Below are 144179 nucleotides of genomic sequence, written 5' to 3'. Positions count from 1 at the left end.
GTATCCTTTAATATCCTTTGTAATATATTGGTAATCTAATGAGTAATCGGGTTTCCTGAGTTCTGTGAGCCATTCTAGCAAATTAATTCAACACAGGGAGGGGGTCGTGGGAACCTATGGCTTGTAGCCAGTCAGTCAGATGTTAGTTATCAACCTGGAATTGTGATTAGCATCCTGAGTTGGAGGGGGTCATTGTAACCTCCAATTTGTGGCCGGTATGTCAGAAGTACAGGTAACATCCTGGGTTTGCAATTGGTGTTTGAGGTGGAGGGCAGTTTTATGGGACTGAGCCCTTTACCTGTGGAATATGAGTCTATCTCTGGGTAGATAGTGCCAGAATTGAGCTGAATTCTCAGACATCCTGCTGGTGTCCAAGAATTCCTTGTTGGTGGGGACAAGCCTCCATATACATGTTGGAATTGGGTCTAGGAACCCAAAAATACTAGTAATTTAAATCAACTAAATATCTACTATTTATAATAATAGTAGTTTTGATAGACTAGTCAGTGATTAATCTGTTGTTTGACAATCAGTTGTAACAACAATAAAGAATCAACAATGATAATGATCAGTGAATGACTATAGATATGGCACTTGGGAATCTGTAATGTGTTATAACCAGATACCACATAATGAGGTTAATAAAAGTTTTTTGAAAGAATAAGTGAATGAATAAATAAATGCTAGAGATTCTCATCACTCATTTAGCAATTTTGTCTCTGTTTTCATGTGTTATATTTATGCTTTCTTGCAATAAATATTACGCATATAAATGCATATGTATTCAGGTATACAGTCTCGTGGGGGCAGATGTATTTTGGAATTCAGAAGTTTTTTTGATTTAGAAAAGTGATATGGAGCATATATTGATTTGGGGTAACAGCTCAAGTGGGTCTGAATCAATACCTCATCCAAATATTTACAGTATATGGGAAACATAAAGTTTATGAAGCACAAACCTCAGTCAGTTAAGTTCAAATTTTGTTGAACTGAATAAGTTGGGCACCAAATTTGGAAAAACTCTTTGTTTTCAGAGCATTTTGGATTTTAGAATTATAGATAGGGTATAGTGCCCTGTAGTAGTTTCTACCAAGGCTAACTGAAATGACAAGTATGATTATGTTGGCCTCCTTTCAATCTGAGGAGTTTTGTATTTGTTTTGTTAACCCCTTTTTTAGCTGAAGGAGAGGGCTTTGAGTTGACCCGAGGCTCTTTTGGAATATGGGAGGGATGGTTTGGAGTCCTTCTGATGGAGCAGGAGGCAGAATCAGAGGCAACTCTTTTCATGAGGGGATCTCAGAGAACTAGGTAAACACCAGCTTGAGAATGCCAGAGAGTTGGAGAAAGGCATTTTCTCCATTTTTGCTTGGAACACAACATGGCTCAGTTGGACACCTGAGTACTGAGGCCTGAATATGGGACAGTGATATTTTTGCACTCAAAATGTTTTGCAGCTTTAAGGAGAATAGGGAGGCAGCATTGCCAGAGATGAGACCACCCTCAAGTGGAATTGACCAGTAGCACACAGGGACAAAAGATCTTAAATTAACATGAGAAAAAGATTTGCCCTCTGGATTTGGGTGAGGGTGGGGGGCTCCCATGAATTCCCAGACGTAACTGAGGGAGGATTTGGTGGGAGCTTGAGATCTAATTGCAGGTGGATGAATGTAAAAAGCTAGTGAGATTTGAGCATTAATGTTATTATAACTTTTATGCAGTGCCAACTGAAAAATCCCCGGGGAAATTCTGGTTACACTTACATTTCTGAGGATTATGTATTTAGACTTAAAATGCAACTTTTATACCATCATAAACTAAAGTTATTTAAAATTTATAATTATTTAGCAGGTGTGGTGGCGAGGTCTTGGGTGGGTTGCAGAACGATACTGCCACCTGAATGAGATCATTCATTTGGTTAATAATCATTTTAGAAATAAAAACTCTAGGGGACCAAAGAAAATTTTACACTGCCCTCCTCCCAAACTAGCTAAACAAACAAAAAATACTGTCAGTATGAATATGTGGGTGAAGAAGGAGGGATGGACTTGTGCTTGGCCAGTGACCATCTGAATGTTAGTTGGGTCTTTAAAAATCATTTGGTTTGTTACTCTGTCAATATTCACTCTCTAAATAATATTTGTCCTTGTAAGAATCATGATTGACCCATTTTTTTGTGTGTGGCATTTTTACCTCATTATGAAGTACATTTAAGAAAAAAGAAACATTTTCAGAGGGAAAGATCAGAGTTATTTCCATGATATCCTAAATAATACAAATGAGTGATAAAAGACACTGATTAAAGTCTTTTAAGACAAAAAGAATAGAATAATTTGGAATTTAAATTTAATTTTCAAAAAGTTGTTGAAGCAATATAAAAATCACTATTTATGTTCATTTGTATATAGTTGAATGTGAATTAATCATGTATATTTATTTTATTCCTTGTAAAAGGTTTTAATATCAGCAATTATAATGCTACAGATATTAAATTCAATTAAAGAACCAAATGTGCTAATTTTTCCTTTAAGTAACAAAGTCATTTTCAAGTTTTAAGTGTATAAGAAGCATTTCCAAATTGGATGCAACTTTTTATATTAAGAGAACAATTTAAACCCAAAAAGCATGCAAAGACATTTATGTTTTTTCTTTTTTTTTTGTATTTTGCAGTCTTTTTTTTTTTTCACACACACACACTGTATTTCATTTTTACAAGAGATAAATAGACTGACACCAAGCATTGTACATGGATGACCACAACAAAATCAACAATGATTGCAATTACCAAACATGAAACACACTCATACTATGTCATAATATTGACATTCAGTCCAGTAATCCTCCACTGTAACAGCTCCTTTACTCTGCAGTGAAAATTGATTTGTATATTCTTTGCCTCTGAGTCCTTGTGGGATTTTTTTTTTTTAAATTCAGACAGAAAGTCACAAAAATTATACTCATCCTCATCAGTTCACTCAGTCCCATGTAATTAATTTTTTTTTTCATCTTGATCTTTTGTTAGCACTTTTATTATGTTTTAATTTGAAAAAAAAATGTCAGTGGAAACAACCTTATAAAGATATATCAATTTGCAGCCACAAAAGCCAATTGTAATGTCAGGAAAAAAAATTGCCACAATAAGAATTTACTAAGGAAAGAGTGGCATCACCTTTAAAAGTTCAATCACATGTTCACTGCATGCAGTCATTTGTTAAAACTCTAGTCTGTCTGTTCTAATTTGTTTTCGATAAGCCACTAATATTGTCCCTATCATTCCTCTTCAAAGCTCTTTATATCGGTTTTTCTCTTTGTTCTACAGCATTGTCAATAGTAAGGGATTTCAGTTGTGTAACAGAAAGAATGGCTAAAAATTCCATTGATTCATTGTTAACCAGAGAGCATTGAAGAGAAATTTGAAAGTTATGCAGAATGGTAACAGATTGGAGACTGAAAAGAAAGGAAGAAAATAAATGTAAATATTAGTGAACTCATTTTCCCTGTAGGAGTATTGATTTCATTCATCTTGCTTGATAGATAGGATGACTAAGCAAAAATACAAATCCAAAGGCATCAATTGAACAGGAGACAGGAGTGTAGTAGAGGAAAGGTGAAATGATGAATGTTACTTCGTTAAAAGAAGGAAAAATGCAATCCTTCTTCATGAGGGATTCATCATTTTTCTTCTTGTTTTCAAGCCATCTTAATAAGCACTTGATAAATGCCCATTTAGCTATAAGAGAAAAATTATGCTTAAAACCTTAGTTCATGGGTCATCTTTCAAATATTTCATCGTAATAAAAAAAAAAAAAAACTTTATCAGATTCCCTGTACGATTGTTTAATGTCTTGGCTTTAACTTTTCTAATAGTCATAGAGAAACACTAAGAAATTTCATCATGAGCAATAGCAAATTTATGACAAAATAGTGTATCATATATATTTCCCCAGCAACACTGAGAACAGTTTATATGAAAATTTCACTGCAGATATTGGTCTCAGTAGATAGCACATTATTCCAACTGCATACATGCAGACTTAAGATGAAGCTATTCTCACAGGGATTCCATGATATTAAAATGTGGGGGGATTGTGAAAATTATAAAAACTGTGGAATGAAAGTTGAGAATACAAATATTTACAACTGTTAGTGTGCAGGCCAGCTGTCATACATATACATATGGAAGTTTCAGAAAGAATTGGAAGGGATAAAAGAACAACCACGGTTTCTCTCATTTCATATAGAAAGCTAGTCTTTCCATTTATCTCCATTGAATAGATTGTCTATTCCAGATAGTTGTGCTAGACGGTATTTGTCTAGCAAAGTTGTGTTATATTCAGCATGAAAATAAAAGGAAAAACGAAGATTTATTTAATGTTTTATTGGCCAGATTGGGAAGATAAAATCTACTTGAAAAAAAATACATATGAAAGTATATTATGTGTACAATCTAAAAGTCTTCAATGATATCTTAACATTTGTTGCACTGTTTGCAATAGTATACATTTAATGTCTTAGCAAATAAGCGATATTTTGTGTGCCTTTACTGAGAAAAAAAAAATAGTATTTGATCTGACCACATCCCTGATAAAAATATGCGAGAGTGAGAAATGAATAATCTATTTGTTAGATAGCTAGTGGGAAGCAGCTGCATAGCACAGGGAGATCAGCTCGGTGCTTTGTGACCACCTAGAGGGGTGGGATAGGGAGGGTGGGAGGGAGGGAGACGCAAGAGGGAAGAGATATGGGGATATATGTATATGTATAGCTGATTCACTTTGTTATAAAGCAGAAACTAACACACAATGGTAAAGCAATTATACTCCAATAAAGATGTTAAAAAAAAATAATCTATTTGTAAAAGCATCTTTATTAAGTGGGAAAAGAAATGTAATTTGGCTGACATTCTAGACTTAATATTAACAACAGCTACTCTGAATTTAGTTCCTATTCTGTGGCAGGACGTTTACAACATTAGATTAGATAATTATCAAAATATGCCAGTGAGGTATTACAGGTACCCCTGCTTTTTGAAAGTTTTCTTTGTCACTTCACTTTTACTTAAAACCTACGTTAGTACCAGTTTTCGCTAACTGAAAGAAATCCAAAGAAAATTTTCACTTTTATGAAAAAAAGGTGAAAAGCAAAAATAGCGTTCAACATTTGTTTTCAAGCAGCGCATACCCTGAGCAAGGGAAGTGGCACCTCCAAGCTCCTTTCCCTGGGGAACTACACTCGGCATCTCAGCATCAAGCCACCATAGCTTTGAACTGTGTCTGCGAGCACTTGTGGTTTATCTATCTTGATTTATTTTGGGCATCTGTTAGCAAGATGTGACTAAGATAATTGCTTCTTCGCTTTACGCCATTTCGGAGTGGGGGATAGGAGAACCTGTATTACTGTTATCAATGTTATCTCCAAATTACAAATTCTGTTACAGAAGCTCAGAGAGATCACATGACTCACCCATGTTTGCATAGCTAGTAAATGACAGAGTTGGAATTCAGACCCAGATGTTATTCACCCAAGTTTGCCTGAAACAAAGTACCTTAGCTCTTAACGACGAAACATAAATCTTGAGGAATGGGTATAATGCAGGGTTTTTTCACTGATAGAGTGAAAGGGAGAGAGCATGAGGACTGCACTGTTTTGAATTTTCCCATTGTTTAAGGGAAATAGAGTAAAAGTGTCAACCTTCTTACCTGGAAATGTTTATCTGAAATGAAGTAAAACTAGCCAAAATTCCTGGACTGGTCTTTGCCATATGACCAAACACAGATGAGAAGGAAAAAATCATTCTGGGATTGCTGATCATCATAAAATATTTTGCAAAATGTTGAAAATAGCAAAAATAACACTTTTTTCCAAGATAGATTTAGGTGGTCAGAGATGATTTGCTCATTAAAGTTAGAGAGCCACCAATTATCTCCAGTGAGTTTTAGCAGCTGGAGGTATTTCGTTTGTGTCATCTAGACATGACTATTTGTCAATATACTCACAGAACAGACAAATAGAACTACCCTTTATTGCTGTGCATGATCACTAATTACAAAAGGCAGTTAATGTTCCAAGAATGTTATATGTATTCCATCTCATTTAATGGAAACGTAGTATTGTTTCCTTTATATTTCTTATTCAAAATTGCAAACACCAGCTCTGGATATGCATCTGCAGTGTTGCACACAGAATAATTTGCACCAGATAATGTGGATGTTTGACTACTTTATTTAGTCAAATTAGATCTAGTAATTAGTACTGTGGTACCACTCTATTTCATATGGAAAACAATTCATTGAGGGGGAAAAATAAAGCTAAAACACAGGGGTATTGCTCACCCCTGGATCTCGTGCTAATTTTTGGTTGAAGAGATTCTACTAATTTGGGAAAATTCCTTACACATTTACTCTAATATGATGAGCACTTTTAAAATTGGAGTGAGGAAATCTTACAAAAGCAAAATTGACCACCTGTGGCTATCTCCTTATCACCACTTTTTAGATGAATTACAGTTACTGGTAAGTTAGGATGCCCCTGCATCCCTAGTTCTCACCCAAATAAGTCCATAAGGTAAATATGACCAAATGGCAGGATCCAACTTTAATCGTGTGCTTATGCTCCAACCTACTTGTAAAATTTGTAATGTGTTCATTACAGCACTTTGGAGCTGTTACACTTTTAAGGTAACTTAATTACAGAGAAGAAAATGAGGTCCAGAGAAGCTAGTTTGTGACAGAACTAGGACTAGAACCAAAAATTTCTCTCTTCCCATCCAGAATGTATTCTATATTGCACCTCTACAATTTTATTTGCAGATATAGGAAACAGATAATTATCTCTTTTCTTTGTACTACTTATGCACTTAAGAAATGCACTCATGAAAAATATTTCCTGAAAAATGTGATTTAAGAGATAATTTCCTTACAGTTACGTATATAAGCTCATTGCTTGTGCTGAGGAAAAGAATGTGAGGACAATTTAGGTTTTATTATAAGCATCCTTTCTATTGTAATACTCTTCTGCGGGCTAGGGAACCCTTCAATATGTCTATTTCATTGAAATTTGTTTCCTACACTTAAAATTCAGGTGCTCAATCCATAATTTAGAAAGATTCATTGAAAGAGAAATGTTTAATTTTTTTTTAAAAAATCTATGGAACAAAGAAAATGATCATGAAACAAAAGCCTGAAACACGGAGCATCATGTCCCTTTTTGGAAAGGATTAAGGACAATCGAAAAAGGAGGAAAAAACTCTTTTGTTTTCTGGTATTGAATGATAATACTAAATGATAATGTTTGTTTTGCTTAACCTCGTGTCATTTCATGCATACTTCACAGTATTACTATACACTGTCATTATATGCCTTCAGGATTCCATCCCCAATTGGATGTTTCTTATATAAGTAAAACAAATCGTAACTTTATGAATATGGATGATTGATGTAGAAAATGTGCAGCTTAGAATTTGGCATTTGGGGTTTTACAGCATTCTAAATATACACATTTAAGGCTCTTCTCTTGTTAAAAGCTGTCTTGCTTAATTCCATCAACACTTTTCTTTGAAATACTCTTTTCTCATCTTCTTTTCCCTCTCTTCCATTCTCCTTTCTCGAGCCTTCTCCTGTATATGCTAGTGTTTATGTGTTTCCCTCGGTCAGTCCTATTAGACTCCCTTTACTTCCTTCCTTTGACATTTTCTTATTGAAGGTCCTAGATGTTGTGGTGATTAAGGGCTCTGAATTCACAGGATGGCTAAGATAGATAGGCTTATCACAGATTAGCAGTGAAGCCAGCTACACATTCTTAGTGCCTCTGAAGTGGAAATGGCTTCATAGTTTAGTAGCCTGTCATCCTTTGAAACAGATGCCCTTAATTTTTCTTCAACTAAATGCAGTAGGCTTTATTGATATGGCTTAAATTTCTTTGATTCAGGTTTCTGACAGGGACACCCCAGGGGTTTCTGGATTCAAAGGGGGAAGGGGAATAGAGAGATAGGACTGATTAAGATCTTTAAAGAAGAGTTGGCAGATACACAAAATAGAACCTCCCTATCAACCAAAAAGAGTCCCTGAACCAGTTAGATAATAGACCAGTAAATAGAGGTGAGAGAAATTTTAAGTAAGACAGGTAGACATGTATCTTTGATGGTCCAGGAAAAGCAGGCTTAATAATGTTACCACTCACTTCAGATCTCTTGGCCTTGTACATAAAGGAATCCAAAATTAAAGGTTGACTGACTTGATCATTAACAATAAGAATGAGCTAAAATAATACATCAGTAGACATTTTACTCTGGATCCTCAGTATCCAGAAGAGGCTGAAGCCCTTTACCAATGGACCACTGGATATTCTCGGAAAGGACTCTTCTCTCCTAAAGAAAGATAGTATGGTACCTTTGTTTCAACAATTGTAAAGATGAGATTTATTAGCATAAGAAAGAGTCCAGAAAGGTTTGTGGGTAGCTTATAAGTATTTATTTCTTTGCCCGTTGTAAGTAAGGTTCGTGTTATCAGAAGCCCTTTCTTTTTAGACTCGTGTTCTTCAGAAAAGTGTGTCCTGATCTATTAAAGTAAATCATCATCAATAACGTTTGGGGTTGAGTGGCCTTTAAAAATACTCATAAACACTGTACTGCAATTTTCTTTTAGGAGTGAACCAATAATGGGCTTGTGGAAAATAATAAAGCCATACTTGATTTATCTCACATTAAAACTCAGATGCCATGGATAAACAGCAAGGTCATAATGCATAGCACAGGGAACTATACTCAATATCCTGTGATAAACCATAATGGAAAAGGATATAAAAAAAGAATGTCTGTATGTGTATAACTGAGTCACTTTGCTGTACAGCAGAAACTAACACAACATTGTAAGTCAACTATACTTCAATAAAATAAAATAAAAAACTCAGATGCCAACATACAGGGAACATAGATGCTAAGATATTCTTGTTCCTTTGTTTATATACAGTATTGACTTACTGTTTATTGACCATACTTTGTGTATCATCTTCTAAGTGATTATATTACTGATCTTATTGTGTTTTATATAGTAGAACTGATCTATTCATAAGCACATTTTCAGGAAAATAAGACAACTTCCATGATAGATCTGTATAAGCTTAACTGAAACTATTTAGACCTAATTTGTCTTCAAATTGCCATGAATTGTATACATCTTCCCGCTCTATTGTTATTGACTGAAAATGTAACTCATAAATGGCATTCACACCTCTAAATTGTCATAATCAACTTTGCTCTTTAACTGCTCATGATAGTTTGTAATTTCTCTTTAAATACTGCTTTCCTTTATTGTAGAAGTGAAACGGAATGGAAACCATGTAAGTAAATAAATGAAGTAAAATATATCCTTCAAATATATATTCTTCAAGTATCTAGAACAGCTTGCTAATTTAATTTTCTTTGGTCCTTCAAAAAAAGGTCTCTTTTGGGTCACCTTTTCTTCTCTGTGTTCTCTCTCTAGTTAAGAGATTACATTTATCACACAGCATTATTAATTCCTGCATGCCTGCCTCTCCAAATACACTGTGTCATCTAGTTTATTCTCACATCTTGTTCCGGATATTTATTGCTGCATAAAAAATACTCCAAAACTTAATGGTATAAAGTGGCTTGAAACGACAACATTATTCTTCTTCTTTTCTTCTGCTGCCTCTTATTAATAGTAGTGGTAGTAATAACTGTAGTAGTAATAGTATTATATTTTATGAATTTGTGGGTCAGGAATTTGGCAAGAGCTTGGCTGGATTGTTCAACTCTGACTGACATGGCATAAGTCTAGGCAGCTGGTGCTGGAGGACCTACATACAAGATGGCTTCTTGACACAAATATCTGATGTCTTGGTGCTCCTTGGCTTCTCCCTCTTTCTTCAACTGGTGTCTCATTTTTTATAGGACTTCTCTGTGTGGCTTGGACTTCTCGCAGCATGATAGACTCAGAGTAATCAGGCTTCTTATATGGCAGCCGCTCTCCCAGAGCAGGTGTTCCCAGGGGCCCAGGCAGAAGGTGCAAGACTTGCTGTGACCTGGCTTCAAAACTCTTAGAACATCACTTCTCCCACACTGAATTGGTAAAGCATGTTTTTAAGCCAGGCTCCATTCAAGAGAAGGGGAGGAATAGACCCCGCCTCTCAATGAGGGGATGATATACACATATAAGAGAGGGAAGGAATTAATGATAGCCATCTTGAAGACAAGCTCCCACACATCTCCAAGCTTTAGAGTGCAAAATGTTATGTCTTTATTCATCTTTGTTTCTTCAGTGCCTTATAGAATGCTTGGGTTCAGTAAATTTATAAGTGACTGACTATAGTTCTCACTTCTAAGCAGAAGATTCAGTATCCCTCCCAAAAAGACTTACTGAATTTACAGTTGCCTGCTCAATACCCCTATCTTGCTGGTATTTCAAATTCCAGAGGCCCAAAATGGAGCTCATAAAAATAGCTTCTCTTCTAGGCTACCTTAATCTCACCATTCTCCCAGTCATGGTGGCTCAACAGCTAAGAATCCTTGAGTCCACCATCTTTATAGCCTTTCACATTCATCAACTTCTGTTGATTCTACTCTTCTCTCATCTGTCCCTTCCTTTCCAGTCCTTTGGCTACCACAGCATTTCGCACCCTCCTAACTTCTCTTTTCAACTATTATGATAGCCTTCTAATTTTCTATGTCCCCACCCTGACTTCTATAATTTATCCTATACTGCCAATTAAATTTTTGTAATACATAGCTCTAATCACGTCATTTCTCAACTCCATATTATTGTGGGTGAAATGTACAGTACTCGGTCATGTATGACCACATTTTTTTGTGAAAGTCCTATTTGCTGCCAATTTATAAGTGAATGCTGAAGCCCTTACCCTTTTTAGATTAACAAGTGACACTTCTAGAGGCTCCCATAGCAAGCTGTGTTTTGTAGTGTCATTTTGCTTCTGTCTCCCTCGGTCTCTCTCTGTCTCTTTTTTCTCTTTCTCTCTCTGTATCTCTCTGCCTTTGTCTCTCTATCTCTCTCTCTATATATATGTGTGTGTGTGTATGTATGTGTGTGTGTGTTTGTGTGTGTGTGTGTAATTTCTTCACTGAACATTGAGGGAGGGACTATATCATGTGTGTTTATGTTTCCAGAGCCCAACTCAGTACCTTACATGTAATAAGTGTCTAAAAATATGTGATAGAAAGATAAGAAAAATGAATGGTGGCCTATTATGGCCTATGCCTGGATAAACCATGTATAATGGATAGACATCAGGGAAAACTGAATTGGGAGAGAGGTGCTTTTGAAAACTTCCATTATCATCTTTCAGTGCCACAGTTCATGGGCCTTGCCCTGGCTTCTCAGAATCCTCATTAGTGGGTGCCAATTGATGGATTTCTGGGAGTAGCCATGAACACATTAAACTATATTTAAAATTGTGCGTATTGTGTGTGTGACCATGACCAAAATGGTTTATCTTTCTTTGGGTTTATCTTTCTGGGTTTATCTTTGGGTTTATCTTTCTTTTCTTATTAAAATTAACCTTAGCTATATTTTATTGCCTAAAGGATTTGTGAGGTTACTAGCTTGTGTATCTCTTACACCTAATTCCTATTTTTTAAAAAAATGCATTAAGATATAATTGACATGTTATATTAGTTTCCAGTATACAACATAATAATTTAATATATGTATATATTATGAAATCATCACCACAATTAGTCTAGTTAGTACCCATCACCACACAGAGTTTCAAATTTCTTTTCTTGTGATGAGAACTTTAAGATCTACTCTCTTAGCAACTTTCAAATACACAATAGTCACCATGCTGTACATTACATCCCCAGGACTTATTTTGTAACTGGAAGTTTGTACCTTTGGACCCCCTTCACACATTTGCCCACCCACATCCCCCACCTCTAGCAACCACCAATTTGTTCTCTATATCTATTCATTTTTTTTTTTTACATTTCACTTATAAGTAAGATCATATGGTATTTGTCTTTCTCTGTGTGACTTATTTCACTTAGCATAATGCTCTCAAGGTCCAGCCATGTTGTCACAAATGGCAGGAGTTCCTTCTTTTTATTGCTGAGTAATATTCCATGTGTGTGTGTGTGTGTGTGTGTGTGTGTGTGTGTGTGTGTGTGTATAGCACATATGTATCCATTCATTTTTCGATGGTCACTAAGTTATTTTCATGTCTTGGCTATTGTAAATAATGCTGCAGTGAACATGGGGGTACAGATATCTTTTCAAATTAGTGTATTATCATTATTATGTTAATCTAATAATATATCACCCTTGTTATGTGGGAAAGGCATGGCCTAACAGGATACATCCTTATTGATGGTAATTTGTAATGTCTGATAGTGTGTTATATACAGGTAGATTTTATTTGAATCCCCACATTATCATATACTAGTTATCACTTTTTATCTCTGAATCTCAGTTTTCTCATCTGAAAAAAATAGGGACAATAATACCAATTGTAGAATGTTTTTATGGAGAGTAAATTAGATAATATACATAAACCACTTAGCAGAGCTACAAAATAAGTACATGTCTAATAAGTGTTAGTTCTGACTCAGGCTAGTTGAAAATTTATTTGGAGGGCCTGCTCCACCAGTTATTAGCTGAGGGAAAGTTACTTAACTGTTCTGTGCCTCAGGTCTTCATCTGTACAATGTGAAGCTTGAATAAGAAAGTAGATATAAAGACCTTAGAATAGTGCCTTGCACATAGCAAACACTCAACAAATGTTAGGTGTTTGTATCATTGTTATGGAAGATTGGACTTTGCACGTATTGTCTGTTTTTTTTTTTTTATGCAATCTTTGTAGTTTAACATATATAGAGTCCTGTACAGTAGGACCTTGTTGTTTATCCATCCTATATATAATAGTTTGAGTCTGCTAATCCCAAACTTCCAATCCTTCCCTCCCCAACCCCGTCCCCGTTGGCAACCACAAATCTGTTCTCCATGTTAGTGAGTCTGTTTCTGTTTTGTAGATATGTTCATTTGTGTCTTATTTTAGATTCCACATATAAGTGATACCATATGGTATTTGTCTTTCTGTTTCTGACTTACTTAGTATACTGATCTCTAGGTCAATCCATGTTGCTGCAAATGGCATTATTTCATTCTTTTTTAAGGCTGAGTAATATTCCATTGTATATATGTATCACATCTTTATCCATTCATCTGTCGATGGACATTTAGGTTGCTTCCATGTCTTGGCTTTTGCAACTAGTGCTGCTGTGAACATATGAGTGCATGTACCTTTTCAAATTATAGTTTTGTCTGGATATATGCCTAGGAGTGGGATTGCTGGATCATATGGCATCTCTATGTTTAGTTTTTTGAGGAACCTCCATACTGCTTTCCATAGTGGCTGCACCAATTTACATTCCCACCAAAAGGGTAAGAGTGTTCCCTTTTCTCCACACCCTCTCCAGCATTTATTATTTGTAGACTTTTTAATGATGACCATTCTGACTGGTGTGAGGTGATACCTCATTGTAGTATTGATTTCCATTTCTCTAATATTTAGTGATGTTGAGCATCTTTTTATGTGCCTATTAGCCATCTGTACTGACATCTACTCTTTTAGCAAATTTCTTGGCTTTCTTTTGAGGCTTCCATGATGATAGCAAGGTTTCATTGTGGTGGTTTTTACCATCCTTATTACTATCCATTTCTACTTTTCTAGGTAATACACAGAACAATACTCATGGGGGCCAACAGAATGTACCTCCCACTAATGTGTTACAAGGGCCTGCATTATGGTAATGATACAGAGTTCTTTTTCATTTTTGTAAGAAGATTCACTGAACTAGATTTGTATTTAATTATGAAAATATCACAATAGCATTTCCCTCAAAAGTAATCCGGATTATATCTCTCATTCTGATTCCTCTTCCTAACCTACAAGGTCCTGTATGTCTGGCCTGCACCATTCTCCTCACATTTATCTCCTTACTCTTTCCTGAGAGCCTCTCTGGCCCTACTTCTGTCCCTCCAGTGCACTGAGCACCTTCCCTCCTTAGGCCGTTTGTAGATGCTGTTCCCCCTCCCTACAATGCTCTGTCCTTCTTTATCTGGCTAACATCCTTTTTTTTAACCCAAAGGAACCATCTGTTCCCAGACTTTAAAGTTGTGTAATTGTTAGTTTCTAAGTAATCTTTTTTTTAAATTGAAGTATAGTTAATTTACAATGTTGTGTTAGTTTCTTTTTTTTTTTTAACACCTTTGTTGGAGTAGAATTGCTTTACAATGGTGTGTTAGTTTCTGCTTTATAACAAAGTGAATCCGTTATACATATACATACATCCCCATATCTCTTCCCTCTTGCATCTCCCTCCCTCCCACCCTCCCTATCCCACCCCTCTAGGGGGTCACAAAGCATCGAGCTGATCTCCCTGTGCTATGCGGCTGCTTCCCACTAGCTATCTAGTTTACGTTTGGTAGTGTAAATATGTCCATGCCACTCTCTCACTTTGTCCCAGCTTACCCTTCCCCTCCCCTCAATGTTGTGTTAGTTTCAGGTGTACAGCAAAGTGATTCAGTTGTGTATAGATTCTTTTCCATTATAGGTTACTAGAAGATATTGAGTATAGTTCCCTATGCTATACAGTCGGTCCTTGTTTTTTATCTATTGTATATATAGTAGTGTGTATATGTCAATCCCAAATTCCTAATTTATCTCCTCCCACCCCCTGCTATCCCCTCTGGTAACCATAAGTTTGTTTTCTATGTCTGTGAGTCTATTTCTGTTTGGTAAATAATTTCATTTGTATCAATTTTTTAGATTCCACATCTTATCTTCCTTTTTGTTTCAACTTAAATGTCACTTTCTTCAGGAGGCCTTTCTTGATCTCTCAGAAAGGTAAAACTTCCCCAGTTATCTGCTCACTCAGGTTGTTTTACTTTCCCTCATAGACCTAATGCAAATAGTAACTCTTCTGCTGTTTGTGCACATCATTGTCTAATGTCTTTCTCCCTCATTAGACTCTGAATTTCAGGAAGACAGAAACTCTCCCTGTCTTGTTCATGGTGCTATCTGTGGCACCTCCCACGGGGCCTGGCATTGTGGAGGTTTTCAGTAAATATTTGTTGCATGAATGAATGAGGTCTTGGAAGAACTGCAGTCTACTCCACTGTCCTTGGGTTTATATTCAGAGCATGTACTGTTTTCAAAGGCATTAATATAATTTACATTAAGGGTACCACCTTAATTAGAGATTTTCTGTCATTCTCTGTGCCCATGTGGAAAAGCCCTAATTTCACATTCATATGATGAGGACAGATGTAAGTAAGTAGAAAGGATGAATAATATATTTAATTTATAACAGAACCAATTTTATGAAGGCATTAAAACATTTAAGACCTTTTGTTTCCATTTCGCTCAAGCTCAGTTCTCATCTAATTCGTTTGTTATATTAATTCAATTGGTAACAACAGAAAGTGGGAGACACCTGATTTTTTTTAAAAACGGCACTTAGCACTGGGTGTTCCTGCAACATGGCTCTGTAGTACTAATTAAGTCATTGAAAACTGCCAGGCCTAAGGTATTAGCAGATAGTAAGAGAAATAGAAGTGGTTAAGTTACAAGAAATGAAAGAATAGATTTGGGAGTCAGATCTGAGTTCAAACTACAGAACCTCCATTACTTGTTGTGTGACTTGGGGAAAGCTACTCAACTTTTCTAAACCTCAGTTTTTACATTGGTAAAATGCGCTTACTAAAATTTGCCTTGCCCATTCATTGTGAAAAGCATAAGAGATTATATGAAAGATTAGGGAGCCTAGCATTTTATATAATAGTAACTCATTACAAATGAGGAAAGTTAGAGGAAAAGGAAAAAAAATCGGAGAGACAGCTAACAAAAGGAAAAGAAAGAAAATGGTGCAGTTGGTTTGAAGCAAGGCTGGCTTGAAGAGGTGAGTAAGCAGTTACTGAAGTGGGAGGAGACACAACAGGTTAAGGTTTTACAAATCCAGCTGTAACAGGTTATGCTAGAGTAAGTTTATAGAAACCATTGTTATGGGCTGAATTGTGTTTACCTCCAAAATACATATATAGAAGCCTTAGCCTCCAGTATCTCAGAATGTGACTGTATTTGGAGATTGGGCTTTTAATGAAGTAATTAAGGCAAAACGTTGTCATATGGGTGGGCCCTAATCCAATAGGATTGGTGTCCCTATAAGAAGATGAGATTAGGATACAAACACAGACAGAGGGATGATCGTATGAGGACACAGGGGGAAGGCAGCCATCTGCAAGTCAAGGAGAGGGGCCTCAGAGTGAAACTAGTCCTGCCCACGCCTGGATCTTGGACTTTCAGCCTCCAGAAATGTAAGGAAATTAATTTCTATTCTTTAAGTCACCCAGTCTGTGGTATTTTGTTATGACAGCCATAGCAAACTAATACAACCACAAAGGTTGCTTCATTTTAAAAGGAACCCATGAGAGATAACACATGTGAAAATATCTACTACCGTCCTTAGTTCATAGGAAATGCTCCATAAATACTAATTGAATCTGTTGACAAGCAGAATGTTCTAAAGGAAAGCTCAATATGTTGGCATCAGGGGAGCTGACTCTTTATTCCCTGTTGTGTTGCTAGCTAGCCTTAGGACCTTCGTTTCCCTGGACCTCAGAACTTTCACCTGTAGAAAGAATAGTTTAGGGCAAATCAATTTTACTTTTCCGTAGAATTGAAGAATCGAATTGTTGGAAAATCCTGATCTCCTAAATGTGTTACTAGCAGAGATGAAACTTGAAATCTGATCTTCAGATTCTCAGAGCAGTGTTCTTTCTTGCTGTAAATTTTCTGCAACCCTGAAATGTACTTATGAGACTTAGAGAGGGATATTCCTGCTTTTTTTTTTTTAAACATTAAAACTTTTCAATACCAGAAAGTTGCCGTTGTGTTTGCTGTGGAAATCTTCTGATTTCAGTAAATATGGTGTTGAAATATTCATTGACTGTGCTGCATTAAAGATTGCTTTCAAGAGGGCTAATTTAAATGAAATCAACATGTAAAAGAACAAGCCACAAGCTACTCTGCTTTCTGATTAAGAAATTTATCTTCTGTAATTGCATAGCCAAAAGAAAGGGGCGGGTGGGGCGGGGGGACCACTGCTGTAGCCTACTTCTGGCTTGGTCAGAAGCAGCTGTTTATATTTTGAATTGATGTTTTCTTGGTGATGAGGCCTTAAGGTCCAACCCATGTGCTGTTGCAAGATAAGTTGGTGACAGCTGTGAGTTTATCCAAGAAAAGGTAATATTCGACTCTTCAATTTCATCATATAAAATAGTTTGGGGCTCTACAGTAATGGCAAAGTTTTTGTTTAGTACAATTTAGACAGGAATAGTTATTAACCTATGTTTTTGAAACTAACAAAAGGTAAATCCTATGTACAATACTGAAATTTACCAACTTGATCTTAAACTGGAAATGTGGAACAATCTTATGTGCTTTATAACTTTTACTCTGCATTGTGTGAGCTCAAGTTTGAACTGCTTTTATTCAGAATGGTAAAAGCCATTTGACTTCTTGCTTTGATTATATTACTTTTTAAAGGTCAAAATAATAATTGCTAATGTTTATATGGTACTAATTATCATCTAGATACTGCTTTAAATGCTTTAACTATATTAACTCATTAATTCTTCACAATAAATCATTTAATCCTCACAACTATGAAGTAAGAGGTATGTGACTAGCTCAAGATCACAAAGCTCACAGTGGCAGAATTGCGATCCAGGCAGTTTGACTCCAGAGTCCGTGATTAGAGAATCACTTTGTGAGCTGTTTCCCCAAAGGCAACACCCTTAAATTACCAATATCCCACATGCAGTAGCTCAGTCTCTTATTGACCTCTTTGATTTTACTTACTTAAGGCTTGATAATCCTCAGACAAGTTATCTTTGAAGAGTAAGGTATGAGATAGAAAAGAACATTTGCTCTTTACTAATAACTTGAAAGTAATCCTAAAAAGCTGATATTTGGGCGTGCAGATATGAATTGCCAATACTTCCAATCAGCTTCAGCTCCAGCTGGTCTGCTGTAATGCACAAATTAGGATCTGAGCCCAGATTCCATGAAAGAGAAAGCAGGAGATTTGAGATGATGTCCATTTTAACCGTCACACAGGCTCTACATCTGATTAGCAGAGTGTGGCTATCTTATTACATTTGTTTTTCCTGTTAGAAATAACCTTAACATACATCTTTGAAAATTTGAAGGTGGTAAAGTCACAAGTATCAAAATTTAGATTGTTGGCTTCATTAGATATATGTCCTTTTCTTTCCAAACTCAAAGTTTATTAAATGTTTGAATTTCATTTTACCAAAAAGATTTCTATCAGCAGAATGTTATGAAAACTTTCATTAAATATTTTAAGCATATATATGCTTTATTAATTTTATGTACTTTACTTTCTTTTTAAACCTTCTGTTTCAAAAATGCAAAAATGGAATGAATCTATAAAGTATGTGGATATTTCAACAAAGTTGGATGATTTTATATATGTGTGTATATAATATATATGTAATATAAGCATTAAATATTTTTTTCCTTTTGATATTTGGGAAGTCACCAAATTTCAGTATGGGTTATTCTAGTCAATTAGATACTTTGTGCTCACTCAGCCCCACTGGGGCAAACATCTGGATTTCTGGAGCAAATGAATGACTAGCCCATTATTTAGGATCACTCTCTAGATAGCTCTCTAACCTCTATGAGCTGTACAACTTCTTCTAACTGGTAGGTTCCTGGTTAAAAGCATCCTGTCCAGTCAGTCTTTCAATCCCCTCTAATTTCATATTCTTGTCATCCCCAGCCACTTTGAGGATACCAGGCCAGCTGTATATATTGATATGGGGCCAGAGGCCCCAGGCCCTCTCCAGACCTGAACCCAAACTTGACTAAGGCAGAAAATATAACAAAGGCCTTAGCTTGGGGCTTAAAATCTTGTTGCCCTAAATTGAGTATCTGCTGTGATCTGGGGTCCAATGTAGCCTCCAATCCTCTTTATCACCAGTACTCACTGCCACCAATGCCTAGCTTCTCACTTGGCTCAGTATATATAGTTGAGCTTCAATCTCAATTTCCCTGTCTAGCATTCAAGTTGTCTGTTAGAATTTAAGCCTATTCTAAGTCACAATCCAACTATCTAGTACTTTAATACTCTATTGAAATTTTGCCTACCACTATTGTGAATAATAGACTCAATTTCTCATATCTTGAGCTTTTGGATGGAGTCCTACCTTGACTTGACCCAACACCCAAAACTATAATGCTTAGCACCTTAATAATGCCCCACATGTCACCAATAATTACTTGAAGCATAATTAAAATTCTCTACCCATTGGCTTACTCAGCTAACCTTTTAAGGCAAGATAATTCAGCGAGACAATTTCCGCTGCCTCAGAACTTACTGGCCTTTATTCCATCACCAGGTCCAAGCATGTGTAAACCTAGAGCCTCTCACCATTTTGCTATGGAAGAAGATTTTTTTTCTGGTAAAATATACGTAACATAAAATTTACAATTTTAACCACTTTTAAGTGTGCAATTCTATGGCATTAAGTACATTTATATTGTTGTGCAACCATCACCACTATCCTTCTCCAGAATCCCAAACTGAAACCCTGCACCCCCTAAACAATAACTTTCCATTCCTCCTCTCTGGGCTTCTGGTAACCACTATTCTACCTTCTGTCTCCATGAATTTGCTTATTCCTTAGTACCTCATATAAGTGGAATCATAATATTTTTACTTTTGTGACTGGCTTATTTCACTTAACATGATGTCTTCAAAGTTCAACTATGTTGTAGTATGTATCAGAATTTCATTCCTTTTTAAGGCTGAATAATATTCTAAGTAAGTGCTATATTTTGTTTATCCATTCATCCATAAATGGATATTTGGATTGCTACCACCATTTTTATTGAAGTATAGTTGATTTACAATGTCTTATTAATTTCAGGTGTACAGCATGGTGATTCAATATTTTTATAGATTATGCTTTATTAAAAGTTATTACAAGATAATGGCTATAATTCCCTGTGCTGTATAATATAACCTTGTTGCTTATCTGTTTTATACACAGTAGTTTATATCTTTTAATCCCATACCCCTATCTTGCCCTTCCCTCCTTCCCTCTCCCCAGTGGTAACCACTAGTTTGTTTTCTATATCTGTGAGTCTGTTTCAGTTTTGCTATACATTCGTTTTTATTATTTTTTAGATTCCACATACAAGTGATATTGTACACTTTTTGTCTTTCTCTGTCCTTATTTTACTAAGCATAATATTCTGTTGGTTCATCCACGTTGCTGCAAATGGCAGAATTTCATTCTTTTTATGGCTGAGTAATATTCTATTCTTTATACATTTGTCTGTTGATGGACACTTGTGTTGCTTCCATAGCTCAATTGCTAATTATTAGAGAAATGCAAATCAAAAGAAGATGAAGTCACACCTGTCAGAATGGCTATCATCAAAAAGTCTACAAACGTTGGTGAGGACATGGAGAAAAGGGAACCCCTGTGCACTGTTGGTGGGAATGTAAATTGGTGCAGTCACTATGGAAAACATATGGAGATGCCTCAAAAAAAAAACCTAAAAATAGAACTACCATATGATCCAGCAATTCCATCCCTGATATTTATCTGAAGAAAACAAAAACACTAATTTGAAAAGATACATGCACCCCAATGTTCATAGCAGCACCATTTACCAGAGCCAATATATGGAAGCAACCCAAGTGTTACCACCTTTTGGATATTGTGAATAATGATGCTATGAACATGGGTGTACAAATACCTGTTTGAGTCCCTGACTTAAATTCTTCTGGGTATATAATCAAAACTGGAATTTTTCGATCATATGGTAATTCTGTTTAAGTTTTTGAAGAACTACCATACTGTTTTCTACTGAGGCTGCACCATTTTACATTCCCACAGGCAATACACAGGGCTTCCAATTTCTCCACATCTTCCATGCTTGTTATTTCTATTTTTTTTTAATTTTTAAACTTTTGATATGGTAATAGCCATCCTAATGGAAATGAAATGGTATCTCCTTGTAGTTTTGATTTGAATTTACCTAATGATTAGTGATGTTGAGCATCTTCTCAAGTGCTTATTGGCCATTTGTATATCTTCTTTGGAGAAATATCTATTCAGGGCCTTTGCCCATTTTTCAGTGGGGTTGTTTGGGGTTTTTTTTCCCCTTTGTTCTTGAATTATGGGAGTTCTTTATATATTCTAGATAGTAATCCCTGATCAGATGTATGATTTCAAAATATTTTCACCCATTCTGTGTGCTGCCCTTTTACTCTGTGGACAGTGTCCTTTTGATGCAAAAAAGTTTTTAATTTTGATGAAGTATAATTTGTCTGTGCTTTTAGTATCATATCAAGAAATCACTGCCAAATCTAATGTCATGAAGCTTCCCCCATGCTTTCTTCTGAAATTTTTATAGTTTTAGGTCTTATGTTTAAGTCTTTGATCTACTTTTATTTTTCTATATGGTATAAGATAAGGATCCTACTTCATTCTTTTGCATGTGGCTATATAGTTTTCCCAGTACCATTTGTTGAAAAGACTGTCCTTTCCACATTGAATTGTCTTGGTACTCTTATAAAAAAGTCATTTCACTGTATATGTGTGGGTTTATTTCTGGATTCTCTATTCTATTCCAATGGTCAATATCTCTGTCTTTATGCCAGTGCCACACCGTGTTGATTACTGTAGATTTGTAGTAAGTTTTGAAATCGGGAATTGTGAGTCTTCCAACTTTGCTCTTCTTTTTAAAGATTTTTTTTGGCTATTGGGGTCCCTTGAGACTCCATATACATTTTCGTATGGATTTTTTATTTCTGCAAAAAATGTCATTGAGATTTTGGTAGGTATTGCATTGCATCTGTAGATTGGTTTGAGTAGTATTGATATCCTAACTACCAAACCATGACCATGGAATGTCTTTCCATCTATTTATGCCTCTTAAAATTTCTGTTAGCAATGTTAAGTAGTTTTTAGTGTACAGGTCTTTCAACTCCTTGGTTATGTTTATTCCTAAGTATTTTTTCATGCTACTGTGAATGGAATTCTTTTAATTTCCTTTTCAGATAGTTTATTAGTCTATAGAAGTGCAATTGATTTTGCATCTTGCAACTTTGCTGGATTTGTTCTAACAGGTGTGTGTGTGTGTGTGTGTGTGTGATATTTAGGGTTTTCTACATAGAGGTGGTGAAAACAGGCATCCTTGTCTTATTCCTGAACTTAGAGGAAAAGCTTTTAGTCTTGTCATTATGGATTATGATGTTAGCTATAGGTTTTTTATTTATGGCCTTTATTATGTTGAGGCAGTTTCCCTTTATTCCTAGTTTGTTGAATAGTTTTATCATGAAAGGGTGTTGAATTTTGTCAGAAGTTTTTTCTGTATTATTTAGAGTACCATATGGTTTTTTCCTTCATTCTGTTAATGTAGTGTATTACATTGATTGATTTACATATGTTCAAACATCCCTAAATTCCAGAAATAACTCTCACTTGGTCATGGTGTATAATCCTTTTAATATGCTTCTGAATTCAGTTTGCTAGTATTTTGTTGGATTTTTTACATCAATATTCATCATGAATAATGGTCTGTAGTTCTCTTTTCTGTAGGATGTTTTTCTGGCTTTGGTTTCAGGCTGGCCTCATAGAATCAGTTAGGGAGTGTTTTTTAATTTATCCATGTATTTACCTTTGCCAGAGATCATTATATCTCTATGTATAGTGAGTTTCTCTGTAGTGTCATTTCATTTCAACCTGAAGGACTCCCTTAAGCAATTCTTATAGGGCAGGGCTAGTGGTAATGAACTCCCTAAGCTTTTGTTTATCTAGGGATGTCTTATTTTCAATGTCTTATTTTCAAAATCATCTTTGAAAAAAACAGTTTTGCTGGGTATAGAACTCTTAGTTGACAGATTTTTTTCTTTTGGTACTGTACTCTTAAAAATATCATCCTGCTGCTTCTGGCCTCTAAGTTTTTGGGAATCCACTGATTTGTTATTAAGGATCACGTACACATGATGATATTTTTGTTGAAAATTGGACATTTGGAAAACCAACCACCTCTCTCAGTTTATGTGGATGGGCTCTCTGCTAGAGCCGTCCTATACTTATTAGCTGGATGTGCTTTGAGTTGTAGGAAAAGCCCCAGGTGAAGGCTTAAGGTATTCTCAAATCTTTTCCCACTCTGAGATCCAAGTTATGCTGATTTACCCTGTCTGAGCTATGTGTTAGGTAAAACAGAGACTAGTTCATCAGACAACCCTCAGACAGGTTAGAAGATTGCAGATGAAGTATGTTCTGCCTCCTCTGGATTGAGGCTAATTTGGAACCAGATTCCATCTTTTCCAGGGAAGATTATGCCATACCAGGGAGGGGATGATACCAGGGCAAGTGAAAACAAACTACTCTACCAATTTGAATGTGGCTTTTTCTTGATTGGACATTTGCTTGATTGCTGTAAGACTTTTGACTATCTTTGAGAGCTCTTATAAAGCCAGTCTTTCTCGCCTCTCTCTCATATATATATATATATATATACATATAATAAATTTCCATAGAGAATGGGCACCTAGAGCTTCCTAGTCCACCATTTTGCTGACCTCACATGGAAGTCTTACCTTAAGACTGTTGTATGAATACTCAGCCCCTCTTTTGACCCCCCCCCCCAATATGGCTTATCTATTTGGAGAAGGGCCTTGAAGTGGTGTACTTCTATAGCTAAAACAGAGACTTAAGTGAAAGGGATACCTACAGCTATGAAATATAAATTAAAACCACAGTGCTACTCAGCACATACCCACCAGAATGGTTGAAATAAAAGATGGAAAAAGGAAGTCTCTGAAAGGGTATGGTACAACCAGAACTCACATACTACTGGGGTGAAAGTGTAAATTATTATAAGCTCTTTTGTCATTGTATAATAAAACTAAACATAGGCATAGATAAGACCAGAAATTTTATTCTTAGGCATGTACCCAAAACAAATTCACACCTATGTTTACCAAAAGATATATACTAGAATTTTCAAAGCAGCACTATTTGTAATAGACAAAAACTGGAAAGTAGCCCAGTGTCCCCTGAATGTAGAATGGGTCAGTTGGTTGTGGTATAGCCATACAACGCAAGGCTCTACAGCAATAAGAATAAAGGATTTACAACTGTACTAAATAATATGGATGAACCTCAGAACCATGAAAACAGCAAGACACAAAAGAGTACATACTATATGACTTTATCTGTATTGAGTTCAAGAACAAGCAAAACTAGCCTCTGTTTTAGAGTTAATACTGTGGTTATGCTAAGGAGAGGAAGTGACTTGACAGAACATGAGAAGGATGGGTTTTCAGTTTCTGATATTTAAATTTTTCGACCAGACTTGTGAAAAAGCATCGATCTGTATACTTTCTATCTTTCCATTTTCCTATAAGTGTGTTTTATTTCAATAACTAACAATAACGAATTAAAAAGAACAATTTGGAATGACCTAAATTTAAAATCCAGCCCTACCACTTGCTAGTTTTATGAGTCTGGTCACATTTCTTAATTCCTCTAAAAGCCACAATATCCTTACCTGTATGATGATGTGGATGGTGGTGATGATGGGAAGAAGAAATATAATCACTTTGTATCAATTTCATTCCCACAGTAACCCGGTTTGGTAAATAATAGGTAATAATGTTATTTTCATGTAACAAATGAGGAAAGCCAGGCACACAAATGTTAAATAACTAACCCATTTCATCCTGATCCAGAATTCAAATCTAGGCACTCTTGCTCAAAAGTCCATACTCTTAACCCACTATATCCTTCCCTAAGTAGGACTAATAATAAAAAAAAAAAAAGATGTATTTAAAAGAGTTTAGAAAACTGTAACCCAATAAACATGTTAGGCCTCCTTAATTTCCATTAATGATAAAACATTACCTCTAGCTCTCTTTCCCATGCCTACTTTTCATAGTTATACTCTGACTGTATCCCACAGGTAGCCAGTCCAGTATTCCTTTGACCACACTTCTGGAATTCCCTGTCTTTCTGGTAGTGGATTCCTCCTTAAATGCCCTTTGAGGAAGCATGGTGAAGAGGTTACAATTTCCTACTTATGCCAGTTATTTTCCACATTTACATATGGGCATTTCTTATCTACTCCACAATCATATATTTAAGGGCAAGAGACCTTTTTTTTTAAAATTTAATTAATTAATTAATTAATTAATTTATGGCTGTGTTGGGTCTTCGTTTCTGTGCGAGGGCTTTCTCTAGTTGCGGCAAGTGGGGGCCACTCTTCATCGCGGTGCACGGGCCTCTCACTATCGCGGCCTCTCTTGTTGCGGAGCACAGGCTCCAGACGCGCAGGCTCAGTAGTTGTGGCTCACGGGCCTAGTTGCTCCGTGGCATGTGGGATCTTCCCAGACCAGGGCTCGAGCCCGTGTCCCCTGCATTGGCAGGCAGATTCTCAACCACTGTGCCACCAGGGAAGCCCCCAGGAGACCTTTTAAATCTCTATTTTCAGTTCCTAGCTGATGGTTTAGAACATATTAGGTACTCAGTAAATGTTGAATTTGTTATTCAAATTAAAGACCTTCTACTCCTTGGGGACCTGTCATTATTTTATGTATATTTTCTTGATTAAAGACGTTTTCTAATGCTATTAAAACCAAGGAGTTGATGGTGGCTGGAAAGCAATGTGGTAGATTCTTCAGAGCAGAAGAACCTGTCATACTGTTTTGGTAACAACTTATTTAGTCTGTAAACATAGCACCAACTCAGCTAGTTGCCAAAACTTTTCAATTCAGTCTATTGGAATATCTTTTTTCTGGGGACTCATCTCAAATTTTATCATGGAAACCAATAGAAACATAAGATTGGTTTTACATAAATTAGTTTTACAGCCACATTTTTGGAAACACATCTGTTCCATAAAGAGAAAGAGCTTTACTTACTGCAATAACTTGCTTTATGCAATGTGAATGACATTGTATCTTTTGTGTTTAATGAACTTTCCCATTATCTACTTGTCAGTTGGATGTAGACATTAGTAATTTTGGATCATGGCTTCAAATCTGGTCTCATTCCTATACTATGAAATCCTTGGCTGAACCTCATATTACAGTGCAATCCATTGCATTCCTTGCCAGCAAAGATAACCACAGAGCCATTCTAATCTTTGCAATTGCTAAATTTCCTCTCGAAGTTTTGGTAGACTGGCTGGGAGCTATCTGTAGTGTGTTTTCCTGGCTACCATCAAGTTTTCCATCTGCCAGTATTTCACACTGCCCAGGTATGAACTCATAAGCTAAATAGCTCTCTCAAATCTATAATTATATTATAGGGGCAAAAAGCTGAAATGATACACACTTTAATTAAATTAAGAAAGAAAATAAATGGAGGAAATAGAAATTATTTGCCTGCCTCATCTGAGATTTGGTAGCACTTCAATAATAATTTGAGGTCTGAGAGGAAGCTTCTTCTTCTGGCCTTGGAGTAAAGCCACTTGAAAAATTAGTGATGACACAGAAAAAGCAAGTCAGTTACTGTATTTTAACTCATGAATATTCAGCCGAAGTGACTGGGGTTCTGTTTATGATCTCTAAATATCAGGTGTGTGTGTGTGTGCATGGTGTGTGGGGTTGGGTTTTGCTTTTTGGGGTAAGGCTGTAGTTCTTCTTGGGGAAGAGAAAAGAAACCATGGATATTACAACTGGGTGACAGTGGCCGTGGCAGCTGTGGCTTTTAGAAACTTACCAACTACTATGATTTAGAACACTTCTTTTCAAACTACAAGTTGAGAACTATTAGCAGGTTATAAAATTTAGTAGGTCACAACTAGCTTATTTAAGAAGTAGAATAGAATAGAAATATCACTATGCATCACATATAAAGTATTGATTTATAAAACCTGGTTTCATGTGTACATGCAAAGGTATGCAGACACACATGTATGTGTACTAGGTCACAATGTAAAACAATCTGTTTGTGTTAAGGTAAAAAAGTTTGAGGTCCTCTGATTTAGAGATTAAGAGTCTTTGTCCACCTTTTATAATCTTGTCGGAATAAAAGATGATGTGATTTCTCCTGAGTTGAGAGGATTGAAAGAAACACTAGTATTAGCATGTTAAAATGAATTATACATTTTCTTTTGGTGCTGAAAAGTATCAAGATAACTTAGAAAAATCTTAGATTAAATTATTTCATGAGATACATATTGATGTTTCAAATCATCTTTCTAGAAAAACTCCATTTTGAACACAAACAACAAGAATCCGGGTAAATTTAAATCTCTGGGAGTACTTCAGAACCCCAGGGATTGTCCAACTTCATGAGCCTGCCCACCCCCAACACACATACACACAGACACACAAAACCTGTTGGCTGCGGTGACCGTGAAGTGGCCTGTCTAAACCCACAGTTCCAGCAGGGTTTGGGCCCCTTCTTGTGCTCCTGTGGTGTTCCTTTGAGGCCTCTTCAACATGATGCTGGTGCAGCTACTCATAGCATACTTCAAGCTATTTTAGTTTTCCGTTATTTTCATTTCAATGAGAAAATTGAGTAGGCTATTTGATGATTCATTCGTTTTCGACATCCATGGCCTGAAACCAATCAGGTTTTTCTTGTCTGCAGAGCCTGTGCTAGTGTCCATCTATCTATGAGCTGTCTTTTCTAACCCTCCATTCAAGTATATATACTCCCTGACTTCCAGATACAGACAACTTCTAAACCCACAACTGCTTTCACCTGAATTAAGAAAAATGCTTTGATTCTATCCACGTGATGTCAGATTAGAATTGTAAGTAACATTTCCATTTTTTTTCAGCTAGGCTTGCTGTTTTATAAAAATTGTCTGAGATATTTGAGTATGGTTATACGTATGTGGCAACTGCTCTGTCTGGCATTGACAAAGTAAAATAGCATTTTGAATGGCAAAACCATTTGTTTGCTAGCCTTGTTTATCCAGAGGATCAGAGGGAGTATGACTCTGCCAGTATGCACAAAATAAATGGTGTATGGAAATAAAAATTCATTCATTTTATATTGCCTCAGTGATCAGTGAAGATCACTACTTGATTGATCCAGCTGTGGTGATCAGAATTAATCAAGAAAATGGCTGAGATTAATGGATTGACAGTGCTATGGTATTGGTTTGCCGCTACCTAGAGCTACTCCTAATCATTCAAAGAACACCACACTTATTGTATATTTTACTTTATTATTATCTTCAGCCAATTTTACTGTTAAAATGGGCATGTATTTTACAAATGACAATAAGCCCATTAGTGTGATAAATATAATAATGTAGAAGTCTTTGATTGCATTTGTAATGACCATCAATTTTCCTCTCTAATTACATTAATTATAGCATTACATACCTTTGCAATTTGTACAGGATTATACTCAATTAGGTTCATGTTGTATTTCAATAAAGCATTTTTGCCACCATCATAAATCTTTGGAACACTAAGTCACGGAGATAGTGGCAACCGAAGATTGATCTGCAGTGTTGGAATTCAGTGGGAAATCATGCCTTGTTATTGATTACTAAAAGAGTCATTAATTTATGGAAGCTGGTTGGAGAGTTTGGCAAGTTTAGAACTTATTTCAAAATCATTCCTAATTCGAGCCACAGCTTTTCTCAGAGATGGAGTGTGGATGGGAGGGAGGGGGAGGGAGAGGTAGAGGGTAAGGGAGGTAAGAAAGGAGAGAGAGAGAAAGAGAGAATATAAATTAAAATTTTAAAATTGCAAAATGATTCTATGTTGCATTTTGTTAAACAGAGTAGGGTGAAGTGTGTGGAGGTAGTTATATCAAGGTCAATAGCAACCTGATATTACCAGGCCGCAATCAGGTTGAGTAATTGGTTTCTGACAGTAATCTTTATTCTCTCAGAAATGTAACTGACAGAAAATACCTAGCTATTCAGTCTAAAAGGAGATGGCTTGCCGTAAGAATTTAAGTAGCTGGTGAAAAACAGCCCAGGGTAAGCTCTTTCTTTGTTTTCAAAATGGAAATATTCTAAAGGTACAGTCCTGTTTTCAGGCAGTAATTAAAATGGTATAAAAAAGAATCTAGAACTAGTTTGTAAAAGAAAGGCAAACTTCACGCCTAGGAATTTCATAATTTGTCATTTAGTTTAGGATACAGTATGAATACCATGTAACGGTATTTTGGTCATGAATACCATGTAATGGAGGTCTTATTCCGTTCCAGGTTTCAAGTGTATGTTTTATTTACCTTATCTTCATTTAAGGCTTTGAGTACCTGTGACTAATTACGTAAGTTGACAGATTGGATATAAATGACTCTCACTTTTTTTTCTTTCTCATTTTTAAATTCTGAAAATGTGTTTGGAATAGTATAGGTTATGTAGTGATAGGGAGCTTCTGAGCTTTCACCTGCGGGTGGAAGATTTGAACACCAGCAGTGTAGCATGGCTGATAAAGAAAGAAACCTAATATTATTGTTGCTAGATTTTTATTTCTATGGTAACCATGATGTCACTGGTGCCTGCAATGCTTAAACCTTCCATCTCTAATAACTTGAGCTGATCTGGCAGGACAGAAATGTAAAAATGAAAAAAAAAAAAACTAATTAATAGAATGTAATCACCAGATGCAATGATATAAATAATATTTGGGAATGTAAGAGCTGAATCTTGGCTGGGACCGAAAGAAAAACATAGCACAGGATTTATTTTATTAAAAGAAGAAGCATTTTTTGATATAATGACTATGACGTGAGTGTAAAAGAGGTTAAAAAATACAGTAGAGAAGGAGCTATCCATATGCTATAGGCTTTATTATTTGTAGCTAGAGAAGAAGACAGACTGGGGAAAAAAATCATGCATTGGGGATTAATGTTTAATTCCTGTTAAGAAATGCAGAAAATAAGTGACATGTATATAATCCAACAATAATATTGCTAAGAAGCATATTAATGATTTTATTATATTTCAGAATATTGTTTGCTATTTATACTCCTTTTCCTAAACTACCTTCATTCTCCTCCCAGTGCTACAGGAAGCTTCTTTTTTACTCTTGCTATCTTTGGCAAAGAATAAGAGGCCATTTGCTTGCTGAGCTCTAATCTATCCTCTCAGAGAGGAGTGGACTTCTTAACTGCATAGGTTTGGAAAGAAGAAAAGATGTGCCTTGCCCATATTTTAAGGGAGAAAAAAAAAACATTGCAGGTACTAATAACAACCAGAAACCTCCCAGAGGGTTTATGAAGGAGATAGCTGAGTGACTAGGAGTGGGGCTTGAACTCCATTCTCTTCAAAGTGATCTTTCTTATTCCTCAGCAAAGGAGCTTTTTCTAGTCAAGCCAAGGTAACGGAGAGAAAAATCAGAAGTTTGCTGTGCCTGCCTTCCTCACTCTGGTACCTGCCCCGTCTTACCCTCATGGCCAAGAAGCCTGGTTCTCAAGTCCAGAACAGGGGTGTCACACAATACTGCCTCACCTACCTCACCTATTCATGGTAATTGTGGTTGAGGTGGAGCCGAGTGGGAGTGGCATGCCAGGGGACTGCCCCTCCTGCCTTGACTCACCCTAGCTAGCCCCATAATGGTGGAGGGTAGGGAGAGGGTGGTTTCTAGGTAGGTCAAAGTTCGAGACTCTTCTGGGTTGTTTTTGTGAAGCCACTCTGCTACAGTACTGGCTGGATTTCCAAACTAATGAAACTCCTTGTCTGCAATCTAATGTTTTAAATATTTACAGTGGACAGTTCTTCCCCATTAGAGAGAAATAACTTGCTTAGCTTGATCATATGCCTGCCAGCACTATTACTTTTCTATTGTTATCTGGCTGCAGCTATCAACTATATAGACACTAGAGTGATAAAAAGGTGTCCGGTTGACATACAAGCTGAAATCCAGCTGACTATGAGCTCTGTAAATCTCTGCTTTATACGCACCTCTATCCTGGATAACATATTGAGAAAAAAGACGAAATAAGAATAACTCTTTGTACTGCATTGACAGCACAAAGTCATTCAGCTTTCAGTGGGCAAGACACAACATTTCCCTAAAGAAAATATGGTCTTGTATTTCGGGGTTGATTGTACCATGACTTAAAATTACCTCTCGATTATCATTTATAAATCTATGTATCCTAACAGTGGAGATAAAAAGAAACTATTTTACACGTAAAGAGATTGCTAATTGTACAGTGAAAACTACCATAGATTAATAATACTGATCATAGCTGACATCTATTATAAAATTGTACTTTTCAAACACCAGGTGTCTGAGACTCTATGTTAGACAGAGGAGAGAAAATGACATGGACTTAATCTGTGCCCACACTGAGAAAGGATCTAAAGAATTTCTGGCATGATTTGCTTGCAATGTCATCTAGAAAGGAAAATTAAAGACTATCTCTCTTTCATAATGCCCTCTAATGATACTAACACTAGGCCATGTACTTTAAACGAAGCCATGCGGTACAGGGTAGAGATTAAGAGGATGCCCTTTAGAGACAGATTGCTGGGTTCCAGTCCCACCTCCACCAAGTACCAAGGACAGTTAGATATTGGGCAACATTTTCAACTTCTTCATGCCCCAGTTCCCTCAGCTGTAAAAGGAAGACAGTAGTACCTACATCAGAATATTGTTATGTGGGTTAAACAATGCATGCAAAGTTCTTAAGGAAGTGCCTCGTCCACAGTTTGTGTTCAACAAATGTTAGCTACTTTTATTAACTGTTGGTTTTTCATTGGATCAAAATTGCCCAAGTTTGAAAAACTGGGAGGAGAGGGAGGCAAAGAAAAAAAAAAACAGTACTTCATATTTCAAAAATATTAAAAGGCTATATATGTGTTCAGAATGCTAATAGGATTTGGAAAAGTTTCTGGTCTTTGTCCTCTGTCTTTTGCATTCCCTGTAGCTTCTCAAATTATTATTTTATTTACCACTCCCAACCTTAAAAATGTCAGTTTGTTGATACATGTGGTCATTTATTTCCCATTGTAGAGGTCAGAATGGCCCATTTCACACTGTTCCCGTTGCCCAGTGCCTGAAGTAATGAAAACTTTTTCTAGCATCTCATCCTTTAGCCTATAATCTGCTCCAAGCAACTCTGCCTGTGCCTGACAGACATCTTAACCATATATTATGCTATTATTGCTAGTTGTTGAGTGATTCGTCGAGTGATATTCCCTGTTGGTGTTGTGTCATTGCCATTTTTTGCTGACTGTGGCTTTCATATAGTGTCACATGTTTCTAGCCTCCTCTCTTATTAGATTATTAGCTATCTGATGGAAAATACCTTTTTCTGTATAATAAACAGACTCCAGAGTGTCAATAAATGTTTGGGGAATGAAAGTAAGGGAGGCCCACATAAGTGACCACCAAATGTGAGACCAAGTAGTCCTAGGGAAGGAAAAAGATCAATATGTCGAGTCCAAATTTGACTCTATCTCTTATTAGTTGAGTGATTTTGTACAAATTAGCTAACTTCTCTGAACCTCGGTTGTCTATTCTGTAAAAAGGGTTAGTGGTCCTACCTGTCTTTTAGAGTTGTTATAGGCATCAAGTGAGATGACAGTTAAGAGACTGCTTTGTAAACTACACATTTCTGGACAAACATTTGCTGTCGTGATGATGGTACTTCATGCCTTAGCCTGCAATGGAAGCGACATTTCTGTCAGATTTTGGTGACTAGTCCCCATGTTGTTTCAATGATGTACCACCTCTCTGTTGCTATCTCTGTTGCTATATAACAAACCACCCCCAAACTCTGTGGCCTAAAACAGCAGCAACGACAATAATTATTTTGCTCATGAATCTGTGATTTGGGCAGGCCTTGGTGAGAAGAACTCATCTCTGTTTTGCCTGATATCAGCCTGGGGAGATTTGAAGGCTGAAGGTTAGAATCATCTGAAGGCTCACTCACGTGTCTGCCAGTTGCTGCTGGCTGTAGGTCAGAATTTTTGATGGGTCCATGAACTGGAACACTTACATGTGCACTGACAGAGAGGGAGAGAGTGAGCACATCAAGAAGAAGCTGTATTTGCTCACTCATATTCAGGGAAGGAGGATTTGTTTTCCATGTCTTGGTGGGAGGAATGTCGAATAAAATATAGATCACCACCACCACACTACTAGCTGGCATTTTTTGAGTATTTAATAAATGCCAGATACAATACTGCATTTTATCATTTAATTTCCGCAAAATATCTCTGAGGTTAACACCATTGTACCCATTTTAAAGGTGACAAATATGACCCTCAGAATGTTAGATAGCTTCCCAAAATTAAATAAGGAAGGCACTAGGACTAAATTCAAAGTCATGTCATTAATCACTACAATATACATCCTTTCCCTTTGACATTACACTTGTGTGATGATAGGAATGCATTTTGTTTGTGGAGTGGGGACTGACTGCTAAGCGATGAATCAGTGAATAAAATTCATTTGGCTTTACTGCTCTGATAGAGGAACATATTTGGCACCTTTAAATGATGCTGCATTAAAATAAGAACCTGCCAGCAGCTCTTTCTGAAATGAGTACCTGACTCTGGTCAATAGAAAACAGCTGAAAACTCTTACAATCAGTACCCTTTGAATAATAAGCTCTCAAGAACTTATAAGATACTTAGTGTTAGAGAAGATACCCAACAAGTAGGTGTCTAATCTAACTCAATCACCAGTCAGGAAGCCTTGGGAGCATGTGGTTTAAAAATATAGGGAAAATGAAAGTTAGTGACTCAGCTTCTTGGACTTGATGAGCTCTGTGCTTCAGCAACTACAGCAAATGGAACCCCTCACTAGATGATGGCCAGAGACATTGGATGCAGTGACCGTGATGGTTCGTTTCTATGACCAATGCTGAGGATTGCCTTGTGATTACAGTAATCATTGCCAGTGCCATTCAACTTATGAACTCTGCCCAGCCTTGTTTATAGAGCTAACAGGTTGCACACTTATTTGTTGGCTTTGGAAAATCCCAACATGTTGCCCCTGCCTGAATTGCCTTGATTGACAGTAGGGATGTCATTAATTTAACTAAATAAGTGCAAGGCGCTCTGATTTTCTTGGCTCTGTCAGCATAGCCTCGTGGAGGGTGGTAATTATATGTGGGAGGCAAACAACTGTATATGGCTGTCCTTGAATGTGGAATGAATTTGGAAGGAGAAAGAGACCCACAAAGGAGAGGGAGATGAATTTCAAAGGATGTTTAATACACAGTGTCAAATGAGATGGGTGAAATGAGATTGATAGTATCATTAGTTAGCCATGCCTTTTGGGACATTCAGATTCAAAAATGCAAAAAAAAAAAATGGTTGTACACATACAGTCACACATTTATTTTCATATTCTTGCTTTACTCAGAGTCAACTGTATTCTCACTGCAAGGAATGCTCCCTTTTTAAAAATTCATGTATTAAAATAAGTGAACTATTTAAGCTACTGTCCAGATCTCAGTCTGTTAGTTTTGTTTTTGTTTATGGTGAAATTCAAGTGAAGCAAAGTAAAATTCTTTCATACATGAGCTAAACATTTTTGGTCCACTAAGTCAACTAGTAAAGACCATTTCTGTAAGACTGTGGTTTGTCTTAATGGAATGTTTGTTCCAATTTGGACAGAAAAAAATTCCTAGAATAAAATCTTTGGGGAGAAGAACATCAATGCATGAAAATTGAACTTAAGATGCTATAGTATCTGTCACTTTTTTCTTTTGCTCAAATCTTTGTTTCTTGAAAGAGGAAAGTTTAAAGCTATTTAAACTGAAGGGATAAGTCCATTCTAGGCCTATGTAGCTTGCTGTCCTTTTTTCGCCTACTAAGCATGAAACACTTTGGAATCTGTCAAGTGAAGTTTAAAATGGGCAGTTATCCATGAGAACGACACATGTTTTTACTCCACAGAGGCAGATATTTAATGAACATATGGGCATTTGATGAACACATAATTATCTTATAAACATTTGTTTTGTGATGTTTTCAACAAAAATACTACTTTTAAAGAGAGCAAGAGAAGTACATTTGGTGGTTCATCACTATAGGTGTATTATTTCATGCCAAGATTAAAGAGGCAAAAGTTGATGCTGTACCTATCTGCCAAGCCATAACTGTTTATTTCCAAATGACTCCTGTTCTGATAGATCTTTCAAGAAGCTGCATTCAATTTTTCACTGTATCCATATAACTCCAAATATCTAAGCACTTAAGTTTCAGAAGTCAGGGCCTGGGAACCCAGACTACAGGTTTAATATTGGGGAAATTTTCAGATGTTATTAAATAGCAAGCAGATCTTAAATTTTCTCAAGGTTTATGAGTATAACAAATGACAAATGGGGCACAGATGAGATGTTTACTAGTATATACTCTGTACACAAAATCAGCCAAGGTGTGTATCATCATTAAATGTTTCATCCCACAAAATGGCTATACTCAAAAGCCTATATTATTTTGATTGATTCAGAGCTGTCTTCAGAATTCATGACATTAAGATTGTACTTCTCTCAAATCTAACAAGATTTCCGTATAAGTATTTTATTAATGCCTGTATCTATGTGTACTCCAACTAGAAGAAAAGATTTGCTTTCATGTGCGAGGGCAGTGGATTTTTATGTAGATTTGGAGGAGAGGGTGGCTATATGGAATGTTCTAAGTTATATGTTCACAGCCCAAATCTAAGCTTTCCAATTGGGTGTCTATACCTGCCCCCAAAGAGTTTTATGGTAATTATTGTATAATATTTGGCTAAAAATAATCTACTCATAGTCTTTCAGGACCCACAGAATGGTAAGAGTTAGCATGCCTATCTGAATACCTCAGCCTCAAATACGTGCTTTCCCCCAGTTCTTTTGAAAATAGAAGACTAATGCATTCAGCCCACAAATATTTTTTGAGTGTCTAACATGTGCCACTTTTATACAGCTTATCATACTGAATTATAATTATTGTTTACCAATATTTTTTTCCTGACTAGACTATGTTCTTTAAGAGAAAAGAGATTATGCCTTAGTCATCTCTATACTCTCCTTATTCAGCACAATGAATGACACATAGATGCTCAATAAATGAATGATGAATATGTGAGTGAGTATGTAAATAAAGGCATAAGCACATGAGTGAAAAATCTGATCAACCTTGTAGCAATGGGTACAGGGAAGTTGAGGAAGGAAATATTATTTCTAGCTTGGAGAAGAGAGTGGTAGGAATACCACAAAAGACACTGGGAATGAGGTGACACTTGAGCTGGACCTTAAAGGATGGATAAGAGGCCATTAGATTTGGTTATCAGTCCTTGGTTACTTTAGAAGACAGGTTCAGTGAAATGTTGAGGGCAAACAGCAGATTGCAAGAGGCTAAAGATCGGGGTAGGTATGAAAAAATAGAGATATAACCTCTCCGTTTAAATAATTTTATGATGAGTATCAGGTATCTAGAGCCATCCAGACCTAGATTTGAATCCTGGTTTTGCCCCTTAAAAGCTATGTAAATCTCTTGGTGCTCTAGCTTTCTTACCTCTGAAACAAGAAAAATGATACTATCTTTTGTGACTATTGAATGAGAAATTAAATACTCAGTAATTAAGCTACAAAACAAGGAGGGAAAGGATGGTAGCAGGAGAGAATTGCAGATTAGAATAAGGAAATTTATTTTTCACCAAGGATCTTGAGATCTCAAATGAGTGACGATGATTTTCTCATAGTAAAATCTTGCATAAGATTCCTTGATACTTCCTAAATCAAGAATTTTAGCAATCAAGCAAATGCTTTTATTTGACTTTGGTGTCCCTCCAGTTCTTATCTGTTTACCTTTTCCCAGTGCCTTTAAACTATTGAGCAGTCTTTCCTAATGAATCTTCATACTTACAGAGATTCTCATATCTGTTCAGCCTGCTTTTGAAATGTACCTGTGATGTGTCCTTAGGATCATGATATAAGAATTACAAGGTAACAAAATCATACTAATGTCACTTTTTCAAGTAATATATTTGAATTTCAGAAGGGGTCTTGCAGAGGCACAATGGCTTAAGCCATTTGCCTGTTGATAATTTATATTCTGCCAGTTTCCACAAGGGATTTGTCATGGCACAATAAGCTAAAACAGTGACTGTGATTAGTGATGAGAATTTTAGATGTGATTTTACTCATTAATTTTTTGGAAGTCCTTGGATAGATTTGCTAGGAATCTGATGCAGGCCTGCAAGAGAACCATTTGTTGGAAAATAGGTACGCAGTGAGCCTCAAAACATATTCTACTCAGGTTTTCCCGATGGATTAGCTTTGGACCCCAAATCAAATACCATTTGGAAAATATGCTGCTTCTAAGTTTCAGTATCTTTGTTTGTATCACTATTATTGGGGTGGCTTATGTGCAGTCAGATGCATCTATTTAAAATGTATAATTTGATGAATTTTGACAGATGTTTATCTCTGTGAAACCGTCACCACAATCAACACCTCAAAAGGCTCCTCATATCACTTTGCATTCCACCCCTACCCAGGCAACACTGATCTGCCTTCAGTCATTATAGATTTGTTTGTATCTTCTAGAGTTTTATATTAATAGAATCATACCTATGCATTCTTTTGTGTCTGACTTCTTTTCAATCAGCATAATTATTTTGAGATTTATGCTTGTTGTTACATGTTACAGTTATTCATTATTTTTATTGATGAGTAAGTACTACCACTGATTATCCATCTACTTATAGATATTTGAATTGTTTCCAGTTTTAGGCACTCTGAATAAAGCTGCTATGGACATTCATGTACAAGTGTTTTTGTGGACACATATTTTGATTTCTCTGGGATAAATATCATTCATGGAATGGGTAGATTATATGGTAGGTGTATGTTCAATTTTTTAAAAGTAATTGCTGACCAGTTTTCTAAAGTGGCTGTACTATTTTACATTCCCACATGGAGTTTACAATAGTTCCATTCAATCCACACCCTTGCTAATATGTGGTATTTTCTTTTTCTTCTTTTAGAATTAGTCTTCTAAAGGGTTTATAGTGGTATCTTGTTCTCTTAATCTGCATTTCCCTGATGTCATGCATTTCTTCATGTGCTTACTGGCTATTTATATATTTTCTTTTGTGAAGTGCTTGTTTAAATTTTTTTGTTCATGTTTTTATTGTTTTTGCCTTATGATTATTTAATTGTAAGAGTCATTTTTATATTCTGGATATAAATCATTTGTCAGAAAGACGTAATGAAAACATTTTCTCCCATTTTGTATCTAGTCTTTCTTGGTATGTTTTGAAGACCAACATTTAAAAATTTTTAAAGAATAGAATATTTCAGTTCTTTATTTTACCATTTGTGTTTTTGGTTTTTATCTAAGAAGTCTTTGTCTAACCTAATGTCACAGAGGTTTTCTCCTTTGTTTTCTTCTAGAGCAAAACTGTTCAATAGAACTTTCTGAATGATGGAAATATTCAATATCTGCACTGTCCAAGATAGGAGCCACTAGCCAATTTTGGCTATCGAGCACTTGAGATATGGCTAGTGAGACTGAAGAGCTGAATTTTTAATTTAATTTTATTTTTAATATTAAATATAAATTGAGATATATGGCTGGCTGCTGTAGTATACACTGTCATTCTAGAGGTTTTATAGATTTAACTTTTATTTTTACATATCTGATCCACATGTTAATGGTGGTATATTATATAAGGTGAAGGCCTATGGCCACTACTTTTCATTTGAATATCCATTTTTCCTAGCACTATTTGTTGAAAAGACTTTCCCTTCTCTGTTGAATTAGTTTGGCACCTTTATTGAAAATTAATTGACCATATATTTATGAATCAATTTCTGGATTCTGTATTGTGCTCTGGATTCTATATTATGTGGATCTGTATTTCTACTCTTTTACCAATGCCACATTGTCTTGATTTACTGTGGCTTTAGCGTAAGTGTTGAAATCAGATACTGTAAGACTTCCCTCTTATTCCTAGTTTAAAAATGTCATTTTTGCTATTCGAGGTTATTTACCTTTTCACATAAATTTTAGCATCAGCTTGTCAGTTTCTATAGAAGCCTTCTGGGATTTTGATTGAGATTGTGTTGACTCTATAGATTGGTTTGGGGAGAATTGAAATCTCAACAATATTGGGTCTTACAATTCATATATGTAGAATATCTCTGTTTATTTAGGTCTTTAATTTCTCTCAACAGTGTTTTGTAGCTTTCAGTATACAGGCCCTGCATAGCTTATGTCTAATTTATTCCTTTGCAATTTTTATTTTTAGATACTATTTAAATGGAATTATTTTATTTTCCAATTGTGTCTCTTTGTACATAAAATACAATTAATTTTTGTATATATTAACCACATATTCTGTATCCTTGCCAAATTCACTTATTTTGTATATGCCTTAGGGTTTTCGACATAAACAATGAAACCATTGGAAAATAGGGACAAATTTAATTCTTCCTTTCCTATATTTTTAAATTTATACTTTTTCTTACATCACTGCAATGACTAGGACGTCCAGTAAATGTTCAGAGTGCTGAGAGCAGGCATCCTTACTTTGTTCCTTCTTGACTGTAGAAGAAAAGTGTTCTCTATTTCACTATTAAGTATATTATCTGTATAATATCCATTGTGTGTGTTTGCATGTGTTTGCATGTGTGTGTATATAATTTATTATACCACGGTTGTCCATTCACCTTTTGGAAGACATCTCAGTTGCTTCCAGTTTTTGGCAATTATAAGTAAAATTGCTATAAGCATTCATGTGTAGGCTTTTGCGTGACCATACATTTTCAACTCATTTGGCTAAATAACTAGGAGTGTCATTACTGGATCATTTGGTAAGACTATATTTAATCTTGTAGGAAACAGCCAAATTATCTTCCAAAGTGGCTGTATCTTTGTGCATTCCCACCAGCAGTGAATGGAGAGTTCCTGTTGCCCCACAGCCTTGTCAGCATTTGGTATTTTCAGTTTTTCATGATTTTAGCCATTCTAATGGGTGTGTAGTGGTATCTCATCATTTTAATTTACAATTTCCTAATGTCATATTATGTTGAGCATCTTTTCATATGTTTATTTGCCATCATATTTGGAGAAATACCTATTCAAATCTTTTGTCCACTTCTTAAGTGGGTTATTTGTTTTCTTATCGTTGAGTTTTAGGTGTTCTTTGCATATTTAGGATATAAGTCCTTTATCAGATATGTATTTTGCAAATATTTTTTCCCAGTCTGTGTTTTTATCATTATCTTAATGGTGTCTTTTGCAGAACACGTGTTTTTAATTTTAATGAAGTCCACTTATCAGTTTTTCCTTTGATGAGTCATACTGTTTTTTAATCTAAAAAACCATAGCCAAACCAAATGAATAGGGGTTTCCCCCACACCACCAAGCAATTCTCCAGCACCATCTGGATGTACTATAGGGTTGGCAAAAGGTTCTTTTGGGTTTCTCTATAACATCTTACAGAAAAACCCGAACAACTTTTTTGGCCAACCCAATACAATTCAACTCAATTCTGACACTAAGGGTTCAGTCCTACAAGACTGTCCCCCTACCCCCTGCCCTTCAGATGTCAATTGCAAGTCCAGGTTATCACCTGTGCTTCTGTCCAATTGGCTGTGCATCAGAAGTTCTCAGGACTTCTTCCTCAGGTTTGATTGGTTTGCTAGAGCAGTTCACAGAACTCAGAAACATTTAACTTACTAGATCACCAGTTTATTACAAAAGGATATAACTCAGGAACAGCCAGATGGTAGAGATGCATAGGGCAAGTTATGTGGGAAGGGGCAAGGAGCTTCCATGTCCTCTCCAGGCATTCCACTGTCCCAGCACCTCCATGTGTTCATCAACCCAGAAGCTCTTCAAAACCTTTCCTTTTGGGTTTTTATGGAGGTTTCCTTATGTAGGCATGATTAATTAAATCACTGGCTATTGGAGACTAATTCATCCTCCAGCCACTGTCCTCTCCCCAGAGGTTGGTAGAAGAGGGTGGCAAGCAACTAGCCCCCATCCCTAGGGGTCCAAGTTGCCTCATTAACATAACAAAAGACACCTTTAGCACTCTCATTACTTAGGAAATTCTAAAAGTTTTAAGAGTTCTATGCCAGAAACGGAGATGAAGGCCAAATATATATTCCTTATCACAAATCATAATATCACAATTATCTCCTAGGATTTTTATAGTTTTGCATTTTTATATTTAGGTTTACACTTCATTTTGAGTTAGTTTTTTGGTAAGAGGTCTGTGTCTAGATTCCTTTTTTGCATGTGAGTGTTGTTATTCCAGCATCATTTATTGAAAAGACCATCCTTTCTCCATTGAATTGCATTTGTTCTTTTGTTAAAGATTAGTTATCTATATTTGTGTGAGTCTGTTTCTGGGCTTTCTGTTTTGTTCCATTGATCTATTTGTCTATTCTTTTCACCAATACCACACTCTCTTGATAATTGTGGCTTTATAATAACTCTTGAAATTGGATAGTATCAATTTTCTGACTTTGTTCTTGTTCAGTATTGTGTTAGCTATCTGCATTTTGTGCATCTGCATATAAACTTAATAACCAGTTTGTCAGTATCCACAAAATTAATGACTGAGCTTTTGTTTAATTTGACATTGAATATTGGGAAGAATTAACATTTTAATAATAATGAGTCTTCCTATCCATGAACATGGAATATTTCCCCGTTTATTTAAGTCTTCTATGATTTCTGTAAATAGGATTTATACTTTTCATCATATACATCTTGCATATATTTTGTTAGATTTATTCCTAAATCATTTTTTGAGTGCTAATGGAATGGTATTGTGCTTTTAATTTCAAATGTTCATTGCTAGTATTTAGGAAAGCCACTGACTTTCGTATATCAGTCATGTATTCTGCAACCTTGCTATAATTATTAGTTCTCGAAGTTTTTTCTTGTTGATTCTTTGGGATTGTCTATAGAATCATGTCATCTGTAAACACAGTTTTATTTCTTCCTTCTCTCTCTGTATATGTTTCATTTCCTTTTCTTGTCTTGTTGCACTAGCTAGGAGTTCCAGAACAATGTAAAATAGGTGTGGTGAGAGGGCGCTTCCCTGTCTTGTTCCTGATCTTAATGAGAAAGCATTTAGTTTTTCACCACTAATACAATGTTAATTGTAGGTTTTTTGTAGATTTTTTAAAATCACCTTGAGGAAGTTCCTCTCTATTTCTAATCTGCTGAGAGTATTTATCATGAATAGGTGTTGGGTTTTGTCAAATGCTTTTTTTCATCTAGTGATAGGATCAGATGATTTTTCTTCTATAGCATGGTAATATGATGGATTAAATAATAGTAATTGAAATTTAAGTGTTGAATCAGCCTTATACACTTGGAATAAATCCCATTTGGTCATGGTGTTAATTCTTTTTATGCATTGTTGGATTGGATTTACTAATATTTTGTTCAGTTTTGCATATGTGTTTATGAGAGAGATTGGTCTGTTGTTTTCCTTTCTTATAACATGTTTTTCAGTATTAGCCAGACCTCATAGAATGAATCAGGGGGTGTTCACTGTGCTTCTAGTTTTTGGAAGAGGTGTACAGAATTGATATCTTTTTGTCCCCTTAACTGTTTGGTAGAAGTCATTAACAAAACTATCTGGGCTTAGTGCTTTCTGTTGAAAGGTTATTAATTATTGATCGAATTTCTTTAATAGATATGGGCAAAACAGATTAGCCAGTTTTTCCTTCTGAGTTTTGGTAGATTATGTCTGCTAATGACTGAATGTTTGTGTCCCCTCAAAACTAAGATGTTGAAACTTATTCCCCAATGTGTTGTTGTTTAAAGGTAGGGCCTTTGGGAGGTGACTAATTCATGAGGACAAAGCCCTGATAAATGGGACTAGTGACCTTATAAAGAGACCTCAGAAAGCTCCCTTGCCCCTTCTGCCATGTGAGGATGCAGTGAGAAGACAGCCATTCATCTATGAACCATGAAGTGGGTCCTTACTAGACACCAAATCTGTCAGCACCTCGATCTTGGACTTCCCAGCCCCAAAACTGTGAGAAATAAACTTCTGCTGTTTATAAGCCACCCAGTCTATGGCAGTTTGTTATAGCAGCCCAAATGGATTGAGACAGTGTCTTTCACTGTCTTTCCAATTTCAACTGAAATTGGACCATTTCATCTAAGTTATCAAATGTTTGGACATAATATTCCTTAATGTCTATGCAATCAGTAGTGATGGTCCCTCTTCATTTCTGATATTAGTAACTAGTGCAATCACTCTATTTTCTTGGTTATAATAAAATAGCCTCTAGCCAGGCTAAAATCGGATCAATTATTTTATTGATCTTGTCAGAGAACTAACTTTTGGTTTTGTTGACTTTTCTCTATTGTTTTCCTCTTTTCAATTTCATTCATTTCTTTTGTCACTTTTATTTGTTTTCTTCTTCTTGCTTTAAATTTATTTTGCTTTTCTTTCTCTAGTTTATAAGGTGGATACTTAGATCATTGATTTGAGATCATTTTTCCTAATATACACATATATATTTAATGCTATAAATTTCCCTCTAAGCCCTGATTTCACTGTATCCCACATATTTTGATAAGCTGTGTTTCCATTTTCATTTAGTTCAAAAGACTTTTAATATTCTCTTGAGATTTCTTCTTTGACCCATGTGTCATTTAGAAGTGTATTATTTAATATCCAAATATCTGGGGATTTTTCAGCTGTCTTTCTGTTGTTGATTTCTAGTTAAATTCCACTGTGGTCTGAGAGCATACTTTGTGTGATGTCTATCCTTTTAATTATTAAGGTGTGTGTTTTATGGCCCAGAAGGTGGTCCCTCTTGGTGAATATTCCAAGTGAGCTTGAGAAGAATGTGTCATTGGATGAAGTATTCTATAAATGTCAATTAGATACAGTGGATTGATGATGCTTTCAGTTCACCTATATCCTTACTGATTTTCTGCCTGCTGAATTGGTCAATTACTAATAGAAGCATGTTGAAGTCTCCAACTCTAATAGTATATTTGTGTATTTTCCCTTGCAGTTCTATCAGTTTTTACCTCACATATTCTGATGCTCTGTAGTTAGGTACATACACATCCAGGATTGTTAAGTCTTCTTGGAGAACCTACCCCTTTATCATTATGTAATACCCCTATTTATTCTTGCTGATTTTCTTAGGTTTGAAATCTGCTTTGTGTAAAATTAATATAGCTACTCCATCTTTCATTTGACTAGTGTTAGCATGGTATGTATTTCTCTATCTCTTTATTTTTATTCTATCTGGTTAGAATGAAACATTACTAAACTGATACAGAAATGGAGGTGAACTATTTTGGCCAGAAAGTATACTATGATAGATTGTTTGCAAAATTGGCTGCTATAATTTATCTATCCCATATGTATGTACTTTTGAAATTTGACTCTGCTGCTCCTCCCATCAAGAAATAGACTCCATACCCATTTCCCTATGAATCTGGGCTAAACTTTTGACTTGCTTTGATCCATAAAATGTGGTGGAAGTGATTTTTGGTGTTCTAAGCTTAAGCCTATGAACTTTTGCTCTCACTATAGTGCTGCCCTGAGACTTTCATGTTAATAAAGCCTGGGAATATTACTCAGCCATAAAAAGAAATGAAATTGAGTTATTTGTAGTGAGATGGATGGACCTAGAGTCTGTCATACAGAGTGAAGTAAGTCAGAAAGAGGAAAACAAATACTGTATGCTAACACATATATATGGAATCTAAGAAAAAAAAAAAGGTCATGAAGAACCTAGGGGCAAGACGGGAATAAAGACACAGACCTACTAGAGAATGGACTTGAGGATATGGGGAGGGGGAAGGGTAAGCTGTGACAAAGTGAGAGAGTGGCATGGACGTATATACACTACCAAATGTAAAATAGATAGCTAGTGGGAAGCAGCCGCATAGCACAGGGAGATCAGCTCGGTGCTTTGTGACCACCTAGAGGGGTGGGATAGGGAGGGTGGGATAGGGAGGGTGGGAGGGAGGGAGATGCAAGAGGGAAGAGATATGGGAACATATGTATATGTATAACTGATTTACTTTGTTATAAAGCAGAAACTAACACAGCATTGTAAAGCAATTATACTCCAATAAAGACGTTTAAAAAAACCCCAAAAAAATAAAGCCTGGGATGGTCTCTTTGAGGATAAGAGATCACATGGTCCATTTTATAGCTCATATCAACTACCAGACAAGTGAGTGGGGCCATGTGGAATGATTCATCCTCAGTTGAGTCAATAAGCAACTGCAGTCACATGAATGACTGCAATTGATAGCATCAGAAGAATTGCCTAACTGAGCCCATCCTATGGAATCATTAATATATAAAATAGTTGTTTTATTAAGTTATTAAATTTTGGGATACTTTGTTATACAGCAATGAAAGCTGATATTCCTTCTCTATGTGCAACAAATTCCTCTTTTCTCAGTTTGTTTTCTTCGCTTCTTTGTCGTAACTAAAACCAGGCTCTTTCAGTTTTCTCACATTCAAAGAAACTGTTCTTATACCACATAAACCTTAGGTACAGGACATGGAGTAAGTATATTCCTTGATCCCCATCGTTCTTTATAGATCATTGTCCCTCCTTTGTCCTGTTTAACACTCTCTGTATCTTCTACCTCCATGCTGTAACACTGTCACCTACTAATCCTTCTTCTGGTCACCTACTGACATCCTTGTCAAACTCTCTGATTCATGCATACCTGTAGAAACCTGCTCACTTTCTTTCTCCTCATACCTAAACTTTCTACCATTCCTAGTGATTTAAATACCTTTCCAAATCATTCACTGGCTTGGCAACTCAATTCCTTGATCTCCATTCACTTCCAGCAATCTTTTCCTACACTTTATCGAAGTCACTTTTCGCAATTGATCATACCCTGGATCTTATATTCAGTCTTTTTTGCTGGATTTTACTCCTCTACACAACCTCTAAATATTAGAATAACTTAGGGCATGTTCCTAGGTACTTTTTAAATCCATATTCCCCCATAAATTGGTCTTATTGATTTTTATTTATTATTTAAACACTGCACCGGATGTATATCTCCTACCCATATCTCTTCCTTGAGCCACTGCCTACTTGCCATTTCCACTTGCATGTCTTGAAAATATCTCAAATCTACTTTCCACTTGCATGTCTTGAAGATATCTCAAATCTACTATGTCCAAAATAGACCTTATTTTTCCCATTTAAGTTCATCTCCCTGCCCAGTAAATCCATGGTACCCAGCTGTACAAGGCAGACACTAGACTGTTCTTGATTGCCCCATTCCCCTCATACTTATATCTAATTATTCACTAAGTATGATTTAGTCTTCTTTCAGAATATATTTTAAATCCATACAGTTATCTACATTTATACTTCCCCACACCAGTTCAGACCAAGAATCTCTTACCTGGACTATTCCAACAGCCATCCAACTGGTTGTTCTGTTTCAACTTTTTATAAACCTATGGTTTATTCTATGCAGAGAAGCCAGAGAATTATTTTTTAAAAATTTGAATGAAATCGCACCACATCTCTGCTTTAAAACTCTTCAATGGCTACACGTTGAACTTATAATAGATGCTGTGGTCTTTAATGTGGCCTAAAAAGACCCTCCAGAATATGGCCCCTGCCTACCTCTTTGACCTTATTCACCATGATCCCCCTCATTTGCTATGTTCTGGTCACAGGAGCCTTCTTTCTGTTCCTGAAACCTATCAAGCTTTTGCCTGGCTTAGATCATTTGTACTAACTACTCTTGCTGCGCACTATCATCCGCCCAAAATCTTCTATCCTAAATCTTCACGTGGCTTCCATTACCACCAATTTCAACTAGCTTTCCCCCCTTACTCCCCATTTTAGCCTTCTTTATTACTTTCACAACTTTCTATTTTAATTATGCATCGTAACAATGTTTTCTTGTTTTTGTTTCTTTCCTCCACTGTAATAAAAACTCCATAAGAGCAGGCACCGTGTCTGTCATGTTTAATGCTATATCCTTGGTGCTTAGCATACTAGCACAGTGTTGCCCACGTAATACATGCTCAGTAAGTATATATTGAACGAATGAATAAATCGAGTGACTGCATTATTGACTGTATCGGTTGCTTCAGCATTACTTCCTAGGTAGATCTCAGGACTGTGGGGTCAGAAAATAATCTGTGCCATCATTAATAATTACCGAATAGCAGCTATAGGAGGTGTGGGAGGATTTAATTTGTCTAATAAATATTGAATAAATGATATTTAGTATGTACCAGGGATTTTGCTAAAGATTGTGTATTCAGTGGTAAATATAAGAAAGGAGATTTACGACATTATGGAAGCTGCAGTCTTGGAAGCTTTTTAGGTAGCATTTGGTGATCGTTTTGTGCAGAGCACTGTTCTGTACAGGCGCATGAGAGGGAGAGTTGATTTGTGGGGCTACAGGAAATAGGAGTTGGTGTAAAATTTGAGAAACTGAGAAAAATGAGTTACTAAGAGAGGTAGAAGGACAAAACATCATTTATTCATTCCCCGAATCTCCCAACCTGTGTTCTCCCAACACATACACACACACAACCCCTATACGCACACAGTTTACCTCTTCCTCTACATGCTAGGTTGCACAGTGTGAGGAGAGGAGGTTTTTATACCTAAAGTAGTTTGGTGAATTCCTTACAGATTTCCTAGGCTCAAGTACTGAGATATTGGAGTTACTATTGGAAAGGTAACTGAATTGTGTGCTAAGAATATACAGTTATAGGGCCACGAAAAGGCTGGGGAAAGGTGAGTGATATCTGATGGTGAAGCTTTATTTTGAGGAAAAAAGCAGAACTAAGTTTTTAGGTGGAGAAGTTAAAGGATCCGGGGAAGTATGCGCTCATGGAACTAAAAATGGTTTTTGTGAGGAGTGTCTTTTGTTTGCTTAAAAAGAGAATCATGTCAAGGATAAGAAATTTAATTGGTTGAAAGGAGAAAAGTAGCATTATTTGTAGAAAGTATAATTATACATCAAGAAACCCATGAAAATAAAGTGTAAAATTGAGAATAAGAGGCGGCAGTGAAATGGCCCATTACAAGATATGTATACAAAAATCAATGTCTTTTCTATATACCAACAATAGTAACTCTAGTGGGGATAATCTCATATTTACAATAATATAATATGCCTAGGAATAACCCAAGTACAGTAAATAAGTGAAAAATATGATAATTTGTAACAGATACATTTAAGTTTTTTTGCAAAAAGGAAATATGCCATGTTCTTGGGTGGGAATATCAATACAATAAACAAATCAATTTATAGGATGTATAGAATTAATACAATCCCTGAAATTGTTCTAAAGTCAATCTTGAAGAATCCCTAAATGGATTTTGAAAAATAAGTTATAAAGAAAAGTACTTAACACAAAATATAACCCTTTCTTAAAATATAATTAAAATCATAGCACAGTAATGCTACAAAATGGAATACAATAAATTGCCCTGTAATAGTAGAATAGACAAGAATTTAATATATGATAATGGAAGCATCGTTAACCAATGGTAAAGGTTAGTTGAAAGTGGAAATTTGTCCATATAATTGGCCAAAATATATCCAGTAAGATTTTCACTTCTACCATATATTATGTCAAAAGAAATTCCAAAGAGATAACATTTTAAAAATTAGTTAAATATAGGTCAGTTTAGAATGGATAGAAACTTTTTAGCACCTAAGTCATTAAAAAAAGGTACAGAATGATCGATAGAGTGAACTATATAAAATATTGCAAGTTGCTGAACATTGAAAACACCATGAATCAACTCAAACTGAGGACAAATTAGGAACATAAATGAGGCAGATGAAGGGCTAATATCTATAACGTAGACGGGGGCATACAGTTTAAGAGGGAAAAAAACCTGTAATACTCCCATAGAAAAAGTAGGCAAGGAGTACAAATGGCTAATAAACAGGGGTAAACACATTCCATGTCACTAGCAGTTAAAAAAATACAAATTAAAACAGTAAGGTGTCATTTTCTTGACCAGCATATTGGATTTTTTTGTCTCTTATATTAGTGTTCAGTGGTACTGAGGATAGTAGCGGGGAGTGTAAATTGATAGTTTCTAGAGAATCAAATAAAAATATGTGTCAAGAACTTCAAAAGGGTTTGTGCCACTTAACCAAGCATTCTACTTCTATGAATATATCCTAAAGAAATATATTAGAGATGTGGACAATGATTTATATACAGAGATATTCAGAACATTTAAATTGCACAAAAAATTAAATTAAAACTATTAAATATTTGAAAACAAGAGCTTGGTTAAATAAATATGGTAGATCCATATTTTCAAGTTATAAACATCACATTTTTAAAGTTTTTAAGGGTGAGGAAAAATGCTCTTAAAGATATATGATCTAGAATTTTTTAAATGGGTCACAAATCCATAAATTTTAAAAATTAAAATACTGGAAATACACCAAAATGTTAACAACAATTGTTTCTGGGAGTTGAGATTTGTACCATTTTACTGATTGATTTACTGACTGTTGGATTGATAGCTAGTCAGAAAGAAAAGCATTATTTACCCTTCACATATATTACCTCATGTGATCCTCCCAATAATGCAGTGAGGTGAGGTACTGAAATTATTATGTTTATTTTACATACAATGAAGAAGGAATTGAGAAGTCAGTTGACTTATCTAAGGTCTCACAGTTCCTAAGTGAGGATCTTTTATCCCTTGTGTAGTACCTGGTACATCGTAAGTACTCAATATATATCTGTTGAATGACTTAGCTCAATATTATTCTATATGCATATCTGTAGGATTCTTGCTATTGTTGCTCAGACTTCTAAAGTAACTTATCATGGTTCAGGTCTTCAACACTTGGCCACTTCTGGACTTTCTTTATAAGATATTACTATACTTTATTTGCATTCACAGAGCATTTAACTGGAGCCAGAAATATTGAGTGCCATTATGTTTCATCAGTTTGATTTGGTATTATAACAATAATGTTTTAGTGATTTAGAAAGTAATTGCCTCAAGATCAGGGGTTGTGCTTTCTCTATGTCCAACTCTATACAGAGTTACTCAATTGGCCGTGGCACAGTCAATTAGGTAGTTTAGACTATCTTAATGATTGCTTGTACAGCAATCCATCAGTTTGAATGTGCTTTGCTCCAATTGGATTGTTAAAATGGACAAAAACATTGCATTGACTATTCCATGGTACATTATTTTTGGGTCATAGGCAATGTCCTGTAAAGTATCTAACATAGTGCCATGAACATTAGAACACTCAATAAATAAATGTGATAATGATGGCAAAAGCAAACTTAATGACAATTAAAACCCTTTTTTCCAAATGATCAGCAATTCTGCTTTGAAAATGGAAAAGCACAGATGGCATTTTTTTTTAAGCTCTTTAATTTACATTTTCAGAAACCCCAGCTGAAAGTATAATTAAATTCAACACTTAGTATTTTATTGTTTTGTTTGTTTGTTTTCTTTATGTCATGGAGACATGCTATTTTGACACATTTTAGTTTTGTAACCTGGTTCCAATGGAGTTTTGTTAAAACTCATATCATGATAGCATTTATAACAGTCTCTACAGATTTCTATTAAATTATCATGAGACTTTTATGAGTTATTCATATCAAATGTCTGTTAAAAGCTTATGCTTTTGAGAAGATGTTACACAATGTTTATACTTTAATACAAAAGTATTTCTTACAAAACAAAACAAAAAACATTTCATACCAAAGTTTTAAATCATTTAATATAGGTGAATTACTTGGATGGCTATTGAAAGAGGAATATTGCAGTGAGGAAAGCAGTATGCCAATATTTTAGCATAACACCAGAAAGCACATATTACAGCAGTAATGATACTCCCATCCAGGATGTTATAAACAGAATTGTGTCCCCTTAAAATTTATATGTTGAAGCCATTAACCCCTTAAAGCCCCCTGTATTTGGAAATAGGGCCTTTAAGGAGATAATTAAAGCTAAATGTGGTCATAATCTGATAGGATTGGTGTCCTTATAAGAAGAGGAAGAGACACCAGAGCTCCCTGGCTTGCCCTCGCTCAAGCTGTTGATTGCTCTTTTCTCGCTTTCCTCATGTGCACAAAAGAAAAGGCATGTGAAAATACAGTAAGAAGGCAGCCATCTGCAAGCCAGCAAGAGAGGCCTCACCAGAAACCAAACCCATTGGCACCTTGATCTGGAACTTCCAGCTTCCAAAACTGTGAGAAAATAAATCTCTGTTGTTGAAGCTACCCATTCTCTGGCATCTTGTTATGGTGGCCCAAGCTGATTAATATTACAGGATTTGTGGATAAAAATCTCCCTCTTCAACTACCTGCTAAAAATCAGAGTTTTTACCCAGTTCAAACTAAGAATCACATTTCTTAAAGATGGGTGGAAGCATGCCAGAACAGTTCTTCAGAAATTATTTTCAAGAGAACCATAAAATATAATATTTTGCTATTGATCCTAGTAAGGGAAAAAAGGAAGAAGTGCTATAGCTTCACAAGAAACCTTCCAGTGAGCTCCAATTTAGATATCTTTTTTAAAATCAGAGATGCTCATTTATAAGGACAAAGCTTTTTATACTGTTAAGTGTGGAAAACACTATTTTTTGTATACTTTAGTGGTACTGAGAGTGGGGCTGATATTAAGTCATGTGCTGGTATAGTCATTTGATTTAGAGCAACTATTCTGACTATTCAGTGTCAGTGTCATACTAATTGTTAATTTTTCAACTGTAATTGATGTTTCGAGCAAGAAGAACAAAAAGATGAGTATTTGCTCAATAGCCATATGGGTACCTCAACGCAGAAAGCTGACCTGATCAACTCCTTTTTTGGTTCAGTCTTCCCTGTCAAAATAAATGATTACAGATAAGAAAAAAATCAGAAGAAACTTTGACATAAGACAAATGACTCTCATTCTGGGGAAAGATGTTCAAACTTATGAAGAGGAATTGATCTTTAGGAGCTTTGTTACTCTTTTAATCTAACCTTTAAGTTCAGAGTTTTGCCACTATTGAGAATACCCATGATAATGTTCTACAGATTGAGAGAGCATGTCCAGAAAAGGAGATTCAAAATTGATTTGAACAGAAGTATTGTTTATTATAGTAAATGTAGAGGTTTTTATGATGATTACTTTAAAGAGGGCAACATTTTTCAGAAATCATTTTTCAACAATGTTTGTTGGAAAAAATCAGACTCAGCACTTTAGCTAGTCTTTTAATGAGCTAAATCATCTACTCAACATTTACTGAGTGATACTATATGTAGGGTATTAGGTTAAGCATCTGTGATGATCAATAAGACCCAATACCTACACTAAAGGAGTTTATATTTTGTATAGTGATGATTAAAGTATGATGATTCACTAGCTACTGGACAGAGTAGCTAGTGAATACTGCAAAAGCATGCCTATAATTTGTTTACTTTCTGTATTAATATTAGGGATACAAATCTAAACTGCCCTTGGCCATAGAGGTCAGGAAAAGAAACTCTAATCCAGCATTGTTCAAGAGAAACATAATATAAGCCACAAATGCAATTACACATATATAATTTTAACTTTTCTAGTAACTACATTAAGTAAAAGAAAATGTTTAAATTCATTTGAATGTATTTTATTTATCCTCTATATACAGAATGTTTCAACATAAATCAATATTAATAATGAAACATTTTGCATTCTTTTTTTTTGAACTAAGTCTTTGAAATCCTATGTATATTTTACACTTACTGAATGTTTTCATTTCAACTAGCCATATTTCACATGCTTACAAGGCACAAATAGCTAGTGGCTACCATATTAGAGGGTACAAGTCTAATCCATAGATCCTGAACTGCTCTGGGAGTTTGAATCTATTGTATTCTTTCTGAAGCTTGCCTTTTAGATGACCCCAATGATGAACTTTTTGTTCCGAGATGCCAGTTTCAGCTTATTAGCTCAATTGGATAATGTCTACAGATTTGATCTCAATAAGGGCTCCCTACAAAGAAATGCTATTCCAGTTCGAGTCTCTCTAAACCCCCAACAGCCATCTTTTAAATGTTTTCTTTCATGCCTTACTGGACATACTTCTATTATAGCACTCATAAAACTTCAGGGCATTTATTGCATACACATGTCTTTTTCTATACGACATAATATAAAAAGGTGTAAGGTTTTCAGTCAAACTGACCTGGGTTCTGATCCCAGATCTTCCATGTGGCAAGTTCCTTAAACCCTTCTCATCTTTAAAGTGAGGATAGTAACAATACCTACTTTATTATTGTAAGAGATACATGAGATAATGTTTATAAATTTATATAAAACAGTTAGCACATTGACTATCACTAGTAAGCATTCCATAAATAGTATCCTCTATTATTGTTAATAATATTAGTAAAACAATGCCCTTTTTATTTTTGTATTCTTTATGCCTAGCATAGCAGCCTTTTAATATATTTTATTGAATTAATTAGTCAAGGCTCACCAGATAAGATAATGTATAAACTTGCTCAAGCTTTTAACTTTCCAGAAAATGGAAACCTGAGAATTATTACTGCTAAGCAATTAAATTGAACAGTCTTGGCTTAAAGTTTAGGAAATTAGTCGTAGATTCTACTATTTCTCTAAAACTTCAGGAAACAATTTTTGAACTTACTTATCCAGAGAAAGTAACTAAAACAGCCAAAATTCTGTGGGCCTACCATGACCTTCGTGTGTATTCAGGAGCATTTGTTGTTCTTGATCTTTTCCTAATGTCTATTGGAAATAAGGAAGGTCCTTTAGTAACCTGTTACAAAACACTTGGTCAAAGCAAAAAGGCAAAGAATGGAAAAATCAAAAATCAATTGTCTGGGCTTCCCTAGTGGCGCAGTGGTTAAGAATCCACCTGCCAATGCAGGGGACACGGGTTCAAGCCCTGGTCCGGGAAGATCCCACATGCTGTGGAGCAATGAAGCCCGTGCGCCACAACTACTGAAGCCCGTGCGCCTAGAGCCCGTGCTCTGTAAGGAGAGAAGCCACTGCAATGAGAAGCCTGCACACCGCAGTGAAGAGTAGCCCCCGCTCGCCACAACTAGAGAAAGCCCGCGCGCAGCAACGAAGACCCAACACAGCCAAAAATAAATAAATAATGTAAATAAATAAATTTTTAAAAAATCAATTGTCTGACTTTACAAAGAGTGTCATTTCTTAGAAATAAAGTGCTTTTGGGAGAATAGTGTTTAGAATCCAAGGAGGCTGAGATATTGTTAGAAACAGACATACTCAACATATACATACACATCCATTCAAAGACATGTACAGTGTACACACAAACACACTCACACACACAACACCCAGGCTGACACCTGCTGGAATCCTCTAACATTTTCAGGAATCATTAAGCAATCTGGCAGGAAATTCTTTGACTATTCCAATGTTTTAGTGGTGAATTTACAGGTTGAGTCACTGTTAAGTTTACTTCATTTTACCCTCATTACTTTGGATGTTCTGCAGCGATGTCCAGTATGGTAGCAAACTCTGAGCTACATTGTCACAGGAAATGGTGTGGTAGTAGGTGGATTGGAGCCACTCTCAAAGGATTGCTCATTCAGATAAGCCTAGTCAGGGAATAGGCAATTAAACAGCAAAAAAAGGCCCACAGCATACTAGTTACTCCCCCCACCCCAAATGTGAATGTTTCAATTTTTCAGATTAAAAAGAACATCATCCTTAAGGATAAAACACTGAAATTTTCCTTAGCCACAGCTGCATTTTTTGCTACAGATTTATGTTCTCAGATTGTACAGCCCTTAAGAATATGGATGAAATTCCCAAGTGAAGGGCTAACCCATTGGGGATCAAATAGATGAAGGAAAATGAATCTCCTTGTTACATTTGATAAGGGGAGGTATTCAATAATGTTTTTGAACACTAGCTATAGGGTCAGGTTTTTATAATTATTTGATGTGCAAAATTACTATTGTTATCATTAACATTATTATCAGTCTATATAGATCAGCTCTGTCACTAATAATTAGGTAATATGTTACAATAAATTATGGCTTTGGGCAATTAGTAAAGCCTGGAATGATGTTTCCAAAGGTGCCTGGCAGGATAAAGCAAATGTAGCACATGCTGACAATTTGTTACTCTGGGTGATGGGTATATGGGAATTCCTTGTACTATTCTTGAAATTTTTCTGAAAGTTTGTAATTCAATCAAAAATTTAAAAAAGTTACAAAGGTGTCTAAACATGTAATGTCTTTGAATTCCCATAGTGTGTTTGCCATTAAGCAACAAGTCAGAAACCATGGTGACCCTAAGAGTTTGTGATTCATTTGGTTACAAATAGTCTGAGTACAGCACCTCTATTGGGTTTTATGCTTGTCAATACGTTTGTCTTATTGTGATCATTTCTCTAACACTGAGGGAGTGGGGGATTATCCAAACATTAATGATGTTCTCATTTTAAGCAAGTTTGTAATCAGCACTCAGCGTAGGATAATGACCTCAGCCGTGGGCTTTCTCTGTGGTGAGTGGCCTTTCTGAAGTCTGGGACTCTTTTCTGCCCTGGGAAGCCCTCTAGTTGATTCCCCACCCCACTCCTCACCCCCAGTTTAACCCAAGGTTCCTAATAAAAAGACTGATCATTGCAGTGCCCTTTTCCCAGCCTGCCTGTCATCTAGAAAAACACTGAGGCCTTTCAAATAAATTCTCGTCCAGCCTGGAACTCTTTACCTAGAAAAGTTTTTTAATCTATTATAGAGTTTCAAGAGTAAATCTAAAACAACCATGAAAGTGCCTTTACATTGCAAAGAAAGCCTTGGGTAAACTTTTCATGTGCTTCCAAATTCCTGTTCCTCAATAAATCAGGTAAGGGCTGTGAAGGTGCACAAACATGGCAAGGCAAACTATGTTGGTTTGATTTCACTTTTGAATTTAAAATGGGATCATCCTTGACCATGGAGGTCAAATTCCAGACATAAAGCCCTTTGGAATATCTCCAGAAAGGCAATGTTGTGTAGTACTTGGTTACAAGAAAAACAACTGACTGTTACTGCTGTCTGTGTCAGTTTCTGTGAATAAGTCACCTGTTGAATCATTTCCATCTGGGAGAGATAATCAGACTTGTCCTTTGCCTGTTTGGAAATACTTTGTAAGGACAAAAGCTATAAAAAATGTTCGGGTATTTGCTTTCAGAAATGCATAATGAAATTTTTTAAAACACCAGGAATTTTTGAAGTCTCTTTGAGAAGTCCATTGAAGGGAAGTTGGTACAAAAGGTGTGTAAAGCGTTCACCACATGGGTGTGGCTTCTTGATAAGGAAATTTCTTGGGTTTCCATTGGGAGCTTCACAGTTCTGATTATTATTGTATTTTTGTTGTTAATTGGGGGGTAGAGAGAAATTCCTTAGTGTTATTTATTTGGGAAAAGGAGCTAGCTACCTTTGATAAATCTTTGAACCCCTCTGGCCACATAACACCTAGCATAAAGGAAGTCTTACTAAATAAACGTTTATCAAATGCCCATATAAATTAGCATTGTAAAAGCAGGTGGGATTTCTTTCTAAGGTGTGTGGTCATCGTGCGATATTGATGACAGGGAGTACAACTTGAAGTTTGATTTTGAGCCTCTGGGTTCTAAACAGTTTGCTTTACTTCTTATGGGGGGGGGAGGGGAACGGCACCTCAATCCTATAGTGTTCTCAGTGAACATAATGTACATTCTATTTTAATAGCTTTTTATAGTCTCCATTTTTTATTAATGCACCCTGAATATGCTGTGCTTTTTATTGTGAATAACCAATAAAGGATGGCTGTAAAAATACTCATAACACTATACTATTTTCTTCCATACTTTTACCTCCCACTGTAAATTTAGATGCTGCTCAGAAATGCAATTAAAGTAAAATGAACTCACAAAGAAAAACATTTAGGAATACAACAACAGCTCATTCAGCTCCCCATGGCTTCTTTCACTGGACATTTTCATAATAGCACAATGTTTGCTTGGCTTATTTCTGTATATAATATTCGTTATTTGTAATTATCTAATATCAATGATTAAAAATTGCATATGGAAATTGAAGACAGGCATTTCATAGGTATTTAACTCCTGGGAGCCTGGTGAATATTAGTTACTTGTGATGAGAGGAAAAGGTTACTACTCTGAGATAAAAATGTTTCTGAAGGGTGATTCAATCCCTTGGGATGCATGAGAACTTTACTTTAAATGTTTTGTTTTGTTTTTTTTAATTAATTAATTATTTATTTTTGGCTGTGTTGGGTCTTCGTTTCTGTGCGAGGGCTTTCTCTAGTTGCGGCAAGTGGGGGCCACTCTTCATCGCGTTGCGCGGGCCTCTCACTATCGCGGCCTCTCTTGTTGCGGAGCACAGGCTCCAGACGCGCAGGCTCAGTAGTTGTGGCTCATGGGCCTAGTTGCTCCGCGGCATGTGGGATCCTCCCAGACCAGGGCTCGAACCAGTGTCCCCTGCATTGGCAGGCAGATTCTCAACCACTGCGCCACCAGGGAAGCCCGAGAACTTTACTTTAAATGGTTACTGTCCACTAAGCTACACTATCCCGTAAATATGTTATCAGCAAGTACTAATTAATCACCTATTACGTGCAAAGTATTTTTTTCATGGCACAGCCCTGGCCCTCAGGCAATGTATAATCTGAGGGAAAATAGAACATAGTTTAGTAAATGATTAATATGCACAAGCAATAACTAGTTTAACACTTACAGAAGAGAAAGAATCTTGCTTGGCTTATTTTCCAAGGAAGGTTTCACTATTACCGGGGGATTTGGGCCAAATCTGGGTCAATTCCTAGGGGTCAGCTAGACGTAGAGTAGTAAAATGACCTTGCACGTTCCAAAGGTAGGAAGGCAGGACTGTGTTTAGGAGGACCAGAAGTAAAATCCTTTTTTTTTTTTTTTTTTTTTTGGCAGGAATAGAGACACATGCACCATGAAACCAAAGAGAAGGCTGGAAAAGAAAGGTCAAGGTAGATTTAGAGATTCTTGAATGCAAGGCTGACAAATTTGGGCTTAATCCTGTAGTTGGTTGAAATCCATGGAGGGTTTTTAAGCAGAAGGGTAACATGATTTAAGAGCATCACATAGTGGCATGTGGGATCATGGGAAGGGAAGAAACTGAAAGCAGGGAGGCTAGCAAGTGTTGTATTATCATCCTTAGACCAAGCAGGAGGGCACTCAGACTGGAGCCCAGCACTATAGAGGGCAACTGCAATTAGAAACCCGGAGGAGCGATATATTGAAGAATACAGGGGTGTCGCTGGCACTTGGGATCCAGTCCTCAGTGCTGAACACCTCCTTCCATGACCAAATAGCTATTGTTTCTTTTGTTATTTGTAATTTTGATTTTACATTCAAAAAATAATTGCCTAACCCAAGGTCATGAAAATTTCTCTATTTTCTAAGAGTTTTGTAGTTTTAACTCTAATGTTTAGGTTTTTGATTCACTTTAAGTCATGCCCGTTGCTTTTCAGTTGTACTACTTTAACCCTGTCTCATGTGTGTGTGTGTGTGTGTGTGTGTGTGTGTGTGTGTGTGTATTTTTATTTGGTATTTTCTGAAGGTGAACCCTGGGCTCTTTTCACTCTATGTTCTGTTTTTTTGTTGTTTTTGTTTTTTCTTTTTAATACTTCACTCCATGTGTCTTCTGTTCCATATCTGACCTGTCCCCACTCCCCCTCATCTCAAACCTACAGCAATTTTTATAAGCCAGAGCTATAGAATTATGACCTTAGGGTGAGTATCTCATGTTTACGAATATATATGTATAGATATATACAGACACATATTAACATACATATATACATACACACACATTAACATATACATATGTATACATATATACATAGACACATATTAACATATACATATACACACATTAACATATATACATACACACATATTAACATATACATATATACATATGTACACATGTACATATATACACATATGTGCATATTGTATATATACACATGCATATATGGATGATTACATATATACATAGGAACATATTAATGTTTACATATATAATATATATATACAGTTTTATAATTTTTTGCTAGTGTTTCTGAAGACATACTGCTGTTGGAATCTGTTTACTTAGCCCTGGCAACTTTTTGCCGTACTTCACACACAGTATCTCTGCACAAATCTGAGTTGTGTTTTGCAGGCATTATGTTTTCATTTGCAGTTTATAGCTAAGGCTTGGTTTCAATGAAACATGATTTGTATGGTTTTATACATTCATTTTTTGCATTCTTATTATATTCAAGAGGAAAAAAGGAAACTTTCTCCATTATACTGCCATAAACATACTAAAAATATCCCCTCTTGATGTTTCCCCGTCACAACACCGATTCTCTACCACCCACGCCTTATTCCTCATTTATAATTTAGAGTAGTTTTCTTTTCTTTTTTAGCAGAAATCAAAGATACCAGGTTCTTATAAACCTTGCAACAAGCTTATCAAATCTTTTTTCTACAATTTAGCCATAGTTGTGAGCAATAGCTTATATACCAAGTTGCAATATCCAGCAGACAATTAGAGATAATGAGTTAGGACTTGGCAAAAGGCCAAGATTAGGGATATATCCATCACTATTAATAATGAGTGTAAGAAGAATCACTCCTGGAATTTTGCGGAGTAGTTTGCGGAGTAGTTAGCATGTCTAACCGTATGTAACCTTATGAAAGTTAAGAGTAGTTAGCATGTCTAACCTTATGTATAAGTGAAATAGTTGGTCAGCTCTCTACATGGAATTATTTTCCACCAAAATGATTTCTCCTTATGATCTGTGATAATATCTTAAATTATACACTTAGGATTTATTCGATTTGATTAGGTATTGTCCCTTGTTAAAATGCAAAAGTCTGTATCACAGGCAACATAATCCTATATGTCCCAAAGTGTGTTCTTTAGAATACTATATTCAAAAGCTGTTAATTGTTTTTCTATGACAAATAATAATTTGGGAAAACTAGAGTTTAAATAACTAAAATTAAGCAAGTTTCTTTTGGGGGGACTTCTTAGCTCCTATAGTAAGTGCATTGTGATACCTCAAAAAGGTAAAGTATGTAGTATTTCCAAAGCCTATTTGACCATGAAGCCTTTTTAAAATAAATCATCTATTATACTTCTGTTCTCCTTGATATAGTTTTGGAAATGCTTCACAGTATAAGATCATTTCTCATTGACAGAATTCTGAGATAAGGCTGCTAAATGGAGCACAAAACATTTATGTTTTGATAGATGGGTCAGAGGATAAGAGTGTGGGAGAGAGACTGGTATCTCTATGATTTGATCAGCAATATCAGGGGTGGCTTAGGTCTGTACGATTGTCCCGGATTGAGTAGCCAGTAGGGAAGAGGGGCACTGGAAGGCACATGGGAAAATATCAGTTACACCTTTTGGAACTATCATTTTCATGGTATCAGGCAACTAGTGTGGATGACGGATTAGTAGCCTTTGGATTTATGTAAATCTTCTGCAGCTCTTCAACTTGGAAGTCATTTAGAAATATTCCTGTTACAGTGACATTCACCAAGTATATTCTTTCTAATTGGTAAAATTGACAGGGAAATATTTCATATTAGGGAACACAATTTCTATTTTTAGTCAACGAAACCATCATTCTCTCTGTAACTCAGCCTTAAAAATTTGAAATCATCTATGACATTTATGTCTCCCTTGCCCCCATATTAAATCTATCACTGAGTCCTGCTTCATTAATTTTCTTGCATTATTTCCACAATTCTTGCACAGAACTCTCATCTCCCCATTCAAAATCATTCTTCATATTATGGTCAGCTTCATCTTCATGACCCCCCCCCCCCCATTTTTAACAGGCGCTTGTTCAAGCACCTTCATGGATACAATATCCAAGTTCTTTCAGATTGCATTTAAGGACTTCCATTTCTTAGCCCATGCACACTTTTTCAATCCTGTATTCCGCTGTCCCCTAATAGGATTGCTTTGCTCCTGTCAGAATGATCTAAACATTCACTTCCTACTCATTTCCTCCTTTCCCTTACCTCTTCCCCTATCTAAAATTGACCCTTTCTTCAACACTCAGAACAAGCACTATAGCTGGGAAGACTTTTACAATAACATCAGTACATAGTTATATCTACCTCTTTTGGACTAATTGAGCATTTCCCATTTGTACCACTGATTTGGAACTAAGTCCTTTATGTCTTGGATTGTTTGTACCTTATCTTCTCAAGTAAATGGTAAGCTCCTTGAAGGAAACAATTCTACCTTATACTTTTTGGAATGCTCTAAAACATAGAAAAAGCTTTGAAGAATTCTAGTAAAACAAATACAAGTTTTCATAAATAAAAATGCTTTAAGTGACTGTATCTTGATCTCTGAACACAAACTTGAGCATAATAAAAAGAACCCCACTTTTTGTTTTCTTCAAAAATTAAACATTTCTCTGTATTTTCATTTTATATTAGTTCTTAAAATTGCATCTATTTTCCCTGAAATATTATTTACAAGTATGATGTTGCATCCATGACAAAGCCTCTGATTAATAATTAATGAAATTCCCACTTTTATCAGTGATTTTTTATTAAATGAAAAAGAGTAGAGAAATAGCATTATTTTTCTGTTGAATTTGAAAAGAGAATGTGATGCTTTCATGCCATAGAATCTCCCAAACTTAGCACTTCTCTGTCTCAGAGAACTTCATATTTCCCTAACTGCCAAATGAATAATTCATATTTGTAATAAGCAGAGATGTTATTCTTTTTTGGGAGAGTGAGGAACTCATTTTGATGATCCTAAATTGTTTATCAAAACCACCTTGAAAGTGTTGCCTTGATTTCCTTATTGACTAATTATAATTTGAATGTGTTTTGGCACAGCTTATAGTACAGGACCTGATTGCAGATGTCTAGGATAGCAAACCTGCCCTTTCTTTCTCATTTTTTTAAAAAGTAAAACCTCTTGGAAAACGCCAGCATTTGGAGTACTAATATGAAATATGTGTCTCCCAGCAAAATTTCAAAGAAAATTAAGAGGCAGCTAGCGTGTGTGTGTGTGTGTGTGTGTGTGTGTGTGTGTGTGTGTGTGTGTAGGTGAGGTAGAGGGCTGTGAAGGAAGAAGGCTAGAACCAGAGCTTCCTTTAAAAAGCACAGGAACAGTTCATCATTAATATGCATATGAGACAACATCATGGTAGTTGTCTGGAAACAAGTAAGAGGGAGTCAAATAATGAAAAGGACTCTGATGCCCCATTGAACCAAACTGAACTTTAAAACTACTAGAAAAAGGGGTGGTGACCAAATTAGCTTACACAATTCAGTTCTTGAAAATGAGCTTAAAAAAACAAAAACCAAAAAACCGTTGCGTTTAATTTGCCTGTCACCTTATCAGACTTTTTTCAATGGAATACTTAGAGGCAGTATTAATTGGCCAAAGAGTTTAGGGAAATAGAATGGTAAAGGCTGAAGTAAATGTTTTACAGGGCTATTTGAAATCTTGTAAATGATAAGGTATCTCTGAGGACAACCCCTCACATTACACATTTATAACCCCACACCTAAATATTCTATCCTATTGAAGGAGGTACCTGTTCATCTGACAGTTTAAGACAGTTCTTAAAAATTCCCTGTAATAGCAATATGAGACAACTTGCTTCAGAAAGTTTGGAGTGACTTCTACAATTCTGCTCTGTGGTTTTCAGTGGAGGATACAAAATATCACACAGTGGGATGAGAAGGTCCCTCTGGCTAAATACCTCCCCTGGTAAGTACACAGGATACTCTATGTATCAAACTTGACAGGAGTAAGAAAGACACATTCATATGCTTTTTATAGAAACACCAGATCATTTAAGTGTGAGAGAAAGTGTGATGGAAGAAATTGGCCCAGGAGTTCTAACATTTTATTGCTGAAAAATGAAATTTATGTATGGCATTATGTTTTTTCATGCTATTAAATAGCTCTTTTTTAAGTACTGGAAATTTCTGTATTAAGACTAATGCAGTTTTTGCTTAGTATCATTATGATATGATAGAGTATCGATTCTCATCTATTCAATAAGTATTGTTATCAATTATGTACTGAGAATCTGTTGCATCCAGGGTCCTGGTCAGGGGGAGATATGAAGATGATATAAGCTCCAATGCCTAAAAGTCAGAGCTCATAGGCCACAGTGGAGGAGAAGTTATGTAAATAAATAACTATAACAGTGCAATAGGTGCTACAAGTTTTTCTGAAACACAGAAGAAATAAATTATTTTTTCTCTAGAAGAATTAGGAAAAGTTTCACAAAAAAGGTATTTGAGTTGGAGCTTAAATAATAAATAAGGCATTTTGCCTGGAGAGAAAAGGAAAAAGGGTTGTCCGAGCAAGATAATATCATATAAAAAAAAAAAAATCACAGAAGCCTGAAAAAAAAAAATGAGGTAAAGAAGGAAGGATGAAAAAGATGTTACCAAAGTGTTGGAAATCTCTGGTTGCAACTCTTGAAAAGTTTTTATAATCAGTGGACCCCAAACATTGCTGATTATATATATAAAAAAAAAAAATCTTTCTGGGAGCTTTCTTATACAGATTACCTCATCTTAACATTCCCCAATGTCTTAACTCATTCTAGCATCCACTCTAAGTCCAAAAATTTCATCTAAATTTAATCAGCTCAGAAAATCCCAAATATCATATTCCGATCACAACAACCTTCTTTGTGAAGTACTATTACTATCTCTGTTTTATTTTTTGTAAGTCCCATCTTTTTTTATTGAAGTATAGTTGATTTGCAAAAATTAGATTCAGGTATACAACATAGAGATTCAATATTTTTATGGATTATACTCCATTTAAAGTTATTATAAAATAATGGCTATAATTCCCTATGCTGTACAATATATCCTTGTTGCTTATTTATTTTATACATAGTACTTTGTATCTTGTAATCCCATACCCCTAATTTGTCCCTCCCCCTTTCCCTCTCCTCACTGGTAACCACTAGTTTGTTCTCTATATCTGTGAGTCTGTTTCTGTTTTGTTATATGCATTTGTTTATGTTATTTTTTAAGATTCTACATATGTGATAACATAGAGTATTTGTCTCTGTATGACTTATCACTAGGCATAATACCCTCTAGGTCCATCTGTGTTGTTGCAAATGGCAGAATTTCATTCCTTTTTGTGGCTGAGTAATATTCCATTGTGTACATATACCACATCTTCTTTATCCATTCATCTGTTGATAGGCACTTAGATTGCTTCCATATCTTGGCTGTTGTAAACAGTGCTGCAGTGAACATTAAGGTGCATGTAATTGGCACATAGGAAGGATATGAATTTGGGGGAGGACCAAAGCACAGACTGTTGTGGGCCGAATTGTGTCTCTCAAAAGAAATGTTCAAGTACTAATCCCAAGTACCTGTGAATGTGATTTTACATAGAAATAGAGCCTTTGCAGATATAATTAACATGAGGTCATACTGGACTGGGGGGGGGGTCTTAATCAATGGCTTGTATACTTAAAACAAGACGGAAATTTGGATACAGCCAGATACAGAAGAAAAATGGCCATGGGAAGACAAAGGCAGAGATTGGAGTTACGCTTCCAGAAGCCAAGGATTGCCAAGGATTAGTGGCAACCACCAGAAGCTAGGAAGAGGCAAGGAAGGATACTCCCCTACAGAGAAGATGGTCCTGCCAACACCTTGATTTTGGATTTCAAACTTTCAGAACTGTGAGAGGATAAAATTTCTGTTTTAAGCCACCCAATTTGTAGTACTTTGTTACCACAAAGTACCCTAAGAAACTAGACCAGTTCATATCCCTTCACCTTACAGAAAAAGTTGCAATGATTTCCCATTCTCAAGATGAAGACAGAAACCTTTAACAATTTCTGTCAGACTCTGCAGTTTGACCTTATCTACCTGAGTTTGGCCTTGCCTACCTCTCCAGCCTCATCTCACACAACTCTCTCCTTTACTTCCCACACTCCAGGCACGCTAGCCTTTTTTCCTATGATCAGATGAATCATGGTTAACTCAGTGACTATATCAGAGCTTACTGTTATCTGTTCTCATGGCACTTTCACAGGTATGAATTTCCATTTCTTTCTGTGATCTTGTGATTAGCATTTCTCTTTTTCACTAGATGGTAAGCCCTGTAAGGCTGAGGACCATGCCTGTTTTTGCTCACAGTTGGTACTCGCGTGCCTAGTATAGTGTCTATCTTGTAGTAGACTTTTAGCCCCTATTTATTAAATAAAGGATTTAGTGGAAGAATGAGTGATAAATGGATAGGATTATCTAGAAGGGTGTTTTCAATAGTCAAGTAGTTTTAGAAAGAGGAAAAGAGGTCACTGCATCTATCAATTTTGATATCATTGGTGAGCTTAGCAATAGCAGTTTAAATAGCACTGATTACACTAGACTGGGGAAAGAATGAAGGTTAGGGATGTATATATAGTTCTTTTTAAGAATTTTGAGAAAACCATGAAAAGAATACTCTGAATCCTGGGTAACCCAGTAATTTGAAGAGAATGTAACATCTAGGTAATGATGCAGAAGGAACCAACAAGGAGGACGTATGAATGATATAAGTAAGGAAGAATCCAGAGGCAGTAGGAAGATATGGATAAAGAGCACCAATAAAAGTGACAGATTTTTCAAAGAAGGGGACCTCTTTCTCCAGCAAGCAAGTAGGAGTTAAATACAGGTGCATAAACACATGCATTTAGAAGTAGAAGAGAGGCATGTTGAGAAAGTTGATCACTTGCAGTCTCATTTTCCTTCTGCAAAATAGATGCTAGGTCACAAGCAGTGGAGAGTAGTTATGCAATTTTCCTTAGTAACTCTTTAACAATTCTGTGGCAAGAGATAGAAAAGCAAATTTTAGGACTTCCCTGGTGGCACAGTGGTTAAGAATCCACCTGCCAATACAGGGGACATGGATTTGAGCTCTGGTCCGGGAAGATCCCACATGCCGCAGAGCAGCTAAGCCCGTGTGCCACAACTACTGAGCCTGTGCAGCTAGAGCCCATGCTCCGCAAAAAGAGAAACCACCACAATGAGAAGACCACGCACCTCAACCAAGAGTAGCCCCCGCTCGCCGCAACTAGAGAAAGCCTGTGCACAGCAACAAAGACCCAACACAGCCAAAAATAAAAATAAATAAATAAATAAATAAATAAATTTATTTAAAAAAAAGAAAAGCAAATTTTAGTGTTAATTTAGGATTAGAGAGTGGTAGGGTAGGTTGTATAGAAAGACAAAGTTGTAAAGGCATCAACTTTGCAGGTGCAGGTGATATTTGTGTTAATATAATTGTAGTAAATATAATTATCATATCATATATAATTGCTAAAGTGATTGGCCAACAGCTCCCATATGGTATCTTTTACATTCTGACATGACTGTATATGATTGATTTTTAAAATACTCTGAATCCTGGATAACCCTAAGAAAAAGGCTGCCACCTAAGTTTGTGTTATTCTATACATCCTCCAATAAAATATAGACATCAACCAAAAGAGCAAATAAAACCACATGTAAGCCAGACCTTTAGAATAGCTAGAAGACAGAGAATACTCTTTACTTCAAATTACCTGAAAATAGAAAAATAACCATTTAGTCAGCAAACATCTCTCAGGCTCCTACTGAAAGTCTTTTCAGAGAGTGAGGAGAGTCTGGAAAAATTATGTGGAAAAGAGCAAAGTAAAGCTAAACTCACTCACAGAATAAGGAAGTCCACCAAAAGTGTGAAAATACTGAAAAGATATTAGGTAAGCAAGAGAACTGACCTTGGAATTGTGTAAGACTCGTATCTCAGCAGGCCTTACCTCTGGGCATGAAGAGAATAAAGGGAAAGGGAAGATGCTTTTAGAAGACAGGAAGTTAAAAGAGAAAATAGAAAGGGAAAAGTTAGAGTCCTAAAAACAAAACAACCAAATAATTAGAGAACGCAACTTATCCCCTCATCACTCTCACCACCAACAACAACAAAAAATTCAAAACTACTCACTAAAGAATTTGCACTTGCTGTACTTAAAGAAAGGGACACTTTTGAATTAGAAATCTTATAAACCACCCCAAACATCCATCTCTGCCTATAAAATGAATATGTGAAATCAATTTGTATCTACTGTAATAATAAACCAGAAACTGAGTCAAAACATTTCAGGTGCTGACCCTATCTCCCCCAAGTAAACAACCATAAAGTAAAAGGAAATTATATAAAAATACTTCAAACTGAATTTAATATCCTCAATCACTTGGAGAAATGAAAATGTACCTAGAAGGTGAAATTCAAAAACTACAAATAGAAATGGATAAGCAACAGGAAGAAATGTAATGATGGTTGATTGAACTCATGAAAGAAATCAAAGAGAAGGACAAAATCATCTCAGAAATAAAGACTGTATTTCAAGCTTCTGTGCTCGAAGCAATCTGAATGTCCAATAATATGGTGTTTAAAAGTATCAATAAATAATGGCTATCTATTTAATAGAAACTATGTGGCCCTTAAATATGATGTGGCAGGAAAGAGTTTTCAGTCTGCTCTGTGAAGACTTACAGATTCCTCAATATGATTTAAAACAGCGGTCCTCAACCTTTTTGGCACCAGGGACCAGTTTTGTGGAAGACGATTTTTCCATGGACCGAGGGCCGGGAGGATGGTTCAGGCAGTAATGCGAGCGATGCGATGGGGAGCGGCAGATGAAGCTTCACTCGCTCGCTCGCCCGCCCGCCGCTCACCTCCTGCTGTGCGGCCCGGTAAGGGGCGGGGTTGGGGACCCCTGATTTAAAAGGTTTCCAACAAAGGGAGTGAAAACAGGTTGTCAGGTCCTTTAGATCCCTATGCAACGGTCCAAATACACCACTCCTGTTTTTACTTACTTTACAGATTGGTCCATTCTGAGACTTTTCTAATAGAGAAATGTTTTTAAAACTTACAAAGAATATTAAATATCATTGAAAGTTTTTCATGATATATTGACACAAAGCAGGATGTAAAACAGTATGTATTTGCCATCTGTCTGACTTTGGCCATTTATTTAACCTCTCTTTTCCTCATTCTCATTGTTTGAAAATGGGGTTAATAATCACACTTATCTCATAGTATTATTTTGAAGATTAAATTATCTAATTAGCACCTGGAGTTTAACAAGTGCTCTATAATAGAAAAGATTCTCAAAGGAATATACCAAATGCCTACAGTGATTAACTCAAATTATGAGATTACATATAATTACTTCCTCCATTGGCTTATCTCAAGTTTATCATTTTTTCCTACAATGGTCACAGCAAAAGCATAATAGATGTTGTTGAAAGGAATAAAGACACCTCCATAAACAGGCAGCACTATCTATGCTGTACACTGACAATGACTGTCTCTATGGCTTTCGTTACCATCAATAGAACCTGTCACTGACTGAAGCTGTTTCTTTGCCTTATAATCTCAGAAATAGCAATTTCCCTTGTGATTGAAATCAACAAAAATGGCCTGCTACACTGAATGATCATGTTTTTGCAGTTGTGCTTGAGAGTTTGTTGGGACTGTTTCTTTACCCCACACTCAATCAATAATGGCCTCACGTTGTAGCATTCAGTTTCTGTATGTGAAGTGCTGTGGCAGCATTGTTTATAGCTAAGTTGATTCAAGGATCTTGTTATTATTTTTGAAATAGGTCGTATGGTTATGGAACAAAAAGTGGCCCCCTTTGAATGTTGTTCAATATTTTCATGACTATTTTTTATTTTTATGACTTTTAACTTCCATTTCATCTTTTCCATCTGTATATTAAAATTCAGTTTTACCCACTTATATAGTCTCAGTTCTCTTGAACAAAGCTGCTGGTAAAAGAAACCACATTTGTTCCACGTGTGGTTTACCACATAATTCTAAGGTAAGGAATAGGTAAACAGGAATACAAACTAGGCTAATTTATAAACCCAGCAACATTTTTAATGTTATTTTTCCTAGGTAGAGACTTCTAGGTTGAAAGATGTTTGTTTTCTTTCATTCCTTTGACACTGCTATATATAAAATAGATAAACAACAAGGACCTACTGTATAGTACAGGGAACTCCACTCAATAACTTGTAATAAATAACCTATAATGGAAAAGAATCTAAAGAAGAATAGATATAGATATACATATGTATAACTGAATCACTTTGTTGTACACTTGAAACTAACAGAACATTGTCAATCAACTATATTTCAATAAAAACTTTAAAAAAAAACAGTTGAATAGTGTTAGGAGAAGAATAAATGAAGGTTAAAAAAAAAAAGAGTGGTACTGTTGCCAACATTGCATAACATGGATCTCATCATAAGGAATCATCAGAAAACCCAAAAACCAACCAAATTTTACAAAATAGCTAGCCTGTACTCTTTAAATATGTAAAGGTGAATAAAGATTAAGTGAGGCTGAAGAAGTGTTCCAGATTAAAGAAGACTAAAAGACATAACTAAATGCAATGCATGATCTAGAATTGGATCTTGAATGGAAAAAACAAATACCTGTAAAAGCCATTAGTGAGTTGATTGGCAAAATTTGCATTAGGAAATAGTACTTTATAATGTTAAACTTAATTTTTCTGATAATTGTATTGTACTTATATAAGAGAATGTCTTTGTTCCTAGGAAATGCACACTGAAGTATTTTTGGAAAATGAACATAATGTTGGTAACTTACTCTTTAATGGTTGTTTGGGAAAAAGTATGTATATATGTATGTGTATATATATTATATGTTAGAAAGAATGATAAAGCAAATGTGGCAAAATGGTAACAACTGGCGAATCTAGGTAAGGGTAGAAGAGACAAAGGGCTTCTTTGTACTCATCTTGCAAATTTCTGGTAAGTTTTACATCAGCAAAAAAAGTTAAAATGGGAGGAGAGGAAGTAAAGATAAAAAGTGTTGGCAAATTGAGAATTTGCTGTGAGGAGGAGCAGCAAAAGGGGGCAATTACTGAAGGGGAATGTGAGATCAAGTGGGACTTTAAAAAATAATAATAGTAATAGTACTGATAGAATATTAATACTGGTACAGCACTTACCAAGCCCCAGGTATAGTTCTAAGTGCTTTACCTATCTAACTCATTTAATTCCTACACACACACTCACACACACATGCACACACACACACACACACAGATATAGATATTAATGAGGAGGTATTTAAATGGGATAAGGAGGGGAATGAGGATTTGATGTTGAGAGATTGTGAAAAGATGGTAGGATAGAGACATTTTGGGCCCCAGGAAGATAAAATGCTTGCTATTGTTGAGGTACTAGTGGGAATAAGCTGGAAAGATAGAAGATTGTGGTTAGAGATGTGCATATGTGAATCTGAGATTATGGAGGCATTGTAGTTAGTGGTAATGACAAAATCTAGGGTTATATCTGTGGGACTGGGCAGCTGAGGTAGGTTGGAGGACAAGATCATTGGAGGAAATGATGTTAAGAAATAGAGAAGCCGTGATAGTAGAAGGATCATTAATGTGTATATAGAAATCACTGAGAATTACGAGTCAAAGCTAGTACCCATGTTCTTTTGATCATTAATTCATTCACTCCCTTAGTCAGTAAATACTTATTGAATACTTTTTAATACATTAGGCACTTTACCAGGTGCTAGCAATACAGTGAAGAAAAGACAAAGTCCAGTGCTACAAGAAGCTTATATTTTAGTTGGATAGATAGATAATAAATACATGATGTGAGGTAATGCTAATGCTGTGAAGAAAAAAATGTAGAGTAAGTGGGTATTTTAATAGACATAAGCATGGATTCATACATTATTTTAGATAGCATTTGTGTCAAAGAGCAAGTCATGCAAAGATCAGTGAAAAATGCCTTTAGGCAGAGGACAGAATAAGTACAATGATCCAGAGGTGAGAATGAGCTTGACTTATTCAAGGCCAGTGTAACTAGAGTAAAGTGAACAAGTGAGAGAGTGGTAGGAGATGATGTTGGAAAGAAAGGTAGGGCACAGCTATTGGGCCATTTTGAGCAGGGCAGTCACGTAATCTTAGTAATGCTTTTTAAAAAAGATATACTTTGGTTGCTGTGTGAAGGATTGTCTACAGGAGGGCACAAGTAGAAACAGAGAGATGGTTTATTTAGGAGACCATTTCCATAGTCTGGGCAAGGGATGGTGATGGTGGATGGTGATGATGATGTTGATGATGATAAGAAGGAGGATGATGAAAATGTATTACCTGAATTCTTCTCCATTCCACTCTTTACCACAGTTGTTTTAAGTTAGTTCAAAAATATTTAGTGGTCTCTAATGTAGAAAAATAAAAGAACAAGCCTTTTTAGTAGAGAGTTGCTTTAGCCTGAAAAATGTTTCAAAAGTGTCACAAGTTTTAGTGTTGAAATTCAAATCCATATAAATTGTTCATGCAAAAAGTGTGGGGCAGTGAAAAACTGTAGAGGGAGAGGTGTAAAATAAAGAATAAATAAGATAGTAAGATAGTAATAGTAAGATTACTATTATTAGATAAATATTATTATTACTATTATTAGATTACTTATAGTAAGATTACTTACTATAAGTAATAGTAAGATTCAAAATTGTGAAGTGTTATTTAAATGTGAATATGTATTGTCCTTATTAATTGAAGTATAGTTGAGTTACAGTGTAGTTTCAGGTGTACAGCAAAGTGATTCAGCTATACATACATACATATATACATATACATATATATATACATATATATATATATATATATATATATATATATATATATATATTCCAGGTTATTTTCCATTATAGGTTGTTACAAGATATTGAATATAGTTCCCTGTGCTGTGCTATATAGTAGGTCCTAGTTGTTTATCCTATTTTATATATAGTAGTGTGTATCTGTTAATCACAAACTCCTAATTTATCCCTCCCCCCCTTTCCCCTTTGGTAACAATAATTTTTTTTTCTATGTCTGTGAGTCTATTTCTGTTTTGTAAATAAGTTCATTTGTATCATTTTTTTAAGATTCCATATATAAGTGATATCATATGATATTTGTCTTTCTCTGACTTACATCTCTTAGTATGATGATCTCTAGGTCCATCCATGTTGCTGCAAATGATGTTATTTCATTCTTTTTAATGGCTGAGTAATACTCCATTGTGTATATATACACCACATCTTCTTTATCCATTCATCTGTTGATGGACATTTAGTTTGCTTCCATGTCTTGGCTATTGTAAATAGTGCTGCTATGAACATTGGGGTGCATATATCTTTTCAAATTAGTGTTTTCATCTTTTCCGGATATATGCCCAGCAGTGGGATTGCTGGATCATATGGTAACTCTATTTTTAGTTTTTTAAGGAACCTCCGTACTGTTCTCCATAGTGGCTGCACCAATTTACATTCCCACCAACAGTGTAGGAGGGTTCCATTTTCTCCACACCCTCTCTGACATTTATCGTTTGTCGACTTTTTGATGATGGCCATTCTGACTGGTGTGAAGTGGTACCTCATTGTAGTTTTGATTTGCATTTCTCTAATAATTAGTGATGTTGAGCATCTTTTCATCTACCTCTTGGCCATCTGTATGTCTTCTTTGGAGAAATGTCTATTTAGGTCTTCTGCCCATTTTTGGATTGGGTTGTTTGTTTTTTTGATATTGAGCTGTATGAGCTGTTTGTATATTTTGGAAATTAAGCCCTTGTTGGTCACATCGTTTGCAAATATTTTCTCCCATTCCATAAGTCGATTTTTGTTTATGGTTTTCTTTGCTGTGCAAAAGCTTTTAAGTTTAATTAAGTCCCATTTGTTTATTTTTGCTTTTATTTCCATTACTCTAGGAGATGGGTCCAAAAAGATATTGCTGCAATTTATGTCAAAGAGTGTTTTGCCTATGTTTTCCTCTAGGAGTTTTATAGTATCTGTTCTTACATTTAGGTATTTAATCCATTTTGAGTTTATTTTTATATGTGGTGTTAGAGAATGTTCTAATTTCATATTTTTACATATAGCTGTTCTGTTTTCCCAGCAGTACTTATTGAAGAGACTCTTTCCTTGATTGTATAATCTTGCCTCCTTTGTCATAGATTAATTGACGATAAGTGCATGGGTTTATTTCTGGGCTTTCTATCCTGTTCCATTGATCTATATGTCTGTTTTTGTGCCAGTACTGTACTGTTTTGATTACTATAGCTTTGTAGTATAGTCTGAAGTCAGGAAGCATGATTCCTCTAGCTCCGTTCTTCTTTCTCAAGACTGTTTTGACTATTCGGGATGTTTTTTGTTTCCATACAAATTTTAAAATTATTCTAGCTCTGTGAAAATTGCTCTTGGTAATTTGATAGGTATTGCACTGAATCTGTAGATTACCTTGGGCAGTATGGTCATTTTAACAATATTGATTTCTCCAATCCCAAAACATGGTACATCTTTCCATCTATTTGTGTTGTCTTCAATTTCTTTCATCAACATCTTATAGTTTTCAAAGTACAGGTCTTTGCCTCCTTAGTTAGGTTTATTCCTAGGTATTTTATTCTTTTTGATGCGATGGTAAATGAGATTGTTTCCTTAAGTTCTCTTTCTGATATTTTGTTGTTAGTGTGTAGAAATGCAACAGATTTCTGTGTATTAATTTTGTATCCTGCAACTTTACTGAAGTCATTAATGAGCTCTAATAGTTTTCTGGTGGTGTCTTTAGGACTTTCTATGTATAGTATCATGTCATCTGCAAATAGTTTTACTTCTTCCTTTCCAATTTGGATTCCTTTTATGTCCTTATTTTTTAAGTTTCTGATTTGGAACAAGGAAAGCTCATTTCTGGTAAAGACATAAAATAATATGATTTTCCTGCCTTTGGCTTTGCTGGTATTAGAGAAGGACAGTGTTGGATAAAGAGTGTAGTTGTTCTAGAGTGGAAAACCTGAAACGAAAAAGGAGAAACTGGAAGTAAAGGTACTACTCTGTCTCAAGGAGGAAAAAAATGGCTGTTATAAGCTGTTATTGTGTGCAGAAACTGTTACAACACCAGAGCCATAGAAATGCAAAACAAAGGTTTATGATTCTGACAAAAAGAAAGGTTTTCAACTGAGCTGTTGTAGAAACAGAAAAGTGTCAATATAGGATTGGGTTTTTAAAAAATATTTCTTCATTCTTACTTTCAATTATCCTTAATTACTACATCTCTTTAATGGCATATATGTTTAATATAAGGTAATATTTTAATAGTTAATTTGTCCAATAAAAAGCAATATTGAGTGTATTCCATGATGCAGTGGGGAAGGATCTGAAAATTACAGAAGTTAAAATAAGGTCTCTGTCCTCTGCAACCTTAAAATTAACAGTACAGTGGTTATCTCTAGCGATATCAATGAAATGGAAACTTTTACTCATATAGACCAAGATACCTGGTAATGCCATAAAGATAATTACCCTATACTATTCAGTCAAGAGCCCAGAGGTCTTAGGGCTATGCCTGCCTGATTTAGTTATATATAGTGACTCAGACTTTAAGACCTCAGAATGTTTGTGTGTTTCACTTGCCTGGAAAAAAGCAAGTGCCAATTTTTTTCATAGTCCTTCCTTTACTTCTTTTGAATGCCTCAGAGAACTAGATATTTAAAAGAAGTACCCATTTTTGTTATGATTACCAGCTGGTTCAATAAACAGGAGTATGCTAGATAAAACTTCAGAGCAAATAAAAATCTATGGAATGCCTATTGGTAATGATCTATATTGCAGCTTATATATTTATTTACATTACATTTCAAAGGGTATTTGCATATATCTTGCCACCATTTTACAGGAAGAAGAACTGGAAACTAGGACCAAAAATAAGATTTAAGGGCAACCATTATAGCTAAAATGCAATGGAAATTAAAAATGAACATCTTTTTAAATGAAAATGTAGAGCAAGATTTACTGATTCGAGAAGATCCAATTTGGGGCTGTCTTTCCTTTTTATCTTCATTCATGGGGTGATTTGTTAGATCCTGACACACTGAATTATAGATTTACCATTTCCCCCTAAAATAAATTTTATTAAATTACTTTTGACAAGCACACACTAATGAAGAAAAACATGGGGAATGAAAATATTGCCTACCTTTATGGAAAAAAATGATGATATAATCCACGCATTGCTGCTTGATTATTTAATTGCCAGACATCACCCAAGCTGAAACAAAATAAACAGGAAATTCTGTTGACTTCTCATTGGGTGTGACCAAATCCCATCTCTCCAGCCTGGGGTTTTGAATAAAGACACTAAAAAAAGGAATTTGGCTAATCCATTGAAAACAGCTATGGAATGTAAAAAAACAGATGTAGCCCATCTTTTTGATATGAACAGGAAATGTCTAGGGTGCCGAAACAGTCTGTCTTGCCACATTGTATATTGCCTTACCCATATGCTCTTTTATTTGTTTTTTCTTGCTCCTACTTGTTTTTCATTTCTCGTCTTAATTTTCATATAAGGGTGAAGTATTTTCTGGTTTTTAGAAAACTGACAGGCGGGAATATGTTACATGTCAATGATTAATTTTAGTGTTAGTTTATATAATTAGGCACAAGGACTACATGAAGTTGCTCAAGTTTTGAGATACCATTAAATTCTCCTTCCAAAGCCTTGTCCAAGGCTTTCCTGGTTACAGAAAACATCTGATCACTCTGCCTATGAAGGCTCCTTTTTCTCATGCCCTTTAATAATAAGTATCATGTGCATTGTGTTTTGTCTGTTTTATTTTTATTTTCTATTCGTCAGGTATAGTGCCTTGAGTTGCAGATATTTAAAATCCCATTTTCCTCTCTTCATTTTCTTTCTTTCCTTTCCTCTCTTCCCAAGCCTGTGTAGCTCAGTTTCAATCAGTATTTCAGGTCACAAAAAAAGTACATTTCTGCTTCATTTTCATTCTTTACCTTTAGTCAAGACACTCCTTTGTATGTCTTATATCCTTCTAAAGCTATGCATTTGTGGAAGGGCCAAGGCAGGGGAGAGGGGTCATCATGCATATCATGATCAGAGTTAGTTGTCAGTTCCCCGAGGATAGTATTTCAGTCCTAGGCATATCCTTGCCAGTTGTTTATAGTGTAAATGTTTGTTGAACACATAGTGCCATTGTATTAGGGTTCTCTGGAGAAACAGAACCAATAAATATATACATCCTATTGGTTCTGTTTCTCCAGAGAACCCTAATGATAAATCATAATCCTTTAATAAATAAATATCATACTAACATATCACTCTCCTTATAATAAATATATATATTTATAAATAAACAAGGTTTTTTTATATATATAATATATATTTTCATGATTTATTATAAGGAATAAGTCCCAATATCGGCTGAGAGAATAAACTGGAGAGCCAGGAGATCTGATGGTTTAGTTCTAGTTCGAGTATGAAGGCCTGAGAACCAGGAAAGCTAAAGGTGGAGTTCTGGTCCCAAGGCCCACAGGCTCAAGACCCAGGAAGAGCCAATATTTCAGTTCAAGTCCAAAGGCTGGTGAAAACCCAGTGTCCCAGTTTGAGAACAGTCAGGCAGGAAGAATTTTCTCTTACTCAGAGGAATATCAGCCTTTTTTTCTATTTAGGACTTCAGCTGATAGGATGAGACCCACCCATATTGGGGAGGGCAATCGCTTTATTCAGTCTACAGATGCAACTGTTAATCATATCCAAAAACACCCTCACTGACACAGCCAGAATAATGTTTGACCATATATCTGGGCATCCCATGGCCCAGTCAGGTTGACACATAAAATTAACCATGACATATCCCTAATAAACTAATTCAGATTTTGATTGATCCTGACCATCAAAGAGAAACTAGACTGCTATTCCACAATGGAGATAAGAAATAGTATGTCTGCATGGAATACAGGAGATCCCTTAGGGCATCTCTTAGTATTATCATGCCCTGTGATTAAGGTCAACGGAAAACTACAACAACCCAATTTTGGCAGGATTACTAACGGCCCAGACCCTTCAGGAATTAAAGTTTGGGTCACCCCACCAGGTAAAGAACCATGACCAGCTGAGGTACTTGCTGAGAGCAAAAGAAATACAGAATGGGTAGTAGAAGAAGGTAATTATAACTACCAGTTATGACCACATGACCAGTCAAAGCAACTAAGACTGTAATTATTATGAGTATTTCTTCCTTATTTTGTTATGAATGTGTGTGTTTCAAATATCTTCATTTTCTTTCTTCTCTTATGCCATTATCTTGAAACATAAGATGTATTGATTTTATATCATAGTGTTTAAGTATGGATAACTTTACATCATCGTATTTAATGAGGGGATATTGAAGAGAAGATTGAACATCACCCAAGGACTTTACATCCTGTCTTGGGGAAAGAGTTAGTGCATTTTCAGTTGTTCTCAGAATAATCGTATCATGTTAGATGGAAATATAACCTTGTTATTGTCTTTATTTGGAGATTAAATATCATTTAAAGAGATGCATATAGATGCCAAGTTGACAAGGGATGGGCTTTTGATGGTTAACTTTATGTGTCAACTTGGCTGGGCTGTGGTGCCCAGGTATTTGGTCAAACATTATTTCATATGTTTCTGTGAAGGTGTTTTATGAATGAGATTAACATTAAGTCAGTGGACTTTTAGTAAAGGAGATTACTATCTGTAGTGTGGGTGGGCTTTATCCAATTAGTTGAAGGCCTTAATAAAACAAAGACTGACCTCCCTCAAGGAAGGAGAAATTTTACCAAGAGTCTGCTTTGAACTTGGACTGCAACTCTTCCCTGGGTCTCCAGCCTGCTAGCCTATTCTGCAGATTTTATATTTGTACCTCTACAATCACATGAGCCAATTCCTTAAAATTGACCTCTCTCTCTCTTTACCCCTCTCCACCTGCTCCTGTCTCTGTCTGTCTCTTTCTTTGTCTCTCATGTATATGTATATATGTATGTGTGTGTGTCTGTGTGTGTATATAACATATATACGATACATATCCTTTTGGTTCTTTTTCTCTGGAGAACCCTGAATAATACAGTATCTTCATGCATTATGGGTGGGAATTTAAATGGTATAATTACTGTTAACACAGTATGGCAGTTCCTCAAAAAGTAAAATATAAAATTATCATATGATTCAGCAATTCCACTTCTGGGTGTATACCCCAAAGAATTGAAAGCAGGGACTCAAACAGATATTTGCACACCCACATTCATAGCAGTATTTTTCACAATAGTCAAGAGGTGGAAACAACCCAAATGCCTGTTGATGGATGAATGGATACATAAAATGGGTGTGTAACTACAATGCAATATTAGTCATCCTTACAAAGGAATGAGATTCTGACACATGCTACAACATGGATGAATCTTGCAGACATTGTGCTATGTGGAATAAGCCAGACATAAAAGGACACCTATTGTATGATTCTGCTTCAGTGAAGTACCTAGAATAATCAAATCATAGAGACAAAGTAGAATAGTGATTGCCATGGGCTGGGGAACAGAGGATGGGGAGATACTGTTTAATGGGTATAGAGTTTCAATTTGGCATGATGAAAAAGGTTTCCAGAGATGGATAGTGTGATGATTTCACAGCAGTGTGAATGTACTTAATATCAATGAAGAGTACACTTAAAAGTTATTAAAATTATAAAATATGTTGTGTACACTTTACCACAAAAGTGTAGTTAGAGATTTCCGTTTTATTATTTCTTAGATTTAGGAAAATTTTATTGTATGACATTAAAACTGAATTCTACCATGGATCAAAGCCTATTAGGAATTTTTCTGAATTATTTTAAGATCTTTGAATTTTGTTTGTGTCAATGTAGTTTGCTTATTTATTTATTTATTTAAATAAATTTATTTATTTATTTTTGGCTGCTTTGGGTCTCCATTGCTGCGCGCGGGCTTTCTCTAGTTGAGGCGAGCAGGGGTTCCTCTTCATTGCGGTGTGCGGGCTTCTCATTGCAGTGGCTTCTCTTGTTGCAGAGCACGGGCTCTAGGTGCGCGGGCTTCAGTAGTTGTGGAACATGGGCTTAGTAGTTGTGGCTCATGGGATCTAGAGTGCAGGCTCAGTAGCTGTGGTGCACGGGCTTAGCTGCTCCATGGCATGTGGGATCTTCCCGGACCAGGGCTCCAACCCGTGTCCCCTGCATTGGCAGGCAGATTCTTAACCGCTGCACCACCAGGAAAGCCCTGTGTCAATGTAGTTTAGAATGAATGGGATTGAATGAACTTTGATTATTCTTTTTGTATATAGACCTCTTTCATATATAGACCTTTTTGTTTGTGTTAAAGTTATCTGAAACTATTCCAACCTCTGTAATATAAACTGTCATGTGGGACAAATTCAAGATGGCAGGCAGTGCTTCTATAGGAAACATAGTTTTGCCAAATGAACGTCACCCATGGTGGATGTGACCCTGTTCATGATAGATTATGGCAGGGGGGCACAGTGAGAGTATAGGAGTTCAGATACCTCTGTCACTGTCCTAGAATTAGTCACATTAGTCACAGCCCATTTAGTCACACTTCCTGTGCCCTGATAATTAAACTGAATAATTATTTAAGGCTATCTAAAGCAATTCTAACCTCAAAATTCAAACCATTCTCTTAGTGTATCAGGCAATAGAATGTGAGGTTAAGACATTAATAAATGAAGAAAAAATTGTTGGGTGTGGTGATAGTTCTCAGATAGTTTTGGCTTTAGGAAATAGAGCAAATTTATGACGTAAATTTGAGGAAAAATCAAAGCAGTTGTGATACAGCAGCTCAAATATACTGGGCAGATTCAAGGTAAATAACTGGTAAAATGAATTATTCAGAAAAGGTATTAAGTGGTTAAATAGAAATGAACACAAATTTAATTGTTTGCTGCTATGAAACTATCCAATAAGACAACATGTGAGCAAGAAATATATTGGCAAAAAATATATCATCAAACAGCCTGATCTGATATCTAGGTTATGTGAACAACTTGTCACAGTTCAGAGGCAGACCCTTGTGAAAAACAACAACAGCTAGTTAAATACAGCTAAAATTAATGCCATCCAGCATGAGGTTAAAGAAACGTTTGGATTTAACCACACCACAAATAAAAGAGGCCATGCTGATAATGAATTTGGAAATTGATTATATATTCTCAAATAACAGAGAAAGGTGAAGAGCCATCAGTGATTACAAATGAAAAACATGATGCTCTATAGTTCTTTTTCTTCATTTATTAGGAAAATATTTTGGCCATGAGTGAATTTAGGAATACTAACCAGATCTGTACTGAATCAGAATCTCTGGGTCTAATGAATGCCATTTTTAAAAAGTAACCATATGATTGATTCTCTTTTGTGCTAAGGTTTCAGAATCACTAGAATTGACATAAATTCTGGAGTTTGAAAAAACTTAAAACAAATCCTGACTGAGTCACTTAGTAAGCTGACTCTCATCCCTCTCTTGCTAACTCCTGGCTTTTAAGACCTCTTATACCACCTGCTCCCCTTCACCAAAATACTGTTATATCATCCTTTCCCAATTGCACATGCTCAACCACTTTGTATTTTGTTCTCTGTCTCTGGACATGTCTCTGGACAAAGAATGTTCCCTCAATGGTATTGCCATCCCCTTCCTTTAAAGCACATGTGCATTTATCTATTTGACAATCATTTCATATTCCTTTGTTACCAGTCTTCAGTCTTAAGATTGCTACCAGTCTTGTATACATCCAAAAAACAAACAAACAAAAAAACAAAAAATGAAGGCACTAATTCAAAAAGATAAATGCACCCCAATGTTGATAGCAGCACTATCTACAATTACCAAGGTATGGAAGCAACCTACATGTCCATCAACAGATGAATGGGTAAAGATGTGGTGCATATATATATATAAACACACACACACACACACACACACACACGCACACACACACACACACACACACACACACACACACTGGAATACTACTCAGCCATAAAGAATGAAATTTTGCCACTTGCAACAACATGGATGGACTTGGGGGTGTATTATGCCTAGTGAAATACGTCAGACAGAGAAAGAAAAATACTTTATACGTATACTAGGAAACAGTGGTCAAATTACCAATCAACATTCACAAAGGCAGCAAATCATGGGTGAATAAAGTACTGATGACCATAAACCAAGTTTACCTAAGCAATTGCCTATTTTTTGCCTTTGCTTTTCTCAGAAACCATTCACTCCTGATGTTTGTCAAGCAAATTAGACTACTCCTTTTGAATGTTCAGTACAATTCATGTTTACTTCTCATGACATTTAGTATAGTCCATCTTATATGATAGTTTTTGCATTTTCTCTAATAATTTATGTAAATGCTCCACCCTCAAGGAAGTGGAACCCAGCTCCCCACTCCTCAAGTGTGAGCTGTGCATAGTCATTTCCTGATGTCAATATGGAAAGGGTCAAGAAAGGGCACCTTTATAATGGTTAATCCTGATTAGCACTACCTCAGCAGGTGATCAAGATTAACATCATTGACACATCATGTTGATAGTATGTACTCTTGCTATGTGATGGGAATGGCACTTTACCTCTGTGAGCTTCCTCCCTTAAATCCATAACCCTAATCTAATACGGTCAAAAACATCAGGCAAATCCCAGTTGAGGGATATTCTACAAAATATCTGACTGGTACTCCAGAAAACTCTGAAGTTCATTCAAAATAAGGAAAATCTGAGAATCTGTCACAGACAAGAGGTGCCTAAGGAGACATGACAACAAAATGTAATGTGGTATCCTGGATGGGATCCTGGAACAGAAGAAGACATTAGGTAAAAAACTAAGGAAATATAAAGTGTGGACTTTAATTATAATATATCAATATTGGTTCAATGATTGTAACAAGTGTACCATACTAATATAAGATATTGATAATAGGGGAAATTGGTTGCAGGGAATGTGGTAACTCTCTGTACTCTCTTCATAATTTTTCTGTAAATCTAAAACTATTCTAAAAGGCTCATTTAAAAATTCATTTGGCCATGAAATAGAGTTGCCATATGATCCAGCAATCCCACTCCTGGGCATATATCTGGATGAAATTATAATTCAAAAAGATACATGCTTCCCTATGTTCATAGCAGCACTATTCACAATAGCCAAAACATGGAAACAACCTAAATGCCCATTGACAGGTGAATGGATAAGGAAGATGTGGTATATATAAATATATACAATGGAATACTACTCAGCCATAATAAAGAATGAAATAATGCCATTTGCAGCAACATGGATGAAACTAGAGATTATCATACTAAGTGAAGTAAGTCACAAAAGGACAAATATCATATGATATCACTTATATGTGGAATCTAAAATATGACACAAATGAACTTATCCATGAAACAGAAACAGACTCACAGACATAGAGAACAGACTTGTGGTTGCCAAGGGGGAGCAGGGTGGGGGAGCGATGGAGTAGGAGTTTGGGATTAGCAGATGCAAACTATTATACATAGAATGGATAAACAACAAGGCCCTTCTTTATAGCACAGGGAACTTTATTCAATATCCCGTGATAAACCATAATAGAAAAGAATATTAAAAAAGAATGTGTAAAAAAAAAAAAAAAAGAATGTGTATATATATATGTATAACTGAGTCACTTTGCTGTACAGCAGAAATTAACATAACATTGTAAATCAACTATACTTCAATAAAAAAATTCAGTTGGCCATAAAAAAGTATTTAGAAAATGTAAGTGACTAAGTTTACTTGGACTACCTCAATTGTATGCCATAGATTTGTTAGCATGAAGAGAATGGTTTGCCTAGAACCTTACTAAGAATCTCTTAGTTTGAGCACCCACCAAGAAATTGAAGAAACACAGCCCTGTACTTCCTAACTGTAGGTAACTCTAATTCAACTAAAAAAGAACTTCTGATAATAATTCAGCAACCTGCCTCTTCTGTCAACTTTACATTTATCTTCATTGTGAGCAGTCCCAAGTGCACATCAAATCCAGACCATATGCATTGCTAGTAATTTCTTCCCCTAGACACATACTGCTGAATGCAGTCTAAGTGTGCTACATCCAGTGACCTTGTGTATGTTGTAGCTATCTCATTCTGGCTAGCCTGTAGCAGAGCATTTCTGCTTAAAAAAATAAATGAAAAAAAAGAAAGCTTGCTTAATTTTTTTCTTTGCTATAATTCTTTAAAATCTTCTAGGAAGTGTATATATGTCCATGTCACTCTCTCACTTCATCCCAGCTTACCCTTCCCCCTCCCCATGTCCTCAAGTCCATTCTCAACATCTGCATCTTTATTCCTGTCCTGCCCCTAGGTTCTTCAGAACCATTTTTTTTTAGATTCCATATATATGTGTTAGCATACGGTATTTGTTTTTCTCTTTCTGACTTACTTCACTCTGTATGACAGACTCTAGATCCATCCACCTCACTACAAATAATTCAATTTTGTTTCTTTTTATGGCTGAGTAATAGTCCATTGTATATATGTGCCACATCTTCTAGATAGCTAGTGGGAAGCAGCCGCATAGCACAGGGAGATCAGCTCGGTGCTTTGTGACCACCTAGAGGGGTGGGATAGGGAGGGTGGGAGGGAGACACAAGAGGGAGGCGATATGGGGATATATGTATACGTATAGCTGATTCACTTTGTTATAAAGCAGAAACTAACGCACCATTGTAAAGCAATTATACTCCAATAAAGATGTTAAAAAAAAATCTTCGAGGAAAACATCATCTCTTTATACATCGTTGTGTAAGACTCAGATTTGGTGTATGTGAGCAGATCCAATGTTGCTTTTTGTGAAAAGTCTTGGTCCTACCATCATATATTCCTACAGCCTTTTTCTGGGCTGAGAAGATATGGTCCTACAAATAGCCTAGAAGGCAAGTCGGATTCTTCTGTTTTCAGAACAAGCATTAATTAATCCACAAAATGCTTTTATTTAAATGACACTTCTTTTAACCAAACTGTTAAGCAGTGGAAGTTGTAGTGAATTCCAACAGACCACTCTCAGCTCTCCAGAGATTGACTGTACCTCCATTTATAGCTATGAGGTAGTTAAATGAATTAAGATAGGTCAAGTTCTTAGAATAGTGTCTGACATACTATAAATGCTATATGAGTGTTTACCATTACTATGAAGGTACCTTATACATATCGATTGCACATGCAAGAGAAATAACTGTCATTAGCTACAAACAGTTGTTCCTGTTGGGGAAGAGTGCTGGTGGTGAGCCTCATTCTCAGTGATCTTGAAGGATCAATGGGAGGTGATTAATGGCAGGAATCTCAAAAGATGATTCCATAAAACAAAAACAGGACATCAATCCTCATGATTAAGAATCTCTGATTATGTATTTTTAACATAATTAGTCCCCAAATTGCAGGAATCTTAGTTTCCTTTTGAGCATAAGTCATAACAATAAGCCTCTTCTCAGGGCAGTTTACAAAAGAGTGTCTCGTGTATTTTCTCATTTGATCATCACAACAAACCTATGCAGTCAGTAGGAAACTAAAATAGAGCAAAATGTTGGTGCAACTGTGTGGAATATACTACCTGTCTTATAATTTCTGCCTTCACATTTGGTGAAAATTTAAGTCTAGAATTGGATTTTTTTCCTTACATATTATGTTTGCATTTTGTGACGTCATTACATAAAAATAAGTTGCTGGTTCTGAATGTAATCCAATTAAAGTCCTGAGATTTTTGAAAATATTTATGAATGCTTAGTTTTCATTGCTTTACTATTTATAAGAGCATTTTCTACAATTGTGGATAACAGTGACCATCCTATAGTAAAAATGTCATAGTTTATGATGTTCTAGGTCAAAAACCAAAGCCCAGACCTTCAAAGCCGTAGTGAAGTGGAACTGAATTTATCAGATAATATTTATCAGATAATTCAGAATCCCTCATTCTTCTCACCTTCATATTTTTTTTGCTGTATTGGAATAGATGATTGATTTAATCTTCTACTATACCTCACCTGAGGAAATACGGGTTCCCAAATACTTTTATTTGCCCCAAATGTGTAGTATCTAGCCGATTCTCTGGCTAAATTTAAGTGCTCAGTATTTGTTGAATGTGTTTGAATATATCAGCCCATGAGGACTTTAACCATGAATTGTGAAGAAGAGGTTATTAATCATTAAAGAACATTTTAATTGTTCTCCTTGAAATTGTAAACTTTTGTACATCCGCAGTGCCTGGGGAAGATCTATAGCTTTCATCAGATCCTTCAAAGAGACTTTCTATTAAAAAGTTTGTTAAGAAGGATAAGTAAAAGCACAATAGACCTAATCTCAAATCATCCCCATTTTGCATTGATGCATACCAGATAGTTAGAAGGAAACCAGTGTTATTTGGGTAACATCTTTCATAGTTAAATAACTTAATGTTACTTTCAAGTCTATACTCAGATATTACCTTATCAAAGAAATCTCTCCTGACCAACCTTCATAAAACAGTAACTGCTTTCATTCTCTTACTATCACCCCACTTTATTTTTTTTAAAGAATATAGCAGTAACTGAAATAATGTTTTTGTTTGTCTCTCCAAACTGCCTCCTTTATTAGAATGTATGAGCCATCATAATAGAGGCTTTGCATTGCTCATTCTCTTATCTTCAGAGCCTAAAACTGTGCCTGGGGAAATAGCAGATGATCAATAAATATACGTTGATGACTACATGAACTAATGCTAAGAAAAAACTGTTAACTCTTGAGCAACCAAATGTGTATGAAGCTTAGTTAACAATTATGAAGTGACCAGTAAAATACAATAATCCATCAAAAACAATGTCATAAATAAATATCACCTGTTTCAAAACGGGTATGAAATGGTTAGATAACAATACTAGGTTCTTCTGCAGCTATAGATTCTGGTGTGGCTCATTGTGGGAGCCATTTTAAGCTCTTTCAAAGCTAAAATTATGCTTTAAAAATTTAAAGAAAATGGTTTCTATTGAAATTCTTGTATTGATTTAGTGAGGTCATAAAAAATGCAGAATTGAACAGAGAGACACATAAAGAATATATGACTCAAAGAGTACTGTGACTTGAAGGGGTACATTACTGCTTAAATAATGATGTGATTCCTGGCATGAAAAGTATCTATAGCAGGAATTTTGTAAAGTCCATTAAAGTAGAACAAACATTCAGAAATTTCACAACAGAATGGATCTAAGCAGTAGCTATGGCTAGAAACATACTAAGTGAAGAGTGTACTAGAAGTTTAAATTTTGAATTATTGTAGATCAAAGAGTTACAAGAAAATATGAAGTACACAGGCCTAAACTTAACAGAAAATATACAGAGTCTATATGATGAGAACTATAAAACTTTCTTCAGAAAAACATAATAAAAGTTTAATAAATGGGGAAGCATATTCTCATTGCAGTTTTATCAGTTTTTGCTTTCTGTATTTTGAAGCTCTGCTATTAGGTGCATAAACATTTAGGATTTTTTTGTCTTCTTGTTGAATAAAACCCCTATCATTATAAAATGAAATTCTTCATCCTTAGTAATATTCTTTGCTCTGAAATGGACTCAATCACTCCAGTTTTCTTTTAATTCATGTTAGCATGGCATATTTTTTCCCATTCTTTGGTGCTTGTGTGTTTATATTTAGAGTGTGTTCTTTTCAGGGAGAATATAGTTGGGTCTTGCTTTTTATCCAATCTGAAAACCTCTGCCTTTTAACTGGGGTGTTTAAACAATTTAGATTCAATGTAATTATTGACATAGGTTTAATTAACCATCTTACTATTTATTTTCTATTTGTTTAATCTCTTTCTGCCTTTTTTCTGCTAAATGATTTTTTTTATGGTTTATTTTATATTCTTGTTGCCTTATTAGCTAAAACTCTTTGTTTTGTTACTTTAGTGGTTGCTTTTGGATTGATAGTATATACATCTTTAACTTATCACAGTCAAGCTTCAAATGATATACCACTCAGTGTATACGATTATGTATAAAATGTATAAGAAATTTACTTTTGCAATTTTAAATTATTTTTAGTTAAATAGTCAAGAGATTTTAAAAAATAAGGATAAAAAAATCCTTACTATCTACCCAAAATGTTGCCATTCCTAGTGTTCTTCTTTCCCTTGTATAGACCCAGATTGTCATCTGGTATATTTCCCTTTTACCTGAAGGACTCACTTTGATATTTCTTGTAGTATGGGTCTGCTGCTGCTGAATTCTTTCAGCCTTTATATATCTGAAGTAGACTTTATTTTACCTTTATTTTTGCAAGATAGATTCCTGGAGTATAGAATTCTAAATTGATTTTTTTTTTCATCTTTTAGTATTTTAAAGATGTTGCTCCACTATCTTCTCACTTGCATTGTTTCTGACAAGAAATTGGCCATTATCCTTATTTTTGTTTTTCTGTATGCAGCAGATTTTTTTCCTTCTCACTGCTTTTAAGGTTTTATCACTGGTTTTGAGCAAGTTGTTTATCATATGCCATGCTATGGCTTTCTTCAAGTATTTATTCTTATGGTACATTGTGCTTTTTGCATCTATAGGATTATAGTTTTCACCAAATATGGGAAATTTGTGGCCATTATTTCTTCAAATATTTTTTCTATCTCCCCTTTGACAACTCCAATTACATATATATTAGACTGCTTTAACTTGTTCCACAAATCACTGTTGATTGTTTATTATTCTTATTTTAAAATTCTATTTTCTCTCTGTTTCATTTTAGATAGCTTTTATTGCTATGTCTTCAAGTTTATCACTCATTTTTCTATAATATCTAATCAGTCATGAATTAATCCAATATATTTAACATCTCAAATATTATAGTTTTCATCTCTAGAAATCTAATTTGGGTCTGTTAAAATATATTCTATGTTTCTACTAAACTTTTTGAACTTGTGGAATGCAGTTATAATAACTATTTTAAAGTCTTTATATACTAATTCTAATACCAGTCAGGTTTGCTTGTCATGATCTGATTTTTCTTTTCATTATTGGTTGTATTTTATTGTTTCTTTTCATGCCTGGTAATATTTGAATGGATGTCAGACATTATACATTTCACCTTTTTGGATGCTGGATATTTTTGCATTCCTATAAATATTCTTGAGCTTTGTTCTGGATAGCAGTTAAGGTAATTGGAAACAGTTTTATCTTGGATGTGCTTTTAAGATTTTTCAGTCAGAACAAGAGCAATATTCAGTCTGGGGCTAATTATTCCACATTACTGAGGGAAGACACTTACTATGATCCTCAATACACCATGAATCATGAGGTTTTCCTGTCTGGCTGGTGGATGCAGGCGCCATTCCCAGCCCTGTGTGAGCACTGTATACCGTTACTCCCAATCCTTTATGGTGGTGCTCTTCCTAGTCTTGTGTAGTTTTCTAACATACTGTTTAATAACAGCTGAATACTTGAGGGGGACCTTCTATGGATCTCTGGAGTTTTCTCTCTGTGCAGCTCTCTCATCTCTAGTGCTCTGTTCTGCAAACTCAAGCTGCCTGGATCCCTCCAGACTCTCAGCTGTGTTTTTTGAACTTAGAGTTTGCCAGTCTCTACCTGTGTTCTCCCTCCCCCTTGTTGAAATCTGGAACTCTCTCAATACATTAAGCTTGAGAAATCATAGACCTCAACTAGTTTAATTCCCACCTCACAAGGATTATTGTATTTCCTTGTAAGGAATATTATATTTCATTGTCTATATACAGTGTCTTGACAACCATTGTTTCATATATTTTTGTATATTTTTTCACAATTGCTTCAAGTGGGACAGGATATCCAGTCTTTGTTACTCCATGTTGGTTGGAAGCAAAAATCTGAGTCCTTTAGTCTCATTTTGTAATGACTTACTGAATTAAATGCTTATTTCATTGATTGTTTTTTCTCACTAAAAGTGAACATTAAGGCTATGTATTTGCCTCTGTATATTGTTTTCACTAAATCTCAATTTATTTTTGTATTTTTATTATTTTATTTGAGCTTATTTTTCAAATATTCTTAGTTTTATTGATTTTTGATCAAATAACATGACTTGAAATTTTTTTCTTTTTGGGTTTTTAGATAGAGTCTTTGTTGCTCAATATAAGATCAAGTCTCATTAGCATATCTGAGTGTTTACACAGAGTATACACATTAGTTTTGTTAACATAGTCAAGTCCAAGTAAGCATTTTAGAGTACTGTGTATATTTTTTATTTAATACTTTATCTTCAGAACCTCTCTACATATTATAATAAATAAGTTTCTGAACCTCATCATGGAAAATTGTTGTTTCCCCATTTCTCACATAAATAATACCTTCATCCATTATAGGGCAAGTGTTTTATATATGGTTACCTCATTCAGAGCTTGATTGGCTTAAGTCAGTCACCATATGCAATCCCCCAGGCAATAGCGATTGGTTCAAGGGAGGTTAATTTAGGTCACTTGGAAGTAGTACAATTTCTACCACAAAGGACTTTGTTCTTCCCTTTGAGAGCATGGGACAAGGATATGAGGCCTGCAGTTGCTAAAGCAATTTTATGGCTATAAGGCAAGAATCTGGATTTGACAGACACAGAAATTTCAGTATACAACCTGAGCATCAAAAACACTATGGATCAAGTTTTGCCTTAAGCCAGCCCACCTCTAAGTTTTCAGTAAATAGAAACAATCGATTTCTTTCCTTTATTTTATTTTTTATTGCATTTGAGGGTTTTTTGTTTGTTTGTTTTGTTGTTGTTGTTGTTTTGTTACTTACCATCAAAGGTATCCATAGATCCTGACTGATGTTTTCAATCAAGATGATCATGTTCAGAGTGGGCAAAATAGGTGAGCAGTGCCCATTACAGAAAAAGTATGGCTGCCTGGGGTTTGCAACACATTACATGTGCTCTAATACTTATGTATTTTATAAATACACAGTTTCTTTAGGCCCTGGTTCAGAGTCTTTTGCCTTCTTTTCAAATGACAAAAAAGCTTTATTTGGCTTATTTGGTTTCTAAAGCCATTAGCAGAAAAGCTGCAAATGAAGAAAGGGAAGTGCTACTATTATAGGCAGGCTCTCTGATGGCAGAGGGAAGTCATAGTGAATTTTCTTATATCCAGGAGAAGATGGACAAAATGCACAAAGCATAGTAGTCTGATGGGGCACAGACTCCTATTCTACTCTATACACCTTGAATTCATTAAGGTGACCCTTAATCATCAGGAACAGTAAAATTATTTTTATAATCTTCTAAACATTATCTGTATTTAGTATATTAATTTAAAACACATATTCAGTGATAACAAGAGTTTAAAAACTAATGAGGGTTCTAGTTAATGAATTTTACTAATTATGAAGTTTTAAAAATTATGAGCTTTTTCTGTAAGTTCTTTAGGGATAAGAATAAAAAAGAAAGGTCCTTGGTCATATGACTATGACTAAGCATATTTCTTAAATAATTTTTATAACACTGCCATTCTGTCTATTTGCTTATAATTTTGCCCTTGTTCCATTTTCTTTTTACATTTGCAAGGAATATTCTAATAGGCTTCCTTTCCTTTCTGAAAAGAAAGAAAAAAAAAAAGACCACAAAATAGTACTGATTAAACCATTTCCCAGAGGGAAAAGAAGGGGCATATTTTGCCTTGAAAATACTTAAGAAAGGAAGTACTTTATAGTTGAAATTGAAAGACATTTTTTTAAAGTGGTGGTATGATAGCTGGTTGCATGGTTTTCTGGGGGGGTTTTTGTTGTTATTTTTGGGTCAATCCCACTTAGAACACTATAGCAGCAGAATACCCTATTGAATATTCATTACTTCACAAGTAGTCTGGCTTTTGCTGAATCCTAAGAAAAATTTATCTAGGGTAAAAGAAAACCATTTCTATTTTTCTTTTATCCTCCTAGTTGCCTTAGGTTTGTTTGTTTCTCCAATGGAAAAGGTTGTATTCTTTCCCAAAGAGCTAACCTCAAAGAGAAGAGATGCTGATATCAGTCATAATTTCAAGTATCATTCAGGTACCTGGTGTTTCTAACATAAGGTGAGGAGCAATGGTAGAGAAACATTTCAAATCTAAGTTATAAAAAGCATGTGCATATGTTTAAATGATTAAATGGCAGTAAGCATTTCAGTGATAAAACTGTGTATTAGGATGTCCATCAAATGTTAAAGAAAGGGAAATAGGCAAATTGGGTTTCCATTGAATCTCTTAAGGACACAGTCGATCACACTGTTTGACTCCAGTATCTGTCCAAAAAGATGGTAAACTTTTTAATCAAATAACCATTTTTATTTTAACAGTGGCCTATAAAGAGTATCCTATTGATGTAATGGTTTTTCTTTCTCCACTACATAGATCTGATTAATATATCCATGATTGAAAGAATGGTCAATTTTCACAAGAAGTTGGGTGACTTTGTTTTCCTTTTTTGTTGATGTTGGATTAGAGTAGTTGTCTTTTTAATTTATTTATTTTTCATGGTATTGTTTCTAATGAACCTGAGGAGATGTGAAGTAAGTCATTCAATTCTTTCGAGGCCCCAGTAATATGAGGATAATGATGAAGTCACTCACAAAATTGTTTGTTCCTTAGGTTGATCTATTTGTTTGGCTCTGTGTAAATAACTATAAAACCATTATTTTAGAACAAAAATTCAAGTTTTCTTTAAATCAGTGTCATGTTGAGATGTGACCTCATCTGAGTTTTGACCTCTATATTCTGACCCATGTTATGAAATACAAGGCATAAGTTGTAGGTATGGATAGTGCATCATTTTAATTAGCAGATAATTCAAAAATAAGAATCTCTGTCATTTCCAGTTGTGAAAATGTTTAAAGACTGTATGTACATGTGAGTATGTGCATGTATCTGTATCAGTCAGTGTTCTCCAGAGAAAGAAACTAAACCAAGAGGAGATATATATGTATAGTGTGTGTGTGTGTGTGTGTGTGTGTGTGTGTGTGTGTGTGTGTGTGTGAGAGAGAGAGAGAGAGAGAGAGAGAGAGAGAAACCTAAAGAATTCGCTCACATAATTGTGGGGGCTGGCAAGTCTGAAATTTGAATGGAAAGCTAGCAGGCTGAAAACTCAGGCAGGAGTGTCTGCAGTCTTGAGACAGAATTTCTTCTTGCTGGGAAACCTCAGTTTTTGCTCTTAAGGTCTTTCAACGGATTGGATGAAGCCCACCCACATTATCGAGCGTAATCTCCTTTACTTGAAATCAACTGACTGTAGAGGTTAACCATGTCTACAAAGTACCTTCACAGCAACACCTAGATTAGTGTTTGATTAAATACCTAGGTATTGTCGCCTAGCCAAGTTGACACATAAAAGTAGCCATCACAATATTGAAAAGGTGGAAAAAATTTCTTTTCTTTCCTTCTACATTCTTTTGCTTGTCTAATAATCAAATTGACATAAGACAGATTAACAGGAGAAAAACAAAAGTTTAATAACATGTATACCTCTTGGACATACATGAGAGAGACCCAGAGAAATGGGAGTAACTCTCTGAAATGGCCAAAGCCATCACCTCAAATACCATATTTGGCTAAAGACAAAAGAAAATGTTTTGGGTGGGGAGTCAGTTATGGAAGGTGACCAAGAAAAGCATAGTAAGCAAGGTTATGGTTGTTATGCAGATTTAAGTCCTTGCCTTCTTCATTGATAAGAATTTCTAGTGAGTTAGAGTCATCCTTCTCCTCCTGGTACAGAGACGGAGACACCCTTACAAATGGATATTTCCCTTATAAATGTAAATCTTTCTTGTAAAAGGATAACTTCTACTCAGTTTTAAGAGCTTCTCTTATGTCTGCTGTTTTTCTTAAAATAATCAATATACCAAAGAGGCATATTTTGGGGTTGCAAAATCTGCTCCCCTTCAATATCTTACAGGAACATACAATTCTTATTTTCAAGGTTTTTTAAAAATTTTATTTATTTTATTTTTTTGGCTGTGTTGGGTCTTCGTTTCTGTGCGAGGGCTTTCTCTAGTTGCAGCGAGCGGGGACCACTCTTCATCGCGGTGCGCGGGCCTCTCACTATTGTGGCCTCTCTTGTTGCAGAACACAGGCTCCAGGCGTGCAGGCTCAGTAATTGTGGCTCACGGGCCTAGTTGCTCCGCGGCATGTGGGATCTTCCCAGACCAGGGCTCGAGCCCGTGTCCCCTGCATTGGCAGGCAGATTCTCAACCACTGCGCCACCAGGGAAGCACTCAAGGTTTTTGTGAAATTGATTAATTTCTTAAACAATTGTCTGTTACATAGAGAAATTATCCTTATTTTTCTCTGTAAATCACTGTGTGAATATTCTTCATAGAGATTAGGTTTATTAGCTGTAACATTTTTATTCCTGGGAAGAAGCACCATCACACTTATTACTGTCTCTCACTTGCTGTCTTAACATAACCTGTTTCTGATCATGTTCATGTTTTTGCAAGATTTTGGTGGGTGGACTTGTTACCAAAAGCTCAGCCTCTCTGTACACCTGGTGCTGAATCAAATCTCAGAGACAGAGTTTTGGGTGAAGTAGAAAAGGATAGCTTTGTTACTTTGCCAGGCAAAGGGGGACACACTCAGCTTCTGCCTTGAAAAACTATGTGTCCCAACCTTGGAGGATTTGATGAGAGGTTTTATAACAGTGATTCAAAGATAGGGTCTCTGACAAGATTATGGTGTGAGCAGTGCTTGCACTCCCTTAATCTTGTCTCAGGTGGTTGATCTCCTAATCTTGATGAGCTTCTTCTGGTCCCTTTAATCTTGCCTCAGGTGGTTTCTTGGCTGCTCCTCCCTTGATTAGCAACTGTTCCAATCAGCCCTTTGGAACTCAGGGAAGGTCATGGAGGCTGGAGTCTTACCTACAAGAAAATGGGGACAGAAAGGCTTCCGTGCCAGGGTGCCCCACAAGGCCTAACTCGGTTTCAGTCTTAGGTCATTTCAGGTACATTCACTGTCTCCAAATTGGAGAAACAACAGCTTACTAGAACCTCATGGGCAAAGGACTATTTTGAAATAGTCCATCTTGCTTTTATGAAACAGATAATTATTGCAGAGGAAAACACATCCCATTTTTAACCAGGTTTATTCTCTTTTCCTTTTATTGCTGTTTTTGGTCCTAAGGGCCTACCATAATCCATTATAAGGATGTGATTTTTAACAACATGGTAATTAACTATTTAGTATTCCATTCTTTTACTGTCCACATTTGTGAGAAATCTCCTCCTGTTCCTTTGATAATGACAGTGACAAAAGTATCTTTATTCATAATTATAGCTCTAAGTATTTTATAAAACTCTCAGTATTTAAATATCATTCTCTTGAAGATATGTCATTTTGGATTGTGAGTTGTCCAATAGATCACACAACTTACTATGGCCGAAGATAAAATTAAGTAATATCTAGCATATTTGGATAGTCTTAGGCTGTTTATAGCTAGATGAAAATAATGAATTTTTTGTTCTCTGATTACATTGGATAAGTAATTTGAAATTCAAATCATTAAAAGATTATAGATATAGATGCTATTCCAAAACATATCTTATCCCTTGCTTCTCCATAACCAAAAGAAAATAGCTTTCAAAATGGGCCAGAATTACATTCTCATAGGGCTGATTAATGAGATTTGAAGAAAAGAAAAAAAAAAAAAAAGAATCCAGTAATAATGTTGGAGGTTATTGAGTACATGCTGTTGCCTTCAGGAAGGATGCACCAAATTGTCCCAAACATGTACAAGCTTTGCATTTTAAGACCTTTAGGGAAAAAATCACCTTCACTAATCCATTTTAGTGTTTAAAAGCCCTAAAAATGCAGGTACACAGCAGATACCTGTTGTGATCAATTAGCTCTGATGGTATTATACCAGAAAGTGCTTGCTTTCATGAATAATCAACAAATCTAGCAATACTTTTCTTTGAAGTTGTTGAGCTATGTCCCATTTTTAAAGTTAGTATTTCAGAAGATTATGCAACAGGCATTCTGAAGTCGCAAATCTAATGTCATGGTTGTTAGACTGACTCTATAGGACATCTCAAGTCAATAGTGACCTTTAGTAAAATTTCATAGAATCTAAGCTAGGAAACAATTTTTACCTGACAAATGGTTGGAAAGAAGGTGTTTGGTTAAATTTGTGTACTTTGTCTTTTAGGTAGTGTATCCATTAGTGAGATGCCTTTATAACATGATGCATGATGGAGTAAAATTTTGTGTAGTACAATTTCATCATTGATCCTGATTTAAAAAAGAAAAGGTTAACCCATAGGAGTTAGTTTCATCTTTAACATCTCAATTCACACTTGATTTCATGCATGGCACTCATAAAAAGAAGGTTATATTGAGGATTCAGAATCCAGGGTATTAATAACTGTATTTATCAATACAGATCTAGAAGTGGCAGTAGGATAATTAAACTACTTTAAGAAAATTGTACAACTGTACTCATGAAAAGAAAAATAAAATCATCAACACAGGAGTTCAGCCAAGGTGCTGCATTTGATTTGTGTACCTCTATACAACCTTGACCTATGCTACCTAGAAGATTAATGCATTAAATATATCTTAGCCTTTTAAACACAGTAAGAGAAATTTGCTCAAGCTTTTATTACACACATGTACACAAAATATTCTGCAAAATAAGGGGGAAAGTAAATTTCAGTTCATTTGCAAAGTCTTTGTATAGATAATGGAAAAAGGGATTATTGCCAAGTTATGGACTTGATGCGCTATAATTAGAAATAAAACCTACATTAAGTTATTTATTGAACTAGAAATACATGCAGGATCACAGAGCTTGCATGCAATGTATTTTCCTATGTTATGAAAATAAACATTATGGTAAGCTACCTTCTGTATTTAATATAAGTGGTGACAAAATAAAATAACTCCAAATCACATAAATGCTCCAGAGATTTTCAGGGAGATAGGAAGGTGGGTTCGTTCATTTTCAAGCATTCCATTCTATGGCACTGGGAGGAATCCAAATGAGTTTGCCTCATTCTTTGATATGGATTATGTTGACTGTTGTGCCTATTGCATTTTGATCTTTGCAGTATAAAACTATATTTTACACAGTAAATAATAAAGCTGTTCTGAATCGATTCATAGAACAGCAGCAATTCATGAAATTCTTTTTCTTTTTTTAATTAATTAATTAATTTATTATTTTTGGCTGTGTTGGGTCTTCGTTTCTGTGCGAGAGCTTTCTCTGGTTGCGGCAAGCGGGACCCACTCTTCATCGCAGTGCGCGGGCCTCTCACTGTCGCGGCCTCTCTTGTTGCGGAACACAGGCTCCAGACGCGCAGGCTCAGTAGTTGTGGCTCACGGGCCTAGTTGCTCTGCGGCATGTGGGATCTTCCCAGACCAGGGCTCGAACCCGTGTCCCTGCATTGGCAGGCAGACTCTCAACCACTGCGTCACCAGGGAAGCCCCATGAAATTCTTATATTACTTAACAATTCACTCTACCACCCAATGAACTGGGCTTTTCCCGACTACCCCACAGAGGAGGGATTGTCCACTGTTTGATGTCACCTGGGAGAGCAATTTGACTTTCAAGGTCACTGAGTTTAAATTCACTCAATTTTATGAACTCAAATGACATCATTCTGAATTTGTACTATATGTAGCAGAATTGAAATACAGCAAAATTTTAAAGTGGGTGAGGTTAATCTTTAGTTGCCTGCTATCTCTACTTTGAGAACCCCTTTCTCCTTTTCTGGTAGCAGTCCTAAGACTCAAAGGACATTGTATCTCATGGTGGAGTAGATATCTTTCGGCTTCACAGATTCCCATATTCTACTTCTGCTGCACTGAGAAAAGCTCACTGCTTCTAGAAAATTCCCTGAGAAAAATCATTAAAGGTAATCTTACTCTGAAGTAATATGCATTATTACTATTTGTATAATTCACTCTAACACATTGGATAATTTACAAAATACATAATTCACACTTATTGTTAGCATATATAGTTTATAATGTAAATAAGACAAGACAATCACTTAAAGAGATGCACCCATAATGTGATTGGAATGGCCAGGTTAAGCACATAGATAAAATCATCAACAGAGGCCTGCACTCCAAATGCACAAATTTCTGTATGGTTAAACAATGACTTTCGTGATTTACATTAGAAATAAAGCTTATATAGACTTGAAAAATAGCAAAATGGGTTACAAGATGATCGCAAACTTAAAAACCAGAGTGAATCTTTAAAAATCCCTACAGTAAGGTAAGTAACACACGTGTCTGTACTGCAATGACTGCATTTCTTGAAGCCATAGGAAAACTTTGTTTCTTGCAATGCTTCACTGTTCAGCAGAGCCAAGGTAAATCTAACTGCATTTGGTAAGGCTTTTGCTACTGCTCTGAGCAGTTAAAACATTTTGGCATATCTCCTATTCATTTTTGGTCCTTAAGGCATCTTCCATTCACAGAGGTTTTTCCATATTAATATTCATGCCTTCTACTGGCTTTCCCTGTTCTTTCAACTGATGTCTTATTAGTTGACATAATGAAAAGAGCGAATTGCCTAATCAGGCTTTTTATAGTACTAAGAACTGGGGAAAGATTTTTAAAAATTATATGCATATAATGCATGTCATCAAAATCAGCAGCATTGTTAACAATAATGAGCTCACCACATAGTCACTTGAAAAGAAGAACTATTTCTGCCCTCCCCCTATGATCGTCACACAGAAAGGAGAAACAAACAAAGATATACAGACTGTCAACATCTGTAAAGTGAAACTTCCAAATTTATAATGGAATTAATGCTTTCAAAGTTATAAATATCAAAATGTTGCTCTGCATCTGCTAACTCATGCTTTTTGACAACAAGCTGTGCTGAAAGGCAGTCAGTTGGTGTTGCAGGCGAGCACTATGGGCTGTGAGTTGCAACTTGTTTATTGCTTCTTGATGCACATCCATGGACCATATGGTCAGGGTCTTCATGGAAACAAATTGTCCATAATTTTCTTCCAGCATGAGGATAGGGTAGTAAAAGTCTTTCAGAGCTGTAGAACAACTTCAACAAAACCTGTTAATTATACACATTGTATGAAGGTGGATTTGATCTATCACTCATCTCATCTACTTGTCTGCATATATCTCAGTCAGGTATGCACACTATTGCAATTGGTGTATCAGAGATAGTTTATGCCGTCTTCTCCAGGACTTAGATGTTTTTCTCTCCATCAAGGTGAGAACTGAGTAGCACACCTCCTGATTGTTCCCAGAGCCAAGGAAACCCAGCTTAGAAGAATAATCAAACTCACCATAGTTGTTTAAAACTAGTTTAAAACTGTGACAGAGTTGTTACCAAGACTCAGAATGTGTATGTTTTTCTACCACAACAGATTTATGTCTTCACATTTGTTTTCTTTTGATTTTGTAGTTGTGTGTTGCTAGTATCACTGATTCAGAGTATTATCCTGGAAGCTGTACTTTCAAAAGCATTTTGTTTTAAAAAGTCTTTTCTAATTCATTTACCAAGTGCACATCATTATAATAGAAGTCAATAAGAAAAGTTAGGACAGATAAAGTAAATATCAAGCACTGTGTGCTTTGCACATGGTTAAAAAGGTATATATCATGGAAATCAAGTGTTTTAATAAGAAATGTGATATCTTTAATCTTCAGAGATAATAGTGGTCAACAGTCTGTAAGTACTAGCTTTGAGTTGTTTAGTCAGAAGCAAGATGAGGCTGTGTGCAAAATAATTTTCATTCCTTGTGCCTTGTGACCTGTGGCACAGACTTGCAATCAAGCCAACTAATTGGGGGTGCCTTCTCTAATCAGAAAGTGAAATTAAACCAACTGGCCTATGTGGGAATTTGCCCCATAATGTGGATCTTTTTAATACCATGCTGTAACCACTGCAGCAAATAGGTTCTAGCTCAAAGTAGAAATAAGAGTATCTATTGTCTAAATTGCCCATAATTATTGCTATGATTGCAATTCTGAAATTCTGGTTCTAGTGAGTGAAAAACTACATGTATTATATATTATAGGAGAGGCAAAGAGTTTTCGCTTGATGTAAAATGAAAGGTAAAAAAACATGGTGACATCCTTTATTTTTATGGTACTTGAGAACTTATTTGAAATGAAAATTATTAAATTGCCTGAAAATGGATCTGACTTAATTGTCTATAAATGCAAAGTGTTGGGGCAGTTGCCATTATATCTTCTGATTTGGATAGCATTAAGTTAAATGTACCCTCAAGTTCTTACACTATGGCAGAAATTCTAAGGCCTTGTAATCACCACTGCCATTCCCTCTGAAAGACCACCCACCTTTGGTAATAGCAAGTGCTCCACAGTAAAAAGATGTGTGGATTTTCTCCTTTATTTAAGTTTGTCTTAAAAGGATTTGAATGGCAATTTCAACTAGTAAGTTGTTACAACATATTTTATATCACCAGTCACATTCATGTGCTATTTAAAATCTGTGATGAAAAAATCTGCATATACTTGGATTTGGCTGAAAAATGATATTATGCTTATCCAGACCACTTAGGTTTGATAATGTGAGTTTAATAGCTCAATCTCACAAGAACAATTTCCCATGAGATTTCCAGATTGTACAGCTGTGCTCTTAGCTGTGTATCCTGTAAGAACTGCCTGGAGTGTACATTTCATCTTGGGTTTACTTGGCATAAACATGCAATTTCTAGAACTGTTTTTAGTCACCACCTCTGATATGCACATATTCTTTTGCCCGTACCTCATGTTAACAGTTGATATTAGTTAACTAGTTAATAGTTTATGCCTTGGCAAATTCATTTTCTTTTTAGAGAGGATGATTATATCACCATATTTATCTTAGATGTTTGTTAGAATTCTGGAGAGCAAAAATCAAGTGAGTTAAAAGCAGTAGCAACCAAGAACTTATTAAAATGCTACTGTGTATAAACGTATAAAGCACTATTACCACACTTTACTGGCAGCACAGAGATATATGTGATATCTATGGGAGGGGATTATAAATATCTAGATGTGGATTAGTGAGGCATGTAAAAATATCACATAGAGGTTGGGGATTGAATTAGAAATTGCAGAAAGACAGACCTAGACAAGCAGCAAAGAACGATAGGAGTGCATAAAAGGCAGAACATTCTAGACCGGAAAGTGACAGGAGCAAAATGTGAGGTTATTGAGAGCTTCACCCAGTACCTCAAACAAGTGCTAAGAAAGGCTCTTTTATGTTAATCTTGCTGTTAATTGCATGTGTGTATATGCAATTCCATAAAAGCTATGGTTGATTGACTGCAAAGTGGTATCATTATTATTGTTATTTCAGACAGAATTCTTTTTACATGAGAAGTAGCATTTCAGGCAAATTTCGGTTCACACGACTATCATCAATGTATGAAAAGTGCCCACATATGTATTTTGCATTGTTTGTCTCCTGGTGGGAGCAGGGAGGGAGAGGAGGCAAGCTAAGGGGTAGCTGTGGTTGGTCCAGTTCTCTTGACTCATGGTCTAATAGCCATTACTGACCCCTCCTTTTTCATCTTCTCAAACAGTTCCAATACCTGAAACTAGGAAGATATAAAAACTTCCACACTTCCTACTAGCACAAAATGTGCACAAAACAGCATGTAAACAACAGACCTGCAAGTTCACAAAAAGGAGTAAGACACTGGGATGGGGTAGCTTATAGGTGTGTACATGAAACCTTCCTTGTCACCTCTTATTACCACCCTCCCCGAGTATTGTGTTCTCTTTGTTTTCCTCCATCAATATCTATAATACTGCTTTTCACTTGTTAATTTAAAGAGAGAGACTAGGTATCAGCTCCTGTGGGTGGTAACAAAATAGCACAGAACAAAAATGAATTCTGAAGTCTCATTTTCATAATAGTGAGATTTTTACCTGCTCCCTAATGTGTGTAATTGCAATCTCCCTGACATATGATTTCAGAAAGCATCCTTCTTTTTGTTTACTCAAGCAACAGTGCCCTGGCTACTAAGTGCATTATGTGGTCAACAAAGGGACATCCAGTAAAGTCTGTGCTGGGCAGGCTGGAGGGTAGGCAGGTGCTCTGCTATAGGGTTCAGTAATTAGAGAACTCCATCATTTGAATTTGACCGGCCTCTTTTTCATTCCTGACAATTTGAGCCATTTCAGCTGTGCTATGCCAGTGTATTAAAAGGTCACGTTTCCACTGCCAGAGTGAGAAGTGAAGAATTGAGGAATTCAATTACACAAATGATCCAGACTTTGACTTTTATTTTTCATTTTTGCCTAAAATTGCCCAAGTATTTATTCCATTGTGTTTTGACCTCAGAATATATTTACCGACAAGAAAATACAGATTAAATATATCCTTATGGTATAAACAACTCTTGCCATCCTTTGTTACAACAAGGTTTAAAATGTGAAATGGATCTATGCCATGGAGAAAATCTAACCAATACAAGCTGTTAAAATGTAATTCAATTATATTTAGTATACTGTTTGTACTTGATGGGACATAATGTTTTGGGAGCTGCATTTTACTTCTTCATTCATGGCCATCATATTTCTACCAAAAAGAAGAGGCATTTAAGCGGTTCCTATCTCTATCCCCTGTGGCTGACTGTGTAGGTGATGGGAAATTTTCACTGATCTCTTCTGCATTTGTCTCAGGATCTTCTTTTTCCTGTTTGATTGAAGCGGTAAGGAACAGTTGTTGAATGCTGATGAGACACTGGGTAAAGCCTCCAGCCAGTTTTTGTTTGGGTTTTTTTTTTTCTTTCACTTCGGCAAATTTGTTTCAGAAAGTTAGACACCTGTCTTGCTCTTAATCGGAAACCTCTAAGGTCAGTTAAAACCATTTCCCATAGCTGTTTAAGATGTGCTTATGACTACCTGACCAGGTGAATAGGTAAACATTTCAGTCATTGCTTGGGAGAATAAATCACCTTGCTTGGACAGGGCTTGGAGAGAAAAATGAATCAAATGCCAGAGTCTTAGCTGTAGCTGTCTCTGTGCTTGGTGGAATGCTTCCATCTTTTGTGATGCAAATAGTAATTTATTTTTGCCCAACAGCAGGTCGGCCACAAGGATTTAGTTTTCTTCCAAGGTAGGAGAGCTGATTTAACCTGCCGTTATGCTTTTCTACAAGATTCTTATTTACAACAGTTTCTTAATGAGTTATGTCAGAGTAGCTGCTGGTATGATCCTCTTGATATCAGGGCCTGTGAAGCAGAATGGTTAATGATGCACTCCTTGCTAGTTTCCAGTGGAGAACATTACCAAAAGACTATAGCGCTGTGGACAGTATGCCAAGCTCATAATAAATGGAACAGTGCCACCTTTTGGTCATAAAATAGGAAAACAAATTAAGATGGCTGGGATTCTGCAAGTCAGAGAGGTGGTTTCAAACTAACTGACTGATCTGGTGGTCATGCAATCTACAAATAATAGTAACCTAATTCTTTTCTCTCTTTTGTCCTTTTTTTCCCCTTTGTGGCAGCACCTATGATTTGACTGTATGCATTTCATATAATAACGATGCTTAGGGAGAAACTGAAGTATGCTACATTCTAATTATGTTTTGCACAGGAATGAGTTACTCATGCATTATGCAGATAATCTGAAGGATTCCATGGTTACCATTGTACACATGGCAACTTCTTTTATACAGTGACAATTAATCTGAGGAAATATTTGGGAAGAATTTTGAAAGAAGGAAACAATTGAGCGTTGCAGTATTTGTTTAGGATTGTGATTTGGACACTGATTTTAATTTAAAAAATTTTGGGGTTCTGCCTTGTTCTTTCCCTACATAGCCTTTCTCATGATGCAATAAAATACCAATTAACTGAATAATAATCATTCAAATATTGAAATTCATTTTTTAAATTAATTTTTTAGAAGAAAGAGGCAAATTACAAGAAAGCAAGGAGATAGCAGGGACTTAATCAAAGAAGAAAATCCTAGGGTATATCCTTATAGATATGTATAAACAGTCAACCCAGTCTCCTATACCATCTGCAGGTCATTGCAATGGTGATTGATGTCCAGAACATGCAACATCCAAATTCTAAAAGAAACATAAAAATATGTTCCCTGGGTACCAACTAGAAGAAAAATTTTTTAAATAAATACTAGTGTCCAAATCACAATCCTAAAAAAGTAGTGCAGCACTAGATTAGAATTTCCTTCTTTCAAAATCCTTCCCAAATATTTCATATTAATTTTCACTATATAACAGAAGTTTATCATTTTCAAAAGAGTTTTCAGCTTTTATTAAATGAGAGGTTTAATCTGCATCTTAATGATGAATTATTGGAGATAGTTTCTCTCAACTAGAAGGAACAAATAGTGCAATTTTAAGCATATCATCAAGCTTGGTAAAAAAAAAAAAAGATATTATTAAATGGTTGGGCCTCTCCAGCAGTGAAAGTTGATACTTACTCAACTAGGCATAGGATTACCCTTTCCAAAGTGAGAAAAGATGAAGACTGTATTTCAGTGGCCAAAAAGTTTGCCTTAATGGCTATTATTCAAATACCATGCCTACCTTAGGCCTTCTTTGCCATTGAAACATTCACTGATGACCCTTGGGCTGGCTCCTGGAGCTTTTCTGCACAGACTCTATGTTCTGGTTGTTATCCTTCCAGACAAAGGTTGAAAACAGGAAGAATGTTTGCTTTTTTTTTTTTTTTTTTTTTTTAGCAATCAATACTATATAATCCAGCATGTTTCCTGTTGTGCTTTAGCTGCTAGAAAACAGAGGGAATTTCAGTCCCAAACAGTAGTAACTAGCATATCTCAGATACCTTAAGAACATTTAGTTTCTCTAGATCTATTTAATGATGTCTATTCTGTTTTTAGCTTTAATTATCATGAATTACATTAGTTTGATAGCATCTTAGCTTGGGCTGCTATAGCAAAATGGCATAGACTGAGTGGCTTAAACAACAAATTTATTTCTCACACTTCTGGAAGTCGAGAAGTCCAAGATTAAGGTGCCAGCAAGGTAGGTTTCATTCTTAAGGCCTCTTCTGTTGGCTTGTAGGGGGCTACCATCTCACTGTGTGCTCATATGACCTCTTCTTTGTGCACACTGGGAAAGAGGGAAAGAAAGAGAGAGCTCCCTGGTGTCTCTTATAAGGGCACTAATCCTATCACGAGGGCTCCGCCCTCATGATCTCGTCTAACCCTAATTATTTCTAAGAGGTCCCATCTCCAAATACCATCACATTGGGGTTTAGGATTTCAACATATGAATTTTAGAGGGACACAAATATTCAGTTTATAACAAATAGCTTCTTCAAATCCTTTAGGAAAGAAATGAGACCTAACTATAAAACCATAAATATCACATATATAAGACACTATATTAGGGACTAGAGAGGATAGAATACATTTAACAAGGACTGTACATTTGAAGAGTTTTTGTCATTAAAGCAAATGCAAATAAGTATAGTTCAGTTTGCTTTGTGAATTAAACTTACTTTCCAAAAGTAGCATTTATACATCGTGTAAAGTATATGTAATATTAAAACCAATGAAACATATTTCAAATGTAATTTTTATCTTCTACTTGCATAAAATGTGTTCAATTTAATATGTTTAGATATAGAAATGTTCTTGTCACAGGAAACTGAATATATTTAATTTTCTCTTTTCTATCTTGATTGAAAATACTACAAGCTAGTTCCATTCATTATCTTGATGTAGTTGAAACATATTGTTATATTTGATATACTTGGTGAATAGACATAATATGCTGTATGATATATCAAAGGTAATGAATTTTTAGTCCTGTGGAAATGTACCAAATGATGGAAATTAGAAGGATTAAATATGCACTCCTCTTCAAGTCAACATATATTTAATTAAATATAATATTCTGATTAAGGAAACTCTCAGGGTTGAGGGACCATAAGTTTTGAGTTATGTTTTCTTTCTTAAATGCCTTGAAAATTCTTGTAATTTTTTTTCTACGTGTATTTCTTTTCCTTCCTGAGGAACCTACTTCAAAGCCTTCTTAAATACCTCCTTTACTGCTTCTTAATGTATCATAAACAAAGAGAATGTCCTTTCCTCAGATAGGCTAGGCTCCGAGGAGATATCACTGGTGAACCGAACAAGAATCAAGACCTTGCTCTTTCATTAGCATTTTCAAGTCCTATCCAGTAGTGAAGGACTTGTAGCAAAGGCATATGATAGGCCAACATTTAGACTTGTTTTGCCTGATTCACTCCTCTCAGGTTGCAAGGGACCAGCAGAAACCAAATTTCCCTCTGCTTTGGTCTTATTTCCTCGTCTTGAGCCATGGCTTCTGCCACCTTTGGATAGAGATTTGCTGAATCATAAAATACTGATTTTTTTTATGGTTCATTAGATAGGGTCAGTGCATGGTCAGAGATCTACACTATCTTCTGACTACAAACTAACTCTCCCAACCGGCCTGACCTAGTACCTGACTAAGAAAGACCCTCCTTCTTGAACTAGACTCAGCTGACCAATGAAAAGTAAAATGTAACATTCTTTAATAGCCATTAATGCATTCAGTTTTTCAGATTTGATATGTTTAAAAATTAAAAAGGACTTAGAGAACACAGCAAAGAAGAGAGAACTGGAGAGAAAACTTTCCATAGTGGAGGATGATGACTTGGTTCATAAAGGCTGAATCTAGGAAGGTATTCTATAGGAGTTCTTTTAGAAGTTAGTGTATATGTGTGGGTCCAGGCCCTGGATAAGGTGGTAGAAAAGGGAAGAGCAGAGACACAATTTTGCACAATATCAACTAAGCCTTCTTCACAGTTTTGCCTAAGATTGAATCTGCTCTATGTCTGTCAGTAAATCATACCTGAAGGACCGACTCTTGGAAAAATAGAAGCAGAAAGGGAATAGTAGGGAACAAGGTTATATAATGAAAATTACATTATGTTCTTTTGTTTTAAATTTTATTTTTCTTTGGGATAATTAATGCACATGGCAAGCATTGTACTAGTCAAAATGTTATATGGTGGCAAATGAGTTTCCCATACCTAATCCCCATGCTTTCAGTCCCCTGTTGCCCAGAGAAAATCTATATTACTAATTTTCTTGATATTCTTCCAGAGATATTCTATGAATATACCGTCATATCTATGTGTACATATCTTCATTTAACAAAAATGGGAGCACACTCTACACTCTGTTGTGCATCTTCCTTTTTTAATTAAAAATGTACCTTGAATATCATTCCATTTTAGTATAAATAGAGCTTTCTATTCTTATTAGCAGTTGCGTAGCATTCCATCTTATGGATGTACTGTAATTTATGTAACCTATCACCTATTGAAGGACCTTAGGGTTGTTTTCAATTTTTCTGTACTACAGACAGATTTGCAATGAATATTCTTGCATGTCTATCATTGTGTGCATACGCAAGCATATGTCTAGATAAATTCCTAGAAATGGAATTGTTGGTTCAAAGGGCATGTGCATTTTAAATTTCAATAAATATAAATCACAATTAGGTTCCAATATTATGAGTATTAGATAACATGTTGGACATTCAACATTGAAGGATGACTGCAAAAACCTGTTGCTTTAAGCTTGAGTTTGTTCCACATTTATTAAGCAAATACTTATTGAACATCTACTATATGTCAAGCACTAATCTAGGCACCAGTGAGACAGCAAAGTCCTTCCCCTCAATTACATTCTAGTAGGGAGCTTACATGGATGATATGGAGGGCAGTTTACATAGTTACTCTCATTTATTCAGGCACAGGGCTTAGTGAAAGATAGATCTAGCTTCCTGCATTGCTCCTATTTTGCATCTCCTTTTTTCCCAGTGCTACTGTTATAGGAATTAGTCTTGGGGCTAGAGAGGAATATCCAAAAAATCCCTAGGAACGTCATCGTAAATGTTACACTTCTCTCAGCAAGCTGCACCGCCAGAGCGGTGGCAATAAAAAGCAACTGTAAACTATACCTTCCCAATGTAAATAATCATTCTTAATCTGAGCACTTTTTGCTGGTAGTGGACCTCTTAGGGTATTCACCACCTTCCAAATTTGTCAGCTCTTAATATTTACCTCCATTTTGCAGATACATGTTCCATGTGTAAGTGAATGTGTTGTCCACATTGAGTTTTCAGGGAGCACAGCTGCTTCTAGTCAGCAGTAATAAAGTAATCCCTACACCCAATTATTTGACCAAACAATTAGCACCAGCCTGTGTACTCAATAAATTGTTGGTTGGTTGCTGGCTCTATTGAGAAGCTGAGAATGGTAATTATAGCAGTAGCATATTTCAGCTGGTGATACAACAGGCAAGATGAGTAAGGCATTTGTTTAGAGCAGCTGGTTCTTTGGATGGACAGAAACCCAGATGGAGTAGTTCCGAGTGACTGAGCATTAGCAAGGTTATGTAGTGTTCTGGCACACAGTCATCTCTGCTTTGGGAAGATTTCAGTGGGGCCTTCGCAGTTAAGAACTTGGAACAAGAAGCTAGAACATAAAGAAGATACTTTGAGTGAAAAAAGTGATTTAAAAAATGAATGAAGAGCCTATTTATCCCAATCATGTCTTAACATTATTTAGGCACACCCTAGTTTTTAGAAAGTATAAGCAAAACTAATTGTAAATTATAGTGAAATTTATGGAATTAGAATACATTTTACAAACCATCATATATAGAATGGGTAAACAACAAGGTCCTACTGTATAGCACAGGGAACTATATTCAATATACTGTGATAAACCATAATGGAAAAGAATATAAAAAAGAATATGTGTATATATATGTATAACTGAATCACTTTGCTGTATAGCAGAAATTAACACAACATTGTAAATCAACTAAACTTCAATTAAATAAATACATTTTATTTTACTCTGGCTATAAATAAGACTATATTGACTTTCTTTAAAAGGATTTTATTTTTTGGCTGCGTTGGGTCTTCATTGCTGCGTGTGGGCTTTCTCTAGTTACGGTGAGCGAAGGCTACTCTTTCGTTGTGGTGTGCAGGCTTATCGTTGCGGTGGCTTCTTTTGTGGTAGAGCACGGGCTCTAGGCACTCGGGCTTCAGTAGTTGTGGCACATGGGCTCAATAGTTGCAACTCATGGGCTCTAGAGCGCAGGCTCAGTAGTTGTGCATCACGGGCTTAGTTGTTCCGCAGCATGTGGGCTCTTCCCAGACCAGGGTTTGAACCCGTGTCCCCTGCATTGACAGGCGGATTCTTAACCACTGCGCCACCAGGGAAGTCCTCGGCTTTTATGTTTAATGAAATAGGGTGAAAACCAAATTGGAATTTGTACAATGTATATTCTTAAATATGAAAAGAGAGTTGGGAAAAATAAAGAGACAGTTGGCATAGCCTGGTGGTCCCTCTATTCTGGTTTCTAGATGTTCTTTTGGGAGAGTTTCTCTGGGACAAGGTATGCTGCCCAGAGGAGTGAGAAAACTACTTTTGTGTGTCAAGAACTAGATGTTTATTAATCACTAAGATTTCATATAAAATAAGGCTTTTTGAGAGAATTTTTTAAAATTCCAGAAAATATATATTCCTACAAGGAGAAACTATCATAATTTTGGATTTCCCTTATGGAATATCATCTGCTGAATATATCAAGGATATTGATATATTTTGTTACATTTATTGATGACTCAACTGGTTATCAGTTAAGTACTGTTAATATGATTTCAGTAGCCAGAAGAAGTATTTATGGTCCTGTGATTTCTTAACAAGTAAATTGGTGCAACTACTTGACCATGCAATCCATTGCTTGGTGCCTGAAATGCAGATTACCATGAAATCTGCATTCTACCCATGAGGTCTCTTAAAAAAGCAAGTATTTGCAAAAGGCTATGCAAAGAAGTGATGTAAAAAGCGAATCCCTCATTTAATAAAAAATTTACTTATTTTGTGCCATGAGATAGTATAAACAAAAATAAAATGAGATAAATTTAATTAGGCTAAAAAGCCATGTAAAATTTAAAAAGTTGTCTCATAGGTGCAAATTTGTTGTTAGCTTTTCCATTTCCTTGCATTCATAACATACAGCTACCCAAATCTAGAAATTACCACATTTACTTAAATATTTTCCTTTCTCTTATATAGACCCACTTTTTTCATTTCTCCCACATAGTACCAATATTGAAGACAGTTTGGGTAACAATTAGCATCTCTTTACAATTATATAAATTCTGTATTTCTGAAGTCTCTGTAAAACTAGGAGGTAAAACCTTGTTTTGTGTTTTTCTCTGGCCCAGTTTTGGAGGGAGGTGGTCTGTCTCTCCCAGTTTCCACACGCAGTGTATTCCCAACAGTCAGCATGGTACCAACCCTATTCTGCTGGATTTCTTGACGATAGATGTAATTTGTGGAATTTTTTTCTCCCACATTTTTCTAGTCTTTTTCAAGGGAGTTTAAGATGCTAGGGAATAAGTAACATTTAGACAACCCTCTAAATTTCTGATTTTTCAGAGGACTTCTGATTCTTGTAACCATAAAGCCTGGCAATGGAATTTATGCTATAAGCTGCTCTGACTGCCAAGATACACCCTGTCAAAGCAGTATATTTGTATAATCCCACCCTAAAAACTCTGGGTGCACAGGGTAAAGTTTTTAAGGGTAAACAATGGTAACGGGAGCTTTTATTAATGTTGCTTGAGATATTACCTGTACATTTTTTTCTTTCAGGTCATTATGCCACTAGTAGTGTTTCAAAGTATTTTAATAACCCAAAAGAATTAGTATCCTTTTTCACAAATCCTTACTTATCAAACATATTTTCTTCCCCTTAAATCCAGTTAAAGTCTGGAGCAGTAATTTCTAAAAAGCAAAGTAATTTCCAGGTGTTCCTAGATTCCTTTTCAGAGTTGTCACTATTTGCATATAACATATATCACAGATGAGGTATAACAATCAGAATAAATTTGAGAGAGCTATAATATCAGAACACTGAAAATAATTTCTAGAAATGAGAATGATACCAAAATCCATAACTTTAGACTCCAAATATCGTATTTTCTCCACTAGAAAAATTTTACAAAACTTCGATTAACAGTGATTTTTATTGCAAATATTTATTGCAAATATCTTACAGTCATGTACATGTCTAATCCTTCTAAACCTCCCATTTGATCCTGATATCTTTCATATACTAAGGAGAGGAGAACTTCAGATATACTTTGCATCTGCGTAGCAATTTGATTATAAAAATATTCCAGAGAATTCACCATCGAGTATAAGTAATTCCAATAAGTTTCCTTTCCTGAATTGGAACTCCTATGTTTTTCTATCCCATGGAGGTATTGCTTTCATATTTGGGAAAACTGACTATAAACTATAAGATTCTAGTCAGTAAAGTTCAGTGCTTCTGTGGTCATACTGTCTGCTGCCTACTATTTCCTTATTAGTGAAACAACAACACATGGTCTTTTAACTACGTGGGAAAGGCAAATTCAATGGGTTTCTAGTTTTGTGCCAAGATTGTACTGCTTTTCTTAGGTTGACAGTTGGCTTTGGCATTTGACTGTTCTCCAGGTATGTTTTTGATAAACACTACTTCACATGAAAGAGAAAGGATATCATTACACTACATTAATATATGATGGCAAACTGCCCCCAGAAATTATATTTCAGCTGCTAAGCTGGAGTTTGATCTTGTATTGCTTACCACGTTCATTAAAAAATGAGAAATTCTATTGCTTTAAAAAATTTTATTCAACACTGAGTGTATACAAAATAATACATTATTTATAAATATGTAAGATATAATGCATTATAATGAACACTCTTTTCTCACCCAGTTTAAGAAAAATAGCATTATCATTTCTTTCAAGTCCTGAGTGCCCCACCCTTCCCTCCTCTCATTGAAGTAGTCTCTATCCGGAATTTTTTATTTGTCATTCTCTTCCTTTTCTTTCTACCTTTATTGCATATATTTGTATCCCTATACAACCATCTTTTTAGTTTTGCACAGAATAATCGCTTTTAAAATTTTTTTTTAAATTGAAGTATAGTTGATTTACAATGTTGTGTGAATTTCTGGTGTACAGCGAAGTGATTAAGTTTATATATATATATATATATATATATATATATATATATACACACACACATTCTCTTTCATATTCTTTTCCATTATGGTTTATCACAGGATACTGAATATAGTTCCCTATGTTATGCAGTAGGACCTTGTTGTTTATCCATTCTATATATAATAGTATGCATCTGCTAATCCCAAACTGCCAATCCATCCCTCCCCCATGCCCCCTCCCCCTTGGCAACCACAAGTCTGTTCTCTATGTCTGTGAGTCTGTTTCTGTTTCATGGATAAGTTCATTTGTGTCATATTTTAGATTCCACATATAAGCGATATCATATGATATTTATATTTCTCTGCTGGCTTACTTCACTTAGTATGATCATCTCTATGTCCATCCATGTTGTTGCAAATGGCATTATTTCATTCTTTTGTATGGCAGAGTAGTATTCCATTGTTTATATATATATCACATCTTCTTTATCCATTCATCTATTGATAGACATTTAGGTTGCTTCCATGTCTTGGCTATTGTAAATATGCACAGTTTAATCTTTATATACAGGAAATCATATTGTTGGCATTTTTATGTGACTTGTTTTTAAGATAAGTAGTAAGTTCTTCAGACTTATTCATGTTGTTTCATGAAGTTCCAGTATGTGACTACTCAAGAATGTATTTAATAATTCTACTACTGATGGACATTTGAGTTATTTACATTTTGGTTTTTTGTTTTGTTTTGTTTTTCTTTTCAACATCTTTATTGGAGTATAATTGCTTTACAATGGTGTGTTAGTTTCTGCTTTATAACAAAGTGAATCAGCTATACATATACATATATCCCCATATCTCTTCCCTCTTGCGTCTCCCTCTCATGATCCCTATTCCTCCCCTCTAGGTGGTCACAAAGCACTGAGCTTATCTCCCTGTGCTATGCGGCTGCTTCCCACTAGCTATCTATTTTACATTTAGTAGTATATATAAGTCCATGCCACTCTCTCATTTCGTCCCAGCTTACCCTTCCCCCTCCCTGTGTCCTCAAGTCCATTCTCTACGTCTGCATCTTTATTCCTGTCCTGCCCCTAGGTTCTTCAGAACCATTTTTTTTTTTTTTAGATTGTATATATATGTGTTAGCATACAGTATTTGTTTTCCTCTTTCTGACTTACTTCACTCTGTATGGCAGACTCTAGGTCCATCCACCTCACTACAAATAACTCAATTTCATTTCTTTATATGGCTGAGTAATATTCCATTGTATACATGTGCCACATCTTCTTTATCCATTCATCTGTCGATGGACATTTAGGTTGCTTACATGTCCTGGCTATTGTAAATAGAGCTGCAGTGAACATTGTGGTACATGACTCTTTTTGAATAATGGTTTTCTCAGGGTATATGCCGAGTAGTGGGATTCCTGGGTCATATGGTAGTTCTATTTTTAGTTTTTTAAGGGACCTCCATACTGTTCTCCATAGTGGCTGTATTAATTTACATTCCCACCAACAGTGCAAGAGGGTTCCCTTTTCTCCACACCCTCTCCAAAATTTATTGTTTGTAGATTTTTTGATGATGGCCATTCTGACTGCTGTGAGGTGATATCTCATTGTAGTTTTTTTTTTTTTTAATCAGTCATCAATTTTATACACATCACTGTATACATGTCAATCCTCATTGTAGTTTTGATGTGCATTTCTCTAATGATTAGTGGCGTTGAGCATCCTTTCATGTGTTTGTTGGCAATTTGTATATCTTCTTTGGAGAAATGTCTATTTAGATCTTCTGCCCATTTTTGGATTGGGTTGTTTCTTTTTTTGATATTGAGCTGCATGAGCTGCTTGTAAATTCTGGAGATTAATCCTTTGTCAGTTGCTTCATTTGTAAATATTTTCTCCCATTCTGAGGGTTGTCTTTTGGTCTTGTTTATGGTTTCCTTTGCTGTGCAAAAGATTTTAAGTTTCATTAGGTCCTATTTTTTTTTAGGGTCCTAATGTTTTTATTTCCGTTTCTCTAGGAGGTGGATCCAAAAGGATCTTGCTCTGACTTATGTCATAGAGTGTTCTTCCTATGTTTTCCTCTAAGAGTTTTATAGTGTCTGGCCTTACATTTAGGTCTTTAATCCATTTTGAGTTTATTTTTGTGTACGGTGTGAGGTAGTGTTCTAATTTCATTCTTTAACATGTAAATGTCCAGTATTCCCAGCACCACTTATTGAAGAGGCTGTCTTTTCTCCATTGTATATTCTTGCCTCCTTTATCAAAAATAAGGTGACCATATGTGCGTGGGTTTATCTCTGGGCTTTCTATCCTGTTCCATTGATCTATATTTCTGTTTTTGTGCCAGTACCATACTCTCTTGAATACTGTAGCTTTATAGTATAGTCTGAAGTCCAGGAGCCTGATTCCTCCAGCTCTGTTTTTCTTTCTCAAGATTGCTTTGGGTATACAGGGTCTTTTGTGTTTCCATACAAATTGTGAAATTTTTTGTTCTAGTTCTGTGAAAAATGGCATTGGTAGTTTGATAGGGATTGCATTGAATCTGTAGATTACTTAGGGTAGTATAGTCATTTTCACAGTGTTGATTTTTCCAATCCAAGAACATGGTATATCTCTCCATCTGTTTGTGTCATCTTTAATTTCTTTCATCAGTGTCTTATAGTTTTCTGCATACGGGTCTTTTGTCTCCTTAGGTAGGTTTATTCCTAGGTATTTTATTCTTTTACTTGCAATGGTAAATGGGAGTGTTTCCTTAATTTCTCATCTAGTATTTCATCATTAGTGTATAGGAATGCAAGAGAGTTCTGTGCATTAATTTTGTATCCTGCTACATTACCAAATTAATTGATTAGCTCTAGCAGTTTCCTGGTAGCATCTTTAGGATTCTCTATGTATAGAATCATGTCATCTGCAAACAGTGACATATTTACTTCTTCTTTTCCAATTTGGATTCCTTTTATTTCTTTTTCTTCTCTGATTGCTGTGGCTAAAACTTCCAAAACTATGTTGAATAATAGTGGTGAGAGTGGGCAACCTTGTCTTGTTCCTGATCTTAGTGGAAATGGTTTCAGTTTTTCACCATTGAGGATGATGTTGGCTGTGGGTTTGTCATATATGACCTTTATTATGTTGAGGAAAGTTCCCTCTATGCCTACTTTCTGCAGGGTTTTTATCATAAACGGGTGTTGAGTTTTGTCGAAAGCTTTCTCTGCATCTATTGAGATGATCATATAATTTTTATTCTTCAGTTTGTTAATATGGTTTATCACATTGATTGATTTGTGTATATTGAAGAATCCTTGCATTCCTTGGATAAACCCCACTTAATCATGGTGTATGATCCTTGTGATGTGCTCTTGTATTCTGTTTGCTAGTATTTTGTTGAGGATTTTTGCATCTATGTTCATCAGTGATATTTGCCTGTAGTTTTCTTTCTTTGTGACATCTTTTGTCTGGTTTTGGTATCAGGGTGATGGTGGCCTCGTAGAATGAGTTTGGGAGTGTTCCTCCTTCTGCTATATTTTGGAAGAGTTTGAGAAGGATAGGTGTTAGCTCTTCTCTAAATGTTTGATAGAATTCACCTGTGAAGCCATCTGGTCCTGGGCTTTCGTTTGTTGGAAGATTTTTAATCACAGTCTCAATTTCAGAGCTTGTGATTTGTCTGTTTATATTTTCCATTTCTTCCTGGTTCAGTCTTGGAAGGTTGTGCTTTTCTAAGAATTTGTCCATTTCTTCCCTGTTGTCCATTTTTTTGGCATATAGTGTCTTGTAGTAATCTCATGATCCTTTGTATTTCTGCAGTGTCAGTTGTTACTTCTCCTTTTTCATTTCTAATTCTATTGATTTGAGTCTTCTCCCTTTTTTTCTTGATGAGTGTGGCTAATGGTTTATCAATTTTGTTTATCTTCACAAAGAACCAGTTTTTAGTTTTATTGATCTTTGCTATTGTTTCCTTCATTTCTTTTTCATTTATTTCTGATCTGATCTTTATGATTTCTTTCCTACTGTTACCGTTGGGGTTTTTTTGTTCTTCTTTCTCTAATTGCTTTAGGTATAAGATTAAGTTGTTTATTTCAGGTGTTTCTTGTTTCTTGAAGTACGCTTATATTGCTATAAACTTCCTTCTTAGAACTGCTTTTGCTGCATCCCATAGGTTTTGAGTCATCCTGTTTTCATTCTCATTTGTTTCTAGGTATTTTTTGATTTCCACTTTGATTTGTTCAGTGATCTCTTGGTTTTTAAGTAGTGTATTGTTTAGTCTCCATGTGTTTATATTTTTTACAGATTTTTTCCTGTAATTGATATCTAGTCTCATAGAGTTGTGGTTGGAAAAGATACTTGATATGATTTCAGTTTGCTTAAATTTATCAAGGCTTGATTTGTGACCCAAGATATGATCTATCCTGGAGAATGTTCCATGAGCACTTGAGAAGAAAGTATATTTTGTTTTTTTTGGATGGAATGTCCTATAAATACCAATTAAGTCCATCTTGTTTAATGTATCATTTCAGGCTTGTGTTTCCTTATTTATTTTCACTTCGGATGATCTGTCCATTGGTGAAAGTGGGGTGTTAAAGTCCCCTACTATGATTGTGTTACTGTCGATTTCCCCTTTTATGGCTGTTAGCATTTGCCATATGTATTGAGGTGCTCCTAATTTGGGTGCATAAATATTTACAATTGTTTTATCTTCTTCTTGGATTGATCCCTTGATCATTATGTAGTGTCCTTCTTTGTCTCTTGTAATAGTCTTTATTTTAACGTCTATTTTGTCTGATATAAGAATTGCTTCTCCAGCTTTCTTTTGATTTCCATTTGTATGGAATATCTTTTTCCATCTCCTCAGTTTCAGTCTGTATGTGTCCCTAGGTCTGAAGTGGGTCTCTTGTAGACAGCATATATACAGGTCTTGTTTTTGTATCCATTGAGCCAGTGTATTTTTTTTGGTTGAAGCATTTAATCCATTTACATTTAAGGTAATTATTGATATATATGTTCCTATTACCATTTTCTTAATTTTTTTGAGTTTGTTATTGTAAGTCTTTTCCTTCTCTTGTGTTTCCTGCCTAGATAAGTTCCTTTAGCATTTGCTGTAAAGCTGGTTTGGTGGTGCTGAATTTTCTTAGCTTTTGCATGACTGTAAAGGTTTTAATCTCTCCATCAAATCTGAATGAGATCCTTGCTGGGTAGAGTAATGTTGGTTGTAGGTCTTTCCCTTTCATCACTTGAAATATGTCCTGCCACTCCCTTCTGGCTTGCAGTGTTTCTGCTGAAAGGTCACTGTTAACCTTATGGGGATTCCGTTATATGTTATTTGTTGTTTTTCCCTTGCAGCTTTTAATATTTTTTGTTTGTATTTAATTTTTGATAGTTTGTTTAATATGTGTCTTGGTGTTTTTCCCCTTGGATTTATCCTGTATGGGACTCTCTGTGCTTCCTGGACTTGATTAACTCTTTCCTTTCCCATGTTAGGGAAGTTTTCAACTATAATCTCTTCAAGTATTTTCTCAGTCCCTTTCTTTTCCTCTTCTTCTTTGGGACCCCTATAATTCAAATGTTGGTGCATTTAATGTTTTCCCAGAGGTCTCTGAGACTGTCCTCAATTCTTTTCATTCTTTTTTCTTTATTCTGCTCTGTGGTAGTTATTTCCACTGTTTTATCTTCCAGGTCACTTATCCGTTCTTCTGCCTCAGTTATTCTGCTCTTGATTCCTTCTAGAGAATTTGTAATTTCATTTATTGTGTTGTTTATCATTGTTTGTTTGCTCTTTAGTTCTTCTAGGTCCTTGTTAAACGTTTCTTGTATTTTCTCCCATCTATTTCCAAGATTTTGGATCATCTTTACTATCATTACTTGAATTCTTTTTCAGGTAGACTGCCTATTTCCTCTTCATTTGTTAGGTCTTGTGGGTTTTTGCCTTGCTCCTTCATCTGCTGTGTGTTTCTCTGTGTTCTCATTTTGCTTAAGTTACTGTGTTTGGGCTCTGCTTTTTGCAGGCTGCAGGTTTGTAGTTCCTGTTGTTTTTGGTGTCTGCCCCCAGTGGCTAATGTTGGTTCAGTGTGTTGTTTAGGCTTCCTGGTGGAGGGGACTAGTGCCTGTGTTCTAGTGGATGAGGCTGGATCTTGTCTTTCTGGTGGGCAGGTCCGTGTCCGGTGGTGTGTTTTGGGGTGTCTGTGACTTATTATGATTATAGGCAAGCTCTCTGCTAATGGGTGGGGTTGTGTTCCTGTCTTGCTAGTTTTTTGGCATAAGGTGTCCAGCACTGTAGGTTGCTGGTTGTTGAGTGGAGCTGGGTCTTAGCATTGAGATGGAGATCTCTGGGAGAGCTCTTGCTGTTTGATATTATGTGTTGCCGGGAGGTCTGTGCTGGACAGATGTCCTGAACTTGGCTTTCCCACCTCAGAGGCATAGGCCTGACACCCGATCGGAGCACCAAGCCCCTGTCAGCCACACGGCTCAGAAGAAATGGGAGAAAAAAAGAAAGAAAGAAAAAATAAAATAAAATAATATGATGTTATTAAAATAAAAAATATAAAATATTAGTAAAATTAAAAACAAATTAAAAAGTAATAAAAAAAGAAGAAACAAAAGAAAGAAAGAAAGAAAGAAGAGAGCAACCAAACTGAAAAACAAATCCAGCAATGCTAACAAGTGCTAAAAACTGTACTTAAAAACAAAAGAAAAAAGAAAAAACGGACAGACAGAACCCGAGGACAGATGGTAAAATCAAAGCTATACAGAGAAAATCACACAAAGAGGTATACACATACACACTCACAAAAAGAGAAAAAGGGAAAATATATATATATCATTGCTCCCAATGTCCACTGCCTCAATTTTGGGATGATTCATTGTTTATTCAGGTATTCCACAGATGCAGGGTACATCAAGTTGATTGTGGGGATTTAATCCACTGCTCCTGAGGCTGCTGGGAGAGATTTCCCTTTCTCTTCTTTGTTCATACAGCTCCTGGGGTTCAGCTTTGGATTTGGCCCTGCCTCTGCATCTAGGTCGCCTGAGGACATCTGTCCCCACCCAGACAGGATGGAGTTAAAGTACCAGCTGATTCGGGGGCTCTGGCTCACTCAGGCCTGGGGGAGGGAGGGGAACTGAATGCAGGGTGAGCCTGCAGCGGCAGAGGCCAGTATAACGTTGCAACAGCCTGAGGCACACTGTGTGTTCTCCCTGGGAAGTTGTCCCTGGATCACGGGACCCTGGCAGTAGCAGACTGTACAGGCTCCTGGGAGAGGAGGTTTGGATAGTGACCTGTGCTTGCACACAGGCTTCTTGGTGGCTGCAGCAGCAGAGTTAGCATTTCTTTCCCGTCTCTGATGTCTGTGCTGATAGCCGTGGCTTGCTCCCATCTCTGGAGCTATTTTAGGCGGTGCTCTGAATCCCCTCTCCTCGCACACCCTGAAACAATGGTCTCTTGCCTCTTAGGCAGGTCCACACTTTTTCCCAGAGTCCCTCCCAGCTAGCTGTGGCACACTAGCCCCCTTCAGGCTGTGTTCACACAGCCAACCCCACTCCTCTCCCTGGGATCTGACCTCTGAAGCTGGAGCCTCAGCTCTGAGCCCCCACCCATCCCGGTGGGTGAGCAGACAAGCCTCTCAGGCTGGTGAGTGCTGGTCGGCACTGATCCTCTGTGCGGGAATCTCTCACTTTGCCCTCTGCACCCCTGTTGCTGTGCTCTCCTCCGTAGCTCTGAAGCTTCCCCCCACCCACCCCCGTCTCCATCAGTGTAGGGACTTCCTAGTGTGTGGAAACATTTCCTCCTTCACAGCTCCCTCCCACTGGTGCAGGTCCCTTCCCTATTCTTTTGTCTCTGTTTTTTCTTTTTTCTTTTGCCCTACTGAAGTACGTGGGGAGTTCCTTGACTTTTGGGAAGTCTGAGGTCTTCTGTCGGCGTTCAGTAGGTGTTCTGTAGGAGTTGTTCCACATGTAGATGTATTTCTGATGTATTTGTGGGGAGGAAGGTGATCTCCAGGTCTTACTTTTCTGCCATCTTGAAGGTTTCTACTTTTTGTTTTAAACTCTTGCAAACAGTGCTGTTACGAAAATTCCTGTAGCTAGCTCCTGATGCACATCTGCAAGAGTTTATCCAGTGTACATATTTAGGAGTGCAATTACTGGGTCATAAGGTATGTGTGACTTCACTAGATAACACCAGTTTATTTTTCAAAATGGTTTTGTATACGTGCTCCAGTTACTCTGCGTCTTTTACAACACTTAAGATTGTCGAACTTAAATGTTTGCCAGTCTGGTGGATGTAAAACAGTGTCACAGTTGGGTGAATTTAGCATTCCCTCTAGTAGTAAGGTTGAGCTTCTTCCATGTGCTTCATGGCCATTTGTGCTTCTGTAAAGTGAGTGGCCAAAATTTGCCCATTTGTCTGTTAGAGATTTGTAGTTTTCTTATTGATTTTTAAAAATACACTCTGGACACTAATCCTTTGTCAATTGTGTGTTGCAGATATCTCCTCTCAGTTTGTGATTTGTCTTTTCATTTTGATGACATGTTTCATTAAACAGAAATTTTAAATGTAAGCATGATCAAATTTGATAATCTTTTTCTTTCTGTGTTTTCTTTGTGTGTTTTCATAAATTCTTCCTTACCTTAAGTTCATAAAGGTATTTCCTACATTGTTTACATTCTTGCCTTTTACACTTAACTTTCTAAATCTATTTGGATTTTTTAATTTATTTATGGTGTTAGGTAGGGATTCAATTCCCATATGCAGAGCAAGTTGTTCCAGAATTATGTACTGAGATGTTCTTCCTTTCCTCACTGATCTGCAGTGCCAGTTCTGTCATAAGTCAAGTTTTTATATATGTATGGGTCTCTTTCTGGGCTCCTAATTCTATTTCATTAATTGATTTGTCTATCTCTCTGCTAATACTAAATTATCTTAATTATTACAGCTTTATAAAAATTCTTGATCAGTGGTTTTTCTACTTCTGGTTTGTTATGACTATTCTTGGTCTTTTTGTTCTTCCATATAAATTTTTGAAACATACTGAAAAATTACACATGCACACACATACACATACACACACACACACACACACACATCCCTGTTAGGGTTTGGGTTTGGTATTGCATGGAATCTCTATTTTAATCTGAAGTGGATTGACATTACTATAATATTGAGTTTTTCAATCCATAGCTACAGTGTATCTCTCAATTTAAGTGTTTAAGCTATTTTTCTAAAATTTTAGCATTATCTCCATAAAATTTTTGCAGTTTATTTGGTTTTATTCTTAAGTACCTGATATTCTTGATACTGTTGTTTAAGATAGTTATTCTTACATTTTCAAACAATTTGTTACTGGAATATAGAGATGCAGTGGGTTTGGTTTTTTGATTTTATATTCAGCAATCTTGTTAAACTGCCTTATTCTAAATATTTATCTGTAGATTACATTGGGTTTCTCTAAATATAATCTTATAACTTGTAAATAATGGTAATTTTTTTTCTTTATTCCCAATGATTATTCCTCACCACTCCCTTTTGCTTGCCTCATGTGCTGGCAAGGAATTCCTGACAAATGTTGGAGAGAATTTTTGAGAGCAGTTTCAATTTCTTGTTCCTGATCTTAAAAGGAGCAACTTTAATATTTTACCATTGAGTACCATGTTTGTTGAAGGAGTTCTTTAAAATATTCTTTATCAGGTTAAAGAAGTTTTCTTTGGTTTTTAGTTTGTTGAGTTGTATCTTGAATGGTATTGAATTTTATTGAAAACTTTTTTCTGAAGTTCTTGAGATGATATTTTCCCTTTTAGTTGTTAATGTGGTGAATTATCATATTGTATACCACTTGGCCACACCTTTAGATATTTCAGTCTGCCTTTTACTGTACTCCTTGTGGTGGCAGGCAGGGCAACCAGCTTTGTGCAGGTATAATCTGAGAGGACTCACCTCTGCTGTACTTCTTTTTTTTTTTTTTTTCTTAATTAAAGTATAGTTGATGTACAGTATTGTGTTAGTTTCAGATGTACAGCAAAGTGATTCAGTTATATATATATATATATATATATACATATATATATATATATATATATGTGTATATACACATATTTTTTCAGATTATTTTCCATTATAGGTCATCACAAGATAGTAAGTATAGTTCCCTGTGCTATACAGTAAGTCCTTGTTGCTTATCTACTATATGTATAGTGGTTTGTATCTGTTAATACCATACTCCTCATTCATCCATCTCTCCCCTTCCGCTTTGGTAACCCCCCTTGCTGTACTTCTTATCTCTCATCCTCTGCCCCAGGGACTTCTCTGATGCCATGGTGTAGAAAGCCCTGGGTACCTGCTTGGAGGTTATGTACAGATTGGAAATAAGAAAGAGTTAAAGTTCCCCTGGGACAACTCAAGCCAGTCAAAAAATATTTTTATCTTCTCTGTTTGGAATGGATAATTCTGAGGTGTTTTCTTTGTGGCTCCACAATGGTCAAAGCCAAGTTACCCATAGTTGAAACTGCTCCATTATACTGGCTGTCCACTTTTTCACTTTGAATTTCCCCAAATAATTACTTGCATGCAAATCTTTATGCATGGATGGAGAATGGGGTGGAATGAGGACTCAGGTTATGACAATTATATTGTTTATTGAGTGTTATCAACTTTAAATTCTAGGATAAGCCCAGCTTTGTCATGGTGTCTAATGTTTCTTGCAGTGAATTTGACTTACTGATAATTTGCTTATTATTTTGCATCAATTTCATGAGACATATTGGCTTATAAACTTCCTTTTCCTTCTAAGACTCTCATATCATGGTTTTGCTAGTCTCAGAGAAATGAGCCAGGGGTGTTTCCTCTTTTTTATACTTTGGAATAGTTTGTGAAAAATTGAGGTTATTTATTTCTTGATTGCTTGATAGATCTCACTAATACAACCATCTGGTCCTGAAGTTTTTATTGTGAGACTATTTTAAACTACTAATTCCATTTCTTTAATATTTGGATATTATCTTTATTCCTGAAACACCTTTATTAAGTCATTTTATTAAGTCCTTTTATCTAAGCTTTTTAATTTATGAAGATAAAGTTATTTCCAATATTCTATTTCTGTCTTTTTTATTCCAAAGGTTTTTTATTTGTAACTTTCTTTTATACTCCCTCAGTTTTTCTCTTTTGCCATTTTAGGTTTTTATTTTTATTTATCTATTTTGGGTCAGTTTTATCAGCCTCTTCAAAAAAAACATTTTGCTTTATTTACCTTCCTTATTCTAAGTTTGCTTTGTAGTTCATTTCTGCTCTTATATTTATTTTTCCCTTGTATTTTATTTAGGTTTGTTTTTCCATTCTTTTTCTCATTTCTTAAACTGGATGCTCAGCCCATTAATTTTCAGCCCTTATTCTTTTCTAATGTCATAATTTAAGAGAATAAATTTCCTTCTAAATACTACTTTAGATGTACTCACTCGTGTTCTCTCTCTGCCTCCCTCTGTATTTCTCCACACTGCCTTTCAAACTGCCCTCTGTTAGGGCTTTTTCAATGTATAGTAGCATTAGGGTAGTTGGACTTATTACATGGTTGCTCACGGGTTCAACAGACTGAAACAGAAGCTTCCCAGTTCCTAAAGATTAGACGTGGAACTGTCAAAGCTGCACTTCCACCCTACTCTATTGGCCAAAGCAATCCTAGTCTATCCCAGATTCAAGAGGAGGGGAAAATATGGGGAAATAGAACCAATATCTCAATGGGAAGAGAGTCAAAGAATCTGAAGCCAATTTTAATGTGATACAAGTTCTGTCCCTGAAATTTTAATGTGTAATATTTTATTATTGTTTAACTTAGTACATTTTCTAATTTTAACTATGATTTCTTCTTGGACCTAAGAGTTACTTAGAAGTATGTTTCTTAATTTTTTAAGAAACATATGATTATTTTCTAGTATATCTTCATGTCACTGATTTATAATTTAATTGTATTATTGTCAGTGAATTTGCTCTGTGTAATGCTGATATATGTTGTATTTATTGAGACTTGGATTTTTACTCAGAATGTACATTTTCTAAATGTGTTCAAAATAATTAGTATTCTGAGTATTAGTGTTCTGAGGTGTTCTATATTCATCTATTAGATCAGATTTGCTAACTAGATTTTTCAAATATTCTATACTCTTACTGAATTCTTTGCCTTTTTAATTTTCTAAATAATGAGAAAGAGGTTAATTTAAAATATCCAACTATAATTGTGGATTTTAAATTTTCTCCTGTAAGTCTGTCAGTTTTTGCTTTATATAATTTGACACTGTGTTATTGGTACATACATATTTAGAATTGTTATATCTTCTTGGTGAAATGACCTTTGGTCATTATTTAGTTACCTTTTTATCATAAAGTATATTTTACTTGATATCAATATAGGTAAACTAGTTTTATTTACTGTAGTATTTGTTATACTTTTTTGTCATAATTTTACTTTCACTCTATTTTTCTCTTATGTTTTTAGTTGTATCTCTTATGAACAACATATAGCTATATGGAAAAAAAGTTCAATGATCTTTGTCTTTTAACAGGACTTTTTATATTTAGTTCACTTATATTTATTATAAATATTGGTATATTTGGGTATTTCTCTACTAGCTTATTTTATGCCTTCTATTTGCCCCCAATTTTCTATATTTATTTTTCTCTCCTTTCTTGGCATCTTTTGGTTTATTTTTTCCCATTCCTTTTTAGTCTCTACTATTTTAGGATGTATATACTCTGCACCCATTCCTTAAATGAGAACCACAGGAAATTTAACATGACTACCTAATTTATGAATGACTAAATTAATATCTTTAAATTCCTCCAATCAATTAAGATCTTAGAGTACATTAAGGACAATCTTCCCTTCCCACTCATATGTTATTGTTGTGTTATTTATTTCTATATTATAACTCCATGAAATATTATTTTTATAGAGTCAATATTTACCACTATCTTTGCTCTTCTTTCCTTCTTTATCTCAGGCATGCCATGGGGGATAATTTTTCTTCTGCTTGAAGTACTTCCTTTGGCATTCATTTTAGTGATGGTCTGGTAGTATAAATCTCAGTACATTTTGGTTACCTTTTAATTGTCTTTATTTCACCCTCATTGTTAAAATATATTTCTCCTGGAAATAGATCTCTTGGTTGACATCTATTTTTTCGCAGCACAATGAAGATATAAATCCACTGTCTTCTGGTTTCCACTCTTGCTTTTGAAAAGCTAGCCATTAGTATAACTACATTTTTGTATGTGATTTTTTCTTTTCTTTTCCAGCTGCTTTAAAAATCTTTTCTTTGTAGTATTCTTCACTTTCACTATGATGTATGTAAAAGTGAGTTTCTTTTTATATAAACTCTGAGATTTATTATGCTTGTTGAACTCGTATATTACTATCTTTTTTAAATTCTGGAAAATTCTTAACCATTAAATCTTCAAATATTACCTCTGCCCCTTTCTCTCCCTCCTCTCCTTTGGAACTCCAATTATATGGGTGTTAAAACTTTTACTCCATGTTCCATGTCTCTTAAATCCTTTCTGTATATTTTGCATCTCTGTCTTTCCATATGGCATACTAATGATTTATTTAGATCTATCTTTCAGTTTTCTATGTTGTTAGGTGCATTTAATGCTTTTACTAATGGTTGAGATTTTTAAAATTATTAAAGTATAAAATATAAATTAGATAACTTGAAATTCTTTTTTCATTTTTAGATATGCTTGCCATTACTTTTATTTTAAAACCTCACCTTTATTTTTTGAAACTTTAAACACAAATGTGTTTAAGTGTTTTGTGTCTTATAGTTCCAATTCCTGAATTCTTGTTGGATTACTATTCTGTTGTCTATTTCTGTTGGTTCTTAGTCATGTTACTTTGTTCTCTGGTTTTCTTTTTTAAAAAATGGTCATGGCACTTGGATGGTCATACTGGTAGAAATGGAAGTCCAGTAAAGTCTATTGATGTTTTACAGGAATTCATCAGTATGTGAAGAGAATTGGATTTCTTGATAAATAGTGAATACCTGCTTATATAAAGAGGTACCTCTAGGGAGTTCCCTGGTGGCCTAGTGGTTAGGATCCTGGGCTTTCACTGCAGTGTCCTGGATTCAGTCCCTGGTTGAAATAATACTCAATTGATTTTAAATATCTCAGAAATTGGTATGCTATAAAATTGGAATGTCAATTGGGTTTAAAATTTGGGGGTTAAAATAAAATGCTCCTCTTGAAATTTTGAGGAACAAGTTAGGCTGCCAGCTTTTGATTGTGCCAAGAAAGTGTACTGTTTAAGACACATGGTATCATATACTTATTTCATATAAGAAAAGACATGTTAACATCAAAAAAGTAGAAAAGATGAGCAATCCTTTTGAAAAAGGGACAGTGAGGGGTTAAACTGACTGTATATAAAATTGTGATTTTTGTAATTTTACCATAGATCAGTAAAAGAAGAAACCTTAACCAGTACCATGGTCCATGTATTAGCATTTTAGAACCATTATATTAGAAGCCAAACCTGGAAATTTGAAATTTAGGAATTCAAACTCCATAGAGATCAGTTACTTTTCTCCATTCAAATAATATAGACTCTATCCTTGACTCCATCCATATGTCTCCTAATGCATATTACTGATTGTAACATTACTGGTGACAAAATGTGGCTAGACTGGAGATAATCTATTCCTTCTACCTAAAAGGAAATTTAAAAAATAATTTGAAACTTATACCATAATACATACAGATTATCAGTACACTTTCCTGTCTGAAAAGTAGCCTCTTATTCAGTAAGTATCATCACTTTTCTTTTTACTTTTAGTTTTGGATACTCAGGAGCCTGAGAGTGATGATTATAACATAAACATATTGCCCTTATTGTATAATGCAAGCTCTGAGAAAAAGGGCCTAGTCACTTCTAACAGTTCCTCACCATCCCTTGTAAAAACAGAATATCTCAAGTCCTTTCTGTAGTTGTGCCAATCCTAGCATTAAAGTGGAAAAACACATATTTTCCTTCTTCCTTTCACCATCTTTCCTTCCTTCTGCACCAACAGGTAGTTGAAACCCTTCATCATTGCTTTATCTTATCTCTCTGTCAAACATATTTCTCCTGAGATGCTGGAACTGCTCAGCTTTCTTATTTGTGGGGTGGAAAATCAGGCAGAGTTCATTTTTTGCTTCTTATTTTCCAGTAGTCTGAGAAAGAGCACACTAAGTGTGATAATAGTGATTGTCTCTTTATTCTCACTACCCATAGCCCTCTGGTCCTGCTACCCTCACCTACACCCACCCTCACTCCAAACAGTTGGAAGGAAATTTGCTATGTGCTAGACTTTGAAGGGAGCCTTTGCTGACATTAGTTTTGCCTTTGTAATACAATAAAAAGTACCCTATTACCTCCTGGCAAGTAAAGAACTCATTAACTTTAATTGTACAAGTTTACTTCATAGATGCTGAAATAAATGGAAACAACAAGAACAGGTCCAGCTGTACTGCAATACTTATTTGAGACCACAGTTTTATCATTCAAATTCTTCTAAGAGTTAATCACACTTTTCTAGGTGTGAAGTTAAAAAATTATGGCAACACTGTAGGAAAGGAAAAAAGGGATGATGTTTATATACTGGAGACCAAAAGTCTTAAATCATAAGCAAAGACTGAGTCATGTTGCTTCACCCTTTTACTTAACTAAGTTCACTAATTAACTAAGCCACCTGGCTTAGTTCTTTCAGTAGGTAACTTAATCATAACATCCTTTATTGAATTAATACAGTTAGAATATGTTTGCTTAATGTAACCTCTGCTCTTACATTACTTCTTTTTAAGCATACAAATCTAACATAATTTATAATTTGATCAGTCTGATAAGTTCAAAGAATCTTTGAAAATAATTAAGATAGTGTTTTTATATAGATTAAACATTAATTGGAACATTTAATAGTCTTTCTTTTTTTCTTCTCAATTATAACACTAACAGTTCTCCAGGTGTCTTAGATATTCCACCAACCAGACTATTTTTTTCTTCTTAAGCCTCTGGCAATGTTCTCTTTTTCAGATCATATTAGCCTGGATCAGAATTTCCAAAAGGTGTTTGTTTTGTAGAACACTAGTTCCTTTAGATGTTTAATATGTGTTACGTGAGGGAAGAATACCATGATCAAACATTTTGGGAACACTTGGTTAAGCAAATGTGAAGAGGATTATTTATTCATTTATTCATTCATTCATTCATTCAATGAATATTTATGCTCCAGGTATTGTTTAACCATTGTTCAACAAGACAGAACAAGGCCTTACCATCATGACACTTAGACTTTAGGGAAAGACATTGATGAACAGCAAATATGTCATGTTAATATCAGATAGATAAAACTGCTGTGAAGGATATTAAAGCAGGAAAAATGATGAAGACTGATGGGGTTTTGAGGTTCATTTTAGACTGGAGGTAAAGAGAGATATTGGAGAAGGTGTTATTTGAACAGAAACTTGAATGTAATGAGGGAGCCAACCATGCTATGATTGGGGGTGGGGTGGGGAGAGTTTTCAAAGTAGAGGAAAGAGCAAATTCAAAGGCTCTAATATGGGAATAAGCTTGATGTATTTGAGGACCAGCATGAAGGCCAGTGTGGCTGAAGTGTAATAGTGAGGTGGATCGAGGTGGGGAATGAGGTCCAAGATGCAGTAAAGTTCTAGATTATGTAGAGCCTGTTAAACCATAGTAAGGGTTTTAGATTTCATTACTAGGAGACTTCTTAGGACTTTCGAAGCATTAATATGCAGTGGTATACTGTGAAGCAAAAGTAAGGTATTGTATATGCTTTCCCAAAGTTATATAGCCATGGATCCCCCTTTTAATTGAATATCTCTTAGGATTAGGCATTAAGTGTGATCCTTGAAAAACACTTTGAGAAACACTGGACTAGATGCTTCTGAACCACTGGTTTTAGGTAGAATATATGAATCAGTATGATTGATTAAAGTGTAAAGTACAAAGAACTCAATTCACATTTATATTTATATTCCCACATCCCGACATTAGTATGAGTTACATTTCAGTCCACTTTTCAAACCTAATTCACTATAAATTTCCTTTGAAATAAATGAGCCTATTTATCTTAATGAGAGTTTTTGGAGGAAGAGAGACTTTGGGAAAGCAGTTTATTTAAATATTGAAAAACTTGCTATTTTTATTGAAATGGCTTTTTCCTTGCTCTTTCCACAGGCATTTTAGATTCAAGAACCATGTAATGTCTTGTTATTTTTATATTACGAATTAAGAATTGGTGCACTCTAGAAAAACTTCATCTTCTTGCAGATTCTTGTAAAACACTTTAAATCATGGGACGAATGAGATTTACACATTAGAATAATTGTCTCCCTTGTTCTTTCGTATCTCTTATCTACCTGTGCCTAAAGTCATGATTTGATATATTTACTCTGTACTTTCATGTATATGGTGCTGTATAAGGCATTATAGAGTACAACTCAATAAATCACAGGTCCTTTTATCTATGAGTTTCTTGTTGAAGGCAGGCTACACTAGATGTAAGCATACAACATTTACTAAATACTTAGTATGTGAAAGGAGGTCTCATAGAAGTGTATAGTTATAGGGAACACGTGCTAAAATTAGTAAAGAGATTTTGGTACCTATATATTTGTTGTTTTTGATGAAAGATGTTAGCCTCCTTCCTAGCTGTGAAAAAATAGTGAATTACTACTATCTAGCAAGCCAGGAAAAGTTAGTAGGGAGGAGAAGAGGTCAATTAGTCTCCCTTAAATCCATGTTCCCAGGAGCCCCTAGAACTAGGAAATCAGAGGCTAAAATCTGTTTATAGATTTTCTAGAAGTTTAGTAGCTTAATTTCAGCCATGTAAAGTCTGGTCAGTGTGGGAAAAGCTGCAATGTTTGTGTTCTGGCCTAAGGTAGCCACCACTTCTGCATAGTATAAATGAAAACTGGTCTTCCTGCTAGTAACGGAGGTAAAAGATTTCATCCAGGAGGTGATCTTGGCCTCTTCTCTGAGCTACACATGCATATATTGGGTTCTTTACTTGATATTGCCACTTGGATGGATCAAAAGTCCTACCTCAAACTCAACATGCCCAAAATAGAATACGTAGGATCTCCCCAACATGTCCTAAATATGGTCCTCTTCACATGTTCTCCTAGTTTTCTGTATGATACCATCATGCGTGTAGTTGCATAAGCCAAAAAGATGGAGTTAACTTCAATCCCTTCATCACTTTTACCTCTACATCCAATCTGTCACTAAAACCATTTATTTTACCTCTTCCTAAATATCTCTTGAAATCACCCATTTGCTTCCATCTCCAATTAAACAAACAATTCAAACTATTGTAAATTTTGCCAGCTATATCAGTAAGCAAAGGATGTTGTGGCCATCAGCCACTGCAGACGCCCCTGACTGTGTACCCTGAGGGAATTTGGGATGGAGAAAAACAGGATACTGGCCCTAGATAGTTAACATGCATATCAAAGGATTGATTTCAATGAGCCAAGACTGTTGCATTGTCCCGTACATAGAAAAGTGCTATGTTCATTAACTTGAGATGTCTGGTTTTCTTTAATTAATAGTAATCTTTTGATGTTCTGACTAGCTGTTTTTTTGTTTGTTTTTGTTTTTGTTTTGTTTTGGTTTTTTTTTTTGCCAAAATTCCTATGTATCCTGGGTCCTCCTTTACGTCTTTGGAACAATCCGTCAGAGCAGTCTGAGAGTCTGTCTCCTGGGCTTAAGTCCTTGGTATATCTGCTGAAGAAAACATAATTCTCAACTTTTATGTTGTGTATTTTTTTTTCAGTCAACACCTTGTACTATATAAAGTAAGGATCTTCTGAAAGGATCCACTTTAATTGGACCTCATTTTCTTCCTCATCCATTTTTTTTTTTTATATAGCAGGTTCTTATTAGTTATCCATTTTATACATATTAGTGTATATATGTTAATCCCATCTCCCAATTCATCACAGCACCCCCCCCACCCCTTCTCCTTTCCCCCCTTGGTTTGCTCTCTACATCTGTGTCTCAATTTCTGCCCGGCAAACAGGTTCATCTGTACCATTTTTCTAGGTTCCACATATATGCGTTAATATACGATACTTGTTTTTCTCTTTCTGAGTTACTTCACTCTATGACAGTCTCTAGATTCATCCATGTCTCTACAAATGACCCAGTTTCATTCCTTTATATGACTGAGTAATATTCCATTGTATATATGTACCATACCTTCTTCATCCATTCACCTGTTGATGGGCATTTAGGTTGCTTCCATGACCTGCCTATTGTTTGTAAATAGTGCTGCAATGAACATTGGGGTGCATGTGTCTTTTTTTTTTTTTTTTTTTTTTTTGGGTTTTGTTTGTTCTTCTTTCTCTAGTTTCTTTAGGTGTAAGTTTAGATTGTTTACTTGAGATTTTTCTTGTTTCTTTAGGTAGGCTTGTATAGCTATAAACTTCCCTCTTAGAACCGCTTTTGCTGCATCCCATAGGTTTTGGGTCGTCGTGTTTTCATTGTCATTTGTCTCTAGGTATTTTTTTATTTCCTCTTTGATTTCTTCAGTGATCTCTTGGTTATTTAGTAACGTATTGTTTAGCCTCCATGTGTTTGTCTTTTTTACGTTTTTTTCCCTGTAATTCATTTCTAATCTCATAGCGTTGTGGTCAGAAAAGATGCTTGGTATGATTTCAATTTTCTTAAATTTACTGAGGCTTGATTTGTGACCCAAGATGTGATCTATCCTGGAGAATGTTCCGTGCGCACTTGAGAAGAATGTGTAATCTGCTGTTTTTGGATGGAATGTCCTATATATATCTGTTAAATCTATCTGGTCTATTGTGTCATTTAAAGCTTCTGTTTCCTTATTTATTTTCATTTTGGATGATCTGTCCATTGGTGTAAGTGAAGTGTTAAAGTCCCCCACTATTACTGTGTTACTGTCGATTTCCTCTTTTATAGCTGTTAGCAGTTGCCTTATGTATTGAGGTGCTCCTATGTTGGGTGCATACATATTTATAATTGTTATATCTTCTTCTTGGATTGATCCCTGGATCATTATGTAGTGTCCTTCCTTGTCTCTTGTAACATTCTTTATTTTAAAGTCTATTTTATCTGATATGAGTATAGCTACTCCAGCTTTCTTTTGATTTCCATTTGCATGGAATATCTTTTTCCATCCCCTAACTTTCAGTCTGTATGTGTCCCTAGGTCTAAAGTGGGTCTCTTGTAGACAGCATATATATGGGTCTTGTTTTTGTATCCATTCAGCCAGTCTATGTCTTTTGGTTGGGGCGTTTAATCCATTCACGTTTAAGGTAATTATCGATATGTATGTTCCTATGACCATTTTCTTAATTGTTTTGGGTTTGTTTTTGTAGGTCCTTTTCTTCTCTTGTGTTTCCCACTTAGAGAAGTTCCTTTAGCATTTGTTGTAGAGCTGGTTTGGTGGTGCTGAATTCTCTTAGCTTTTGCTTGTCTGTAACGCTTTTGATTTCTCCATCAAATCTAAATGAGATCCTTGCCGGGTAGAGTAATCTTGGTTGTAGGTTCTTCCCTTTCATCACTTTAAGTATATCATGCCACTCCCTTCTGGCTTGTAGAGTTTCTGCTGAGAAATCAGCTGTTAACCTTATGGGAGTTCCCTTGTATGTTATTTGTCATTTTTCCCTTGCTGCTTTCAATAATTTTTCTTTGTCTTTAATTTTTGCCACTTTGATTACTATGTGTCTCGGCATGTTTCTCCTTGGGTTTATTCTGTATGGGACTCTCTGTGCTTCCTGGACTTGGGTGGCTATTTCCTTTCCCATGTTAGGGAAGTTTTCGACTATAATCTCTTCAAATATTTTCTCTGGTCCTTTCTCTCTCTCTTCTCCTTCTGGGACCCCTATAATGCGAATGTTGTTGCGTTTAATGTTGTCCCAGAGGTCTCTTAGGCTGTCTTCATTTCTTTTCATTCTTTTTTCTTTAGTCTGTTCCGCAGCAGTGAATTCCACCATTCTGTCTTCCAGGTCACTTATCCGTTCTTCTGCCTCAGTTATTCTGCTATTGATTCCTTCTAGTGTAGTTTTCATTTCAGTTATTGTATTGGTCATCTCTGTTTGTTTGTTCTTTAATTCTTCTAGGTCTTTGTTAATCATTTCTTGCACCTTCTCAATCTTTGCCTCCATTCTTATTCCGAGGTCCTGGATCATCTTCACTATCATTATTCTGAATTCTTTCTCTGGAAGGTTGCCTATCTCCACTTCATTTAGTTGTTTTTCTGGGGTTTTTTCTTGTTCCTTCATCTGGTACATAGCCCTCTGCCTTTTCATCTTCTCTATCTTTCTGTAACTGTGGTTTTTGGTCCACAGGCTGCAGGATTGTAGTTTTTCTTGCTTCTGTTGTCTGCCCTCTGGTGGTTGAGGCTATCTAAGAGGCTTGATGGGAGGCTCTCGCATGTGTCTTTTTGAATTATGGTTTTCTCTGGGTATATGCCCAGTAGTGGGATCGCTGAGTCATATGGTAATTGTATTTTTAGTTTTTTAAGGAACCTCTATACTGTTCTCCACAGTGGCTGTATCAATTTACATCCCCACCAACAATGCAAGAGGGTTCCCTTTTCTCCACACCCTCTCCAGCATTTGTTGTTTGTAGATGTTCTGATGATGCCCATTCTAACTGGTGTGAGGTGATACCTCATTGTAGTTTTGATTGGCATTTCTCTAATAATTAGTGATGTTGAGCAGCTTTTCATGTGCTTCTTGGCTATCTGTATGTCTTCTTTGGAGAAATGTCTATTTAGGCCTTCTGCCCAGTTTTGGATTGGGTTGTTTGTTTTTTTTTGATATTAAGCTGCATGAGCTGTTTATATATTTTGGAGTTAATCCTTCATCCATTGAGTCATTTGCAAATACTTTCTCCCATTCTGAGGGTTGTCTTTTCGTCTTGTTCATGGTTTCCTTTGCTGTGCAAAAGCTTTTAAGTTTCATTTGGTCCCATTCATTTATTTTTGTTTTTATTTCCATTACTCTAGGAGGTGGATCAAAAAAGATCTTGCTGTGATTTATGTCAAAGAGTTTTCTTCCTATGTTTTCCTCTAAGAGTTTTATAGTGTCCGGTCTTACATTTAGGTCTCTAATCCATTTTGAGTTTATTTTTGTGTATGGTGTTAGGGAGTGCTCTAATTTCTTTCTTTTACATGTAGCTGTCCAGTTTTCCCAACACCACTTATTGAAGAAACAGTCTTTTCTCCATTGTATATCCTTGCCTCCTTTGTCATAGATTAGTTGACCATAGGTGCGTGGGTTTATCTCTGGGCTTTCTATCCTTTTCCATTGATCTATATCTCTATTTTTATGCCAGTACCATATTGTCTTGATAAGTGTAGCTTTGTAGTATAGTCTGAAGTCAGGGAGTCCAGCTCCGTTTTTTTTCCCTCAAAACTGCTTTGGCTATTTGGGGTCTTTTGTGTCTCCATACAAATTTTAAGATTTTTTGTTCTAGTTCTGTAAAAAATGCCCCCACACCCAAATTCAATGTTTTCTTTTGTTATTAAGATATAATTAAAATCTTTACACATGGCTTATAGTCTTTGGCTTTTGCTTTCGTCTCCAATCTTAACTTCCTGTACGCCAGTCATTCTAATATTTTTTTTCAGTTTCTCAAAATGTCCTTGTGCTCCCTGGCTCCAGGTCCATGCACACCCTTTTCTTTCTGCTGGGAATTCCTTTATCCCCTTATTCTTTGCTTGCTTAACTGATAGTCATTCTTCATATTTAAGCTCAAATATGACTTCAGAGAAGCCTTCCCTGACCTCCCTAACTAGGACAACCCCTTCTATTAAATGCTACTCAGTGCTCCTCTCCTTCATACCCTTAGCATTCTTGGAGTTTTTTCTTTAAATAATAACTTTTTAACCAGGTCTGTCTTGATGACTATACTGTGATCTTCATTCTGTCAGAGTCCATGTCTATTTTTGTTTACCATTTCGCCCCCAGAGCCCAACACAGTGCCTGGCATATAGTAGACATTCCATATTTGTTGAAAGGATGGATGGATTAATGAGCTTGAAGAATGAGTTCCTGATCTCTGGTATACTTGATAGGATCAAGGAACCTTATAGTGAATGAAATGATGATCATAAAGAAATTCATGATGAGAATCATCCTAAGGGGGTAAGGAGCTGAAATCGGTATCAAGATACTGTAGTGAGTTTGGTGTGACACAGAGGAGAAAGTGGAGCAGAAATTCAGTAGCACTGGAGTTATGCCATGCATCTATGATTCTTACTTTCGATGAAGCAGGAGTGTTCCCCATGACAGGAATAATAACTGAAAAAAGTGAAAAGTTAGGAAACACAGGCTACCAACTAGAAGACTATGTAGACTTCATGGAGAAATCTCTTTTGTCTCACTAGCTGGAAGAACTTTCACATCATTAAACTTTCCTATCCATTGGATAGGCTGCCTCGTAAGAACGGGAACTCTCTCACAGAAATTGTTTAAGCATAATCTAGATTATTATCTGAATGATATTAAAGAACAGCTTCCTGTATTATATGGGAAATAGTACAAGATGAATTCTCTGCTATATCAAAATTCCATGATTTTAAGACATGATGTTTTCTACTTCAGGCACTAATTATCTAGTGAGGAGATACAGTGAAAATATAAAGAAGTGTATGATAAATGACCTGAAGAGATAAATGAAGTATTATTGAACTTGTGAAGAGCAAAGATCTCTTCTGGATGGGGAGACCAAACCATTTTTATTGGAGAAGGTGGCATTTGAGCAAGGCCTTAAGAGTGGATGAAGTATTCAATAGACAGAAAAAGAGAGAAAAGAGAGAAATTCATGGTAAAGTGTATGGCCATGGCTTTCCTTTGGCTGAGTCCTTGCCAGGAAAGAAGAGGAGTCTTTCCTCTTCCTGTTGAGCTCTGCTATCATTTCAAGGTGTGAGAGTGCCCCCTTCTGGCCTCAACTGTATTTAAGTTTCTGTTTATTAATTTGTTCAGAGACTTGTAGGACAGTGTTCTATGGTGCAAAGGGATGGGAGAAGATGAATGTTGAATAAAGGCTGCTGATGAGACATTCACAAACACTTTTAACAATGCTTCCATATTCACAGAATACTGTGACCCAGGAGAAGGGAGAAAAACCTTTCCTCCTTTCTGCTTCAGTGGGACTTGAGCCTGTTTAAGCAGAGAATTGCTCAGCTGTCATCAGGGGCCACCAGCTAACACGGGGTACTAAGTATGTCCAAAAGCTGCTTAGAAAACTGTCATATCTGAAGCTTAGAGGCAGCTGCTGCATGTATCACAAGGGAAAGTGTATGTTTCATTTTATTGCACTGACTGTACCAGTCCTTATATAGAGGGCAAATTGAGTGATATGCTGCTGTGAGGTTCTCTGACTTATTGGATTAGATTTCTCTGACAGCCATCCTCCTTTTCACTCAATTTTTTGAATTGTCAGGGTATAGAAATCATAATCTTCAAAGGCCCCCATTGTTATTTTCCTCTTTCTTTCCCATTCTACCATTTCTTTCTGTGTTTTATAATAAAAAGATGAAGACAGTACTGGCATTTACATTGTAACTCACAGTATGATTAAGAGAAGACAATGTGATTATGACTAATCCTTTCATTTTATTTTATTTGGCTATCATTAGGTTTCCTTCCCACCCCTCTGAATTGTTATATTTTATATACCTCTTATGAAAACTTGACATTTATTAAAGATATATAACTATTATAATGGAAATAAAGTGCCTTCCTTTTACACTGTAGAGGACCCACTCCTGGATTGCTCTTTTAACTGTCTCATCTGGGTGAATCAAAATGTAACATCTATAAAGATGTTAAAAAAAACAAAAAAAAAAAACCAAAATGTAACATCTATAGGTCATACACCTTGAAATTTTTTTCAAATGGGGTTTGTACATGCATAAATTTCCACCAAATGATCTATGCAACAGTATTTATAAAATAGCTATCTAGAATAAGAGTGTAGCAAATAGAGAACAGAACAAAGTTGTGTGGCTTAGAATTACTTTTTTTTTAGAATCAGGAGTTAGTTTTCTAGTTAAAAAAGCACTTCATTTCATTAACTGTACTGTTTCAAAATCATTTTAGAGTCATTAAATCACATGTAGATACAGGTACATGATTTAGTCCAGTGGATTGATCAATGGCAATCATGAGGTTAACGTCTCTGCCCCTATATTTGTTTAAGCCAATGGTTTTAATCAAGGGGTTTTTTGCCCTGCAAGGGACATTTGGCAATATCTGGCAACAATTTTGGTTGTCACAACTGGGTGGGAGGGTGAATGGGCCCTACTACTGGCATCTAGTGGGTAAAGGCCAGAGGTACTGTTAAACATCTTCCACAACAAAGAATTATCCAGCCCAAAATGTCAATAGTCCTGAGGTTAAGAAATCTTGGGTAAAGCTCTGCTCTTCAAACAGACCCCTCATTCTTTCACTGTAGCCAATCTTTTCATAAATATATGGTATAAATTACTGGGATTCCTGAACATATCAGTGTAATATCTCCTTGTAAGTCTTTCCCACTGGAGAAAGGATTGGGGTTGTGGAGAGGAAGTTCTAGAAAATCTGGCACTTATAAGAGCTTCCACTGTATACCAGACACTCTGTTAGGTGTCTGCATATATTATTTGACTTAATCATCACACAGAAACCTTATGAGGTAGGGCATTTTTACAGATGTTCAAAGTGAGGCTCAGAGCAGGGAGAATAACTTTCCAAGGTCATACTGTGCATCAGAAGAATTGCAATTTGCCACACCTCAGTGCATGTTCTAACACTAAACTGGAAAGGCCATGCAAAGTACTTACTGCAGATAGTGCAGCAATGGCATAATATTCCTATATGAAAGCCCTCTCATTATTATTCAGTAAGGGTACTGACACACTGAAAAAATTTTGCTTGCAAAACTGATTCAAGAACATATCAAATTCTGTCCCATCTTTGACAAAAAATAAAGAGAAGCTGACAATCTTGCCTTTATAATAGAACATTCATTGTTCAGCGAAAGTGAAGGTCTTTTCAAAGCACAATTTGCTTCATCTTACTAGATATGAACAAATTAGATGTTCTCTCTAGGTCCTTTCCATTCTTAAGAGAGTATGGTCACCCAAACTTTCCCCCAGTTTCTGTTACTTAAGTCCTAAATTGCTATTTCATGAACAAGCAAATATTCAGGAGTAGGCACTAAAAGAGAGACAGAGGGAGAGACACAGAGATGGAAAGGGGAAATACACATGTGCCTAAGAGTGTGCTTTTAGGATACTTCGGTACCAAGATGTGGCTGTATAACAGTTGTTGTAGTGAAAATTAACTGACAATGTTTTTGAAATAGCGTTCAGAACCAGTCTTCATGATAGGACCAGCTTAATTAAAATTCCTAAGCGACAAGGTCCTACTATATTCAATAGCACAGGGAACGATATTCAATATCCTGTGATAAACTATAATGGAAAAGAAAATGGAAAAGATTTTGTATATATATATGTATAACAGAGTCACTTTGCTGTACAGCAGAAGTTAACACAACATTGTAAATCAACTATACTTCAATAAAATAAATTTTAAAAATTTTAAAAAATTCCTGTATCCTACTATCTTGGAGACTGGTAACAAGAACAACCACAAAAACCTAGTGGGTGGACTAATTTTTGCCGTAATATGTCTAGATACCTGGCGTTTAGCAAGTATGCACATAAGAACAGAAATATGTCCCCATATTTAATACAAACACTTTAGTTTGAAAGCATCTAAACACTGTTCTTATGATAGCTATTTCATTGAATTGATTTGCCAACTGTTGTGTGGGAGCTGATGTGGGAAGTCGCCATCTTCCCTGCCTCCCTCAAGGACTCCACTCAGATCTCTAAAATTAGTGATTAGTGACTGTTTCTGATGAACAGAGATATTCTATCAGAGTCACAATTTTATGACCCATACCGTGGCCTTAATTTTTTAAACAAATTCTACACCTCATACAGCATAATTAGAAAATGCTTAAATTGAAAGCCCCAGACTGAAAGTGGAGTGATTGAGGTGGGAGCTATGTGTGCCGTAGAACATTATTTCCCCTCTCTGTAGTTCCAGAGGACAAAACAGAGATGTAGTGTGGTGATTTTTCTGTATTCCTTTATAGGGGAGCATTTGCACACCCCTTTGGGGGGGTGAGTAGTTTTGGAAGCATGTTCTTACACTAGATATTTTAAGTCCACCAGGGATTCATAAATAGGAAGTTTTAATCCCTATACTACTTTTAAACAAGATACCCTAGGAAACAAAGCACCCTTGGTTGCAGAGTGCTAGTCAGTCCAGAGAAAGAAATATTCATGTAATGCTGGCATTTGGGCTCTTGAAATGACTTCTTCATCTTGCTCTCAATTCATGCCGTGATAAAGGAAAAATAAAAACAGCATTGAAATTGGAATGTAAGAGATTGCATGGAGACGGCTGTTTATATTTGAGTTAATCTAATCTAGCGTCAGAGAGAGGAAAAGCAACTCTTTATCACTAAAATACCCTAAAGTCAAACAAAAAATCAAATATTTGAGTTAGGTTTTAAACACAGGGACAAAAATATATAGATTTAAGAAATGTGGTGTTTTACTGTCCCGTGGAGCACTGCACTAATGCTTCTTTATAGCCATAAGGTTGGCCATTTATAAGGTGCAAATGCAGAGTCCATTAGGATCTTGTTTAAGTCCTTTATGGTCTCCCTTTCATTTGCATCCAGTTTTACAGTTTTAAATCCACCATATATATTGGTGATTTGAATTTGAAATGCAATAGAATTACTTTAAACTTTATTGGAATGAGACTTTAGTAAAGGTAGGCATTAGAACTTTAGTATTCTTCATGTTGACCTCTAAAATCTAGGTAAGTTTTAGTGAGAGAAAGATGGAAAGAAAATGACTCATCCCAAATGTTTACAAGATGAAAAAAGATGATCACGAAATTCACTGATGTAAAATGCAGAAATGTCTTTCCATTTTGTATTAATGTCATCTCCTACTTTCCAGTGTGTCTCTATTGCTCTCAAGAGACCCATCTTTAAGTAAGGCTACACTATGTCTGCAAAGTAATCTACAGCAGGCTGACAGCCTATTGAGGAAGTCCTACCCAGTGAATATTTATGACACCTCTGATTATTTGAAAATGTATTGACTTTTAACTTTTATTACGATCCATGAAATGCAGGCTATGTACCTGCATATAGATGGTGTGGACATATATATTTCCTTGTATATCATGTCACCTGACTTAGAAAGTTCCATCTTTATTAAGAACAATGTAGTAGATTACTTTTTGAAGCTCACCAGCAGTACTTTTCTGGAATGGAAATTATCATCCAAATGACTAAAACTCCCACAGAGGTGATATAAGTTATTTGTTTTGCATTTGACAGGTTAATTATAAAGATGAGGATGACAATGGTAACTCGATTTGTCAATTTAAAATACAGGTATTAAACAAATAGAGAGCGTGTAATTAAAATTTGAAAAAATAGGCAATTAATGACCACTAATGGTAATCAAAACAGGTAGGAATTTAAGTGTTATACCTTACAGAATTAGATCTGTAGACTGATATTTGAATACTCTTTTTGATACTCGGTGTTCAAGAACCTGCTCAAGCAAAAACAGGCACAAACAGAATTCATAAGGTCAAAATGCATAACATGAATGAAGAATACTTGGTTAATAAAGAAAATTGTGCAAAGGACTTGAACATAGGATTCAAATGGTCCTTTAAAAAGATTCCTAGCACATCATCATATGTGACCATGAGGGAAACTTGAGTTGCTCGTGTTACCATAAAAATATTAGAATATAGGTATTTGAAAGTGTTCTTTCTTCCATTTGAGACTATTCTCAAAAGTCTGAACTCCTACAGATCAAATTCCCATCAAAGGAAATAAAGGTGTTTTAAAAAGTAGGGTCTGCAGTCCCTCCAGCAGCATAATCCTGTGACAAAGAGTATAGCAATTCCAGCAGCATCCGGACAGCTGCACACAGTCCCAATCTGCCTAATGGTCTGTCAGCTCACAGTGCTGCAAAGCTTTCACACATTTTGGCACTCAGCTTTAGCAAACTCCATCCAGGCTGGCTGCATGACCACCAGGCCGAGTCTGTGCTTTTTGGGCTAAGGGAAATGGAATCTAAAATGCAGGGAAAAAAGAATATGTGCCTTATTTAAAAAGAAGTATTTTAAACCAATTCTGTTTTTGACTAATTTGAGAACTTATCACATGATTGCCTTTGAGGCAGAAAGTATTTCAGCATTCTTGTAAGGAGGCTGAATATTAAAGTATTCAGTGCTTCTCTCTTTATGGCTGTAAGTGCACTGAGGCATAATTCTCCATGGTTTGACACAGATGTGTATTTTGCAATGATAATGGTCAATCTTTGCTAAGATAGAGGATGTTGTCTGAAATACTGATGAACCACCTAAATTGATTCTCTGGTAGATTGTGGAATAGGTTGTGGAATGTAGGTGAGGGAGAAAAGAAACAAAATAGTATGAATCTAGATACTGAAAATGAAATCTACATTAAAAAAAAAACATTATGGGGCTTCCCTGGTGGTGCAGTGGTTGAGAATCTGCCTGCCAATGCAGGGGACACGGGTTCGAGCCCTGGTCTGGGAAGATCCCACATGCCACGGAGCAACTAGGCCCGTGAGCCACAACTACTGAGCCTGCGCGTCTGGAGCCTGTGCTCCGCAACAAGAGAGGCCACGATAGTGAGAGGCCCGCGCACCGCGATGAAGAGTGGCCCCCGCTTGCCGCAACTAGAGAAAGCCCTCGCACAGAAACGAAGACCCAACACAGTCAAAAATAAATAAATTAATTAATTAATTAAAAAACCAAAAACAAAACAAAACAAAACAAAAACATTATGCATTTGGTTACCATTAGAACATCAAGAAAAACTTAATGCTGAAGGTACTTGGCTAAAATAGGTAAAATTGACAGAAATGTTTTATCAATAGATTTTTGGTTTAGTGGTTATTTTATCTACAGTACCAGGAAATGGACATAAGTGTGCCAATTTCCATAGTAATCTATGTCCTTCCTAAGTTCAGACAAGCACTGGAATATATAAGGCCCAAAGCAATGCTACTAAGCCCCCTAAAAGCATGAGTAAGCTATTCTAATGATTTAGACCCGCTCTTTCTCTAAACCCTTGGCAGAAAAATTTGCAGTAGGGATTGTTAATAAATATATTTTGTTATAATATGCTAATGATAAAATATCTATTTAAATATATACATATATTTACACACACACATATGCACACATATATGTAATCGTGCCTGCTTTAAAGGACCAGCACTTGCAGCTGACCCTTAGAGGGTATGGCGATCTCTCCGCTTTTAGATAAGGAGAGTTTCAGATAAAAATAGTATTTCCTGCAGTTAGGTAGGGACCTCTTAGGATTATAGCTGTAACTGTTCATTCCCCTTTCCATTTTCTGGTTGTAAACTGACTTCCTGGTTTAGAGACTAAGTATGTTCTCAGTTATTTTACATCCATGCCTCATTGAAGATGCCAGTTTAGAGGATAAATGGTTGGAGTATGAGAACCATATTTTACTCTTCTTTGAATATTTGTACAACTTTATACTGTGTATTAATGATCACTTAATATTTGTAGATAAAGTGATCAACATATATTGAATATTAATGAGCCCCGACTAAGAACCAGATACTATGCTAGAAACTGGAAATAGATGGGTAAACAGATAAGATCCCAGCTTTTATTTTATAGGGTGGGGGAGGGCAGACAATAAACGAGTAACGCATTGTGATAAGTGAAATGAAGAAGGCAAAGGAGGGTGACGTGATCAAGAATGGCTGTGCCAAGAGGTGGAGAGTAATTTTAGAAAAGTCTGAGTAGGTGATGTTTGAACTAAGACCAATTTTTCTAATTTATGGCATTCTTCTTACTTACATTTTGATCTTGTCCTTATAACTAGATTTTTAAGCAAAAACACATGGCTTTTTTTTTTTTTCTTTACCTGTAACATTAATCATGGTCTATAATTTTGCTTTAGGTTGAATAGGAAATAAGCAAATTTGGTCTTTCTGATGATTTGGGGCAATTGAAAAAATACAAAAAAGAAAAATGATCATGTTAAGGTTAGCAAACTTATATGAAGTACACTTTAAATAAAATGCTTGGTTCAAGGCTTGGACGAAAGTTCATGGCAGGTCTTCTTTTATTTGAACAAGTTTGCTGCCTCTAATCACATCCCTACAGTACTTGATGCATACCAATAAAATATATCTAATGATCTTTCTGACAGTTCCATAGCCAGACAGTGCTATATATCTCTTTCTAGAGCTCTGGAAAACATTTTTTGACTTAGAATGTGCAGCCAGCTTCCATTTGTTTCAGGAAGATGGTAAATTTTACATTAAAATTGGTATCTCCCAATAAGCTTGAAAGTTCTTTTAAGTTCTAAAATGATAATATCACTTTGCTGACTAAAATCCACCAATGGATCCTCACTGTCATTAGAATTAAATCTTAAATCCTTACTGTGGTTTACAAGGTTCTACAACTTCCTGCCTCTCTGGCCTCATGTTGTCACCCTCTTGCACTCATTCACTTTGTTAGAACCACCCTGGACTGCTTTCTGCTCCTTGAACAGGCTAAACTCTCCTGCTTTAGTGTATGTGCACATGGTACTTTTAGGTCTCAGTGCAAATGTCACCTATCTGTAAAGTTGTGTATCCACAGTCATCCACTATCAAACTGGGATATTTTAATTTCCTATTAATGTTTACTAGTATATGATATTATACCATAATTTGTTTGTATATTGTATATCGTTTGCCTTCTGCTTCTAGAAGTACCATGGGGTTAGAACCTTGTCTTTTGTATTGATTTCGTACCCAGAACAGTGTCTTGAATATAGTGGGTACTCAACAAATGTTTCTTTTTTTTTTTAATTGAGCTATAGTTGATTTGTAATGTGTTAATTTCAGGTGTACAGCAGAGTAATTCAGTTATACATATATATTTTCTCAGATTCCTTCCCATTATAAGTTATTACAAGATATTGAATATAGTTCCCTGTGCTATATAGTAGGACCTTGTTGATTATTTTATATATAGGATCTGTTAATCTGTATCCGTTAATCCCAAACTCCTAATTTATCCCTCCCCACTTTCCCCTTTGGTAACCATAAGTTTGTCTTCTGTGTGAGTCTATTTCTCAACAAGTGTTTCTTGAATGAATCCAAGAATGAACAAGTTTGCTTGTTGCTTTAGATCAGTGTGTTGCTACATAACCAAATTTCATCTGTCTTTGTCCTCAAAATGACAAACCTTCATAGTTATTTTTTTTACTTTCAGTTTCTTGAAAATCTGCTATGAGAAATCAACTACAGGAGTCCACAAATCTGTAAACTTCCTTTATAATACAGAATTATATCGTGAAACATGCTTTAAGATAGATTGTTCATTGCCCTGCAATCAAGGTATCTTTATGAACATAACTATACCAGTTCAGGTGGTCTCCTGAGTGATTTCCCTATGAAAATGGCATTTTCAACATTGCATTTGTTTATTGTTTGCTTGTCTCAGTGGCATTAATTCAGCAAGCATTTATGTGTTGAATATCTTCTTAGATCTGTGACTCAAAGATGAATAAGAAGTGCTCTTTACTCTTGAACATCTCACAGTCTAGTGTAACTGAGATTAGTGCAAAATAACATTTCAGTACTACAGTAGGATAGGTTATCTGGCACTTTCCTAACTAGAACCCTCAACTAATGTGAATTCTTTTCAATACTAGTGTGAAACTGTATTTATTGTCTCTGGAGAGAGGCTACATGTTATTTAAAATTTACCTCTTCCCCTTGTTAGCTGTGAACGTTGGGCAAGTTGCTGAACTTCCATGTGTTATATTTTCCTCATCTGTAAAATTGGGGATAATAACAGTACCTACCACATAGGTAATTTAATAGATGATTCATATAAAGCCCTTAAATTAGCACAGTGCCTAACACTTAATATGTTCTCAGTAAGTGATGATGATGATGATGATAACTATTTTAGAAGTTCTGTCATTCAGACAGTCTGATTCATTTGACTGGGAAAAAAAAAAATCATCTAAACACCAGCATCTAAACACAACAGCCTGCATTGATCACAATCATCATGTTTTTGCTTGTTTTGTTTTCCTTTGCATCTTTAATATCATGTTTCATCAAGAAGGAAGGGACATTGAAGTGATATTTGTTTATTAGCTTCTTGGAATTTGTTTTCTTATTTTTTGTTTCCAAGTTG

Source organism: Balaenoptera physalus (assembly GCF_965194825.1).
Source record: "Balaenoptera physalus genome assembly, chromosome: X".
Taxonomy (NCBI): domain Eukaryota; kingdom Metazoa; phylum Chordata; class Mammalia; order Artiodactyla; family Balaenopteridae; genus Balaenoptera; species Balaenoptera physalus.
The sequence above is the reverse complement of the archived record's forward strand: the minus strand, read 5'-3'. Positions refer to the sequence as shown.